The sequence below is a fragment of the Zingiber officinale genome, chromosome 1B, assembly GCF_018446385.1.
Source record: "Zingiber officinale cultivar Zhangliang chromosome 1B, Zo_v1.1, whole genome shotgun sequence".
Taxonomy (NCBI): domain Eukaryota; kingdom Viridiplantae; phylum Streptophyta; class Magnoliopsida; order Zingiberales; family Zingiberaceae; genus Zingiber; species Zingiber officinale.
The window spans coordinates 102,449,915-102,594,093 of NC_055986.1; the positions used below are offsets into that span (position 1 = coordinate 102,449,915).

General features: G+C 40.5%; 6 protein-coding genes across 8 annotated transcripts; 1 reads left to right on the top strand and 5 right to left on the bottom strand.

Annotated features, from left to right (window-relative positions):
• Nucleotides 1-45,320: 45,320 nt before the first annotated feature.
• Nucleotides 45,321-60,202, bottom strand: LOC121970518. 3 transcript variants are annotated; one of them, XM_042521299.1, is made up of 3 exons: nt 59,675-60,200; nt 46,522-46,719; nt 45,321-45,705 (listed from the first exon to the last, which is right to left on the bottom strand). In XM_042521299.1, exons 1-2 carry the CDS (start codon nt 60,143-60,145, stop codon nt 46,549-46,551), a joined length of 642 nt encoding a protein of 213 aa, XP_042377233.1. In that variant the 5' UTR covers nt 60,146-60,200; the 3' UTR covers nt 45,321-45,705; nt 46,522-46,548. The 3 variants fall into 3 exon arrangements, with proteins under 3 accessions (XP_042377233.1, XP_042377225.1, XP_042377240.1); XM_042521291.1 differs by having other exon boundaries at nt 45,321-46,719; XM_042521306.1 differs by lacking the exons at nt 45,321-45,705; nt 46,522-46,719 and adding an exon at nt 48,095-48,420 and having other exon boundaries at nt 59,675-60,202.
• A 1,401-nt stretch (nt 60,203-61,603) lies between these two features.
• On the bottom strand, nt 61,604-64,289 carry LOC121970537 (endoglucanase 10-like). Its single transcript, XM_042521316.1, has 6 exons — nt 63,643-64,289; nt 63,249-63,556; nt 62,722-63,180; nt 62,519-62,654; nt 62,262-62,434; nt 61,604-62,193 (listed from the first exon to the last, which is right to left on the bottom strand). Exons 1-6 carry the CDS (start codon nt 64,025-64,027, stop codon nt 61,798-61,800), a joined length of 1,857 nt encoding a protein of 618 aa, XP_042377250.1. The 5' UTR covers nt 64,028-64,289; the 3' UTR covers nt 61,604-61,797.
• A 113-nt stretch (nt 64,290-64,402) lies between these two features.
• On the top strand, nt 64,403-67,077 carry LOC122040558 (glucan endo-1,3-beta-glucosidase 4-like). The gene is made up of 6 exons (XM_042599913.1): nt 64,403-64,423; nt 65,952-66,118; nt 66,224-66,280; nt 66,390-66,415; nt 66,546-66,887; nt 67,046-67,077. Exons 1-6 carry the CDS (start codon nt 64,403-64,405, stop codon nt 67,075-67,077), a joined length of 645 nt encoding a protein of 214 aa, XP_042455847.1.
• A 26,019-nt stretch (nt 67,078-93,096) lies between these two features.
• On the bottom strand, nt 93,097-94,164 carry LOC122040566 (protein ABERRANT PANICLE ORGANIZATION 1-like). Its single transcript, XM_042599924.1, has one exon. It carries the CDS (start codon nt 94,162-94,164, stop codon nt 93,097-93,099), a length of 1,068 nt encoding a protein of 355 aa, XP_042455858.1.
• Nucleotides 94,165-133,459: 39,295 nt separating this feature from the next.
• On the bottom strand, nt 133,460-134,413 carry LOC122040572 (GTP-binding nuclear protein Ran1A-like). Its single transcript, XM_042599937.1, has 4 exons — nt 134,334-134,413; nt 134,128-134,217; nt 133,861-134,040; nt 133,460-133,493 (listed from the first exon to the last, which is right to left on the bottom strand). Exons 1-4 carry the CDS (start codon nt 134,411-134,413, stop codon nt 133,460-133,462), a joined length of 384 nt encoding a protein of 127 aa, XP_042455871.1.
• Nucleotides 134,414-142,755: 8,342 nt separating this feature from the next.
• Nucleotides 142,756-143,136, bottom strand: LOC122040581. Its single transcript, XM_042599942.1, has one exon. It carries the CDS (start codon nt 143,134-143,136, stop codon nt 142,756-142,758), a length of 381 nt encoding a protein of 126 aa, XP_042455876.1.
• Between the last annotated feature and the right edge of the window lie 1,043 nt (nt 143,137-144,179).

Below are 144,179 nucleotides of genomic sequence, written 5' to 3' on the forward strand. Positions count from 1 at the left end.
ATTTATATTTATATCGATAAATATCGTCCGGTACTTTATACTTAACCAGATTTCGCCCGATCTATTGTGATACACTATACTATCAATCTCAGTCGGTCCCATTATAACCGCGAATATCGTTCAACTCTTCATACTTAACTGAATCTCGTCTGATCTCTTATGACCGTCTGGGTTTGTTGTTAATCAAATAGATGGTCTTAAGTCACCCTATTAACCTCATTCTCGACCAATTTTCGTGACACCTCTTTGATTTTTTAGTAATCTGGTGCAGAAAGAAAAAAACTTGTCTCACTTTCTGAGGATGATTGCTAAGCTTATTACCCTTTCCTTGGGATCCAGTTTTCTTTTTTGAATTCGATCTCATTCCTCGGTGACATCACCTCTTTATAATACTGTGTGTCCTTCTTTATTGAATTTATACCCTTTCCTACCCTCTTTTATACCTAAGTCTTGCACGAATCATTGTTAGTCCTATTATTTAGATATTACTGTGATTTTGGGTTCCTTCTTCTCCTAGTCCTTTTTTGTCTGTTTGAGGGTTTTGGTATAAGGCCTAGAGGAAGGGCAAAGGTTTAAAACACTTTCTTCCGCTTCTCGACTGTTCCTTCTTCTTCCTCTGCCCGCCTTCCTTCTGCTATTTGGCCATGGCCACTTCTTTCCCAGCGTGGTTTATTTCGTGCGCTTCTAGCCTTGCCGATCCAAAGGAGGTGGAGTTACAAGTAAACTATGGTTTTCCCTCCTATATGGTCCGTCCTTCCTCTCAGGACAGTCCACATCTTCCTCCTCTAGGAAGTATATCTATCTTCTTTGATCAAGTTTTACAAGGTTTTTGATTTCCTCTTTATCTCTTTTTTGCTGATGTTAGTATTTACTTTGAGATTCCTCTCAATCAGCTTACTCCTCAATCTTTTTCTATCCTTGTGGGTTTTGTTGGGGTATCTAAACTGCTGGATTTTCCTCTGTCCCCTCACTTTTTTCACCACTTCTTCATTCCTCGCCAAGTAGACATTGGTATCTTTAACTTTCAGTCTCGCCCTAAAGCTATTTTGTTTGGTGGGATTCCTCCTCAAGAGGAATGACATCACAAATTTTTCTGTATGTGTCTTCCTTCTCCTCCCCCTTTTCCTATCAATTGGATATATGCCCTCCCCCCAGCTCCTAGCACTGACGTCCCCCTTACTGATCCCTTAGTTTCGGCCCTACTTAAGTTAAAGGGTACTAAATTTTGCTTATCGGATTTGCTTGTGGAAGGTCTAATGTTTCCCTTTAGCATAAGTTCCATTGAAACCCCCTTAGAGGTTTCTTTTAGTATGTCCAGGCATTCTCGATTATGTTTATTAGCCGTTTGTTAACTATTTTATATAATAACATCTGATTCTTATATTTCAGCCGAGGCTCTTCTACCTGCTTTCATGTACAAGAACACAACTATGACCAAATCTTATTTGAATAAATTTGGAGAAAAATGGCTACAGGCTCATCAAGCTACTCCTTCTTCTATTCTGGGCTTATTATCTAAGGAAGAGCAAGAAATGGAAGCTGTTGCTTCTATGGAAGAGGAAGAGGAACAACCTTTTGTTGCCATAGTCAAGAAACACAGGCTTACTGAGGAAGTTCCTTTTCGTGACACCTTTGGTACCTTTGTGGAGACCCTCGTTGTTCCTTCACATATTTCTTTTGAGAGAGGTAAGGCACCAATGCTCCCTACCCACATTATCTCCAATCTTTCTCTTAGAATGATGAGACCGGCTCTGCTTATTCCTTCCTCTTCTATTATTGTTTCAGCTACTTCTGCCTCTCAAATAGCTACTACCACTTCTACATCCTCGCAACCTCTTCCCTTGGCTTTACTTCCTCTGACTTCGGAACCATGGGCTAAAAGAACATCTTGCAGGAGATCTTCTCCGAGTCCAGGGCCATCAGCTATCCATGCCTCAGCAATTGAATCAACTCTCCTTGCTTTGTCGTCTTCCATCCCTTCTAGTTCTTCCTCTGTCGTTCCCATTCCTACTACTTCCTTTCCTTCCATTCCTTCTTCTTCTTCTCGACCTTCTTCACCTTCTGTCCTCACACCTTTATTTAGACAAGTTGTGGGTCTACCATCTCAGATGGGACAAGCTTCAGATCCTCCTGGTTATGGTTTTCTATAGCTATACGGCCCCTTGGCTGAATCTTGGCTACATAGTCAAGGTCAGTTAAGGGGTACCAGTCTTTCAAACCGCATTGATAGTCATAGTCGTCAAGCTATTACTGTAAGTGTTTTTCATTGTATATTGTTGGCTTCTCATTATTTCTGCTAATTGCATTATTATTTTAGTTCCTTGCCTCAAGTATTCATATAGACCAGCTACTCATTGCTTTAGAATGGGAAAATAACAAGTTAAAAACTCAAGTAGAGGCATTGAAAGCCAATCTTCCTCCTTCTCACATTGAGCTTACTCAATTACGAGAGAAGATAGCTTTGCAGACTCAGCAAATAGAGGATTTGAAGAAGGAACTGCAACATCAGTAGCAGCTATTGGCGGGCAAAGAACTTGAAAGGAAAACTTTGGAATTACAAGTGGACCGATTAAATTCCAGCCTCCAGGTGGAAAACTACTTTAAAAGACAAAGCCCTCTCAGATATTTCTCATAAAAACATTGTCTTAGAGAAAGTGGAAAGACTTCACAATGTCTTTCTTTCTGATCAGGCTCAAGATTTAGCATCAAGAGATTTTGCTCTTCTACAAGAGCAAGAACAAAGGAAAGCTCAGGATGCCGAGATATCTTCACTCCAGAAGGAGATAGATCAGCTTAAATCAGAAAGAGACACTTTCAAAGATCAGGTTGCCAAATTACAAACCGAATTTCAAAATTACAAGGAGCAGGAAGAGGACCGATGGGAGGGCAAGCACTTAGCTTATCTGAGGTCTTCGAGGTTTAATAATGAGTATGTCCGTTGTATGATAGGGACTTTGAATCATTCTGTGACTGGGGTTATTCAGCAATTGAGGGAAGGTGGTTATCTATCTAGAGAACCCCTCATTCTATTCATAAACCGTCGCAGACTTAATCAGGAATTGCCCGAAAACTTAACAAGCAATTTTGAGTAAACATGACTATATATTTAAAAAGACTTGTAATCAAGTGCTTGCATTTTATAAAAATTTGCACTTACTTATTTATCCGACTTTTGTTATCTTGTTACTGCTTCCTTTGAAGTGATTGTGAGGAATGAGAATAAGTATCACCTTGTTCAAGAATTCTCCCTTATTTCTCAAAGTTAAGCATCGTTTTGATAAACTCCTCCATTTGTGGTATCTTTATTGACCATATGATCTTAAGCAACAGAACTTTCCATAAACTCCTTGAACTTCAACTAGGTACGACCATATATAAAGAATTCTAAAGACCTCAACGCTTCCGAGGGATATGTAATCCCAAGCAGTTTCATATGAAGAACTCTATAGAATTTGTGTGCTTTGGTTGAGCGTAGAATCCGGAGTAATTTTAGATAAAGAGCTCCATATGATTGGGACTTCTGATTGGGAATGTAATTTTGAATGAATATATATATATATATATACATAATTCCCACTAAACTTTGCATCCCAGTCGAGAGTATAACCTTAGGTAATTTTATAAAAAAATCCATATAACTTTGAATTTCAACTAGGAGTATAATCCCGACCGATTATAACGAGGGAATCAATCAGTTTGTATTTTTCAGTTATGCCTTCCGTCTCGATTGACTTAATATGAAGAATTTTATCATCCTTGGAGTCTTCGATCGGGCGTGTAGTGCCGATTGATTTGAGTCAATAGATTCCTGTGTTGTATCATATATGGCTCGAGTATTCAATCTTGCAAGACTTTGCTCATGATAGTTTAAAGTCTCCGGTCCCTCCCACGAAGACCCGTCTAGGGTTACTTCAGGAGATTTCCCGATCGACTATACTTTTATGATAGTTTAAAGTCTCCGATTTCTCCCGCGAAGACCCGTCCGGGGTTGCTTCAGGAGATTTCCGGATCGACTATGCTTTTATGATAGTTTAAAGTCTCCGGTTCCTCCCGCGAAGACCCGTCCGGGGTTTCTTCAGGAGATTTCCCGATCGACTATGATTTTATGATAGTTTAAAGTCTCCGGTTCCTCCCGCGAAGACCCGTCCGGGGTTGATTCAGGAGATTTCATGACCGACTATGATTTTATGATAGTTTAAAGTCTCCGGTTCCTTCCGCGAAGACCCATCCGAGGTTGTTTCAGGAGATTTTCCGATCGACTATGATAGTTTAAAGTCTCTGGTTCCTCCCATGAAAACCCGTCCAGGTTACTTCATGAGATTTCCCGATCGACTATGCTTTTATGATAGTTTAAAGTCTCCGGTTCCTCCCATGAAGACCCGTCCATGTTACTTCATGAGATTTCCTGATCGACTATGATAGTTTAAAGTCTCCGGTTCCTCCCATGAAGACTCACCCGGGTTACTTCATGAGATTTCCCGATCGACTATGCTTTTATGATAGTTTAAAGTCTCCGGTTCCTCCTATGAAAACCCGTCCAGGTTACATCATGAGATTTCTCGATCGACTATGCTTTTATGATAGTTTAAAGTCTCTGATTCCTCCCATAAAGACCCGTCCATGTTACTTCATGAGATTTCTCGATCGACTATGCTTTTATGATAGTTTAAAATCTTCAGTTCCTCCCATGAAGACCCGTCCAGGTTACTTCATGAGATTTCCCGATCGATTATGCTTTTATGATAGTTTAAAGTCTTCGGTTCCTCCCATGAAGACCCGTCCAGGTTACTTCATGAGATTTCTCAATCGACTATGCTTTTATGATAGTTTAAAGTCTTCGGTTCCTCCCATGAAGACCCGTCTAGGTTACTTCATGAGATTTCCCGATCGACTATGCTCTTATGATAGTTTAAAGTCTCCAATTCCTCCCATGAAGACCTGTAAAATTAAAATGCTTGCACTAACCTTGTGATGGTTTTAACATCTTTGAGATTCTTTTAAGGAAGCTTGGTCGATCATTCCTTATAGCCCACACTCGATGAATATTTGAGTGGAATAAGAATGTTTGCCCGATAATCACCACATTGTTTAAACCGTGTTTTTCGAGTGATATTTTGCCTGCACTATATTTGCAACATTAAATGAAGTACATAAATCATGAACATACTTGTTATCTTTTCGCAAGATCGAACGGGGGGAACTTGCTCAAAGTAAACTCGATCTATTCCTTTGAATAGGCTGAATTTCTTGTGACCGAGTGATTGGAGTATTACTGAGGAGGAATTAATCCGCTCATTCAGGGATATTCATATTTATCGGGTGATATAAGTCTGTTAAGTCCGATAGGGCTGTAAATGATTCGCACTCCATGGACGTTCAAGAATTCTTCCTTCAGCGTCTTGTAGATAATATGAACCCGATGCAAGTTTTTCTACCACCTTGTAAGGTCCTTCCCATTGTGGTGCTAATTTACTAACATCTCCCGCGAGCTTAACACGTTTCCATACTAGGTCTCCCACTTGAGAAATCTCGGGATAACTTTTCTGTTGTAGTTTTACCTCATTCGTTGTCGGTATGATGTGAGACGAGTTACAGCTTTGTCTCGAATTTCTTCTATTAGGTCTAGCTCCATGAGCCGACCTGCATTATCATCATCATATAGTTGTCTTCTATCTGATTCTAGCCCTACCTCAATAGGAATGACAGCTTCTCCCCCATAAACCAGCTGGAAGGGAGTAATCCCTGTAGCTTCTCGGGGTGTGGTATGGTATGCCCAGAGAACACTAGGCAATTCCTCTACCCAACTGCCACCAACATGGTCTAGTTTGGTTTTTAGGCCTCTTATAATCTCTCTATTGGTTACTTCTGCCTGTCCATTACTCTGTGGATATACCACAGAGGTAAATGCTTGAGTAATGTCGTAGCTTTTGCACCAGTCTAGGATCGTGTCTCCTTGAAACTGCCTTCCATTATCAAAGATTAATTTGTGAGGCATACCAAATCTGCATACAATGTTTTTTCACAGGAATTTAATAACTGCATATTCAGTAATCCGAGCAAGTGGTTCTGCTTAAACTCATTTAGAGAAATAATCCACTACTACTAATAAAAATCTTCTTTGTGCCGTTGCCATAGGAAATATACCCACTATATCCATGCCCCATTGATCAAAGAGACAGGAGACTATAGAGGTTCTTAATAATTGTGTAGGATGATGTGGAATATTTTGATGTTTTTGATAAGAAATACAAGTTCTTACCAATTTGTTAGCATCTTCATGTAGAGTAGGCCAGAAATATCCTGTTAGTAAAATTCTACGAGCTAAGGATCTCTCTCCTATATGGCTGCCACATGAGCCCTGATGAACCTCTTGCAAGATAAATTGTATATCTCCTGTTCCAATACACTTAAGCAAAGGTCTGGAGAAAGCTCTTTTGTATAACTATTCCCCTATCATGGTATACTGAGCAGCCCTCTTCTTAAATATCCTTGCCTGTTTTGCATCACTTGGAAGAATGGCCTGCTCCAAATATAATATGATTGGTGCCCTCCAGTCACCTTATATTTCTGCGTCAGTTTGTCTTTCAATACAATATACCAGCAATGTCTACTCCACTGGCTGATCCAGGTTCCATGGTGTTATAGTAGAGGCCAATTTAGCTAATTCATCTGCTACTTGATTTTCAGATCGAGGAATTTTTTGTATGTTTACTTCTTGAAACAGAGTTTTCAATTTATCAAATGCCTCAGCATATAATTTGAGTCAATCATTATTAATTTCAAAGTTACCTGATAATTGTTGGGATGCTAACTGAGAATCAGAATAGATGAGAACCCAAGCTGCTCCTACATGCCGAGCAACTTGTAACCCTACTATCAATGCTTCATATTCTGCTTCATTATTAGTGGTCCTATAATTCAGCCTGACAGAAAGTTGAAGCCTATCTTCCCTTGGAGATATAAGGAGAACACAAATTCCACTACCTTGTCTGGTTGAAGATCCATCCACATAAATTTTTCAAGTATTTTCTTCTTCAGGACCTTGAACTTCTATGATAAAATCTGTTAGAGCTTGTGCCTTGATGGCTGAGCGAGGTTGATATTGTATGTCATACTCACTAAGTTCGGTCATCCATTTGATCAACCGACCCGATGCCTCTGGGTTAAGTAGCACCCGCCCGAGAGTACTGTTGGTCAATACAATAATTGCATGTGCTAAAAAAATATGGGCGTAATCTCCGAGCAGTTAACACTAATGCATAAGCCAACTTTTCGAGTGTAGTATATCTACACTCGGCTCCTTTTAATAAATGGCTAGAAAAATATACAGGTTGTTGCTCTTTTCCTTCCTGTCTAACTAACACTGAGCCTACAGTATTTTCATTGGCTGATAGATATACCCAGAGGGTTTCTCCCACTACAGGCTTAACTAATACAGGAAGGGTAGACAAGTAGTCTTTTAATTCCTGGAAGGTTTTGTCACATTCTTCATTCCACTGAAATTTGTTAGCCTTCCGGAGTATTTTGAAGAAATGGAAGCTACGATCGGCCGACCTTGAGATGAATCTAGACAAGGCGGTGATCCGACCGGTGAGTCTTTGGGCTTCCCTCATGTTGCATGGTGACTCCATGTTCTGAAGTGCTTTGACCTTGCTTGAGTTGGTCTCTATTCCTCGCTCGGACACCATATATCCCAAGAACTTTCCACCTTTTGCTTCAAATAAACATTTGTCTGGGTTTAGCTTGAGCCCATATTGCCTCAATATTTTGCAAGTCTCCTCTACATCCCTGCATAGATCAGTAGCTTGAAGAGACTTAATTAAAATATCATCAATATATACTTCCATATTTCTTCCTATCTGCTTCTGGAAGACCTTATTCATAAGCCTTTGATAAGTTGCTCCTGCATTTTTTAGTCCGAAAGACATAACATTATAACAATAAGTACCTTCGGATGTTACAAAACTGACCTTCTCTTGGTCCTCCTTAGCAAGAGGGACCTGGTGATAGCCTTGATAAGCGTCCAACATAGAAATATATTCACACCCAACCGTAGAGTCTACTAATTGATCGATCCGGGGCAGAGGATAATAATCTTTCGGGCAAGCCTTGTTAAGATCACAAAAATCAATACATACCATCCATTTATTTCCTGGTTTAGAGACCAGGACCACATTAGCTAGCCAGCTAGGGAATTGCACCTCCCTGATGTAGCCGACTTCCATGAGCTTAGCCACTTCTTCCTTGATGATCTGATTTTGCTCTGCACTTAAATTCTTCTTTCTCTGCATGACAGGCCGAGCATCCGGAAAGACATGTAAAGAATGCTCCATTATTGAAGGAGAAACGCCCGTGACTTCTTTAGGCGTCCAAGAAAAGACATCATTGTTTCTCTCCAAGCATTGAACTAGCTCAGTCTTCAATGTAGGGTCGAGATAGGCCGCGATATAAGTAGTAGCTTCAGGTCGACCGGTCTGTATCCGGATCTCCTCCTTCTCCTCATAGACCAGGACATACGACTTCTCTTGAATGGCATTGACCTCCATTCTTTGCATTTTTCGAGCGGTAGTGGCTTCAGTCCTAACGATTTCAACATAACACATACGAGTCGTCTTCTGATCACCTCATACTTCCCCGACCTGGTCATCAACCAGAAATTTGATTTTTTGGCAAAAAGTAGAAACGACCGCTCTAAACTCGTTTAGGGTCGGTCAACCCAGTATTACATTATAGGAGGACGGGGCATCCACCACCATAAAGTAAGATCTTCTTGTCCTCATTAGTGGCTCCTCCCCTAAAGATATGGCTAACTTTATTTGACTTAGCGGTTGTACCTCATTACCAGTGAATCCATATAAAGGAGTTACCATCTGTTGAAGTTCGTTCGGGTCAATCTGCAGTTGATCAAAAGCTTTCTTGAAAATAATATTTACAAAACTGTCAGTGTCTATAAAGGTGTGGGAGATAGTATAATTGGCTATTACAACCTTAATTATTAGTGCATCATCATGGGGTATCTCTACCCCTTCAAGATCTTTGGGCCCAAAACTAATTTCTGGCCCTGCTGCTCTTTCCATGTTGCATCCTATAGCATGGATCTCAAGTCTCCGCGCGTGTGCCTTTCTGGCCCTGTTGGAATCTCCATTAGTGGGCCCGCCCGCGATCATATTAATGTTTCCTCGGGCAGCATTGCTTCTATTCTCTTCTTACCGGGTGGTCATGACTTCAGGCTGAGTCTTCTCAAGCACCTGAGTTGTACCGCTCGGAATTGGTAATACACCTTGTTGAGGCTCGACCGAGTGATATTCTAATTTGAGTGGACTTTGCTGCCTGGGATATTACTATCGATAATAGTTTTGCTTCTGATAGTGATCCCTATTTGCTTGCTTATTTTTCAAAACAAAACAGTCTTCTGTATGGTGACTGCTGGTCTTGTGATAAGTGCACCATCTTCTTGGTGCTTCTTGTTACATCTCCACATGTTGTACGGCTTGTGGGCGGTACTCTATATAACGATGGGGTGGATGGATTACTCGAGGCCCTCTTGGTGGAGGAACAGGAGCAAGAGTCTTCTCCTTAACAGGAGCAGGAGAAGTAGTATCTTCTTTTCTTCTGGCAGCCTGAGCTTCTTCAACATTAATAAACTCAGTAGCTCGTTCGATTAATAAGTCAAAATTGGCAGGAGGATTTCTCACCAAATCTTTAAAGAAATCATTATCATTCAAGCCCTGAGAGAAAGCACTTACTAATATTTCAGTGGTAGCGTTAGGTATATCGATGACTACCTGATTGAATCTTTTGATGTAGGCTCTAATGACCTCTTTGGATCCTTGTTTGATCGAGAATAAACTCCAGGGAGTTTTATGATACCTTTTGTTGCTGGAAAAAATGATGTAAGAAAACCTTCTTGAAATCTTTAAACCTCCGGATAGAACTTTCCAGCAGTCTTTTGAACCACCGTTGAGCAGCTCCTCCGAGTATTGTAAGGAACATCCGACACTTTACTCCATCAGAGAATTGTTGTAATAATATTACATTCTCAAATTTTAATAAATGATCATCTGGATTTGTAGTTCTAGTGTACTCGTCGATCTGAAGATTTAGATACTGCTTAGGAAGCGGATCATCCAGTACACTTTGAGAAAATGGGGAAATAACTCTTTCCGGCGAGCTATCACTGGCCACCATCATTTTAGCTTTACGCTTCTCTTTGTTAGGTGCCTCACCAGAGGATTTCTGAAATACAGGCCTTCGTCCTCCCGGTTCCAAAGGAGTAGGAAGGAAGGCTCGAGGACGCCTAGTCGGAGAAGCCGTGGCAGGAGGAAAATATACATGATCCTCTCCTTCCGGCTCCTTTCCCCTTCGGTGCTCAGTAGTCGAGATCGCCGAATTATAAGCTACAGGCAGAGTAGCTCCAGTATGAGCTTATTGTTGTTGCTGTTGTTGTTGTAAAGCCTTCTGCACATGAGTGTTGATGAGGAAATCCAGATTTTTGCGGCTAATAGTGAGTAGATTTGATTTTCCAGCTTCTTCTATCTTGTAATCTCAGATTCAGGTGAAATTTCCTACAGACGGCGCCAAATTTGATCCTGTCTGAGAAGCTGTACAAAATGGAAAGCTGGGGAGAGAACTCACTGCTGATGAGAAATAATACATGCGGAACACCTGATCCGAGAAAACCAAAGCGGATGTGGAAGAATGAAGCCACAGAACGCCTTCCTGGCACAGAAATCCGAGGATCAAAGGAAGAATCCGATGAGAAATACCCAGATCTGGAGCTCTGACGACTTCCTGCACACAAGAGACCAACCAACACTATCGTCAGTGACCTAAGACCGGGGTGAGAATCCCTGGCTAGGCCCTCCGACGCTTAAGTCAGTGATCTCTCTTAGTGTGGAAGAAAGAAGAAGAAGATGAAGAAGAAGAAGATGAACAATAATGGAAAATTAGGGTTTGCCACACGAGTGATGAGTATCAATACTAGCCTTTACTTGCCTTGCCAACGGAGAGGATTCCCCTTTTTATACCACTTCATATAACCTCCGTAGTCATGAAGTGGATCCCGGTTTGTTAGAGTTTGTTATGAGATGACGTCAACTGTGTACTTGTGGAAAATAGCTTTTAAGGAATCTTTTTTGTACCCCAGATATACTTTCTTTGTCATCTAGTACCTGCAGAAGAGCCTAGAAGCATTTTTCTCGCCAAATTAATCAACCTGTTATACAATCACATAAACTATTTATGAATATTCTTAAAACATTTGCTCTCGCCCTGTCTTATATCGAGTTATATTTATCGCTCATGTTTGCTTACCCTGTCTCCACTATGTTGTGGACAACCTGATATTATACTATGATTTATATTGGACAAAATTGAGCCTAAGTTATGTCCGGGCTGGTTATGACTATTGTTCAACATAGGTCCTAATCGTCCAGTAATATACTGTGAATTCCATAAAGCCTGGTATCTTTTCAAACCCAGGCGATTATATACACCCAACTAATACTAGTCTATGTTTAGATGTACTAACCCAAACAGTTCTTAATCCCGATCGATATTGGCCTACCTTCCTTAAGGTATATCTCGATCGATATTGGCCTATCTTTCTTAAGGTATATCTCAGTCAATATCGACCTACCTTTCCTAAAGTATATCTCGATCGATATTGGCCTACCTTTCCTAAGGTATATCCCGATCGATATTGGCATACCTTTCTTAAGGTATATCCTGACTAGTTTGGACTATCTTTTCTTAAGGCATTATCTCGGACGATAGTACACTATCCCTCTCAAGGTATATACCGACCGATATTACTTTATCTTTCTCAAGGCACATCCAGACCGATATTACTCTATCTTTCTCAAAGCACATCCCGACCGATATTATCCTACTTGCTTAACTCTGCCGTTTCCTTTCTCCTTCCCACTGGGGACCCACTAAACCTAACTTATATCAGCTGTAAAGAGACTTCTCCGCCTAAAGGAGAAATTAGTGCGCTTTACTTCCTTAGATTAACAACCTTTCCGGTTGTAACAAAGTAAATTCTCGGTACCTCTATCTTTTAATTTCTTTATTATACTTATGCAAGTGTTAGATTTATAAAGCTATAAATCCGAGAAAGGTCTTTTTGTTTTGTTTTTATGCGCAGGCTATTCACCCCCTCTAGGCGGTTGCCAAGGGTCCTAACAAATAGAACCTTTCTTGAGGGTGACTTTACACCTTCCATCAGTCGACACATTATAACAGTATATTCCTCCAACCACCTCATTAATAGCGTTAGTTACAGAAAGAGTGTACATGGGTAACGGAAGATTCCTTGGATTGTGATTGCACACCTCTTAAGCTATACATATTCCCTTATTCGATAACCTCATTAATAGCGTTAGTTACAGAAAGGGTGTACATGGGTAACGGAAGATTCCTTGGATTGTGATTGCACACCTCTTAAGCTATACATATTCCCTTATTCGATAACTTTTGACATCCGACATTCTTTGTCATCTCATAATTACGAAAGTTATAGAGGTGACATATAAAAGGGGTCCTCTTTGATGATAATGTACACTTTGGCACATATTTTACTATGCACGAGCTCTCATTGTTCAACTATTGTTCTTCTTCCCGCTCGGGCAATTACCGACTTAGGCATCAGAGGGTCTTCGCCAGGGATTCCTTCCCTGATTTTTGACATTGACGTTCTGTTTGCCTATTTGGGTGTGTGCAGAGTGGATTTGTGTACTAGCTCACGACCTTTCCTTAAATCTGAGAGTCTTTGCCTAGTCAACGTCGCAACCACCTATCCATGCGCCATCTCTAGGTTTCAAACAAGATCATGTAATAAAAAAGAGTGAAATAAGAGAATAGAATGAATTTGAAGAGTACCTCCTTTGTTTTTGTTAATTATGGGTACTTCATTTTTTAAAAAAAATCAAAATAATATCTTATATCTCAAAAATACTCTTTTTCCATAATTGTTGCAGCAGTTTTGATTGCTCCATACAATTTTAGTAAACTGTTTTATGATGTAATGATTTTGAATAAATTTATTTTATTTTATATCAATTTTAGTTAAAATTGTTCTAATTGTAACAGTTTGGATTAAATCATGTTTTAATAAAATTTAATTTATTTTGATCAAAATTTTATCATATCATAACACCACATTGATCAAACTATGTGTGTTTAGAACGAAATTGTGTGTTTAAAATGAAAATCTTCAAAGAAAGATCAAACTAACTTGACTTAGTTGAAAATGTTAAATGGATCAAACTCAGCTTTAAAGGAGAAACAAAACGATGAGAACGAGTTAGAATGAAAATCTTTAAAGGGAAGTCAAGCTGACTTCATTTATTTGAAAATGTTAAATTGATCCAATTCCAAAAAAAAAAACATTCCAAAAAAAAAAAAAAAAAAAAAAAAAACCTGTCCTTGTCCCGTATCTAAAATGAAAACTTTTAAAGTCAAGTTGTTTGCTTAACGTTAGTTGAAAATATTAAATTTGAGCAGGCTCAGCTTGTTTTTTTTAATAATTCATCTATCTCATTTTTTCTATCTACTAGCTAATTTAGAAGGAAATATATTTTTCATTTTTTTCTATCTACTAGCTAATTTAGGAGAAAATATATTTTTCATTCAGGATAAATTAAAAAATATTAATAAATATCTATTTAAATTTTTAGTTATCTATTAAAGGACTTAACTATTACAATGGTCCGGCGTTGCTTGGGGTTAACATCCTGGCTATACGTTTTCAATTATGTATTTATATTTATCTCTCTTTATATTCATAAAAATTAATTTAGAGGATCGTTGATGTGACACATTTATGATAATGGTCCGGCGAATTTCCCTAAGATGAAAATATTAAATTGATTGATCGAAACTTAAAAAAAATAATAATAATAAAAAAGAGTCTGGTGACTGGCGTTATCCGGTGTATCTGGAATGAAAATGATAAGTCAAGTTGACTCAAGTTTTAAATCAGGAACCTGTGTCAAGTTGAGTTGACTTAAGTTGAGTCTGGCTTAAAAATACAATCTGCATTCTGCTATTATCATGCAATGGACGTTTAATTAACACTTATTGAAGAAACGGGTGTGAACACATGGTATGAAGAGACAGATGGGACGGTTATGGTGAGGGGTAACTTCGATCCTAAGAAGCTTCAAATGGAATTAGAAAATGAGGCCGGTGATGCGATCAAGTCAATTACAGACCCAACTGAGATGTCGGTTACCAAAATTGTCAGTAGGGTTGATACTTTCAGAAATTCGAAGAGACGAAATATTAGGAATATAGTGCTCTTACTGATTGGCGGTGGACTCCACTCCATTTTGCAATATAGATTATGTCAGTATTGAATCAGGGAAGGGGTCTTAGTATTGATCCTCCGATGTTTAAATCAGTCATCGGCGATGCAGAGAAACAGAGCAACATGAACAAGAATGAACAATAGCAACAATAGTGTACTACGCATATCTCCGCCGATGCTTGGATCCCCTTTATATAGAGCTCCTGTAGCGTGCATGCACACTTCTCAAGACGAGCACGCTTCTCCAAGTTTTCCTGAAAAGACTCGTCAGTAAAGTATCTCTGACACAGTACCTTAACAGGCTGAGCATATCTCTAAAGTGACAGTGGAAGCTTCCGCCGTATGATCTTCTGTCTGACCATGCTGCTTGTCAGCGACACTAACTCCTAAAAGGATGGCACTGTGGATCCGTCGTTAGGCCGAGCGGACATGTCGCTCGGCCTATACTTAGCAGACCCGGTATATTAATTCGTCCGCTCAGCTAGCACTCCACCGCACGTGTGTCTCATCCGCTCGACTGATATCCCTCTGTGTATGTCCCGAATCCTGTCGCTCGGCATGCCTTGTGCATATCTTTGGCACTCCTTTATTGAGCATCGGCTGCTCGGCGCGTCGCCGAACCAGAGGTGATGTCGGATCGGCCACCCTTTCTCCCGATCGGGCAACCCACTCGCCAGGCCGACTGATGACATCGGAGCGTTGACTGCCTTCACTTTGACCTCCACCGTGGCAACAATCCTCCGTAGGGTGGGCCCCTCCTTATCACTGCATCACATGCCTCCCCCTCTAGTCGAAGGAGGCTGCACATCTGACTGACTGGACAAAATTTGTCTGTGAAGCTTTTTCGCCGGATCGGCTTCGACCCTCTCTGGTCTCTAATCGGACTGACGCGGCCCGACAGTTTGCTGTGTGGACTCTCTTAGCCGGCCGGTCTGCTGAAGATTGTTGATCAGCCGCAGGTCTGCCCTGTAAGCCGATCGGCACAACGAACATTTGTACTTAGAAATCTTTTCTCGGGCTTCTCCGGACGAGCACGATACGGCCTTACGTCATCCAGATTTCTGAGAAATCGTGCAAATCCCTACGCATTAAGGTTGAGCGCGCCCTCATGCCTTTTAATTGCCCTCATTAAATGTCGATCCATGGCGAAACACCACGTGTCTCGCTAGCTGTCGCCGCACACCTGATGTGACAGGAGGATATCTGCTGGCGATGTGACGTTTGGTGGTTCAAATTCAACGACCCGATCTCAGCCTAGGTTTCCACAACCTAGATTGGACGGCTCCAGTTGGTCGACCCTGAGGCTTATAAGCCCATCACGTCGTCTTCCTCTCTACACTTCGTAACCTTCGAGTACTTCCGGCGGCAATCTCCCTCTGCTCCTATGCGACCTTCTCCGACGACCTTCTGCCCTTGTTCCTCCGCCATTCTTCCTCCTTCGTTGTTTCCCAACGACATTCCTGTAAGCCCTTTCCCCTTCAATCGCATTTCTTCCCTTCGATCGCGTCTTTTCGCCGTTTTCTTTGTTCATTGCGATGGTGAGTTCTTCATAGCCCCTGCCGACATCCTTGGACCTTAGTACACTTCTATCGAATCCAGGTTTGATGCTAGCGACGCTGAGAGCCTGACAGCCGATTATGAATTTCCTCCTGGTTATGAAGTTATTCTTCCTTCACCTTCCGATCGGCCAAATTTTCTGCCGCCCAGCTGCATTTGTTTCTATCGGGATCAATTTACCGCAGGTCTGCGGTTTTCGATCCACCCTTTTTTTCTAGCCATTTGTAAATATTTCCGTATTTCCCTTCATCAACTAGTGTCAAACTCCTTTCGACTGCGGTGCGGAGTCGTCGTTCTGTTCCGTCTGCACGACATTCCTCTCACTCCTCTGGTCTTCCACGATTTTTATTATCTTAAACTGTCCGATCCGGGAACTTTCCTTTTCCAATCTTGAGTCAGTTTAGTTTTTTTTTGACAAAATGCCGACCTCCAAAAAGCACTGGAAAGAATATCTCTTTTTCATGCGCCTTCCCGAGCGGCCAGACTTCCCGACTAGCTGGTAGCTCGAACTGGCGCCTCAGCCTCCTCTGAAGCGGTATAAAAGCCGATAAGACTTCCTCAACGCAACATCTATGTTGGCCGGTCAGAAGTATGACATCCACAAGTTGCTGCTAGAGGGTGTTTTCTATATCTTCGACTTAAATCTGATCCGCACCCGGCTGCCGACCAGCCTAGGTATGAAACTATTTCACCTTTTTCTTTGATTCTAACTCATTTCTCTTCCTCTTTTGTAGCCAAAGTTATGCTATGCGCTCGTTTGTCCGGCAAGGCGAAGCTCACAGACGCCACGATCAATGTGGCGGCTGTTGAGGAACAGGAGAGCCACGGCCTACAGCCGGTCGACTCACAAGAAGATCCGCTCGGCAAGAGCGAGGAGACACTTGCCGTGGTGGGCGAAGGGACAGCCAGCTGGACTCCCAGTGTTGGAGCGGTTGGGGGTTCGCAACATCCACCGGCCCGGCTCAAGGCGGTTCAGGTTAAGGGGGCATCCGGCTCGGCTTCGTCAGGAGAGCCACTGCTCAGGCATAAGAGGTGTTGAGCGGAGCCTTCATTGTGCTCTGCTTCCTCAGTAGTGCAGACTACCGAGCAGGTCGAGACTTCGATCCCCACCCCTATTCCAGAAACCGCGACCGCTATATCATTCGATCTGACGCTCTCATTGTTTGTTCTGCCACAGGAGGCTCTCGCCGTGCCGCTAGTGTCCTTCATACCGCCACCATCGAAGGTCCAGAAATTTGACATCTGTTTGACGTCCTCATCTCGACCAACCGATTGAGCGACTTTGGCTTAGTCAGCCCCGAGCAGCCAACGTCACTTAACAGCTATTCTCCATCCACTGACCAAGGAATGGTGCGGGTCTAGCGCCGAGCCCCGAGTCCCCGAGCATCAAATTCATATTCAAGGGTCGCTCGCACAAATATGGGCTGACACCCTAGCCCACGCGGTGATGATGCCTCCAAGGGTGCTCGCGGACAGCCACACCCAGATGTCTACTGGGGTAAGTGTTCCCTTTATTGTACTTTCTTATTTTACCTCCAATTGGAACTTAACTTCTCTCGCTTATCTGCAGTATTGGGTAGAGAGCCTGGTCATGTGCCAAAGGCTTGCATTTTTAGAGGAGGAAGTCAAAAAGCTTAAGGCGTCGAGCGGCCACTCTCCGCCGAGCTGCTCGAAGTGGCCAAACTAAGGGTCGATCTAGAGTAGAGCACCAAGCTGCTTGAGGCCGAGCGGGGAAAAAGCGCAGAGCAGGCCACTCTGCTGGCTTGGCTGAACAAGCAGGTCAGCACCTTCAACTCCAAGATCGAGTCGGCGAACGCGAGAAAGCTCTGGGTCATCGAAGACCTAGACTTGAAGAATAAGGAGGCCTGAACCCTCACCAAGAAACTCAAGGAGGCTGAAGACTTCCTAATAGCCGAACGGAAGAGCCGGTCGGCCGAAGAGACTGCCCTCCGAGGCCAGCTCTCTGCCAAGGATGACGAGTTGGCCCTCACCAAGGCTGAGCTGGAGGCCTCCCGAGCGGCTCTAAAGACCTATCAAGAGGCCGAGTCGAGTAGGTTTGAGGTCATGAAGTAAGCCTACATCCGCTCGGATGCCTTCAACGATAAGGTCGCCAATCGAGCGCTTCGGCTCTTTGACCTGGCCATCGAAGGGACATTCGGTCAGCTCCAGGCAGGCGGCTACGTCTCTGCCTCTCTGTCAAGCAAGGTCATCAGTCGGGATAAGCTGACTGAGTCGCTGCCCGACGACGCCTTAGATTATCTGGAGTGACCTCAGCTTGAGCGCTTTTGTACTCCTTTTTGTAATCCTGCAAGTATCAATGCATTCTCATCATTCAGCGATATTTTCATATTTGTTTCTCTCGATATCACTTCTGTTCAGCGACATTCTCGTAGTCCAGTCCTTTTTTCACCGCTTGCCCGTTCAACGATATTCTTGTGTTCATTCATCTCGACACCACTCAACTACTTTTGCTTTAGTTTAGCATTCTAGTTCATGCTTCCAAGCTAACCCTTGAGCGGTATCCTTCCGATCGGTGACTAAAAGCCATAGTAGAATAGCCCCGATCGGTCAACGTATTTTGAAGACTTGTGCCTCTTTGAGTTGTTGAATACTTGGGTTTAACGTCGTCGCTCGACGGTTTACGAAGACCTGAGTTTAACGTCGCTGCTCGACGATTTGTGAAGACTTGGTTTAATGTCGCTACTCGACAGTTTGCATAGACAAGGATTTAAGGTCACCACTCGACTACTGATGCCGACTAGGATTTAAGGTTGCCGCTTGACCATTGATGTTGATTAGGGTTTAAGATCGCCGCTCAACTGTTAATGACGACTAGGATTTAAGGTCGCCGCTCAACCACTGATGACAACTAGGGTTTAAGGTCGCCGCTTGACCGCTGATGACGACTAACATTTAAGGTTGTCACTCGACCGCTGATGACGACTAGGGTTTAACGTCGCCGCTCGACGATTTGATGTAGACCAGGGTTTAACGTCACCGCTCGACGATTTGATGTAGACCGGGGTTTAACGTCGTCGCTCGATGATTTGACGTAGACCAGGGTTTAACGTTACCGCTCAACTATTTGATGCAGACCGGGGTTTAACGTCGTCGCTCGACGATTTGATGTAGACCGGGGTTTAACATCATCGCTCGACGATTTGACGTGTCGTTTGACTCAAAGTTCAGAAACCTTAGTTTTTATTCTCATCCTGCATTCAAAAAGGATGTACAAATACATTGCTATTCACTCGCGCACCTTATCCTGCCCTGTACAGTTGGAGATAATTCGCGCTCCACGACTGTTCGAGTTGCCTTCCATTCTTGTCCTCCAAGTAGTAGGCACTCGAGTGGAGCTTTTCCACGATCTTTAAAGGTCTTGCCCATGGGGCTTCGAGCTTGGTGACGTCGCTAACCGGCTTCACTTTCTTCCAAACGAGGTCGCCGACCTAGAATGATCTCAGGATCATCCTCCGGTTGTAATTTTGCTTCATCCGTTATCAGTACGCCGTTAGCCGTACAACTGCTTTAGCACGTGTTCCATCCACCAAGTTGAGCTCTATGAGCCTCCGCTTAGCGTTGTCCCCATTGTAGTACCGCACTCGATCGGACTCCACTCCAACTTCTACTGGGACGACTGCTTCACCTCCGTATACCAAGTGGAAAGGAGTCATGTCGGTCCCCTCCTTCGGGGTCGTGCGGAGAACCCACAGCACACTCAGGAGCTCGTCAACCCAACTGCCTCCGACGTGATCGAGTCGAGCGTGTAGTACTTGAAGGATTTCCCGATTGGTGACCTTCGCTTGTCCATTGCTTTGGGGGTAGGCCACAAAGGTAAAGGCTTGCTGGATGTCATAGCCCTCGTACCATTCTCTGAGTCTCTGACCGGCAAATTGTCTCCCATTATCTGATACGAGCTGACGTGGGATGCCGAACCAACATATGATATACTGTCACACGAACTTAATGACCATCTGCTTGGTTATCCTTGCAAGAGGCTCGACTTCCACCTACTTCGAGAAGTATTCCATCACGACTAGTAGGAATTTCCGCTGATCAGTCATCATGGGGAATGACCCTATGATGTCCATGTCCCATTGGTCGAACGGACAAGATACTATCGACACCTTCATCTCCTGGGTCGGTCTGTGCGAAAGGTTGAGATACTTTTGACAGGACAGACAAATGGCTACCATCCGAGCGACATCTTCTTGGAGGGTCGACCAAAAATACCCAGCTAGGAGTATTTTTCAAGCCAAAGAGCGGTCGCCCAGATGACCCCCGCACGAGCCTTGGTGTATTTCTTGAAGAATGTATTAGGCATCTTCTAACCCGATGCACTTTAGTATGGGCCTGGAGAAGGCTTTCTTATATAGCTGGTCCCTGACCAAGGTGAACCGCCCGACCCTCTTCTTCAGTAGGCGAGTTTCATCCCGATCGGCAGGTGTAACTCCCAACCGCAGGAATTCTATCAGGGTCATCCTCTAGTCGCTCGAGAAGTTTATCCCTTTCATTCGGTCAATATGCGCTACCAGTGATATTTGTTTGATTGGCTGCCCTATGACAATCGACAACAATGAATTGACTAGCTTGGCCAACTCATCTGCCGCCTGGTTCTCCGATCGGGGGATTTTTTGTATGATGATCTTCTGAAATTTGGTCTTCAGCTTCTCGAAGGCTTCCACATAGAGCCTGAGTCAGGCATTGCTTATCTCGAACGTCCCGGACAACTGCTGAGCGGCCAACTGAGAGTCCGAGTGGATGAAGACTTTAACAGCTCTCACATGCCAGGCTGCATGTAAGCCAACTATCAATGCCTCATACTCGGCTTCATTATTGGTGACTCTGTAGTCCAACCGAACGGATAGCTGCATCCGGTCTTCTCATGGTGAGATGAGCAATATTCCGATTCTGCTTTCCTGTCGAGTGGATGAACCATCAATGTATACCTTCCAAGTTGCTTTTGGCTCGCCATTCTGGACCTTTATGATGAAATCCGCCAAGGCCTAGGCCTTAATCGTCGTTCGGGGTTAGTATTGGATGTTAAATTCGCTTAGCTCGGTCGTCCATTTAATCAGCCTTCCTGATGCCTCGGGGTTGAGAAGGACCTGTCCCAAGTCGCTATTAGTCTTCACGATGATTGAGTGCGCCAGAAAATATGCATGAAGCCTCTGAGTTGTGAGTACCAATGCATAGGCTAGTTTTTCTAGACCGGTGTAGCGAGACTCTGTATCTTTTAATATATGACTAAAAAAGTATACATGTTATTGTTCATGGTCATTTTGCCTCACTAAAGTCGATCCAACTGCATGTTCATTTGATGACAGGTAGATTTAGAGCGGCTCACAAACAATTGGCTTGACTAATATAGGCAGGGTGCTAAGATATTCCTTCAGCTCCTCTAATGCTTGATCGCACTTGACGTCCCACTGGAATTTAGTAGCTCGGCATAGTATCTTAAAGAACGGTAGACTCCGATCAGATGACTTGGATATGAATCTGGACAGTGCGGTGATCCGACTGATGAGACGTTACGCTTCCTTCAAATTTCAAGTAGAGACATATCTTGTAGCGCTTTCACCTTGCTTGGATTGACTTCAATGTCCCGCTCGGTGATGATGTAACTCAGGAAGTGGCCACTTTTCGCGCCGAACAGACACTTGCTCGGGTTCAGCTTTATTTCATAGGTCCTCAACATCTGACAGGTCTCCTCGATATCTGCGCACAGGTCAGCAACTCGGAGGGATTTTATTAATATGTCGTCAACGTATACTCCATATTACAATTAATTTACCGTCGGAACACCTTGTTCATCAGCCTCTGATAAGTGGCGCCGACGTTCTTGAGTCCAAATGGCATGACGTTATAGTAGTATGTCCCATCGGCCGTAATGAAGCTGACCTTCTCCTGATCTTCTCGGGCGAGCGGCACTTGGTGGTACCCTTGGTATGCGTCAAGCATGCAGATCAGCTTGCATCCTGTAATAGAGTCCATCATCTGGTCAATCCAAGACAGCTGATAGAAATCCTTCAGGCATGCTTTGTTCAAATCACGAAAGTCGATGCAAACCCGCCATTTGTTGGCCAGCTTTGAGACCAGCACCACATTGGCTAGCCAGCTCGGGAATTGAACTTCCCTAATATGGTCGGCCTCCAACAACTTCTCTATTTCCTCCCGGATGATCAGATTTTGCTCAACATTGAAATCTCTCTTCCTCTGCTTCACTGGCAGAGTGTCTGAGCCGACATGGAGCTCGTGCTGAGCCACACTCGGGGAGATTCCGAGAAGCTCATGTGTCTACCAGGTGAACACGTCATGGTTATTCTTGAGGCATGCCACCAGCTCTGCCTTCTACTTGCCTTCTAGGTCGACCGCTACGAACGTGGTTGCCTCCGTTCAGCTGGGATGGATCTGCACTTCCTCCTTTTCTTCGTATACTAGAGTGAGAGGCTTTTCAGTGATAGCGTTTACATCTAGACGCGAATTCTTCCAAGCGGCCTTTGCTTCGGTCTTGACCATCTCGACGTAACATCGCCGAGTGGTCAGTTGGTCGCCTTTGACTTCTCCCACCTGGTCGTGGATCGGGAATTTGATCTTCTGGAAGTATGTAGATACCACTACCAGGATCTCATTGAGGGTCGATCGGCCTAGGATGATGTTGTAAGCCGACAGTGCATCCACCGCTATGAAGTTGGTGGTCATGGTTTTCCTCAGTAGCTCCTCTCCCAGCGAGATGGACAATCTTGCTTGGTCTTGTTAGGATGTATACTAAAAGCCTAAGCTATTGGTATAAACATTTATCTAGAAATAAGAATCACATTGGTCAAATATCTACATTTGTGATAAATGTAGTTGTTCAATTAATTTATATTGTAGATAACATGGTGTGTGGTGTCACACACAAAGGATCATGTTATCAGTACCTTATAAATTATAAACAGTAGCTCACGACCATGATGGATAGGAACAAACCATTGGAATGTCGTAGTGTAATTAGGTATTAGTTTATCTTAACTATATAATTACACTAGTACACTTAGAGTGTATTGAGTAGGACCATTAGAGGTCGTTTTTTTTATACTGACTTTATAAAGGAACAAAGACCTCAGTTATTATGGAAGTGTGTGCTCTTAATCCTAATATAATAACAAGCACATATATTTGATATTTATTTCTTTAATTTATCAATGGGTGAGATTTAGTTCGATAAATCAATAAACCCAATAAATTGGGAAATGATATCACTTATAGTGTGTGTTGTTGATTATAGAAGGAAACTGTGTCCTAGTGATCTAGGTTGAGAATGTCCCCAAGAGGAGCTCATAAGGATTGTCATGTTAAACCCTGCAGGTGGACTTAGTCCGACATGACGATGAAGTTGAGTGGTACTACTCTTGGAGCTAGATATTAATTAAGTGAGTTGTCAGTAACTTACTTAATTAGTGGACATTTGTTATCTTAAACACAGGGAGACTGACACACTCATAATAAGGAGCCCAAAATGTAATTTGGGATTGGTGCGGTAGTTCAATAATAGTTCTTTAGTGGAATGAATTATTATTGATAAAATTAAGTTGTGTGTTCGGGGCGAACACGGGATGCTTAATTTCATCGGGAGACCAAAACCAATTCCTCCTCTCGGTCCCTATCGTAACCTCTTGTATATAGAGATTTATACCCACCATATACCCACCTTCTTACCCATCCAATGGGGCCGACCAAGTTAGCTTGGAACCCAAGCTAGGGCCGGCCAAGACCAAGTGGATGAGCCAAGTTGGTGGCCGGCCAAAGCTTGGGTCCCAAGCTTAGGTGGCCGGCCACTAGAATATTAAAAAGGATTTTTATTAAAATTATTTCTTATGTGGATATCATGTTTTTAAAAGAAAGTTTAAAAATTAAAAATTTCCTTTTATAGCTTTCTACAAAAGATTAAGAGAAGAGATTAATCTCTTTCCTTATTTGTAGATTAAAAGGATGGTTTTAATTTTTTGGTAAAAACTTTCCTTATTTGTAAATCATCTACATGTTTAAAAGAGAGTTTAAAATTTGAAATCTTTCCTTATTTGTTGATTAAAAGGTGGATTTTAAATTTTAAGAAAACTTTCCTTTTTAACCATGTTTATGATTTAAAAGAGAGTTTAAAAAATTAAATATTCTCTTTTATAAGTTTCTACAAAAGATTAAGAAAAGATTTGATATCTTTCCTTATTTGTAGATTAAAAGAGATTTTAATTTTTAGAAATAACTTTCTTTTTATCCACATGTTTAAAAGAAATATTTTAATTTTTTAATCCACCATGAAGGGAAAAATTATTGGAGGAATTTTTTTTAATTTTACGGAGACAAATTAGGAAGTTTTAATTAATTAAAATTCTCCTTGATTTGTGGAAATTAGTGGTCGGCCATTGTATTTGGAAAAAGAAAATTATTTTTAATTAAATAAAATTTTCTTTTCAATGGAAAAAGAATTAAGGAAATTTTTATTAAATTTTCCTTATTTTCCAAGACCAAGGATTATAAAAGAGGGGGTAGAGGTGTCTTCATGGCGAACGACTCTATTCTATTTTTCCTCTCTTTTCTCCTTGGGTGTGGCCGGCCCCTCCTTTTCCTCTCCTCTCCTTTGTGTGGCCGAAACCTTCTCTTGGTGGAGATAGCTTTGGTGGCCGGATCTAAGAAGGAGAAGAAGGAGAGAAAAGAAGTCTCTTTTCTAGCATCCCTTAGAGCATTGGTGGTGGTTGAATCTCTTCATCCTTGGAGGTGCTCTTGTTGTGGCCGAACCTTGCAAGGAGGAGAAGAAGGTGCTTTGGTGGTTTCTCATCTCGGAAGATCGTTGCCCACACAACGTCCGAGGTTAGAAGAGGAATACGGTAGAAGACCTAGAGGTTTTTATTTGCAAAAGAAAAGGTAAATTAGTATTTAATTTCCGCATCATACTAGTTTTATTTCTTTGTAAAAATACCAAATACAAGAGGCATGCGATTCTAGTATTTCGAATTAGTTTTCGATGTTGTGTTCTTGTTTTTCTTTTCCTTGTGATTTGATTGTTCTTTTTGGTTAACCTAAAGTTATTTAAGGAAATTAAATATTAGCTTTCCTTAAAAGGCTTTGTCTAGGCGGTGGTGGTTGTTCCCATATCCAAGAAGGCCATGTGCCTCGCCATGCAGTCCTGGAAGCCAATTTTGGAAATTAATATTTAATGAAATTAATAACCTAGGTGATTTGGATCGAACGTGTTAAGTTCCGCAGGAGATCCAAGTCTAAACCTAAAAGAACAAATAAATTAGACTTTGGATCAAACGTGTTAAGTTCCGCAGGCGATCCAAGTTTAATTTAAAAGAACACATGGTAGCTAGGAAAAGGTTCAGACCTTTGTACAAAATTTTTGTACAGTGGAACCATTAGGCTTTCCGAGTAGCAACCAACAGGTCTATCGGCAAAACTTCGTTGCCTATAAATCTATACAGCGGGGTCGCCATGGGCAACAACTTATCTCGATCAATCTGCAGCTGATCGAACACCTTCTTAAAGATAATGCTCACAGAACTTCCTGTGTCAACTAAAGTCTGATGAATAGTATAATTGGCGATCACCACTCGGATGATTAGAGCATCATCATGAGGGATCTCCACTTCCTCCAAGTCTTTAGGACCGAAGCTGATCTCCGGTCCCTCGTCCTTTTCTCTACTGCATCCAACAGCGTGGATCTCGAGTCGTTGAGCATTTGATTTCCTTGCTCTGTTGGAATCACCTCCGGTCAGCTCACCAGCAATCATGCCTATCTCTTCTCAGGAGTTGTTGCCTCTATTTTCTGCTTCCCAAGCGGAGTGCCTATCTCGTTCAGTTGGGACTCAGGAGGGATCAGCGCTATCCCTCTGCTGATGCTGATGGAGTCGTTCGAGCGCCCCCCTTTCATCCTCTCGTTGTCCGATAGATTGGTGTCTATCTCGCCGATCAGGAGATGGGGATTGGTGACGGTATCCTCTGGGTGTCGGTCGACTGATGATCGGCATCATACCGCGGTAATCGCGCATGTTGTGTGTCATCGACTGATGAAAAGAACAGAACATATATGTATTCGTTGGCCTTCCTGAGCAGGTGGTCGAAGTCTCTGGGCAGCTTCCTAATGACCGATCGGAAGAATTCTCCCTCAACTAGCCCTTGAGTGAAGGCGTTCATCATTGTTTCAAACGAGACCAATGGGATGTCCATGGCTACCTTATTGAAGCGTTGAATATAGACTCGGAGTGTTGTTTTGATCCTTTTTTTTATTAAAGGTAAATTATATATCATCAAGAAAAGGTATACAATCTACATGTCCTAGGATGTCCAGTCGGTTCTGACGAAGTGTCAGATCCTACTGACCATTGTTGGTGCAATCGACCTCCAAGGTTTTAATGTCAGACAAATATATTTAAGTATGGAGTTTGATCTAGGGAAGTCCTAGTTGTAGGCTAGGCAAGGGAAGTCCTAGCTGCAGGCTAGGCAAGAGAAATCTCAATAGATCGTGGAAGCCAGGTGGATAGGTCTGGAGGACCTGGTCCCTGGATAGCCGAATACTGAGGTAAGGGAAATCTCAGTAGATCGTGGAAACCAGGTGGATAGGTTTGGTGGACCTGATCCCTGGGCAGCCGAATACTGAGTTTTGGTGAGTGAAGCTAGGTGGAGAAAAACTCTAGGGGGTGATAACCTTAGGTTTTTGTGAGTGAAGCCAGATAGAAAAAAAAATCCTAGGGGGAGATAACCTTAGGTAATAGGAAGTCTTGGAGGGTCGACCGGACCATCGGATCTCGGTAAATCTAAGTTTAGGCTTACCATAGTATTCTGTGTTACTATTATTGTTGTTTGCTAATGTAGTATTGCAGGAAAAGTCTTAGTGGATCAAGCGATCAGACACTGAGCAGGCAAAGTCCAAACAGGTCTGGAAGACCAATGTTTGGCAGGTAAGTTGAGGTATGCAACTGGAGGAGCGACAGTGAGGTCGTGTTCCTGAAAGGAGCAACCTAAGGTCGCTGATCCAACTGAAGAAATCGGGAATGTTTCCAAGTTGAGATCAAGACAGTTCTACTGTCTTATATTACTCATGCATTATATATATTACTGTGCTAACCTTTATATTGCAGGAATACTTTATTTAACTCTGTGTTGCAGGTTCGGTCTGATCGGTCGACTGAACATAGGGATCGATCGACCGAACCAGTTTGACTCAGACCAGATATCAATTCAGACCAAAGCGGAGCATATTTCTATCGAAGCTTAATCGGTCGACCGAACCGGAGGATAGGTCGACCGAACTCTGATGATACAACATAGTTCAAATCGAGTAGAAGCAAAGGAGGAAAGCTTGCTGATCGGTCGACCGAATGATCAACATTAAATGTATAGTAAATGCAAAAGCACGTTAAAATCTCGACGAACATGGAAGGAGCTTGTTCGGTCGACCGAACCAATAGATCGGTCGACTGAACCCTTAATGAACATTGATGGCAGAAGATCGAATCAGTGTCAAATCTCAGCAAGGAAGGAAAGGGGCTGGTTCAGTCGACCGAACCCAGGGATCGACCGACCAAACATCGACGGTTTTTATAAAAAGAAGCTCGAGGTCTGAAGCTGGGATATGGTTTTTCTGATCAACTCAAAGTTCTTCTCTGCATAAGCTACTCGTGCTACAAGTCTTCTACAACTCTTCAAGATATTCCATTCGAAAGTACCAACCAAGCTTCAATTTCTGCATTTGTTGGTATATCATTTTTTAACTTGCATTGTATTCTTTTATCAGTAAGATAGTAGGTTGTTACTATCTTACTCATCTGTACGTACTGCTTCTTTCCGAGGTTTTCAGAAAGAAGAGTTATAGTGGATTGCCTATCGGTGCGGTTAAGGATCGCGGGCCTTGGAGTAAGAGTCGACCTAGACTTCGAACCAAGTAACCGAACAAGTCATTTACTTTCCGCTGCTTACTCTAATTGTTTTTAAATACAATAAGAAAAGTTTTTTTTTAAGAGTGCGATATTCACCCCTCCCCCTTCCCTTATCGCACTCATCCGATCCAACAACCATCTGAGGTATGAACTCTAAGAAACCCATATACATGTCATGTACTCTCACTGCACCATCCTCTCAAATACATCCAGTCTCACTATACCATCCTCCCAAAATTCAACTAGTCTCACTACACCATCCTTCCATAGACAATCAATGTCATGTACTCCACCGTACTAGCCACTGAGGACTCCAATAAGATGTCAGTATCTGAGTGTTCGCCCTCCATGCATTTGATCTCATCAGCCCCAACACTATGCAGTGTGCAGCCCAGTGTCGTCCGCATCCTATCAATATCCGCCACCTGAGTGTATCCGGCCCTGCCCCCATCTCATCATCCATCTCATCCGCTGGTGCCTCTGTCTGTGGCAGTATCTGTGGGTATCTGCTATAGCGTGTAGTCCATCCCTAGTGTGATGACGATATAAATCCACATGGGCCACAAGGTCCCTCACACCAAGGCTATCATCCTGCAACTGGTCATCGCCCCACTTTTAGCAAGTGGTCAGCTATCAACGAATTTGTCATGTCTTTACCATGAACCGTTTACTGCGGACTAGATAGCTCTTTATGGTCGATCTATGAACCCTCTTGGGCTTTTTGGCAAAGCCCCAGCCATCAATGGATTTGATATTGTCCTTACCGCGAGTCGTTTGCTGCAGACTAGATAGATCATTATGGTTTTCACCATCCTCACCCATGTCTCTCCCCCTCAGCCCCCCTCAAACCAATATACAACGCCACATAACTGCCCGCCTCACAAAATGCCCTGCACAACCTCCCCTCTCACAGAATACCCTCACTGTACACTATACCATCTCCCTCAATGTACAATACAAGAATGCCCTCACCATACAAAAACAAGTCGTGGGCCCTCACTGCCCCCCACTAGTGTGACTCTCATACCACTCCATCCATGTAGAGCTACTCTGACGACTCCAAGACCACTCTATACCTCCAAACAGGCCTCCATGGGTAACGCATCCCTCCATCAGGTGATTGGCAGAAGGTGCCCGCTCCACAGGTGGAAGCTCCATAGAATATGCATCCTTGCTTAATGGAGAAGAGGCTGACACTTGTTTTCTGATAGCGGCAGCTGCTGGCGATCTGCCGTAAGAAGGCAACTCGGTAATCTTTGAAGCTACGTATGGATCCGTCCTGTAGTCTTCTGAACCATCGTTGCGCTGATCGGGAGAGGGTGGTGAGGAAGACTCGGCACTTTACCCTGTCAGTGTACTGATGCAAGGTCGCGGCATTATCAAACTTGTTTAGATGATCGTCCAAATTGGTTATTCCGTTGTATTCCCCGATCGCCAATGGAATATAGTGTCTGGGTAGATGATCACTCAAAATCTCCTAGGAGAACTGTAGGTTGATCAGTTCAGGTGAAGACTAGCTTCTGGGTGCCTTGCCTTTCCGCGCGTCCCAAATGGGAGCGTCATCCGAGGATGATCCTCGCTCCTGGTTCGCCTGAGATATTTCTGAGGGGGTGGGAATAGAGCATGATGGAAGGTGATGGGTGCAGGCTGTTAGGATGTATACTAAAAGCCTAGCTTTTGGTATAAACATTTATCTAGAAATAAGAATCACATTGGTCAAATGTCTACACTTATGATAAATGTAGTTGTTCAATTAATTTATATTGTAGATAACATGGTGTGTGGTGTCACACACAGAGGATCATGTTATCAGTACCTTATAAATTATAAACAGTAGCTCACGACCATGATGGAAAGGAGCAAACCATTGGAAGGTCGTAGTGTAATTAGGTATTAGTTTATCTTAATTATATAATTACACTAGTACATTTAGAGTGTATTGAGTAGGACCATTAGAGGTCGTTTCTTTTATACTGACTTTATAAAGGAACAAAGACCTCAGTTATTATGGAAGTGTGTGCTCTTAATCCTAATATAATAACAAGCACATATATTTGATATTTATTTCTTTAATTTATCAATGGGTGAGATTTAGTTCGATAAATCAATAAGCCCGATAAGTTGGGAAATGATATTACTTATAGTGTGTGTTGTTGATTATAGAAGGAAATTGTGTCCTAGTAATCTAGGTTGATAATGTCCCCAAGAGGAGCTCATAAAGATTGTCATGTTAAACCCTGCAGGTGGACTTAGTCCGACATGACGATGAAGTTGAGTGGTACTACTCTTGGAGCTAGATATTAATTAAGTAAGTTGTCAGTAACTTACTTAATTAGTGGACATTTGTTATCTTAAACACAAGGAGACTAACACACTCATAATAAGAAGGAGCCCAAAAATGTAATTTGGGATTGGTGTGGTAGTGAAATAATAATTCTTTAGTGAAATGAATTATTATTGATGAAATTAAGTTGTGTGTTCGGGGCGAACACGGGATGCTTAATTTCATCGGGAGACCAAAACCAATTCCTCCTCTCGGTCCCTATCGTAGTTTCTTAATTATAGAGTACTATACCCACCTATACCCACCTTCTTACCCATCCTATAGGGGCCGGCCAAGCTAGCTTGGAAACCAAGCTAGGGCCGGCCATGGTTTGGTTCATTGGTGAATTCATGTGACTGGCCCTAGCTTGAACTCAAGCTTAGGTGGCCGACCCGATTAAAATAAAAAGGAATTTTAATTTTAAAAATTTTTCTTATGTGGATAACATGATTTAAAAGAGAGTTTAAAAATTTAAATCTTTCCTTTTATAAGATTCTACAAAAGATTAAGAGAAGAGTTAAAATCTATTTCTTTATTTGTAGATTAAAAGGTTGATTTTAATTTTGGTAAAAACTTTCCTTTTAATCATGTTCATGATTTAAAAGAAAGTTTAAAAATTAAAAATTCTCTTTTATTAGTTTCTACAAAAAGATTAAGAAAAGATTTAATATCTTTTCTTATTTGTAGATTGAAAGGAGATTTTAATTTTTAGAGATAACTTTCCTTTTTGTAAATCATCCACATGTTTAAAGAGAGATTTTAATTTATAAGTTTCCTTTTTACAAATCACCATGAAGGGATAAATTGTTAGAGAAATTTTATTTTTAAAATTTCCGGAAACAAATTAGGAAGGTTTTAATTCTTGATTGAATTAAATTTCCTTTGCTTAGATTATTGTGGCCGGCCATGCTGATTAATAAAAGAGAAATTGATTTTATATCAATTAAATTTATTTTTCATGGCAAAGGAATTAAGGAAGTTTTTATTAAAATTTCCTTATTTGACAAGACCAAGGATTATAAAAGAGGGGGTAGAGGAGCCTTCATGAGAACAACTCTATTCTATTTTCTCCCTCTTTTTCTTCCTTGGTGTGGCCGGCCATCCTCTCCTCCTCTCTTCTCTTTGATGGCCGAACCTCATCCTTCTTGTGGTGATTCATATGGTGGCCGGATCAAGTTTAGAGAAGAAGAAGAAGAAGAAGGAGAGAAAGAAAGCTTTGTTTCTAGCATCCCTTGGAGCATGGTGGTGGTGGCCGAACCTCTTCATCCTAGGAGAAGTTTTGATGGCCGAAACTTGCAAGGAAGAAGAAGGTGCTTGGTGTTCTCATCTCGGAAGATCGTTTCCCACACAACGTCTGAGGTTAGAAGAGGAATACGATAGAAGATCAAGAGGTCGTTAAAGTCTACAAAGAAAGGTATAACTAGTAATTATTTTCCGCATCATACTAGTTTTATTTCTTTGTAAAAATACCAAATACAAGAGGCATGTGATTCTAGTTTTTCGAATTAGTTTTCGATGTAGTGTTCTTTTGTTTTTCTTTTCCTTGTGATTTGATTGTTCTTTTCGGTTGACCTAAAGTTATTTAAGGAAATTAAATATTAACTTTCCTTAAAAGGTTTTGTCTAGGCGGTGGTGGTTGTTCCCATATCCAAGAAGGTCATGTGCCTCGCCATGCAGTCCTGGAAGCTAATTTTGGAAACTAATATTTAATGAAATTAATAACCTAGGTGATTTGGATTGAACGTGTTAAGTTCCGCAGAAGATCCAAGTCTAAACCTAAAAGAACAAATAGATTAAACTTTGGATCAAACGTGTTAAGTTCCGCAGGCGATCCAAGTTTAATTTAAAAGAACACATGGTAGCTAGGAAAAGGTTCAGACCTTTGTACAAAATTTTTGTACAGTGGAACCATTAGGTTTTCCGAGTAGCAACCAACAAGTGGTATCAGAGCTAGGGTTTTGCCTCTGTGTATTTGGTATTAGTTTAATTATGCACATGTCATACATAATTTAGGCAGGATAATAGTAGGATGTGCTAACTTTGTGGATGCAGGATCCAACTAGTATGACTTATAGATATTGTGTGTGTGATTGGACCCTTGGACATGTCAAGGGCATTTTATTGTGTGTGCATGATTGTATTATAAAATACAGCAAGAGCTGTATTTAGTTTTATTAGGATTTTTTTTTTTGATCTAGATACATATACATTCCTTCGAGGAATATAGGATCAAAAAATCTAAAATTCTATTTATGTCGTGGATCGAATCTTGCAAGGCGTGGAACCTTTTGAGGATCAGAGGCGCAGCGGAACAAGGAGCAAGATGGATGCGACAACTAGACCCGGTGGCGGTGGCCAAAGATGGCAGCAGATAGGGTTGGTGACACATGGAGGACAACCATAGATAAAAGCCATAATAGTTGAAAATTAGTTTTTCTATTTATTGCTTTTTATGCTGTGTTGTGTGTGCTTGTTAGTATGCATGTTAGGTAGGCTAGCATAGTCAAAATTCCTCATTTTAAATAACTAAGTGGGAGAGGGATTTATTTTAAATAAATTCCACAGTCTCCATTACTGGTTTATAAGTGATACAACAAGCTTGCGTGTTGGCTCTGAGTGCCTTCCTCCATATCGGATGAGCTTGTTTGCGGATCACTAGATTAAACTTCCATTTTGGATGACTATAGGAAGTTAATTAAGAGCGTGTGATCTTCCCCATCAGAAGGGGCACAATCTTATTAATGGACTTAGTGTCAAGTAATAGTATACACTTAGGCACGTCTAATAGTATCCTCCCCATCGGAGTCACTGCTATTATTTGTGTGACCAAAGAAAATCAACTATTAATTTGTCAAATAAATAGGTTGACAAGATAATAAAATTAAAAATCTCTCTTACAAATGTTTGATTTTGTATACGTCCACACTATCGTGGCATACAAAATTCACGGTGTTTGAGGTAATTTTATTTGTCATAAAGATTTATTGACAAGATAATTAATGGGTAAACCCCTCCTCTAACAAATGCTTAATTTTGTATACGTCCACACTATCGTGGCATGCAAAATTCACGGTGTTTGAGGTGTTGGTGAATTTAAATAATATTGTTTGAGGAATCAATGTTATTTTAAATTCAAAAGTTTTGACCAAATACAGATCAACTATTAATTTTGTTCGTCATAAAGTAAAGTTGACGAGATAATAAAATTAATGGATAATATCTCCTCTTTGATTGTGTATACGTCCACACTATCGTGACATACAAAATTCATGGGGATTTTAAGGAGTTGATCTTGACCAAATATTTTTGTGATTCTTAGGATTTAAAATGTTTGTCAATCTCCTAGTTGTTATACTATAGAAAAGACTTAGTAGTCTCAATTGTAATGATTGGAAATAGGACTTGGACATTTAGGTAGACTGTCCTCTTAGAATTAAGAACAAGATAGGTATATTTTATTCATTAGTTGATACATGTTTAGTGGTATTATCTATCGTGTAGATACAGGAGCCACTGATTATGTCTGCAATTCATTGCAGGGGTTCCAGGAAACCCGATAACTATATGAAAGATAAATCACCGTTTACATGGGCACTACTACAAAAAGTTGTAGCTATTGCAGTGGGAGATGCTTATCCTCTGATAGGAATAAAATATGGAATTTAGAAATTGTCTTTACGTACTAAGTTTAGAAAGAACTTGTTTTTAGTTTCTAAACTATTAAAGTATAGATATTGTGTCTATTTTTGATAACAAAGTTGTTGTCAAGAAAATAGAAAATATATCTATTCTGGTACATTGGTTGACAATTTATAATCCAATAACTCCCACGATGTAATAAATGGAAATTGATAACACATCCTCTAACTTTATTAAGAGAAAGCAACCTTCGAAAATGAACCAATTATATCTTTGGCATCTAAGGCTAGGTTATATTAACTTGAGTATGATTCATTGGTAGCTGATGAACTTTTGGGTCCATTAGTAGTGGAAATCTTTCCAACCTGCGAGTCTTACTTGGAAGGAAAAATAACCAAGAAGCTTTTAAAGTCTAAGGGGTATGGAGCCAAAGATATATTGGAATTGGTTCATTCTGATTTGTGTGATCCTATGACTATCCAGACAAGAGGTAATATCGAATATTTCGTCTATTTTATAGACAACTATTCAAGATACAAATACATTTACTTAATGTGTCGCAAGACTAAATGCTTTGATTAGTTCAAAGAGTATAAGGCTGATGCGGAGAAACGTTAAAGTAAAAGTATCAAGTCACTATGGTAAGATCGTAGTGGCAAGTACCTCTTGGGACAATTTAGGAGTTACTTATCAAAAGCAGGGATTCAATTCCAACTAACTGCACCTGGTACACCCCAACAGATGGTGTAGTAGAAAGAAGGTATATGACTCTTATGGAAATAATTAGATTGATGATGAGTTATTCAGAAAATTATCAAGTTCGTTTTAAGGATATACTCTGAAAAAGAAAGTGAACATAGTACCTTCCAAAGTCAGAACTCTCTACTCATATAGAATTGCTGAATAGGCGTAAGCCTATTTTGAAGCATATTCGGATTCGGGTAGTCCAGCACATATGCTGAAGAGAGACAATGATAAGTTGGATAGGAATTCACTTATTTGTGGGTTATCCTAGAGAAACGAAAGTAGGTTTATAGTCTTCAAAATCAGAAGGTCATTGTTAGCATCAATGACTGATTTTTAGAAGATGACTATATAATGAACCACAAGCCCATAAGTAAATTTGTTATTAATAAAGGACACGTCTAATCTAGTACCAACTGTACAAGATGAAATATCACAAGAAACTGCAACACGTATCACAATTGATACACAATTATAGACAAGTGCCTAATCGTAGTGGGAGGGTTGTCAAACAACCTAAGAGATTCATGTTTTGGGAGAGTCTTTTGGACTTGATCCCAAATGAACATGAGCTTGATCCCGGACATATGATGAAGTACTCCAAGAGAAAGATGCAGCATCTTGGCAAAGAGTAATGAATAACAGAATTAGAATATATGTATTCTAATAAAATCTGGAAGCTTGTAGAACCACCAGATGGTGTAAAAGCCATTGGGTGTAAAAAGGTCTATAATAGGAAAAGAGGGATAGACAGGAAGGTAGAAACTTTTAAAGCAAGGCTTGTTGAAAAATGAAACCTTTTCACCGGTAGCCATGCTTAAGTCTATCCGGATTCTTTTATCTATTTGGCAAATGGATGTCAGGACAGCATTCCTTAATGGAAGTCTTGAAGAAAGCATCCATATAAAGCAACCAGAAGGGTTCATTGCAAAGGGCTAAGAGCATCTTGTATGCAAGCTCAATCAGTCTATGGACTGAGGCAAAGCTTCAAGGTCTTGGAACATCCGGTTTATCAAAGTAATCCAGACCTATGGATTTATTTAGTAACCCGATAAGTCTTATGTATACAAAAGGTGTGATGGAAATGTGATGACATTTCTTGTGCTATACGTAGATAACATTTTTGGTAGTTGGAAACAATATCAAAATGTTGTCAAAAGTAAGGGTATGGTTGTCCAAACAATTCGATATAAAGGACTCGGGAGAATGTATATATTCTTGAGATCAAAGTAATAAGGGATCGCAAGAAAAGAATATTTTACTTATCCCAAGCTTCATACATCAGAAAAATCCTTGCTCGTTTTAAGCATGCAAAACTCCAAGAAAGGTTTCTTACCTTTTTAGCATGGAGTAACTTTATCTAAAGATATGTCTCCGTAGACATCAAAGGAGATAAAGGAAATAAAGACAGTTCTTTATGCTTCGGCTGTCGGAAGCCTAATGTATGTTATGCACGAGATCAGAAATCTGTTTTGCCAAGGAGATAGTTAGCAGATATCAAAGTAACCCTGGACAAGGACAGTGGACTACAGTAAAACATATATCGAAGTACCTTAGAGGTACTAGAGATTATATGCTAGCTTACAAGGCAGTTAATTTGGTCCCTGTGGGTTGCACGGATTTTGACTTCCAATCGGATAGGGACAATAATAAGTCAACCTCGGGGTTTTATGTTTACTTTAGGAGGTAAAGTCATAACTATGGTAGAGTGATAAGCATATGTGTTTTTCTGGACTCCACCATAGAAGCTGAGTATATGGCAAACCTCTGAGGTAGCCATAAAAGCTGAATGACTCAATAACCTCAAGATAGACTTAGATATGATTTCTGGTTTGTCCAAAGATTATTACAATTTATTGTAATAATAGTGGTGCAGTAGCAAACTCGAAGAAACCATGAGTCTATAAGGCAAGTAAACACAATAGAGCACAAGTACCACCCAATACGAGAAATCGTATAAATGAGGAGAAGTTATTGCTGCCTAGATTGCATCAGATGATGACCTATAGATCTTTTCACTAAGGCCCTTAAGGCAAGAGCTTTTGATGGGCATGTTGAAGGGTTGGGAATCAGATGTATGGCAGCAGATATAGTAGCTTAGTCTTTTAGTATAAGTGGGAGATTGTTAGGATGTATACTAAAAGCTTAGTTTTTGGTATAAACATTTATCTAGAAATAAGAATTACATTGGTCAAATGTCTACATTTATGATAAATGTAGTTGTTCAATTAATTTATATTGTAGATAACATGGTGTGTGGTGTCACACACAGAGGATCATGTTATCAGTACCTTATAAATTATAAACAGTAGCTCACGACCATGATGGAAAGGAACAAACCATTGGAAGGTCGTAGTGTAATTAAGTATTAGTTTATCTTAACTATATAATTACACTAGTACACTTAGAGTGTATTGAGTAAGACCATTAGAGGTCGTTTCTTTTATACTGACTTTATAAAGGAACAAAGACCTCAGTTATTATGGAAGTGTGTGCTCTTAATCCTAATATAATAACAAGCACATATATTTGATATTTATTTCTTTAATTTATCAATGGGTGAGATTTAGTTCGATAAATCAATAAGCCCGATAAGTTGGGAAATGATATCACTTATAGTGTGTGTTGTTGATTATAGAAGGAAACTGTGTCCTAGTGATCTAGGTTGAGAATGTCCCCAAGAGGAGCTCATAAGGATTGTCATGTTAAACCCTACAAGTGGACTTAGTCCGACATGACGATGAAATTGAGTGGTACTACTCTTGGAGCTAGATATTAATTAAGTGAATTGTCAGTAACTTACTTAATTAGTGGACATTTGTTATTTTAAACACAGGGAGACTAACACACTCATAATAAGAAGGAGCCCAAAAATGTAATTTGGGATTGGTGTGGTAGTGCAATAATAATTCTTTAGTGGAATGAATTATTATTGATGAAATTAAGTTGTGTGTTCGGGGCGAACACGGGATGCTTAATTTCATCGGGAGACCAAAATCAATTCCTCCTCTCGGTCCCTATCGTAGCCTCTTAATTATAGAGTACTATACCCATCTATACCCACCTTCTTACCCATCCTATAGGGGTCGGCCAAGCTAGCTTGGAAACCAAGCTAGGGCCGGCCATGGTTTGGTTCATGGGTGAATTCATGTGGCCGGCCCTAGCTTGAACTCAAGCTTAGGTGGTCGGCCCTATTAAAATAAAAAGAAATTTTAATTTTAAAATTTTTTCTTATGTGGATAACATGATTTAAAAGAGAGTTTAAAAATTTAAATCTTTCCTTTTATAAGATTCTACAAAAGATTAAGAGAAGAGTTAAAATCTCTTTCTTTATTTGTAGATTAAAAGGTTGATTTTAATTTTGGTAAAAACTTTCCTTTTAATCATGTTCATGATTTAAAATAAAGTTTAAAAATTAAAAATTCTCTTTTATTAGTTTCTACAAAAAGATTAAGAAAAGATTTAATATCTTTCCTTATTTGTAGATTGAAAGAAGATTTTAATTTTTAGAGATAACTTTCCTTTTTGTAAATCATCCACATATTTAAAGAGAGATTTTAATTTATAAATTTCCTTTTTATAAATCACCATGAAGGGATAAATTGTTAGAGAAATTTTATTTTTAAAATTTCTGGAAACAAATTAGGAAGGTTTTAATTCTTGATTGAATTAAATTTCCTTTGCTTAGATTATTGTGTCGGTCATGCTGATTAATAAAAGAGAAATTGATTTTATATCAATTAAATTTATTTTTCATGGCAAAGGAATTAAGGAAGTTTTTATTAAAATTTTCTTATTTGCCAAGACCAAGGATTATAAAAGAGGGGGTAGAGGAGCCTTCATGAGAACAACTCTATTATATTTTCTCCCTCTTTTTCTTCCTTGGTGTGGCCGACCATCCTCTCCTCCTCTCTTCTCTTTGATGGCCGAACCTCATCCTTCTTGTGGAGATTCATATGGTGGCCGGATCAAGTTTAGAGAAGAAGAAGAAGAAGGAGAGAAAGAAAGCTTTGTTTCTAGCATCCCTTGGAGCATGGTGGTGGTGGCCGAACCTCTTCATCCTAGGAGAAGTTTTGATGGTCGAAACTTGCAAGGAAGAAGAAGGTGCTTGGTGTTCTCATCTCGGAAGATCGTTGCCCACACAACGTCCGAGGTTAGAAGAGGAATACGATAGAAGATCAAGAGGTCGTTAAAGTATACAAAGAAAGGTATAACTAGTAATTATTTTCCGCATCTTACTAGTTTTATTTCTTTGTAAAAATACCAAATACAAGAGGCATGTGATTCTAGTTTTTCGAATTAGTTTTCGATGTAGTGTTCTTTTGTTTTTCTTTTCCTTGTGATTTGATTGTTCTTTTCGGTTGACCTAAAGTTATTTAAGGAAATTAAATATTAACTTTCCTTAAAAGGCTTTGTCTATGTAACGACCCAATTTTCCCTATCTCGAGTTTCAAATGTCCATAAAAATATTTGGAAATGCTTTTAAAATATTCTAGAGATTTTTATAAATTTTTAGAATATTTTTGCGTAATTTTTGGAGGTCGTTTAGTATTTTTACAAAACCAAAGAAGTTTAGGCAAAAAGCATTGGAAGCGAGGTTTGAACCCGGGACCTCGGGTCAGACTGACCCAAGCCAAAACCGGCCTGACCAACTAAGCTAGGAGATTTCTATTAACCCTATATAGAAAGAATTAAGGATATAGTATAGTTTGGAATAAAACCCTTATATATAAAAGGGAATTAGGTTTTGGATTTTCCAAAAAACCAAACATTTTCTCCCGAATCTCCTCTCCTCTCACGCGCGGCGCGGCGATTTGCTCCTGCTCGGGCGACGGCGAAGAAAAGTCTAGGTTCCTATTTTCGGCGCCGGCGAAGCTTCCTCCCGGCTAGTTTTCATCCGCGGGTGGTTGTCTCGACAGAGGAGAACTTGGGAGCACGAAGGGATCGTCGGGAAAAGTAGCTACCCGAACCCTAGAAGCTTCCTTTCCTTCTTTCCGGTTGTAAGTGCAAGAAACCCTAAGTAAGTACTACTCACCTGCGGTAGGAGTTGTTTCGGGTTTTTCGTTTGATTTTTCCTTGCTTCCGAGGCCTAGCATGAACCCTAGACTTAGTATTTGGGCTGCACAGCAAGTTGCCCTTTCATTTTCATGAGCATAGCATGTTAAGGTCAAGAAATTGTGTTCTTTGTTCATTTTGAATTCAAGGCACGTTGTAAAGATTTTTGGTTTCTTTAGTTTTCTGCCGTGAGTATGAGAAGTTTTTAAAACCAGCAAGTTTGGTTTTTAATCTAGCATGTTGTTTAGACCTTTCCCTTGCGGTATAATTTTCCTTTGCTGGATGATTTTTTTTCCTTGCTGTTTGCAAGCATGGGCAGTTTCTCTTTACTTTGCTGTTGTGAGCACGAGTAATTTTCCTGGAGTTGCTGTGAAATCCGATGATTTGTATAGCTTGAGCATGTAGTTTGAATCCTTACACCCTTATGATTAGTACATCAGATTTAGACATGTTTGGGATCTTAATAGGCATGATCAGTTTATATGGAGTTTTATAGTTTTTGGACAGAATTGAAGAAAATGGAGAAATGCATGTAATGAGCAGTTGTGGTTCATTGTTTCCTTAGGATAATTTCAATGTTGATGCATAGGGTGAAGTTCTAAAAAGGATACATTGCTTACTTATGATAAATTGACAGTTTAGATGCATGATGTGGTTAAATTTACAGTTATGGACAGCCTTAGATTGTATTTAGTTAGATTTTCCAGCAAGCTTTAATTGGTTGAACAGCCTTGGTGTATTTCAGATTTGGTTTTGAGGTGGCATTTTAGTAGTCAAAGGTTTATCACAACAAATGAAACATTTCAGAATTTTATTATCCATTAAGCTTCTAGTTTCCTTTAGTAGGTGCAGTAAATTCCCATATTGTTTAGATTTAGTGTTAGTTAAGGGAACGAACAAATTCCTAAATTATTTTCCTTGAGCATGTAGTAAACCTTTAGTTGCGGCTTTAGCATGGCCGAACAGTTTTTTTTCCTTTCATTTAAATTTTTGGGTGAAACTCTTATTATCCAGCAAGCATGAACGGCAGGTTTCTTTCCCTTGCATTTCAGCCTATTTTACAGTCCAAGTTAGTTCTCTTTTGCTCTATTTTATAGCATGATTAGCAAGTTTGAATTAGCTTACTTTTGCTCTATTTTATAGCATGATTAGTAAGATTAGATTAGCTTTCTTTGCTCTTATCACAGCATGTTTTAAAAGTTCAAACTAGCTCTCTTTTGCTCTATTCTAGAGCATGATTAGTAAGTTCAGATGTGCTTTCTTTTCCTTTGTTTTACAGCATGTTTAGAAAGTTCAGATTTGTTTTTCTGTTGCTTTGTTTTATAACAAGCTTAGAGAGAGTTTAGATTTGTTTCCCTTGTATTGTTTTTATATAGCATGCTTAGTTAATCGTAATCCTACACTTGTTAGGTATATCTAAAGGATTCCAATAAACTCTAATAAAGGATTATGAGAAAACTGAGAAAAAAGAAAAAGACCAAGGTCTAGTTAAAAAGAGATAACAAGTAAACTAAAGTAAGAGGCTAGTACCCGACTTCCAAGGTTGTCGTTAAACAAATCCAGGTGACCAATTCCAAGGTCTTGGCCCTGGTAAGACCAAGGTCTTTACCTCATAGGACTAGAGGCTCGCTACCTCAGTCACTATTAGAGAGCGCGCAAAATAAAGATGGTACTAAGCCTGGGCCCAAAGAAGAAAAGAAAAGTAAGAAGAACAAGAAGAAGAAAGTGAAAGAGAAATTAAAAGATTAATTTCTGGTATAAAGATATAAGAAAATGAAACAAGTTTATGCTTAGAATCAATAAAAGTTTATTTCTTTAATTCTAAGCCTACAGTAGTAGTTTCATTACCTTCCTGTCAGTTAGTGAGCATGTTTAGTATTCAGTTTTATTTCTGTATACCATGAGTACATGCAGATTTGCTTTAGCATTTCAGTTTCAGTATTATTGCATTTCTTTTATGCGCTTCGAGTTTTTATGAGATAGATTAGTACTTACTAAGCGTTTTCGCTTATAGATCTTCTTTTCTTTCCTCCTACTGCAGATAAAGGAAAAGCTAAGATATGAAGGGAGGCGACAAGGTGGTGGTGATGATGAATGTGTGTGGTGACTGGACTATGGAGAGATCCAGAGAGTGCTAGCAAGCTTGCATGACCTAATGATTAGAGTTTATGCTTTAGTTCTTTTCTTTAAATACTGTTATGAAGTTTATGTGATTGTGATTGAGTTTGATTCGTATTGTAGCTTATTTATGTCCTATTCTGGGAGTTGTGTTTAGTTCTTGTTGCTAGTCTAGTCTTTTGGTTATAGTATGAATTTATTACTGCGTGGTTGTGAATAAAATGTGTTCCAGCCGCATGTGGCTGCGTATATATCTTGTGTATTATAGATTTGGTCACCGGTACAGGGGAGACTTTGCCGAAATTTTTCGGTAGGAATTCCTCTGAACCGTGATAAATCTAACTGACTCTAATAATAGCGTCAGTGACACTAGATAGAGAGTTGTAGTTAGGTAACATTCGCCCTTAGAGAGTAGAAGTAAGAAGGGTGGGTTGTTACAGTCTAGGCGGTGGTGGTTGTTCCCATATCCAAGAAGGTCATGTTCCTCGCCATGCAGTCCTGGAAGCCAATTTTGTAAACTAATATTTAATGAAATTAATAACCTACGTGATTTGGATCGAACGTGTTAAGTTCCGCAGGAGATCCAAGTCTAAACCTAAAAGAACAAATAGATTAAACTCTGGATCAAACGTGTTAAGTTCCGCAGGCGATCCAAGTTTAATTTAAAAGAACACATGGTAGCTAGGAAAAGGTTCAGACCTTCGTACAAAATTTTTGTACAGTGGAACCATTAGGTTTTCCGAGTAGCAACCAACACGGGCGGCGCTTTGCCATGTGTGCTAGTCGGCCCTATGTTCTGTCCATAGATGGAAATTTACTTCGGGCGGTCCTCGTACCCCGCTCGTCCTCTTGCCGCTGACGTCGCCGGTTACAGCGCTTGTCGATCGGCTAACGCCTGCTATTGCTGTTGCTCGACTATCATCGCCGCTCAGGCTTGCACGAGCATGTCGAGCTCCTCCTTGGTGAGCGTCACCATCATGAGTCGTCCAGCGTCTTCCATCTTCTCAACTCGAATGCAAGCTACGTTCCCACAGACGGCGCCAAATATGATTCTGTCCGGAAGTCGAAGAGACGGAATGCTGGGGGTGTGACGCTCCTGCTGACTCGCTGTGGACTCCGCTCTGCCCTACAACACAGATTACGTCAGTGCCGAGCCAAGGAAGGAGTCTCTGTCGTTGGCTCTCCGATGCTCAAGTCAGTCACCGACGATGCAGTGAAATGGAGCAACAGGAATAAGAATGAACAGTAGCAACAACAATGTATTGCGCATACCTCCGCTGATGCTTGGGCCCCCTTTATATAGAGCTCCTGTAGCGCACGTGTACGCTTCCCAAGGGGAGCACATTTCCCCAAATTTTCCTGAAAAGACTTATCAGTAAAGTATCCCTGACACAGTACCTTAATAGGCCAAGCATATCTCTGAAGTGACAGTGGAAGCTTCCGCAGTACGATCTTCTGTTTGACCATGCTGCTTGTCAGCAGCACTAACTCTTAAAAGGATGACACTGTGGATCCGTCGTTAGGCCGAGCGGGCATGCCGCTTGGCCTGTACTTAGCAGATCAGGTATACCCGTCCGCTCGGCTAGCACTCCACCGCACCTGTGCCTCATCCACTCGGCCGATATCCCGCTGCGCATGTCCCGAATCCTGTCGCTCGACCTGCCTTGTGATATCTTTGGCACTCCTTTATTGAGCATCAGCTGCTCGGCGCATTGCTGAGCCAAAGGTGATGTTAGATCGGTCACCCTTTCTCTCGGTCGGGCGACCTACTCGTTCGATCGACCGATGACATCGGAACATTGATCGTCCTGACTTTGACCTCCATCGTGGTAACGATCCTCCATAGGATGAGCCCCTCCTTATCACCGCACGAGGAGTAATGAAATTATCTACTACAGTGGAAATACAATGGAGTCTAGTTCGCTAAGCAGTTGGCTGAGCAATCGGCGATTAGAAATAAAATATTGATTTTATATATATTAAATAAATATAAATAAATTTTTATTAAATTAAATATTAAATTTATTCTTAAATATTTGATTCATTTACCACCGGAGCAAATCCTGCCATTCTAATTCCCAAATTTACTAGCAAGCATACGGAAATTCTGTCCAAGAGCAGCTCAGGAAGAATGATCTTCCACGGTGAAAATCAAATGGAGCGCAGTAAAAATAGTCGACCGTGTACGTGTTGGAGGTTATGTTGAAGTTAGAAATTAAATAAATATTTAAAATTGATTTTTAATATTAAAATTTATGTGTCAAGTTTTTTATTTTTTACTAAGGCTCTCCGGGTTTCCTATGATGATAATAAAAAGATGAAATCCGTCGTCCAACGGCCGTGATCTCTGCTGAAGTCACTGATGGTCGTACGAAAATTCTCTACCACAGTATTAAAAAAAAAAAACAATAGAGTATAGTAAAAGTAGTTGGTTGTTGCTGGTAATGTATTTTTATGTTAGTGTGTTAAAGTCAGCATTGTTTTGATATATTTGTATGTTAATTCATGGGGTGTGAGTTCACTTACGATAAGATAATAAAAATTAATTAATTGTTTTCTACATTTTCTCCTTAAATACAAATGCTATTTTCTAGCCTAATGGGCAATACTTCAATATTGTTCTAGTACAAAACAAAAAGATTGCATTGCCAATAACTGATGGCAAACATACAAACTCGGCCTCGAATATGCTATTTGTATTGTTCTAGTAAATTGGGTTTGATGGCAAATGATCTAACTTAGTTTGGGTTGTATCTGTGTTAAAGAAAAAAAATATGTCATACCAAGTTGAGCTCGGCTTAGTCTGCATTATATTCAAGCTGGACCATGGTGACTCAGTATGCATGGGATACATATCGGTTTAGCACGACTCATGTGCTAGATTAGGCCACGATATAAAAGAAGGGAGAGACTATTACACTTATCAAAACTCATGAAATAGTGAAATATCCTCCTATTTAGAGTCATAGAAGAGTCAAACTTTCATATTGTTCAAGTTTATTTGAAGAGATAACTGAATGAAGCTAAACTGAATTTACGATAAACTAAACCTTTAAAACAATGGTTCAAATTTAGCTTGATTACTTTTTTACAAAATTGAGTTTTGATTTTTTTTTTTTAATAATTAAGATGTCCAACTTTTACATACAATTCGACTAATTTTGAAGATGATTAATTTGACCTTATAAAAATTTTCTACAAACCACAAGAATTTAAAAAGCACAGATGAGTCATTAACCTTAAATTTTGATTGTTTATATATTATCCATCTCTTAATTTGAATTTATTTGATTTTTAAGACTTTTACATTCTAAAACTTATTTGGTTAGCACTAAAGCTTGTTTGTCCTTTGCAAGTATTTTTATTTATTTACAATATTGATAAGAACTTTTTTATTAACATGATTTATAAATTTTGATCCTTAACATAATTTACAAATAATTCATAGTATATGCTCATGAATATTAATGAGATTTTTAAATTATTCAATAATTTATATTATATTTTATAAAATATAAAAAAACTATATAACACCATAGAATTCTTCATTATTTTTTAAAGATAATTTTTTTTATAAGTCAGTTTAGTTTTATTAAAAATAATTGTAAAGAAGAATAAGTAGTATTATCAATATAGAAAATGGAATTGGATTCCATGAATTAGAACTAACCATCTGAGAATTAATATAATTTTAATTTACAATATTCACTGTACATGAGAACATTTGAAGTGATAGGGAGACATAATACATTCAACTTTGTTGTTCACCAAAAGACAATAAGTACACTGGTATTGACACAACTATACGTACTATAAGAAAAGCACTAACTATAGTTAAGCTTCAGACGTGATTGAGATTAGGCACCCCTTTGAAGTGAACAATATCATGGATTCAGCACCTGACTCTGGATTCTGATCTCCACAAGAGTCATGCAGCTACTCTTTCTGCCATGCTATTTTTGGTCATTCAACAACTGAAAGTAAATCCTCAGCTCCGTAAGAGTTATTCTGCAGCTAATCTTCTGCTTCCTTCAGATATCCTGTTAGAAAAAAAAAACGAGGAAAACAAGAATGGCATTTGTATGTGTCTACCACTCCAAACATTATCTTTTCTTTAAAAAAAAAGTGAATACAAGATATACTTGAACTTCCTTAGTGATAAAAATGCGCATGGTGCTTCCATACTAATCTCAACATTACACTCAGAACTAAGGACACAACGCTACTTGGTGATTGATTCCTGAAATCAGATTCATAAAAACCCTAAACCACTATGCTGATGCACACTACACTCAAAGCATATTAAAAGGGAATTATCCAACATGATTACGACTACTACAATTATTATTATTAGGATAAGTCAATTGTTAGAATAAGTAAAAATTCTATTAGTTAGACATTGTTATTGTTGCATTGGCAACATAATATACCTACAAATAATGTATGTAAAAATTTATTTTTTTACACCTACGCCTTTCCTGTTTTCTATGTCTTTTACCTTCGAAAGAGATAACAAAACCAAAAGAATATCAATTGTGCAATCTAGAAACTCAGCCACTCCAAATGGGACTACATTTTAATAAAGTATCCCCGTAATTAACTCCTAAAAATAAACAATAATGAACTAGAAAAAAAAACACGTGGACTGATTTAAATCAACCATACCCAACAACCATTGGTAGTATAATGTAGGCAAAAAATTCATTAGGAAGTTCACTGATGTTGTCGTCATTAAACACTTAAACTACAAAAGAAAAAAAATTGACATCCAAAATCATAAAAATAAATAACAGTTCAAACACCACTATGAAAATTAATATAAAAAAAGGAACAAAAGATGATGTCTCGTAGCATACTCTATTAAGAAAGTGCTTCAGACATCTTTAAGGTGTCTTCTTTTCGTTCTTTCGGTTTGGCCTCTTCATCTTTAAGAGATGTGAAAGACCTGCTATGACATGTAATCGGCTGGTAGGAACTCCTGTCTTAGCTAATGCTCGTCCATGCTTATCCAGGAGAACAAAGCAAGGAACATATTTGATGTCATAATGTAGGAGCTGCACAAAAAAAGTCAATCAAGTAACAAACCAAAGTGCAGCATCACTCTTCTACTCATATTTTACAGACAAATGTGTTTATTTACTTGCATCTGTTAAAGGACAAACTAAATATGTGCCAATTAGTTTAGGATGACTAAATTGTCAGCAGGATGTTGGTTAAATTTTTGGTAAAAAGAATAAATACAATTCATCCTGCTGACAATTTCCTATTTAAATGAAAGCAATACAGAAAAGTACAGGGCTATGCAAATAAATTAAACAATGAATAAAGATTCTAAAAACACATTTATACTTTGAAGAGTTTATAGAGACAAATGGTAAACTCCATTAAAAGTCTATAAACGCATAAATAAATATTCTAAAACTCCACTATTAACTTGGCATGTTGATAAACCTACTTAGAAAATGATATAAAGTTCATCAGTTCCGAAGGGTTGAAGTCAAAAATCAACATTAAATGTCCAATAATTTCAATGTGTTTTAATTTCCTATGCTTGAAAAATTGTAGCATATTTATGAGTCTTTTTATGTTTCCTATGTGTCTTTATGAGTCCTTTGTGTTTTCAATGAGTCTATCTACCAACATTTATGTTGCTTTAGTCCTTTGTAAGTTCAAATACTGTTGTAATGCTGGAATATGAAATGAATATCAAAGTTTTGAGAGTTCTCTTTGGTTGTGTGATACAATCTCCTTATGGCGTGATGTCTAGGAACCCTTAGGTGCGATACCTAAGTTTCTACAATTCCTTTACCACTTCATTGCAAATTTCTACTTCCCAAAACACCCAATTCTCAATCTCCGCTTGTGCTACATCATTTGGTATTAGAGCCTTAGAGCTCTAATATGTCTACAAAATCCAGAAGGAACTTTAGAGGAAAGTTGACAATAATCAATGTGATGAGATACTTATTCATATGATGGAAGAACTGGATGCATGCAAATTCATCTAAATGGTGTTGAAGCCATGATTTCTCAATCTAAAGGTGATCAAGTCCAAAGAGAGCAAGGAGAAACATCTCAAGCAAACAACAACTTGATTCAAGAAGGGTTTCCAACACCTCAACAACATCAACCTTTTCTGAGTGGGCTAGAGAATTTCTTGAAGCAGAAAATAATTACCAAGATGTTGCTAGAGATATCATAAAGAAGGTTTGAACTAAGGTGCCAGATTTCGAAGGAAAAGTGAACCCCCTTTATTTACTGATTAACTTGCTATTCGTTTTCCAGATAGCATGAAAACAAACCAGAAACTAACTGTAAATGACTTACATTGATCTCCCGAAGAACTCGCTGAAGATGTCGCCGAGAAGACCGCTTCTGTCGCCGAGAAGATCACCACTCGAAACCTCCTCGAACTTTTTCACAAACCAATCCCAGATGTTCTGCTTTACTTCTCTGATCACATCCAAACCTTTGCTTGCCCTCTCTGATCACCTTCCCTTTGCTTCTTCCCCCTTTCTGATTACCTTGGACGCTTTTTATAAGACGAAAGTGGAAGACAAAGGGGAAAGGACGCCCCTTCGTCTCCTTGACGTTTGCACAAAGGGGAGATGAACGAGAAGTAACGCCCCTTCATCTCCTCTCAACGTCTAACATCTCCCACTCGTCCAAGTTAATCTATAAGGTTATATGGTCACATAGACCATGTCAGTCACATAGACTACAAGGTGATCATGTCACGAAGACCAGAGCAAAATCTGTCACAAAGATCAAATAAGTCACGTAGACTTTATGAGAATCAAGTCACGAAGACCAGAGCATAAATTAATTAGTTACAAAGACCAAATAAGAACATTCATTTCATACATTAGAAAAAATGGTTCGTGCAACAGCAAGCACACTGAGCATTCAACTGCTAAGAAGATTGTCATACCTTACTTAGCTGCTCCATAGAACGAATCAGCGACATAAATGACTTGCCTTTACCCCAGATTAAATTATTTACATCATTATGAACATCTCTAATCCCTCATATTGACTATATGTCAAGAGCATGTTCAACATCTCCAATTAAACAAATTATTCACAATTATATTTTATGTACTAAACTAAAAATGTAACTGGTACTAGTGAATAAATGTCATAAATGTAAATCAATCTTAATCTTCCTTTTTAGTTAAAATCTATTCATTCTAATCAGTGGCTTTCCTAGTTATGCTCCATAGACCGAATCATCCATGGCCAATAGGAAACATGCTAAAGTAGCAAACACTGATCAAAACTTCAAGTAGACAGCTAAATAGTCACTTAGGGTAAGATTGAGATTAACTTATAATCTCAAGGGTTTCACATAGTAGAAAAGCAGGGATCCATTCTCCTACTATCCTTCTTGTCGCTATAGCATATATGGTATGAATCACATGCTACGATCTTATTCTCTTTACTAAAAAGAACGCATATTTTTCTCAAAATTTAATATCGAACAAATTTCGATCTAGACATACTTAATGTCTAATCCTGAATTCAACATATGAATTCTAATCTGGCCTTAAGCAGATTCAGTAAATGGTGGGTGCATTTACTCCAATCATTATACAAATGATCTCATCTTGACACAATTATCAAGGCGACCTTAGTATGTCTCTATTCACAGCCACATAAGTTGTCTCATAAGCAACGATCTTATCTCTATTTGTACTTAACAAATAGAGATGATTGTCCATGTGAGTGGACCAATCTCAATCTGCCAACATGCTTATCGAGACTTTTATTCGAATGTAACAAAGACATATACACTGAATAGATCATGACATTTTTATTTATCAAAATGTCTTCACAATATGTTACATTCTTCGAAGTCCCAAAGACTTCACATGTCCATAGGGCTGTAAATGAACCAAGCGCTCATGAACAAGCTTGGTATTCGGCTTGATAAGAGCTTGTTTATGTTCGTTCACTATACATAAGATTAATTAAACAAACAAGCTTGAACAGCTCGTTAAGCTAAACAAACAAGCTTGAACACATATGTGTTCAACTCGTTAACGTTTGTGAACAACATTCGTGAACAATGTTCGTGAACAACGTTCGTGAACAACGTTCGTGAACAATGTTTACGAACCATATTTATTAATAAAACTCTTTTCAATATGCTAAATAAATAATAAAATAAAATAAAATAAATAAATAAATTTAAATTATCAATCTTAATAACCAATCAAACAATTAAAAGTTTCAAACACTCAAACAAACTTGAATTGAGAGTTTGATAACATCTAAACGAACCAAGTTTGAACCAAGCTCAAACCAAGCTTGAATTGAGAGTTTGATAACATCTAAACGAACCAAGCTCAAGCTCATAAAAAATAAACCAAGCCAAAGCTTCAACATTCATTTCAAAAGCTTGGTTCATTTTAAGCTCGGCTCGGCTCGGTTATCTTATCAAACAAGCTTGAACGCCCCAAAACTCGGCTCGACTTGGCTTGTTTACAGCCTTATATGTCCATGAAATGATTCTTTAGTCAATGGCTTAGTAAAAGGATCAGCAAGCATATTTCGTGTAGAGATGTACTCAAGAATAACCTTTTTCTTGTCAACAATATCCCTTACAAAATTATACTTAATTTCTATATGCTTGTCTTTGCTGTGATATTTGGAATCCTTGGAAAAAACTATTGCAGCTTGACTGTTACAGTACACTGTAACAGGACTCCCACTGTCCTCAGCAATCTTCAGATGCTTCACATAATTAGCTTCCATTGTCGACAAGGCTACACAAGCCTGCTTCTTGCTGTTCCATGAGATGGCGCCACCATTCAGCAAGAAGGCATAGCCAGATGTGGATTTTCTATCATCAAGGTCCCCTGCCCAATCTGCATTTGAGTACTCACTTAGGCTCATATATGATCCTTGGAAACAGAGGCAATAATTAGTTGTTCCTTTGAGATACCTGAATATCCTCTTCACCGCTTTCCAGTGTCTCGATCCAGGGTTTGACTAGAAACGACTAAATAAGCCAACAGCATAGCTTATATCAGGACAAGTACACAACATAGTGTATATCAAACTACCAATAGCACTGGCATATATTTTTTTCTTCATTTCGACTATTTCCTCAGAAGTCTTGGGATACATACTTTTGCTCAAGACAGTACCTTTCGCTATAGGCGTCTGTTCAATGTTGCAATATGACATATTGAAGTGTTGTAGCATCTTAGTGATATAAGCTTCTTAAGACAAACCCAATAGCCTAGTCGGCCTCTAATGATCTTCACTCTTAAGATGTACTCTGATTCTCCCATATCTATTATATCAAATTATAATGAAAGTCAGGATTTGACTTCTATCACACACTTTATGTCACTTTTAGCTATTAGCATATCATCAACATATAATAATAAAATGACAAACTTTCCTTTTTCCTTTCTTAGGTAAACACAATTATCCTCATTGATCATTTCAAAACCATAAGACAAAATGACTTCATTAAATCTTATGTTTCATTGTCTTGCCTTAGTCCATATATAGACTTTCTAAGTCTATATACTCTTTTCTCTTTTCTCTTGGCCTTAGTACCATATAGATTTCTTCGTCAAGATTACCATTAAGGAAAGCCGTTTTTACATCCATCTGATGTAATTCCATGTCATATTGTGCTACTATAGCTAGGTTGACATGTATTGATACAAACTTCACAACTGGGGAGCATGTCTCTTCAAAGTCAATACCCTCCATTTAGGTATATCCTTTTGCAACTAATTGAGCTTTGTATCGATTAATCAATCCATCAGCTTTCCTCTTTACTTTAAAAATCCACTTATTCCCAATAGCCCTTTGGCCCGAAGGAAGATCGACTAAATCTTAAACTTGATTTTTTCTCATTGACTCCATTTCTTCATCCATTGCAACTTTCCATTCTTTTCTAACTAAGCATCTCAAAGCTTCCTCAACTGTTCGAGGTTCCTCATCATCAACTAGGAGAACCATCAATGTCTCATTCTCAATATCAAACCTTCTCCGAGGAATAATTTGACAACTACTTTTTCGAAGGTTAAACTGTTGAGAAATTGACTCATTCAGTGGCAAATTACTCCCACTAGGTTGACTAGATTCAGGCATCTCCTGATTTGTTGATAAAGGAACATTATCCTCTTCCTCTATCTCATATAGAGTAATTGTCTTATCAACTTCATCTCGTGTTGGGAACTCAGTTTCAAGAAAAATAGCATCTCTTGACTCTATTTCAGAGATAGTTTCATCTTGTCACTCACCAATAAAAACATAATCCTTAGAAGTCTCAGAATACCTTATAAAGATACACTTCTTACTTCTAGATCCTAATTTTTCATATTCATGAGTCTTATTATGAACGTAGACAGCTGACCCCAAGGTCTCAGAATACTCAAATCTGGCTTTCTGCTTGTCCAACATTCATGTGGGGTAGATGGAACTGACTTTGAAGGTACTTTGTTAAGTATATAGGTTGCAACCAATAATGCATCTCTCCAATAGGAGATGGCAAATTAGCCTGCGCTATCATAGATCTAACCATTTCAAGAAGAGTCCTATTTCTTCTTTCAGCAACCCCATTTTGCTGTAGAGTTCCAGGAATAGTTAGCTATCTAATAATCCCTTTCTCATTACACATTGTCTTGAACTAATCAGACAAATATTCACCTCCACGGTCAGTGCACAAATTTTTAACCTTACGTTCCAATTAATTCTCAACTTCGTTCAAGTAACGAATAAAGCAATCCAATATTTCAGATTTGTGAAAAATCAAATATATATGACCAAAACGTGTGAAGTCATCAATAAATGTAATGAAATAAGAACTCCCATTTCTAGCCTTCATATTCATTGGACCACAAATATCCGAATGAATTAATTACAATGGTGATTCAGCCCTAATAGCCTTACCAAATGGTTTCCTAGTCGTCTTTCTAGCAAGACAATGCTCACATATAGACAAGTTAATCTTAGCATGAGTGCCCAAAAGACCCTCCTTAGCTAATCTACTCATTCGTCCTTGTCCTATATGTCCTAGCCTAGCATGCCAAATTTCATCATTAACATCAGCATTACTAGTAAGAGCAATGTTTGAAAAATAACCATCATTATTATTTGATTCTACATCAAGAACTATAAAATCATTTGTTACACAACCATACTCAATTAACACAGAGTTAATTCGAAGTTCCACACAACGACTATAAAAATTTGCATTGTAACCTAAATCAAAAAGACAAATGACGGAAACTAGATTCCGTCGAATCTCAGGAGCATACAGGGCATCATGTAGAAACAAGGTACGCCCACCACGTAAGTTGAGCTTGCAAGTGTCAATTCCTTTGACTTCAATTCTTGCATTGTTTTCTACATATATCCATTTGTTGCCGGCTGGTACCCGACGGTACTCCACATATGTAGCTCGATCACGTGCTACGTGGTTCGTTGCTCCTGAATCCACAATCCACAAAGAATACGAATCAGCTAACAACACTGTACTTGCAACATATTGCTCGTAGAAAGAAGATAAAAATGGATCTACCTTTTTAGGCTCAGTACAATACCGAGCAAAATGACCCTTCTTGCCACAGTTGAAGCAAGTCAACTTGCTCCTAGGTTTTTTTGTCCATATTTATTTCCTTTCTTCTTGATTTGGTTTTTCGTAGCAACAACATTAGCCTCCTTTCCTTTTCCCTTTCCTTTCTTAAACCATTTGTTCTTCTTCTTGGAACTAGAACCTTCAGTTACAAAAGCTTGATCAGAAATGCGGATTCAATCCTTTCCGCCTCAAGTTCAACATGGCGTAAAATATCAGTGAAAGTCTTAATACTCTCACTGTGGGTCAGATTCTGTTTCATCGTTTCCCAAGAATCAGGAAAGGAACGGATAACTGTTTGAACCTGTTGTTCATCGGTCAACGCATGACCAACAGTCTTAAACTTTCGAATCATGTTACCCATCTCCCTGAGATGTTGGGCCATGGTAACATTCGAGCGATTTTTATAGCTATCAAACTTGATAGTTAGCTGACGGAGCTTATTCAGACTTACTCCACTGCACTTCTCTCTAAGGGCTGCCCAGACAGCATGAACCGATGGTAATGGCTCATACTCAAATACCAGGTCATCCACCATTGAACTAATTAATATTCCCTTAGCAATGGAGTCCTTCCTTTTCCATGCCTTATAGGCATCAAGGTCACGTCTGTGTTGTGCTGTAGAACCATCAACCGGTTCCTCCATGAATTGATTTACAGCTTCTAGAACTTCTTGTTCCTCAAGAACGTATTGTATCTTAAGGTGTCAGATTTTGTAGTTATCCCCATATAATTTCTCACTCTTATTGAGTTCAGTTATGATGTTTTTAGTTGCCATGATCTACATAAATAAACACATTATTTATTATTTCAGTGTAATTCATATATGTGCAATTAATTATTGACTCAGTGTAAATTAGAATTAGTTTACAAAATCAAGTGATAACTTTATTTCCACTCATCATTTGTACGTTCTAATCTAATCAACATTGATCAATTTTTATTACACACATCTCATCTAATAAATGAATCATTTAATATGAACGAATCATATATATATATATATATATATATATGAACTAATTATATCATGAAATGAACTAATCATTTCTAAGTTTGTTAACATATAACATAACTTTTTATTATATAATTCTGTTCGTACATAACGACAGAAATTATTACATGACTCAAAAACTAAATGAGGTAACATTGTTCGTACATAACGACAGTAAATAGAACACTAGTAAACTAGATAGGTCAATACTGCTCCCACTAGGACAAATACTAGTGTAGTGGTCAACATTATTCCTATTAACTTGGACTCATTTGGGATAATCTCAGATGGGGCAACTTCAGGATTCTCAATCGGATCCATTTCTAGCTCTTCCTTGAACATGTCCTGCAGACTCTTCTTCACCCATATGGTGAAGTAGTTCCTCACACAGTTCTGAATATGTGACGCGACCTTCATGACGTCCCTATACATAGTCTGCTATTACCCTAGGATACTCTGGCAATGAATGCATCAATGCCCAGATACTATAACTGTCCAGGAAACTTTTCTTGCTCAAGTTTCCAAAATAGTTTATCAAGCCGTCTAACATGTCCATCGACTCCATAAGCAGACTTATACTCTATCTCCTGAATCTCCTCTCGGAGCTGGTTTCGCCGCATTTCACGACGAGTCAATGTGGTAATAGTCCGTGCCATCTGAAAAATTGAATTTAAATAAGTCAGTACAAAACCGACTAACCAGTACAAAACCAATTTAATTCAATTTATACAGGCATAAAACCATCACTATAAATCAAGAAAAACAAATCTTCTCGATTTTCAGGAGTTTAAGTCGACTGACCCATTGGACCGGTCAATCACGAATCCGGATTTTAAGCTTAATCTATTGTCCTCATTAGAACTAATCTAATTGGACAGGGATTTTTGACCTATATTCTGTAATTGTTTAAACCCATTTGAGTCAATCTCAGACTTATTGATCAAATTTATGTCTGTTTGATTCATCCAATTGCTCATTCGATTAAGTCTGACCCATTAGAACAAATCTAATCTTTATGATCAAAATTTGACACAACAGAACTAATCTGGTCATATTTGATCAGTCCAACTCCTGTAATCAATATCACCCCAATTAATTCAATAATAAATCGAACTGGTTAAACCAACAAATAATTTGAACCAGCTTTAGGTATCATTGAATCAAACTGGTCTTCTTAAATCAACTAATAATTTAAACCAGACTTGGGTTTGATTGGACAAGTTGATCTGGTTCAATTTTCAATAAATTGAACTATAAACTTTAATTAAATATATTTATTAATTAATATTAATTAATAAATATATTTAATTAAAGTTTTACACATGCACTGGTTTAATTAAAGTCTCATGTATTGAAAAGAACGAATTAAACTGTGCACTGTGCTTCTCGTTTTTTTTCAATTGATTCATGAATCGATTAAGCACTGTGCTTCGCAAAAATTGAAGCACTGTTCGCTTCGATTTTGAATCGATTGAAATTCATTTCAATCGATTCAATTGAATTGAATCGATTCATTAATCGATCCAATTGAATTGAATCGATTGCTTCTTCTCGACAGAAAGAAAAAAACGCGAGCTTTCTCGCGATAAACACGAGGCGTCCCGCATTCGACTTCCACCGATATTTTAACGTGATCGTTAGCGCTCCTCTGCCGTCATATGTCCGGGAGGAAATCACGACATCGACAGCATTGACGATTATTGCGAAATTGCAATGTCACCATTTCACAGTTAATTTCATGCTTTCAGAACCATAATTTTGGCTCTGATACCATTGTTCGTGGTCCAGATAGCATGAAAACAAACCAAAAACTAACTGTAAATGACTTACATTGATCTCCCGAAGAACTCACTGAAGATGTCGCCGAGAAGACCGCTTCTGTCGCCGAGAAGATCACCACTCGGAACCTACTCGAACTTTTTCACGAACCAAATCCCATATGTTCTACTTTGCTTCTCTGATCACCTCCAAACCTTTGCTTGCCCTCTCTGATCACCTTCCCTTTGCTTCTTCCCCCTTTCTGATTACCTTGGACGCCTTTTATAAGACGAAAGAGGAAGACGAAGGGGAAAGGACGCCCCTTCGTCTCCTTGATGTTTACACAAAGGGGAGATGAAAGGGAAGCAACGCCCCTTCATCTCCTCTCAACGTCCAACACTTACAACAATAGAAGAATATTTTAATTGGCACGACATGTCAGATGATTGAAGAGTAAGGTTTGCTAGAATTAAGCTTGTGGATTCAGCAAAAATATGGTGGACTGGTGTTGAAGTAGACACAAGGATATTAGGACAACCACCAATCAACTTATGGCAAGAGAGATGAAAGTTCAACTACGAGAGAAGTATGTGCCTACAAATTACTATGACAAATTATGTGATCAACTTATTAATTTAATGCAGAATCATTTATATGTAGTTGAGTATATGTAGAAGTTTCATGAGCTAAAGACCAGGGGCCAAATTGTTGAAGATCCTAGACAGACTCTCGCAAGGTTTAAAGCTGGATTAAGGTTTTAAATCCGAAAAGAATTATTAAGACAGCCAATTTATGGTTTATAATTGTCCGAAAAAGAATCTACATATTGGGATAGAGCATGACGATGATGTTGAAAATCAAAGAGTAGGAGATGAAAATTCTTTTGATTATGGAGTATATATTGAAGATGATTTGGAAGAAGATGAAGACACTTCTTTGGCAATTGTTGTTAGGTGTATTCTTACTACTCCAAAAGTCGAAGGTGAAGATTAGCGACGGACATTTATTTTTCAGATGTTGGTTTGTTGTGGGAATCAAGCACATAAGCTTATCATTGATGGAGGAAGTTGTATGAATGTTGTCTCAACAGCTATGATAGAAAGCCTCAAGCTTCTTTATGCAGCCATATCCCCAACCAAACAAGGTTGGATGGATAGATAACACAACTATTCCGGTAACACAACATTGCCTTATTTCTCTTGTAAAAATTATAGTGACTCTATTTGGTGCGATACTATTCCTATGAAAGTAACTCATACTTTTTGGGAGACTTTAGCTATATGTTCGAGATGTGCTTCATTATGAAAGGAGAACACTTATGCTTTCATGCTCAACAACAAGAAAGTATTATTGAAACCAATGCAGACTACTGAAATAAAGAAATACAAGCAAGAGAAAGCAAAGAATGCTTTCCACTATTTACTCCCAAAGCTTCCTTATTTTCTCCGGAAATCAGTATGTTATTAAATGACTTTTCTAATGTGGCTCCCACCAATGCGTAAAATTCAGCACGCCATTGATTTTGTACCAAGTTCACAACTACCCAATTTACCAGCACACATGGCTATTAGCTATATCTTCAACATTAAGAATGTTATTTTATATTTTGGACATGAAGATGTTATGACAAGCAATGCATATAATGCTCATTTGCCATCAATTCAAACAATGAAAGATTTCATTGAAGATGAAATTGATCATCAAATTGTGTCTAAAAAAGGGAGCGGTTATCAAAAATATCTTATCAAATGAAGGACACGACCTCTTTATAAATGCGACCTTTATGAAAGATTCCATGCTTTTATGTTGATGGAGATAAGTGACAAACTCCATTAAAAGTCTATAAAAGCATAAATACATATTCTAAAACTCTACTATTAATTTGGCATGTTTTGGAATATGATAAACCTACTTGGGAAATGATATAAAGTTCATCAATTCAAAAGGGTTGAAGTCAAAAGTCCGAATTAAATGTCCAATAATTCCAATGTGCTTTAATTTCCTATGCTTGGAAAATTGTAGCATATTTATGAGTCTTTTTATATTTCCTATGTGTCTTTATGAGTCATTTGTGTTTTCAATGAGCCTATCTACTAGCATTTATGTTGCCTGAGTCCTTATGACTCTTAATATAAATATGTGTCCTGCTGTAATGCTGGAATATGGAATAGATATCAAAGTTTTAAGGAGTTCTCTTTGGTTGTGTGATACAATCTCCCTATGGTGTGATGCCTAGAAAGCCTTAGATGTGATACCTAAGTTTCTATATTTCTTTATACAATCTTCCTATGGTGTGATGCCTAGGAACCCTTAGGTGTGATACCTAAGTTTCTACAATCCTTTTACCACTTTCTTCCAAACTTCTACTTCCCAAACCATCCAACCCTCAATCTCAGCTTGTGCTACATCACAAATGTGTTTATTTACTTGCATCTGTTAAAGGACAAACTAAATATGTGCCATTTAGTTTAGGCTGACTAAACAAACTGGATTAGAAACCAGAAGCAATTCACAGGCTAGATACGGTGGTTAAATTTTTGGTAAAAAGAATAAATACAATTCATCCTGCTAACAATTTACAAAAAAGAACAGGGCTATGCAAATAAATTAAACAATAACATTTGAGGCAGAAATAGAAAACTCAAGCATAAGCGAAATGAACCCGAACCCATAGCACTTCAGTTTAAAAATTATGCCATCATTCTCCGTAATATTTGTGAATTTTATTCAATTGTGATGATAGTTTAGAATATGTATATAACGGAATCTGACATCCAAAGAATCTCTTAACAAAATGAAGAAAAAAAACGACAATAATATTTTCACCCATTTTCATCAATATACAACTTGAATATTACATATTCATGCTGCAATTTTTAAATAGCTTGATTGCTCTTACTGGCAATCTCTCTGGACTTATAAACGCCATCATAATTAGAAAGAGTTATCACTAGTACCATTCAAATCAATGAAATCCATTTTTAGCACATTACCTATAGTTTACCTTGGTCTTCCTCTGCCTCTCACACTAAAATCTGATCAATCCAACTCATATAATTATATAATCTATTGTCAAACTTTGAGCATGTGTATAATCTCAAACATTTCTTATAGGAATTTTACATCTATCCATCCTAACTATTCAGTTTAGTTCTTATGATTGAGACTACATTTCATATTTCCAGTTTTAGTTCTAGTTAACTCAAAATCTTTAATTTCTATAACAATTCCCAACAAATTAAAGCTTACAACACAATATCATATCCAAATAAGAAAGGGTATTTAATTTTTTTACCTTTAATATTATTTCTTTTTATTGAAACTACATTTAATAGTTTCAGTCCCAATATCATATACAAAGAACTAAGTTGTTTATTTTACATATGATTGGTAATTTCATCTAGCACTACCGTGAAAAGAGAACTTAAAACCAACCAACTCTTGATGTTAAGCTACAATACTGAAAAAATAATTTATCGCGATCCCATAGCTCCAATAACAGAGACTAATTATCATATATGTCTATTTTCATGAGCATTCTACAAGATATATTTGCTTCTCTAAATCCTAAACAACAACAATTTTTTCCAAGTCAATAAAAATCATATGCAAACAATCTATAAGACATCCAAGAAAATGGAAGAAATTCTGAAACCTCAGGGAGCCACATCTCGTTCTCCGCGTCGGCTAGGACGAAGCTCACCCAGTCTGAGTTCTTCTCTTCAATCCGGAGTACGAGATCGAGAAGGGAGTTGCAAAGGCGGCACTTTGGGGAGTAGAACTCGAGCACGGTCGCTTCCTTCCCACTCGCCAGCGCCAAGGCCAAGGCACGGTGCTCGGCCTCCCCTTGCTCATTCCATGCGCGAGAGGCTGCAGGTCTTACAGGAATAGGAGCTGTCGAGGAGGTCAAGGAGGTTTGAGTTTGGTGAATAAGATTTTGGGCGAACGAGGAGAGGGTATGGAGGGACTTGAATAGCCATGGAGCGTCTAGGTTGCCGCAAGGAGAAAGGTTTGGTGGATTGGGATCCCATGGCCACTTCCACCTCCAGCACAAGAGAGGAGGCGATGGCCTTGGACCAGCGCCGCCGATCGTTCCGGCGCTCCTCGCCGTCGTGTTCATCTCCATCTCCTTCTACCTCAACCCACCGCCTTTGCTTCCAATTGATCGAGGGGCTAATTAAAAAAAAAAAAACCCATGGTTTAATTTTTTTTCAAAAATACCTTTTAAATTTTATTAATATTTCTAAATATAGTTTATTAATTTTAAAACATTTACAAATTTTAATTTTAATGTTAAATTTTTTTTCCTTTTATAATGCGCGTAATTTAGATAATAATTAAAAGTTTTTGATGAGCCTGCGTAGCTGATAAGCTAATGATGTGTAGCTGGTCTTTTCAGATGATCAGCCATATAGGGATTGAAATATGGCCCGGACTCCCTTGGGGCTGCAGTGGGGAATCTTGGATAATGGTTGAAAGCTTGATCTAGCAATATCGCTTGAGTGAAGAAGGGCAATGCCGCTGGTAAAGCTCTTTCCTCGAGTGCACGATCAGATTCAATTTCATTCGAATTTTGTAGTATAACAACTTATTTCGAATAAATCCTGAAATTCAAAACTACCAGTTATCCAATAAAAACCTAAGATTTCTAATAATAAACTAAAATCCTCTATACGATTAGTTACAAAAGCTTTTTGATAAGCACTTATTATAGTCGATCGTGTGAATCAAAATCCTATTAATAAATAAGAACACATTCCCATTAATTCTTAAAAAATATAAATTTTTATCAAATTTGAACGGGTAACAAATCCCAACATAGAAGCATTGAAAAAACTCATATAAATAATCTTATCTAAGTTGAATAATCGAGGATTATACTGTGGATTCTGATAATTTGAGAAATTTTTATTTAGTTATAATCTAAAAAAGAAAAAAAAAATAAAACAGATACTTATCTTAGACTAATCTATTTTTCTTTAAGAAAAATTTCGTAAAGTCGTAAGACTATGTATGGAGGATGACGTCTGCCAGTACTAGAAGATCAAGGAAGTTGATGACTTGATAACAGGGGAGTCGACGACCAAAGTTTCGGTAAACGGTGACCGTAACTATAACGATCCTAAGATCCTAAGATAGTGAAATTCTTTGTCGGGTAAGTTTCGACCTGCACGAAAGGGGTAATGAACTAGGCACTACCTCGGAGAGAGGCTTGGTGAAATTGATATATTTGTGAAGATATGAACGGTCTCCACCTGAATATAAAGACCCTATAAAACTTTATTATTCCCTAGAATTGGCTTTGGGTATTTCCTCCCTAGCTATTTAATTTTAGATAGACATTTAATAAAGCTTTAAAATGATATTAAATTGTACAAATTTTCGATATAATTTCTCTTGCTCGAGGAATTTAAAGGATATATTACTAAAACAAACGGGAGATTGAGAGTTAATGATATATTATTTGTATTTCACTATAAATTTCTCATGCTTTTATATTTTTAAATAAATATAAATCTATTATGAAAAAAAACAAAGACTCTTATTTATCTATATTGTTAAAAGGACACTTTTAAAAAATATATATACTAATAATTTTTTCCACTCCAAGTTTTAGCTTTGTACAAACAGTTCTGAGAAGATATTATTTAAAAAAAATAAATTAAAATTACTCCAAGTCTTCTCCTCTTGGAGTTCACTTCTCAAGCTATCACTTCTCAGTTCTGCATAACACTCTACGTAACGAAGGCTAAAGCAGTTCGCTAAACTCGAACCAACTTAAGGCTTCCAAGCTGATGGCGGCGGTGGGGGAGTAGGAAACATCGGAGGGATTGCAGAGAAGATGGTGTTCTTATCGATGCTAGTCTTCCCTCCGGACAGAGAAACCAGCGCAGCCACGAGGCCGGCGTTCCCGGCGAGTGTCGGCTCCGTGTAGTTGTAGTTGGTCCGGACGTCTTTGAACCCGTCGTGCTTGTCGGGACCAGCAACCATGGCGCCGACGATGGTGTTCGGATTGGGCTTCTTGGAGTCCCTCCACTTGTACCCTCCTTTGCAACTGGACTTCCCGTTCTTCGGAATCGACGCGCCGCGGTGATGAACACGCTTCGGGTACCGTTTGCCATATCCGACGACGTAGCTCATCTTCTGAGGGTTGTTGCCCAGTATGTAATCAATCTGCCAGCATTAAGCCGTTAGATTCATGAGTTAATTTCATATTTCTAACTCTCTAAAGCTAGCCATACCTGGGTCTTGGCGAAATCTCGTAGAACGTCTGTGGAGTAGAAATTAGGTCCACAGTACCACCCTGGAGTATCTGAAGCATCAAGGTAGTCACTGAACAGTGAAGCAAGGAAAGCAGCATTGACGACGTATTGCAGGGGTTGAGGTCTTCCATGGTTTAGTTGTATCAGACCACCTGCATCGTTGCAGATATAATTAACCAACCAAAAGAAAAACTGGAAGTAGATTTGGAGCTAGCAGAGGATGTTATATATCAAACCTTTGGTTCGATTGAATGAATTGAAGTATGGCAAGTATGTGCACATAACATTGCCTGTCTGGTTGTGGAATGTCCTCAGTATCTCCTCGTAGGGATAGCCGGGACTCAAGAACAGTCTCAGTCTACTGAGAAGAACCTGAAATACGGTTTAGAGATCAGCATAATGCGCTTGATCGACATGGAGGGGAGCAGGGCAAACATACTTGAGATCCAGTGAGCTTGCTGTCCCAACTGAAGACTCCGTAATCTGGTCCTCCCCAGAAAGCACCTGCGTGCTTGGCCAAGCCCGGAGCGGTTGCAAGCTGGAGATAGGAGGAATTCCCAGTCGCAAAGTAGAGCCATGATCCACCCCACAGAAACTCATCCCAGTAGCCGGTAGAGTTGTAGAAGATGGAAGGATCGGTGCCCCCGGAGCTGTATCTGCCCCTCTCTTGCCTTCCGTACCTGAACAGAGTCTTGGCGCCGTGGACGAGCTTGTCGGAGTAGGTCTTGCTGTCCTTGAACACGATGGAAGCGGCGGCCAGCGCCGCAGCCATTTCGCTCGCGAGGTCGGAGCAGCCGTGGCACTCGTACACCGGCCGAGGGTAGTTGATGTCTTCGGGCCTCATCCAGCAGTAGTGGTCGTTAGGATTAGGCCCCTTCGATGTGTCTCCTTCTCCGACCTGTTTTGCTACTCGAGCATCAGTTCTGGATCTAAATTTAGCAACTGAAGGATTTTAATTGGATTTACCTGGGCGACGATGCGGTCGATGGTGTCGGCGGAGGAGTTGAAGGTCTTGAGGAGGTAGTCGGTGCCCCACTTGATGATGCTCTTGACGTGATCGAGCTCGCCGGCGGCCTCGTACTTGGCGCTGTACTCGATCACGCTCCAGCTGAGCATGGTCATGGCGAAGGACATGGGGAAGTTGAACTTGATGGCGTCTCCGGCGTCATAGTAACCCCCCACCAAACTCCTCTTCACCGTGTTGTCGGACAGCCCGTCCTTCATGCCGGAATTCCCCCTCCAGCTCACGTTGTTGTGCTTCGGCAGAGGCCCAGCTGACGGAATTAAATTAGGATTGATCGATCGAACCAGAGCAAATAAACATGATCACCGGAAATAATATGTGATGATCGATGCTTACAGCGCTGGGCGTTGAAGAACATGAGGGCCTTGTGGAGGGCCTGGGTGTACTCGTCGGGCGGCGGCGGGGGACGGTGTCGGTGGGGTACGGTTTTGACAATAAGCACGATGAGGCCGATGAGGAGGCCGACGCCGAGGACGGAACCGACAGTCCAGAGGAAGATCTTGCGGTCGACGACGACGCACCCGAGGTCGACGTAGCGCTTCTTCTTCTTGCCGGCGGCGTCGCCAGGGGCCGCCAGCAGCCAGCTCTGTTGCGTCTCGTCCAGCTGCCGCGACAGCGCCGCCCGGTCGTACTCCTGGAGATTCCGGCTCCGGTCGTCGTCCGTCGCCGAGTCCGCATTGGAGATCTCTAGCGGACCGCCCCACGGATCCCTCCCGAACATCTTCCTCTCCTCTCCTTTCTCCCAATTCTCTCTCTCTCTCACTCTCTACTTGAGGTGGAGGAACGATATGAGGAGGAATATTGGATAATTGGAAGATAATAGCGACCGTTTTGGAGCGTACGTAGCAGTCGGCAGCGGGTTGCTTTCTTCCAACACTGAGAGCTCACCAACATGGGCATGTGGAACATCTATGGAAGGTGAAAACGGTAAAGATCACTACCAGTGAATCTGAACTCTGCCTTACACGCTTGAGCATTTCTCCATCACCCAATTTTAATCTTCCTCAAGGAAAAAAAAACGAACAGACAAGAATTTACATATCTTTCAGTGTATTTCTGCTGAATCTTCAGTAAACACCCACACTTCACTTACTCCATGGACTCCAGCACTATGACAGTATGTCTGTAAGGAATATTTTCTTTTTACTAGTCCTTATTTACAGAGAAACCAATGTAAAACCCTTGAAGGAATTGACATCATCTACAGTCGATGAATATGGCGAATTTAACTACACATTTATTCCCTCGTGTTTGCATTCTCCATCATCGAAAGTGCTGTAGTGAGGAAAGAAAAGTTGGTGGGAGAGGAATTTGTTCGATAATTATTTATTTAATAGCTACATGTGTTATTCGAATGAATTGGATCGATCACTCAATTATTGTTCTGGCGATGCATGAATGAATTGTGAATTACAAGGAGGTGTCGGTGGACTGCTGTCGGCGGACGTTTGGGCCGCCCTGCCATGCCACCTAACTGATTAATTATTGACCAGAGAGATTGAGAAAAAAAACAAAAATATTAACCACCCGGTGACCCAGATGAGTCCACCTGGATAGGCTTTTTTTTTTTTTTTTTTTTTTGGCTCCTTTGTTTTTTCCCGCAATGGAACAACCAACCACCTCTATTGCTTTCCCATGGCTTGATTGGTAGGACGATCGTCTGTTCATGCATTGAAATGGACAAACACCTTGGCTACTTAGAGGGGTGCTCGGGGAGCTAAGCACTTAAAAGCTAAAGGGGTGCTCAAGAGGTCGAACGCTTAAATATAGAGAGGAGTGCTCGGGAGTCGGGAGGCCAAACACTAGAAAGGCAAGAGGGATGTCTGTTGACATGGAGCTTAGCCACATGACTAGAGTTTGGTGAGTTGGACTCTTTGCTGCTTAAATGACATGAAAGAGTTGGTTCAGTTCGAATCTCAACACACCCAAATCTACAAGGGAAAGAACCTCAAAGTGAATTTAGGATAACGAGCAAGAATTCAGTCAAGCCACATTCAACTCGAACATGCAATATCGGTTATAATTGTACCATTTTTGGGTGCGCAAGGGGATATAGATTTAGGGTCTAGATTGCACTGAATCAAGTTGACTCGTGTACGAGTATGACTTATGCGCGCCCAAACAAATTAACTGACATTTTCGCTTTCAACTGTGTATCTGTATTTACCTCTTTCCATATCCGTGAGACTGATTTTAGGAGAGCCGCTGATGTGGTGATTCCACAATTATGCAATATCGGTTATAAATTTGATCACCACTGTATATCATACAGTAGTCTAGTAATTAGTAGTAACATCCTTCTTCGAATTTCCCATTTATGTAGTAGGAGCCGTTCGAGGTCATGAACAAATGCTTAAATGCATTTAATTACTTTCTCCTAAAGAAATACGAAATTAGAAGAAAACATTAATTGGAATGCAACAAATAGCAATTAATTACTAGCATATATGCTCTCTTCGTTTTGTTAGACAGTAGACGTTACGTGTAGCACGCCAGTTATTTTGGCAGTATAAGCCTTTGACGCCATGCTCCAACGAAGAGTGCTGCACTTCCCGCGTGGGAACAACAAGTGCTGCCTCAAAAGCTCCGCAACAGAATTCTTTCTTTGATCTTTAAAACATCTGCAGCATTTTGGACTTTTGCAGCTGAGGAACAGAGGTGCGATTCCTATTCTTTTACGTTGGTTTTTGGTCCTTTCATGGCAATATCTGAGTATTTTGATTCTATTTGTGAACCTCTGCATTGGAAAAGATGCCCAAAGGATGGAAAAGATGCATGCTACTGCTGATATTTGTTCTGTCAATGATATCAGGTACCACTTTTACTTTGTCAGATTAGAAATTGTGTTTCTGTATAACCTATAACCTATTCAGAATGCCAATCCTTGTGAACTTAACCTTCCAAGCCTCAAACTCAGGACTTATGATAATTCTACATCAGATTACTCTCCAGCAAATGCAAAACCAGATATAAAGTGCATTTACAACACACAAGATTGAGAAAACTCACATTTGCCACATATATTTCTCTAATAGGTCTTCACTATTCTTTCTTTATTGCAGATAATCAATTCCTCTTTTCAGGTTGCAAACTCCTATGAAATATGCATGTAGCCCTTTTTTCCAAATATGTTCACAATAATCCCAAAGACTCTCTTAATGGCCTAAGAGATTTCTTTGTTTGTAGTTTTCTACAAACAATGAGTTATTGATGCACAGTGTGCTCTTTTGTCAATGCAGCTCAGGTGCATGGAAAAGAGAAGTTGGATGAGCCTTATGAAGGCGCAAAGATTTCGGTAAACTTTACAAGTCTATCGGCTGCGACAAAGAGCTCAGGTGATCTGGTGTTTTGTGTGGCAAACTCCAGAGCTGACCCAATTGCTGTGAAGAAAGGTTTGGACTGGGCATGTGGACCTGGTTTAGCAAACTGCACTGCCATTCAGCCAGGCCAACCTTGCTATGAACAAGGAAACTTGACTGCCTTGGCATCTTATGCCTACAATGACTACTATCAGAAAGCGAGAGTCAACGGTGGAACTTGTAACTTCGATAATTCAGCCATAATCACTACTACTGATCCTAGTAAGTTCAGCTCAGAGTTCCATGGATTGACTGTTCTATTTGTTTATCTGATCAGTTAATTGTTACATTCATAAAAATTGAGAGGAACTTTCATAATCATCTTCATAAACAATGTCACTGTTACATGATGTTTGAATTGAGTTCCTTTGTCATTGCAGGCCATGGTTCCTGCATCTTCACTGGAAGGTAAGTTTGTCGATCCATTTGATCTGATCGTTAGACGAAAAACATCGCATTGCCTTGCGCTAATGACATCCATTTCAAAGTGCAGTTCCAGTCGGAAATCACCGATAAACCAACCATCTTCGAGCCCCATTGACTATGGTGGTCTTGACTACCCATTGCAATTCCCCAGAGAAATCTTTCTGTTTGTTATGATAGTGCATCTCTGGCTTTAAGATATGAACTTGGTTAACATTCATATTAGTAATGAGGTTTATAAAGGAGGGAGAAATGGAGATTATGATGGGAAAGATTGCAGTTTTTGATTGTGAGATCTGTAGTTTTGTAAACCCTCAAATGACTAGTTAATTGCTTTCATAATTCGATTTCTTGATTTGATTCTTATCCTTTACTTGTACTATTATTTAGCATCATAAAATTGCTCTAATTACTTCAAGGTTCGAGATTACTCCAATTAATAAAATTATTTATTTTCTTAGTTATTAAGCTTGAATAATAAAGTGGAAGACTTTAAATAGTATATAAAAAAGGGGGAAAAAATATAAAATTACATATTTGGCCAAGAACAAGTTAGTGGCTTTTTGATGGAGAGGTATGCCCCATTAGTAAGGGTCTCACTCAATGCATTAGATCGTGTTTCGCACGTGACCCACACTGAGGGGAGGACGAGCCGAGGTGGTTGCTGAAATGAACGCCACCACCGCCATGCGCTAGGGTCGCGGTCGCTGCATCGAACCATGGTGATGAAGGAGACCATCCATCACCTATCTCACTGCCTTGTGTTCTTTCCCATTCCCTCCTCCACCTCCGCTGGCCACCTCGTCCACCTACGGAACTCAAACGCTCGGGCCGTGATCAGGGTCCTACGCTTCTCATCCTCACCCGCCAGAGGGTACACACGGAGAAGACGCGGCGGATTTGGCGAGGTGGAAATGCAATCTCCTCCAACAGAGCTAAGGAAGCGTGCATTAACCAGGGTATTCGTAGCAATTGGTTCTAGGGCTTGGGAACAAATAAAGGCAAGGCCTCACTCCTGTCCTCCATGAGCCTGCAGAAGAGGTTCTAATCCAGGAGATTGAGTCGGACAAGATCCAGAATATCATGGACGACATAATCGCTTGCGTTCCAGCCAAATAAGGTAGATGGTCAAGCTACTCAAAAAGAGAGTTAGAAAGGTACCAGGGATGAATCTCGACAAGTCATTCAGACACTCAAGTTAAGATCTACTTGAGATGATATACTAAAGGATGAAGATGAAGAAAATAAAATAGAATTTGATGGAGTTGGAGAGAAATTGGACCATTTGTCATTACCTTCGTAAGTGCTTATATATGGTTGTCAGGAGAGCATCCTCATGTCAACCGAAATATCATCATTGTAGAGGCCGATGAGAAAACCAGCTCTGATAACCATTAGTTTCCTCTCTATTTATTCCACGTCATATGTTAGTAGAGGGCATCTAGGGGACTAGACCTGTAAACCTCGTAATCGCTCCTCCATTTTTATGGTGTCACATGTTCGAGAATATTCACAGTCATTATCAGCGAGCCCATTTAGAGTGGGTTTGTCTTGAGGATGAAAAAAGATGACATTAATGAGGAGTGGCCCTAGGAATAGACGAAGCTTAGATTTGAGATCGAGAATGAGATGATACTGGGATCCAATGTTGAGAGAAGGTATTTGCATTTGTGGCTAAGATATAGACATAGAGGATGTCGAGACCAGAGGCAGAGATTAAGAGATGTTGCTAAGACGTAAGGCTGAGCCAGAGAGATAATGTCGAGACTTGGAACTGAGCTAGGGATGATGTTGGGAGCCAAGATTGAGATATGTCACTGAGACTTGGGGCTGAGCTAGAGAGAGAATGTCGAAACCTAGAGCTGAGCTAGGGATAATGTTGGGAGTTGAGATTGAGAGATGTCGTTAAGACCTAGGGCTGAGCTAGAGAGATAATGTTGAGACCTAGAGCTGAGCCAAGGATGGTGCCGAGAGTTGAGATTGAGAGATGTCACTGAGACCGAGGGCTAGCCAAAGAGATAATGCCAAAACTTGGAGTTGAGCAGAGAGATAATGTCGAAACCTAGAGCTGAGCTAGGGACAGTGTTGGGAATCGAGACTGAGAGATGTCGCTGAGACCTAGGGCTGAGCCAGAGAGATAATGTCAAGTCTCGTAGCTGAGCCAGGGACAATGGAGGGACCCAAGACTTAGAGATGTCGCCGAGACCTAGGGCTGAGCCAAAGAGATAATGCTGAGACTTGGAGCTGAGTCGGAGAGATAATATTGAGACCTGGAGTTGAACCATAGAAATGGTGTTAATGTTTGAGTTGGTTTGGTCAAACCTGGATCTCATATGAGCTATATTTGGTCATGTTGGACTTATCTTGACTTTGATTGACAACTCAGTATAACTTTTAACCGCCAAGAAAAATAGGGGTTGAAGGAGATAGTCGCACTATAAGCCTTCCCTTCAAGTCTAGTCAAAGAAAGCGTAGTCCGATTGACTGAACTATGTTGAGTGATCAAGCTATACCTTTTTAGAGTGTTGAGTTGACGTGTTGATATATCATTGGGATGCTTAGCTAAGTCTTGGTTGTGGAGAAGAGAAAATTGTTAGGACCTTTGTTCCTGCTAGAGGGGGGATGAATAGCATTTCATCGCGCTCCTTGCGTTGTTTGCTTTGTCTTGATGATGATTGCTTCTTGTGATGATGTGCAGCGGAAAATACAAGAAACAACACACTACAACGCTAACACGTAGATTTACTTGGTATCCACCTCAAGAAAAGATGACTAGTCCAAAAATCCACACACCCTCCACTATGAAACCACTCCTTTACGGTAACTACCGAAAGAGAAAAAGCCTTACAAGCTCACAATACAACAAGAATATAAAGAGAAGCAAATACAAGGGAAATCTTATAAGATTTGTACAATAAACCCTAACCCTAGCTTCTTCTTCTTCTTGTAACTCGCCTCTTGATTTAGACGTGCCTCCAAGAACCTTCAAGAACTAGCGATGCAAGCTTGGGAGAAGTTGTTGTGAAGTCGCTGATCGCTGGTGGTGAAGATCTGTCGAGAAAACGCTCCGCCAACAGCTATATCCTGCGCAATGGTCGAATCTCAATCGATTGGATTACTCCCAATCGATTGGGGAGGCTTTGGATCGATCGACCGATCGATCCAGAGTGCCTCTGTGCTCTCTGAAAATCTCCTGAATCGATTACCCAATCGATTTAATGTGTTTCGTGCGATTTCCAGAGATATCACATGAAAATCCACCCTCCCAATCGATCAGTCGATCGATTGGAGGCCCCCAATCGATCGGCCAATTGGGAGACTTTCTGTGCGATCGGCAAACGCTCCCAATCGATCCATGGATCGATTGGGAGAACCCTTTATCGCAGGTGCTCTCCTAATCGATCAACCAATCGATTGGGCATGAGCCAATCGATCGGTTGATCGATCCAGCTCCTGTAGACTTGCCCAATCAAGCCGAAAGCCCCCCTAAAACCAACATCCGGTTAATCCATGACCTGTTGGTACATCATGCCTAGCATTCGACCATACCCGACCAACCTCGAACTAGCCTTCTAGCCTCCTCCATCAGCCTTGCGTCCCTCGGATATCTCCCATCCTTCACGCCTTGCCTTCAGGAGCTTCCTTCGGGCTCATCCTAGTTGTCGGGTCTTCCTTGCCAAGTCATACCAGGACTTACATTGCGAAGACCACATGCTTGGACTTACAACCTTTGCCAAGATCACACTTGGACTTCCCGTTGCCTGGCTCCTCACTAGGACTTCCTCCTTTGTCAAGATCACACTTGGACTTTCTCCTTTGTCAAGATCACACTTGGACTTTCCAATTTGCCTAACCTCCAGTTAGGACTTCCACCACTGCCTAAACTCCAGTTAGGACTTCCACCACTACCTAAACTCTAGTTAGGACTTCCATACGCCTAACCTCCAGTTAGGACTTTCCCAGTCAAGTCTCCTGTCAACCTTGACCTACTTGACTTGTATTCTCATCAACCTGGTCAACCCTTTGACAATCTCCATAACCAGACGATTGCTCCAGCAATCTCCTTATATTGTCAAACATCAAAACTCAAATCCCGACTCAAGCTTGACTCAACTCAGGCTTAGTTAAACTGGTCAAACTTGACCTAGGAAAATTGCCCCAACAACAACCTCACATTTAATGGACATGATACACAAGATCACATACCATGATGATTAGTGCCCTATATTTTTGCATTAATGAACGACATGCAATATCCGACTTGGGCCGCAGGAACATCTTGTTGGTGTTGGAAGTACCAGATAATCGAACTTAGTTTTGATATTGACAAAATATTCAAAATGAAGTTGTTTATGATCTAACAAACTTGACTAAGTGTTGGATCGATCTCATGTGAGAGGAGGGGGGGGGGGGGGGGGGGAATCACGTGATTTTCAAAAACTCATATTTTCTGTTTTAAAATCAAAGTACGAATGCAACGGAAAATAAAGAAGAATGAGAACACAAGAAGACACGAACTGTTTACTTGCAGCTCAAATCCTCTAGTCCGCAAAAATCGGACCGGAGGATGGGCCACTCTCCACCATTGGTGGAGAGTGATGGCCCCACATGTAAAATAAGTGGGGGCCATCACTCTCCACCAATGGTGGAGAGTGACCCATCCTCTGGTCTGCGTTTTGTGGACTAAAGGATCTGCAGTCATTTACTTGATTTGGAGCCTTTGACGACTCCTACTCCAAGACCCAAGTCCCACGGACCTATCGATGGGTAAACTACTAAAGGCCTCTTCCGGTAGCTCCGAAAGAGGAAATAAAGTACAAAGAAAGTTGAACAAGTGAAACATACTGCACTTGTCCTTTAGCAGTAATTAATTACAAAAGAAAATTACTAACACTTAAAGATTAAAGTGGGAGTTCTCGTGTCGATGTTGGTCTGCCAGCCGCGATCGAAAGTCCTCGGAACAGTCGTCGGGTGCAGCAGCTTTGTAGTAGAGTCGTAGCAGGAGCCTGAAGCAATTGGAACTTCAAATGAACGCGCAATAGCTTATATAAGTGTTATTGTCCAATGCCTTCTCAAGACAGCCTTATAAAAGGCATGGAAGGCGCCTCCAATGAGGCAAATTCGATCCCGAATATGCCGGTGCTTATCCATGACTTCGGTCAAAATTTATCATGCGGAAGGCACCTTCCATAGCCATGGAAGACGTCTTTTATGAATAGTACGAAGGTGTCTTCGGACAGTGTTCATCCGAAGGCAAATGTGCTTCTTTGTCCTGCAAAACAACGTTAGTTTAATAAACAAAATAATAACCCGCAAGACAAATGTTAGTATAATAATGAGCAATATTAATTAGTTTCTGTCCTCCCAGGACTAGGAACTAGTCAAGGTCTCATCTTAGGGATCCCAAATGGACCTAAACTGGACCGACGCCTACTGTCCCTTTAACCGGGATGCGCCCTCACTTGGACACTCTCCTCTAGTAACTTACCTTAACTTACCAGTTTGCCAGACATCCGATCAGCCCGTCAACCTGTCTGAACTTCATGTCAGCTATCCGGTCGGCCCGTTGACCTAGCTGGACTTCTTGCCAGATATCCGGTCAGCCCGTCGACCAATCTGGATTTCGTATCAGTTATCCGGTCAACCCATCGACCTAGCTGGATTTCATACCAGCTATCCAGTCGGTCTATTGACCTAGCTAGATTTCATACCAACTATCCAGTCGGCTCGTTGACTTAGCTGGATTTCGTACCAGCTATTCGGTCAACCCATTGACCTAGCTGGATTTCCTGCACACTTAATCAAGTGGTTAGATCACAACAAATCCTAACTTAACATACTTGTCATTCATCAAAATTTGAGTTAGACCTTTAGTACAAACCACATCAACAATCTCTCCTTTTTTGATGCAATGACAACCTGAGTTAAGTTAGGGAAAAAAAATGCAAAAATAGATAAATAATATGGTTTAAGTTATTTGGATTTCGATTTGTTTCAAAGTTTGCTAACTTAATCAACTTAACCCCTTAACCCCCCCCCCCCCCCCCCCCCTTTAACATTTATCAAAAAATATGAATAGATATTTAAGAAATTGTGCTAAGGAAAGTAAACAAGAAAGCTTTTGACAAAATGATAGTTTTCAGGATAACGTATGGGGGGAAAAAACTCTTGTCTTTTTAGAAAATAGTGGCTAAAAAACTTTTTTAAAACTCTTTAAGATTTAAAAAATAAATTTTGAAGAATAAGTTGGTTTAAAAACTTTTTCAAAAACGTTTTCATCTTTTAAAGAAGTTTTAAATACTTTAAAAAAAATTAAGAGTTGAAAATTTTTAAAGTTAAGGAAAGATAAGTTAAAAATGGTTGAAAATGCTAGGTTTTATGATAATAATTTTTTTTCAAAACTTGTCAAAAATTATACGAAGTTTTGCAACAATGACAAAATATTTTGCAAGAATTAAGGTTTGTAATAACTGGTAAAACTTTTCAAAAACAGTATTAGAAGTAGTTTAGAAAAATTGAATTAGTTTTTAAAATAATATTTCAAAACATATGATTTGATAAGTATCAAAATTTTTCGAACATATGATGTTTTAAAACCTTAAAAAAAAAAGATTCTTATCAGAAGGAAAATTTATTGAATTGTGAGATAATTTTTAGGGATATTGTTGCTCCCCCTGAACCAGATATTTGTTTTTAAAATAATTGAATCAACTATAAATTATCTTTAACTGTCTAACAGTTAGTTACTAACTGACTATCAGAAGATAGCAATGTTCACTTGATTAGTCAGGTTAAGTCATTTTATTCAGTTAGTGTATGACTAACATGAATTACTTAACCTAATTACTATAAATTTGGTATTTAACGCCCAGACTTATTTTGATGCACTGATACAAGCATCTTAAGTTCAGACAATCTACCTATGTATCTCACCCCTTTCTAAGTTTGACAATCACAAACAAGGTAACCCTAATGTGTTGGTGAGATGCTAAAGTCTTAGATCTATAGGAACATATTTTCTATAGGTTTGATCTAAATTAAGGCTAAAATTAATTTTAAAAATTCTAAAAATAAGGGAATTTTAATAAAACTATATAAAGAATTTTACCCTAGAATTTGAAAATTTTTGAAAATATTTTTTAAAATAATGATCCTAGTCTATGAAACACATTCATAATAATGGTCCTAATTTAATAATCAGACTAAAAAATAACTAACTAAAAATAGTAAGTTAAGTCATATACAATGCAGAATAATGTATCTAACACGATCAAATTTGATCATCATCAGCAGGTGGTGGTAGGGGTCACTTAAGAGTGCGTAGAGCCTGAAGAATTTGCTCAAATATGATGGTCATGTCATCTCGGAGGGAAGTAAATCCATTGGTCATCTCCTCCCAGAGTGTGCTGAATCCATCCGAGACTGACTGTCGAAGCTGTGCGGAGGACTCCTCAAGTCGAGCGAGTCGATCCTCGATGGAGAGAGAAGTTGAAGGCTTGGTCGAGGTCGAAGGCTGGTCTGAAGTCGGAGCATACCCAAATATCTCCTCAGCCGTAAACTCTAGTCACTTGATGTGTGTAGATTATATACACTTGTTTAGCATGTTTTAACGCACATTTACATATTTTACGCATGCTTTGTCTATACACTTTCATACTCTTTGACTTACTTTTAGCATGAATACTTTTCTTTATTCGGATATCTTCTCTTGTGTATTTTCTATCTTCAGGAGTCGAATTTGGAGAAGAAATGATGTTCGTGGCTAATCTAGGCAATAAGCAAAGGAAGACAACATTGGCCATGTGAGCCACACGGCCGTGTCAAAGGAGCAGGGAGGGAAATAACCTTGGCCGTGTGGAGTAAACATGCCATGTAGCTTCACTAGAGGAGGAGAATGACATAGCCGTGTGGATTGGTACAACCGTGTCTTCCCAGCAAGCATGACCAGAACCTGGCCGTGTAGATCTACACAACCCAAGCAACTTCTCCACATGGTCGTGCAACATTTCCAGAGAAAAGGCAAGCCCAGGCCGTGTATGTCACACGACCGTGTGAGGTTTCCAGAGGCAAATCTTGGCACGGTCGTGTGATCCACATGGCTGTGTGAGCCAGCCAGAGGTAGAGAGTTACACGGCCGTGTGAAGGCCACACGGTCGTGTGACCTTGGTCGAGGGAAGAGCAGCTGGGGGCGTGTGTGCCACACGATCGTGGCACGTGTCGTGTGGTGCCCGTGCCCTGCACTATATAAGGAGCTTCTTCCTCTTCTCAAAGGGAGGAGACTCTCCTTTTTGGGGAGATCAAGTTTGGGGCCAATCTCTATCTTCTCTGACCGTGATTGAGCGTTCGTAAGTCATTTCTATCTCAAATTCAACTCCAGAAGCGAGGGATTGGTTCTGAAGATTACTCATCATCGTTAGATAAGCATTTCTATTCTCTTCTCTCGATTTGGATTGAAATATTTGTGATCTCTTTGTCTTCGGATCTTTATCTTTACATTATGGAGTATATTCATTGTTCTAAGACTGAGGAAATATTTATGGTGTGATTTGATGTAAGAATCTCATAGATATGCCAATTTCCTATATTAATGATGTTGTTATATTTTGTATCTATTTGATCTTGTGTGGTTTGTTGTGTTTGGATCTGATTTCCATGCTTTATTAGATGTTTGTACTACTTGTGGATCTCGTAGAGGGATTCCCTAGATCGTAAAACCGAGGGGCGCTAGTGACAGGCTGCCTCGCTAACGGACATTTAGGGAATCACCTTGAAGGGTGAAGGTAGTCTTACAAGGAGGTGGATTGGTTGAGTGCATTTATTCTCTATGCCTTTATGTGGATTGAATGGTGATGTGCTTCTATGTTGTATGACCAAGGGGCGTTGGTAATAGGCTGCCCCGCTAACGGACTTCATGGAGACCATAACTATCAAATTACTAGAGGTATAGATAAAAGTTCCTTGCTGGTTGACTTCTACAGGAGGAAATCAACAACTTCCTACAAATGCATGACAATTGAGGATAAGAATTGGTAGATCACCTTACATCAATAAATTTCATAATGAAACCAGACTCCTAGAACTCTCACAAAAACCAAGTTCTTACATTTGCTTTTCTATTTCTATTTCTAATTGCTACTCAGTACATTTACTTCCTTTGTCGATTGTTTAACTAATTCATTGTGAGACATTTCTATGCTTATAACTAGTCCTTGTGAATTCGATATCTTTTTATTACTGATGATGAAACCGTGCACTTGCGGTTACGTAACAAGTTTTTGGCGCCGTTGCCGGGGACTGCATCTATAACATTAGAGATAATCATTTGAGTTAGACTAGACCTTTCTTTTCTTTTCTATTACATAGTTGTAACTAGTCTTAGAAATTCTGTTTTCACAATCCTACCTTTTATTTATGTTTACTTTTCCTGCAATTTAATTTGTTGCAATTCAAATTCTACATTTTATATTTTCAGCATTTTGATCTAGTTTGTTTTTCAAGTAAAAAGAATTTTTTTAAAAAAAAAACTTGAGATCTTGTTCTTGTATGTGTAGATCTAACTTTGCAAGAAATCTATTACCTCTTGATCCAAAGATTGATAGAACTTTTCATAGAAGGAAGATTTTACAAAGAAATCAAGATGAACAAGAACGCTCTAATATGGCAAACAAACCATTGAAAGATTATGCAGCAGCACCCTATGCCAGAGGGCTTCGTTCTAGTATCACAAGACCATCTATTGAAGTCAATAATTTTGAGATCAAGCCTACAATAATCACTATAGTGCAACAAAATTAGTTTGGAGGTGGACCACATGAAGATTCTAATCAACATCTTGAAATTTTCTACGAAATATGCAGCACAATGAAGATAAACGGTGTTCCATCCAAAGCAGTGAGATTATTATTATTTGGGTTTCCTTTAAGAGATAGAGCAAAACAATGGTTGAATCTTTACCAACTAACAGCATAACCACTTAGGAGCAATGTGAGCAACAATTCCTTGATAAATTCTATCCTCCAAGTAAGACCGCTCATATGAGAAATCTAATTGTAAGCTTTAGACAATCAGACTCAAAATATTTATTTGTATCTTTATTTGCACAAGTGTTTTTAGGTAAGATTAGAAAATCTCTTGTGTGTTATTAGTAGTTTCAGTGTGTTCAGGATCCCATATTTGATAAGCAACATGGAGAACAACACTGAAAAGACTCTTGGAGAGCTTTGGGCACCAGATTTATCAAATGATTCATTCTATATTTGATACTCTAATTTGGACATAGACTTTGAGTTATGGCAAATCGTACATCTATTATCGAAGTTTTATGGGCTTTCTGATGAAGATCCCAATAGACATCTACAGAAGTTTCATATGGTGTGCTCTATATTGAACCCACATGACATATCAAAAGAAGATGTTAGCCTTCGAGTATTTTCATTCTCACTGGCAGATTCAACAAAAGATTGGTTGTACTATCTCTTATCCAACTCTATCACCAGCTGCTTTAAGATGAAAAAAATTATTTTTGGTGAGGTTCTTTCCTGCTTCTAAGATTGTAGCTATTTGGAGGATTATTTACAGAGTCCAACAATTCACAGGAGAATCGTTACAAGAATATTGAGAGAGATTTAAAGGCCTTATTGCTAATTGCCCTAAGCACTAGATTAGCAATTAGCTATTGATTATGTACTTCAATGAGGGATTGTTTTCCATGGACAAGAGTATAGTTGAAGCAGCTAGTGGAGAAGCTCTAGTTAATAAGATATCTGCTAAGGCTAGAGAATTTATTGAAATTATGGTTGTAAATTATCAATAGTTTGGGACTAGATCAATGATTGCTAAAGATGTTTATTCCTTTGTTAATGTCTTTCTGACCCGGATCTAGTATCATCAGCCTAATCCTCAGTACTATCAAATTCATCAACATGATATGTATAATTCATTTGCAGGATTTAGGTATAGGAACACACAACAAAGGACTTCTAAGTGGCCCCAGTATTATCAACCTTATTTTCAGTAACATCAGTGACACATTCATCAACACATTACAGTTGCTATCAAATCAACATACTACATCAATTTCTAAGGAGATAGATTGTAGAGTGTGTGGTATTCTTGACCTTATTTTAGTTACTCTATATGACTCTTTTGTTTTTTATATCGTGATATTATAGTTGATCCTGATAATGTTATTGTTGATGATATTGCTATTCCAAATATTTTTTATGTTACAGGTATTGTTGATAATGATAGAAGTGTAGGGACTTGTGATGTGCAGATAAAGCCCTAAGAATCGCTTCCTTTGATTACACTACCACCATATCCAGTTGAGTCTACTATTGCACTTAGTGATGATGGAAGTATAGGGACCCCCAAGAATCACTTCCTTTGATTGCATGACTGATAGAGCCAGAACCTTTATCGGTCCAAGAGAATGCCACATTCACTGTTTTAGACCCTCCAGGAATTGTATCCTCTTTTTAGTGCGTAAGATTTCTACAGACAATTCATTTGCAATCAATCACATAAGGATGCATTATATCATTTGAATAAAACCCTAACTCTGTATGCAATAATAAAACTTCTGGAGTGGACACTCCAACTGAATCGTCTCAACTATCGGAGAAAATTTTTGAGGAAACGATGGTAGAGGGAGTAGTCCTCACTTCACCTACAACCATCCCACTTCCAAATTGGCTTCTAGAATTGAATCGACTCCAACTACCAGAAATTTAGGGGAGTCTATTCCAACTCACTTTTTCTTTTTCTTTCTGTTTTTATATATTTCTTTGCTTGGTAGTTCATTTTAAATTTTTCATAGATTAAGATGATAATTTTGATATGCCTAGTGAGGATATTTTTAAGCCTATTGTTCTCATTTATGTGATACATTTGTGATTAATGTTACTTTAGAACTTGTTTAATTCGTTCAAGAGCACATTATCATAGGATTACATGATTTTTATGAATGTTATCTCACTTGTTTTTATTCATTTCTTTTGTTATCATATGTTGCTTGAATAAGTCCCTTATCTTTGGTTATGTCATTCTTTCTCTCTTCCATTTATTTCACTTTCTTACACATTTGGATGTGGATAATTTGGATGTTATATGATGAGTGTTTTGTCCAGGACGGACAAAAGTTTAAGTGTGGTAGAGAGGAATAGCTTAGTAGAATTTAAGGGAAGCATAGATAAGTCATGCTTAATCATCATAGGTGAGTCATACTATTTATCTTTTTAGTTGAGTTATTGATGATGCATAGGAAAGATGTACAACATGTTAAAAGAAAGAAAAAATAAAAAAAAATAGAACAAAATTTGGAAAAGGAAAAAAAGTGAAAAAATTGAAAACAAAAACATAAGAAAGAAAAAAAAAATACTTTTGACATGTTATGCCATTTTATACTCATTTAGTGTAGAATTTTTGGAAGTGACAATTTTTATTGTAGCAACATTTAGATTTTATTGTATATTATGAGTGAATTTTTATTGTGAAAAGCTATAGTAGGAGTTGTTCATATTTTTATTGAGTTGTGAAAAGTTAACTTGGAAGTTTGGATGTACAACTTTTGGGGCATTATTTTGTTATACTCATCTTTATAGCATTCCATTATGTCTATGTCTTCCACCCTTACCTTGCTTTATCTTCCTCATTTCTTTTCTTACACACTATTATTTGCTTTGATTTATGTTTCTCTTACATAAAATAAGCCTTCATTATTTTATTGTGCATTCCTATGTATATGGTAGTGGTGAAGTAGAAGAAAAATAAGCATATGGTAGTGCATAAATCATGAGTAGCTTGAGTGATCTCCACGATTGCATGTATATGAGAGGAGAGCCACCATCATTTACTTTGTGAGATTTATTTTGTTATTATTCTCAGTTTATTTATTATGGATTGAAGTTATCATATTTGTTAATCAATGTATAAATTAAATTTATGAATGCTTGGGTCATTGGAATTGGACAACCCTAGGTAACTTTCTTTCCCAATTTTCAAAACATGATGGAGAATTGTTATGGGAATACATCTTTAGTTATCTTTTCTGTTTTGTTTACTTACTTGAGATGAGTAAGAATAAGTGTGGGAAGTTGATAACTAGCTATCTATTATTGTAGCTCTTCTTCTTGGCATTTTTAATTTCTCATATGATAAGTTTGGTGTTTATATCATGATTTACGAGTAGAAATTTATTTTGGATTTATTTATAAATTTTCTACAATTATGAAATTAAATCCCATATTTTTAATGTGGCTTTATAGGAAATCCAAAGAACCCCTGGATTAGAGCTGAGTCAGATCGAATTTGGCTTGATTTAGAGGTCAAATGGAGGAGATCAAGCTAAATCAATATGAACCATTGATCTAGATCTAGAGATATCTTGTTCCTTCACTCCATCTAAATCTAGAGCTACATGGACTGTTTGATCAAATCAGTCTTAATTTAATTTCAAATGATCTAAACTGCTCATCTCATGATCGGACAGTAAAATGTTCATCCATCTTCCTCATCAAAATGAACAGTTGAGATTGAAGGAAAAAAATCCTTTATTTTCTCTCCTCCATGCAGACAAATAGCAGTAGGGATCCTCTGGTCCACAAATTATGAACCAGGGGATGGTCCATTGCATGAGGACCCTTGATTTGGATAGACTTCACTTATAAATAGATGGGGTCCATCCAAATCAAGGGTCTAAAAAAGTGGATCATCCTCTGGTCCACAATTTGTGGACTAGAGGATCCCTCCTCGACAAATAGTGGGCTCGAGCTAAGGGGTTACTATTTACATTTGTTTCTCTTCTTCCACCCGATGGTCGACGCCCACAAACTTCTTCCTCTCGCGATCTTCTCCAATCCGGTGGCGGCAGCAACTCCTGTGAGCGGTGGCGAGCTCATCTCAATGCCCTCTGCCACCAAGGTGGCTCTGCTCCGATACAGCGGTGAATTCTCACATCTCTCGGCTCAAGGAACATGCGGCTTCAATCTAGGATTTCCTTGTCGGAGTGGTTCTACTCCGACAAGGCATCCCTTCTGCATCTCTTCCTCATAGAATCCCCTGCAACGTGGTTGCAAGAGCAGAGGATTCCAGAGGAAGCCAACTATCTCTCTTATTCTTCTCCAACAATGTCTTATCTAAGTGCACCACTGAGGCTGTGGTGGACTTTCCACGGACATGGTTGCAAAGGCAGGCATATTTTCAGCAACCTCAGTTTGTCACCAGATTATGGCAGAAGCATCTTTCTCCTAACTCCAACCGGTAACTCCTTTGTTCATCTCAATTTGTCACCAATTCCAGCGGAAAGACAACAAGATGTTGCTTGAATTCCTCGTCTATTTTTGTTAGAATCTTGTTTTGGTTTCTACCGTGTTGGAATTCTGAGATGGTTCTTGTTGGTGTTGTAATTGTGTGTTGCTTCTTGTCGATTTAAGCTATCAATTTCATGTGGTTTGCATTGTGGGGAGAAGTTGATCAGAGATCAGTCAACTAAGTAGTTGTTCACCGACGTTGGTGGTTCCATCTCTAGGCCCCCTTGTGACGGAGGAGGGTAGTCGAATTGGAACGATCGTGGAAAAGAGGGATTGGTTAATTTAGTTCATTTTTGCATTTGATTTTGTAGTTGTGCTATGATGAATGTTAGATTGTTTAGTCTTGCACTTTGTTAGGTTTTGTTAACTTTATTTGATTTTATTTATACATGATTGCTAAACTTGGATCATATGGTGACAATGTGGTGTAAGTTTATCAATTATGCATAGTTAGGTTTTGTTTAATCGCTGTTAAGTTTGCTTAGTTCAATTGCATTTGTTAGAATATTTCTCTTTCCTAATGCATGTTTGTGGTACTTGTTATGTTTTCATATTATGTCTATTGATAGATGTTCTTGTGTCATAGTGTGACAATGCTGTGCAGAGAAATCTTCAATGGCTAGATAGGATAGTTGGTTAATTTTTTTATGCATGTTTATTCTGTAGAAGGGATGCTTGTAGTGTAGAGTGACACTGCACTGTGAGTTCATATTTGCTTGTTTGTTAGGATTTCATTTATAGCATTAGGTTTAGAAAACAAACCCTTGGTTCAATTTGGTCTGAAAATAAATGCCTTACCATTAGTTTCACGTGAGAGACGACTCGGTCCTCTAGTATACTACCTTAGTATAGGTTAAAGGGTTTCAGTTAAGTAGAAATTATTAATTTGATCTGAGAGAGTGGCAGACGCTCGACATCAGTCAACCACCTAGATTTGAAAGTATAGATTATCCTAACCATGTATTTAAACTAAAGAAAGCATTGTACGATCTAAAACAAGCACATAGGGTAGTATGAAGATTATCTACCTATCTAATTTCTAAAGAATTTAATCAAGGTTGAGTTAAGTCAACCCTTTTTTTTGTAAAAATCCTTAAATCAGATATATTTATAACCCAAGTATATATATGCAATATAATTTTTAGTTTAACAAACTCAGAATTTTTACTAGAAATTATAATCTTAATGGGATAAGAATTTAAAATGAGCCTAGTTGGTAAACTAACATTTTTTTTATGCTTACAAATTAAACAAACCAATGAAGGAAATTATGTATATCAACAAAAATATACAAAAGAATTACTTAAAAAAATGGGAATGAAAAATACTAAGGAAATTAAAACACCAATGACAACTAATGTAACATTAGATAGTGATTTAAATGGAAAACTTGTCGACCTTCAAATTATAAAAGTATCATAGGTAGTCTGTTATATCTAACTGCAAGCCAACCTAATATTTTATTTATAATTAGTATATGTGCAAGATGCCAAACTTATGCTAAGGAGTCTCACCTAACTAATGTTAAAAGAATCTTTAGATATCTAAAAGGCACAATTAATATGGGAATGTTATATCCTGGACAACAAATTTTGAACTTACAGGATTTTCTTATTCAAATTATCCCGACTATAAACTGAACTGAAAAAGTATAGGTGGTAGATGTCAACTTTTTGGACCATTACTGGTCAGCTGGTTTAGTAGAAAACAATACTGTGTTGCTTTATCTACTATTGAAGCAAAATACATAGCAATAGGTGAGTGTGTAGCATAATTATTATGGATGATGCACACATTAAAAGACTTTAACTTAAAATAAAAAAACTTTTATTGATAAAATAAGTTCAATTAATATAACCAAAAATCTAGTACATCATTCAAGAACAAAATATATTGAAATTAAATATCACTTTGTTAGAGACATTGAATTTAACTATGTTGAATCTAAGTCAAATTTGACTGACATCTTTACTAAACCACTTCCAGAATCTAAGTTTAGTAATTTACGATGAAAATTGGGGTATGTGTGTTATAGAGTAGGACTTGCTGCTATTTTTCAGGCATTTTTAAATATTTTTTTACAAAAATTATTATATGTTTTAAATCAACAAATTGATTGGACTTAGCCTAAGTTTCTCCTAGAAAGCATGAACCTATAGTTCTAGGTAGTCATCATCTCACAAGCACATCAAGATTACCTTACTTGTGTATTCAAAATACTTAGAATGATGAGATGCTTAAGGTTGTGCTTAGACTTCACATGCTTATATTCACGCATTAATATATGTTTGGGTGAAAAATACCATCTTATATTAGTCAAGTCAAGTAATCCTTCATAGCAAACCACCTAGCTAGATAATATTGTTTAACATGACTAACCAAGTGAAAACTACTATCTTTTGGTAGCTAATCAGTAACTAAAGATTAGACATTTATCTAAGGACAAATTCCTAAATGAATAATTTTAAAGTAAAATTTTGCAAATGTCAAGTTAAGGGAGAGGATGTGTCTTAAAAGAAATTCAAAAAAAAAAAAAATTCTTCCAATAGTGTTTTGAAATTTTTATTTTAAAAACTTCTTTGAAAAATACTTGGGAATTCTTTTGGAGTATATTTGAAAACACTCTTTTAAACAAAAAAAAGTCTTTGAAACTCTCATATTGCTTCTCCTTACTTAACAAATCTTAGATTTTTTTTTTTTCACAAAAGTCTCCTTACTTGAAAACATTCTTTAAGTGCTTAAATAATTTTTTTAAATTTTAAGTACAAATTTGGAGACAAAATTTTCATTATTTAAAAATGTTAAAGGAAGGTGACCATAGCTTGATTATTGATTTGCTTAGTTTATTTATATGTTTCGATGAATGTCAATGGGGGAGAGTAATGAGTTTAAAATAAGAAAAATCATAACCCAACAAAAATAACACTGTTGAGAGAATGAACATAATGTTAATTATTTTTTTCTCATAAATATATTCATGCTGTTAATTTTTTATATATTTTTCTAACTTTAACCCAGGTTATCATTACATCAAAAAATGAGAGATTATTGGTATAGTTAGCACTAATAATCAAACTCAAGTTTTGATATATGACAAAAGGGTATAGGTAGATGTTGTGTGGCCTAATTAGTTTACCAAGAATGCAGGATTAAAAGACTTGATGAATCTAAAGGACCAGACACTAGGCTAAAGTCCAGTCAGGTCAGGGAGGACCAGACAATTGGCAGGAAGTCCAGTTGAGTCAGAGAGGACCATATAGTTGGTAGAAAGTCTAGTCGGGTCAGGGAGGACTAGACAACTGACTGAAATCTAAATAGTACATCTAACAAGAAGACCTAGTGGGTCAAGAGATCAAAGTCAAGTAAGTTTGTAAATGCTAAGTGGAGGTAAGCAACTAGAGGAGAGATCAAGTGAAGATGCATTCCCGGTTGAGGGAACAAGTAGGTATCAGTCTGACCTAGGATTTCAATGAAATTCAAAGTTAGGACCGAACAGTCCTAAGACTGTCAGATTCATTTTAATACTATCATTTTGTTGGAATCTCGTGGTAGTTTTGATGTAATCAGCTAGGTTAAATTAGATCATGTTGTGTTTGATCCTTGTGTCTAAGTGTGCAGGAACTTAGGAACACAAGAAGTTGAGCAGAAGACGCAGCTAGCGAGAAGGATGACACGGGAAGGGAGCCGACGGGTTTGATGCATCCAAGGGACGAGGTACTGAGGAAGAGTACACCGGTGGACGAGAAGGACATATGCGACGTTCCGAGGGATGAGAAGCCGGAGCGGAAGCCTGATCGAGGACAAGGCCAGAAAATGGGTTCGATGGTCGCGATCACCCAGGCGATCAGAGCTGCAAGATGAGCAAAAAGAAGGTTGAAAATACTACTGGATGCGCCTTCAAAGGGAGTTGAAGGCGCCTTTGAGGCGCCTCTGCACACCTCCGCACCTTCACTGTGGAAGGCACCTTGCATGGCTAGAAGACGTCTTCAAGGAACAGTACGAAGGCGCCTTCCAGCCCTATGGAAGGCACCTTCGACTAGACTGAGTTTAGCCGTTGTCAAAGGATAAAGTTTTATCCTTTGGCGCCTCATTGGAGGCGCCTTCCAGCCTATTGGAGGCGCCTTCCAGCCTCAAATAAGATTTTTCCAAAGGCTATAAAAAGACCCCTGGACCTAGGAAATAGATAACAACTTTAGTATTCATTTCCTAAATACTTTCTAAACTTCCAACGAGTGTAAGAGGCTTCTCTGCCTTCAAAGAAGGAGACTTTTTAGTGCGTTTACTTGCCTTGGATTAACAACCACCTAGGTTGTAACCAAGTAAATTTGTTGGCCTCATTTATTTTATTAGTTGTTCATTTCTGTTTATTATAATTGTAAAATTACTATTAATTAAAGTCCAAAGTTTGGGAAAGGTTCTTTTTATTTCTTAATGGGCAATTCACCGTCCCCCCCTCTCTTGTCAGTTTCGCTGCACCAACAAGTGGTATCAGAGCTCAACCGCCTCAGAAACACTAACTGCCGACTGAAGCACCGAAACAATGGTTAGACCGACAATCTATCCGCCAAAATTCTAGGGAGAATTTACGTCTTGGAAGAAACACATGGAGATATTTTTTAAAACTGATTTTGATTTATTATTAATATTAAAATATAGATTTGTAGCACAGAAAGACAAAGAGGAGTATCAATGGACCAAAAAGGAGCAAGCAGATTTTGTGGTAAATGGGCGAGCTAAATTCCATCTACTGAGCGTGCTACCTCCGTAAGAAGTCAACAGAATCGGCACCTACAAATCAACAAAGGAACTTTGGGAGAAGTTCTTGGAACTACACGAAGGTATGTTGGAAGCCAAACTCGCAAAACAAGATCTACTCCGGAACCATATCAGCAATCTCCAAATGGAAGAAGGCGAATCAGTTACTCAACTACACGGAAGAATCAAGGAGCTAATCACTAGCCTAACAGACCTTGGAGAAATGGTAACCAATGGGGACATGCTAAGGTAAGCTTTAAATGCGTTCTCGAGAACACCGGAATGGACATGTATAGTAAACTCCTACTATATCTCCAAAGATCTCGAGGTGACTACTTTAGAAAATCTTTTCTCCACTTTCAAATTACACAAATCTCGGTATGCAGGACAAAGAAAAGAATCGAGTCAAAACATTGCCCTAAAGGCAAGAATGGATGATCCAGACTCCAAAGAGTCAATTGATGGAGATAAAGCGTCTCTAATGGTAAGAAAATTTAGTAAATACATTAAATCTAATAAATTGAATAAGTCACGGGAAAAGAAGCACTTTCGGAGTAAAAGAGAGGTCCGATGTTACAACTGCTAAGGGGAAGGGCATATCAAAGATGAATGCCCTAAACTAAAGAAGAAGGAGAAAGACAAGGGCAACAGACCAAAGCACAAGAACTTGAAGGCCGCATGAGATGAATTATCATCCTCTGAGTCCAAGATTGAGGCCTTCTCCGGACTAGCCCTACTGGCCGACCACCAAGAAGAAGATGAAAGCAGCTCAAAAATGAGCATCGATGAAGGGGGAGAATCATCAGAAGAAAGTTGCGATGAAGGGGGAGCATCAGAACATGAGGTAAGTGAGGTACGTACACTATTTCCCAAGCAGTCATTTAATTTCATTAAGATTCTTTCTATGGATTTGGTAAAATTAGAAAAAGAGAACATTGATTTAAAAAGACAATTAGATAGTTTAAAACTAGAAAATGGTAAATTAAAAATGCAAATTGAAACTTTAGAAAAAGAACATGCATGTTTTAAATTAAGTAATGTTCAAAAATAAAAAATTAGAAATTATGGTTAGCTAAATTGGTATTTACGATTTCACAGGGGTCAAATTAGAAAGATCCCCAGAAGTTATATACCTCCAAAATTTCTGATTAATTCAGTAGATATGAACCTATATTGGGTTTCAAAGTCATGCTTAGACTAAATTTTTTTAAAAATAGGGTTAAAATATCAAAAAGGAAATTAAGTATTAATTTCTTTAAAAGACTTTGTTTAAGAAAATGATTGTTGTTCCAATATCCAAGAAGATCTAGTATCTCGTCACAATCTGAAAGCTAATTATTGAATTTAATATTTAATTGACTAACTGTTAAATGATTCACAGTTATAATCATTTAACAAGTTTTAAAATTCTTTAAGGATTAGTCGAATTTTTAGAATTGACAAATGTTTTCTTTAAAACTCTTTATTGTCAAATACAAAGTATGACTTTATGGAAACTTTTTAAGTCCCCTAAAATTTATTTCAAACTTTCTAACTTTTTTTGTTATTTTCCTATTATTTTGATGTGATCAAATGGGGAGGAATAAATACAAATTTAGGGGATATTTTAAAATTTTGAATTTTGATAACTCAAAATTTTGACTTTCGCAAATTTTGAAGTTTGCTAACTCATTTACAACATTATAAAATTTTGAATTTTGCCACATTATACTTAATGTTTCTATAATGTTATTTGTGCAATTTTTTTTAAAAATTTATTGTACTATTTTTACCCTAACTTGAACTTCGATTGATGCATATCAAAAAGGGGAAGATTGTTGGAACCCCGTGGTAGTTTTGATGTGATCAACCAGGTTAAGTTAGGTTCTATTGTGTTTGATCCTTGTGTCTAAGTGTGCAGGAACTTAAGAATACAAAAAGTTGAGTGGAAGACACAACTAGTGAGAAGGATGGCATGGGAAGGGAGCCGACGGGCTCGGTGCATTCGAGGGATGAGGTGGTGCGGAAGAGTACACCGATAGACGAGAAGGACGTACGCGACATTCCAAGGGACGAGAAGTCGAAGCGGAAACCTGCTCGAGGAGAAGGCCGGAAAATGAGTTCGATGGCCGTGATCACCCAGGCGATCGGAGCTATAAGAAGAGCAAAAAGAAGGCTAGAAATACTGTTGGAGGCGCCTTCAAAGGAAGTTGAAGGAGCCTCCGCGCGCCTCCTCACATTCACTATGGAAGGCGCCTTCCATGGCTAGAAGGTGCCTTCGAGGAATAGTATAAAGGCGCCTTCTAGCTATGGAAGGCACCTTCAACTAAGCTGAGTTTAGCCGTTCCCAAAGGATAAAACTTTATCCTTTGGTGCCTCGATGGAGGCGCCTTCCAGCCTGTTGGAAGCGCCTTCCAGAATCTGATAAGATTTTTCAAGGGCTATAAAAAGACCCCTAGACTTAGAAAATAGATAACAATTTCAGTATTCATTTTCTAAATACTTTCTGAACTTCCAACGAGTGTAAGAGGCTTCTCCACCTTCAAAGAAGGAGACTTTTTAGTGTGTTTACTTGTCTTGAATTAACAACCACCTAGGTTATAATCAAATAAATCTATTGGCCTCATTTATTTTATTGGTTGTTCATTTTTGTTTATTATAATTGTGAAATTGCTGTTAATTAAAGTCCAAATTTTGGGAAAGGTTCTTTTTATTTCTTAACAAGCAATTCATCCCCCTCTTGTCGGCCCCGCTACGCCAACACTTTTGTCTATCTTACTAACTCTATGGTGCAGGACATCAAAGCTGAAAGTTGGATGGAAAAGGAACTTCCAGACGCTCAGAAGGATCCAAGCTCCTAGAAGTCCGGGCTCCCCGAGTGGGTCCAGGCACCTATATAGACCCGAACTTAGCTTTGCGGGCGGGTGAGTTGGTAGATGTTGATTGGTTGGCCCACGTCATTATCTAGATGCTCGGGAGTGGTCTAAGTGCCTAGAAGTGATAAAGGAGAATCAAATAAGACTTCATTAAGGAGTAGCCACGTCAACAGTCCAAGTGCCAAGAAGGGATCTAGGCCCACAGAGATGGATAATCTACGATGAAGGTGGATCAGATAGGCTTTAGTGGAGGCGCCTAGGGGTGGTCTAGGCGCCTGGAAAAGTTTATAAAAGTAGCTTTGACTAGCAGCTTCGGACATCAATTCAAACAACATTTCTACGTGATTCCTCGACCGTCTGGCTACTTTGACTTCATACTACTATTGTACTGTAACACTACTACACCCGACTGCTACAAACAGACCAACACCAATACACGAGCTCATTCAGATCTCCGTCTAAGTATTGGGTAACGATTTTGATTTAAAGATAATTATTGCTTAAAAAAAGTATAGGTATTGTTACACTTTCTTCTTTATGTATTCAATTACAATTGATTAGTGAATTACCTGTCGGAAAGGTCTAAAGGGACTGTGTCTTGGAGGAGTCGTTGAAGGCTCCGAATCAAGTAAAAATAATTGTGTTTTATTTTCTTTTTATTTTTCTTACTTAGTTTATTTTTCTGCTATACACTCGCTTTAAAAATGAATTATTTTTTTTAAAAATACACGTGATTCCGCCCCCTCATGTGCATCGATCCTATAACAAGAAGGAGTGTTGTTGCAGGAGTCCCTACAACGCCTTAGAAATCATTTCATTAACGTTTTCTTGTGTAATGATCGCTACTTTACCGCGGCTTCTTTCTCCAGTGGAGTCACAGTTATTAATGGTTCTTCTAGTGTTAACCATTGCAACATCTTAACTTAGAGTTCCCATAAACAACGCCAATTTATTTCTACCAAATATCATGGATGGTCAAGCCACCAATCAATGAACCTGCTTATGCGCGCTACTCCTCGAAGATCATCGGTGAAGAAGAATGGACCTTGGATCCACTCAAAATGAAGGCCAGAATGGCGCCAAGGATGATCCCAGTAGACCACTTCAACACTCAAATTAGGATTTATTTGAGATGATATGCTAAAGGACGAGGATGGAGAAAATGAAATAGAACCTAGTGGAGTTGGAGAGAAATTTGACCCCTGTCATTACCTTTATTAGGGTTGTAAATGAACCGAACATTCACGAACAAGCTTGGTGTTTGGCTTGGTAAGAACTTGTTTATGTTAGTTCAATATACACAAGATTGATTAAATAAACAAGCTTAAACAACTTGTTAAACTAAATAAACAATCTTGAACACATATTTTCAGCTCATTAGTTCTTGAACAACGTTCATGAACAATGTTTGTAAATCATTTTTATTAATAAAACTTTTATCAACATGTTAAATAAAAATAATTTTAAATTAAATAAACAAGTTTAAATTATCAAGCTTGTAACCAATCAAATAAGCAAAAGTTTAAAATAAGTTTGAATTGAGAGTTCGATAGCATCTAAGTAAACCAAGCTCAAGTCAAGTTTAAATTGAAAGCTAAACAACATCTAAATGAACCAAGTTTAAGTCATGCTCAAGCTCATCAAAAATAAACCAAGCCAACTTTGAGCAATCATTTCAAAGGTTTAGTTCATTTTAGGCTCAGTTTGGCTTAGCTCGATTACCTTATCAAACAAGTTTGAATACCCCAAAGCTTAGCTTGGCTTGTTTATATCCCTAACCTTCATGAGTTCTTATATGGTTGTCTAGAGAGCATCCTTATGTCAGTTGAAATATTATCATTGTAGAGGCCAATGAGGAGATCAGATTCGACATTCCTTAGTTGCCTCCCTATTTATCCCATGCTATGTGTTAGTAGTAGGGAGCTTCAAGGGGACTAGACCTATCAACCTCATAACATATCCTCTATTCTTAAGGTGTCACGCGTCCTAGAATATTCGCAGTCATTATTAGTGAGCCCGTGTAAGGTATAAGCTAGTCTTGAGAATGAAAAAAGATGACATTGATGAGGAGTGGCTCTGGGAATAGATGAAGCTTAGATTTGAGATCGAGACTAAGTTGATACCAGGATCAAATGTTGAGAGGAGGTATTTGCGTTTGGGGCCAAAACATAGAAAGTATGTCGAGACCAGAGGTAGAGACTAAGAGATGTCACTAAGACTTGGGGCTGAGCCAGAGAGATAATGCCGAGACCTGGAGCTGAGCCTGGGACGATGTCAAGAGTCGAGACTGAGAGATATTGTTGAGACCTGGGGCTAAGACAAAGAGATAATGCTGAGACCTATTATAGAGCTAGGGGCGATGTCGGGAGCTGAGATTGAAAGATGTCGCTGAGACCAAGGGTGAGCCAGAGAGATAATGTCGAGACCTAGAGCTAAGGCAGGGATGGTCTCGAGAATTGAGAATGAGAGATGTCGTTGTAACATGTGGCTGAGTCAGAGAGATAATGTTGAGACTTGAAGATGAGCTAGAGAGATAATACCGAGACCTAGAACTGAGCCAGAGAGATGGCATTGATGTTTGAGTTGGTCTGATCAAATCTGAATCTCAGCTGAACTATATTTATGGGGGTGTATTCAATTAAGAGATTGAATGACTTTCATTGACTTTTTTTTAATGATAGACTTTTGTGGAGTTGATAGATTTTTATTGATTTTTATAGAATCTCATATAGTTGTGAAAAGAATTTCATGAAATTCTATAGACGTTTTTTGCAAGGCTTTTACAGACATTTGTAAATTTCATAGAAACTTATGGATTTAAGTGGGTGTATTCAATATTGGAAAAGCGTAGGCGGTCATGATCTCGTACGATATTTATTTTGAAACAAAATCTAAAATACCTAATTAAATTTATTTTTTTAATAAAATAATAAATAGTATACTTGTTCATAAATTTTTTTTTCCAATTTTTTATATTTTTATCTAATTTTAACTAAAAATAAAAAGAAATTAACGTTTCACTTTAAAAAACTAATAATAATATAATTTTAAATCCAACAATTTTAACTGAATCAATATGACTTTTAACCCTTAGACAAGTGGGGCTGAAGGAGATCATCACATCAGCTTGCATGAGAAAGATTCCTAGCGTTTGCCTTGCTGCTCCTCACATTGGTGTACCTTTAAAGGTATCATCTTTGTTACTTCACTACCCTTTTCGATCAACATATGAGGCCCTTCCAAGTGGTCAAGTCAATTTCCCTTTCTTAGTCAAATTTTAGCCCATGTGAAATTACAAAGCGTTTATCCTCCTGCTAATTTTTTGATATTTGCTTAACATAAACTTGAGTTCCACACTTTTATTTCCAGGAGTAGGATTAATTGGTTGTCACAAAGAGGTAGTTTGAACTAATGGTATGAGTTCCCAGGTCTATAGGCATATGACTCTTTCGGGGATGTTATTCATTAATGAGTTAAGCCCCTAGAACATTCAGGGCAGTTGAAAACCTGGCTATGCTTTGGCTGCTGGATGCCCACGTTTAGGCGTTCGCTAGCACGAACCCCTTCATGGATTCCTCAAGGTTTTAGTGCTTGATGATTCAGAAACTCGTCTCTCATGTTGATGCAAAAGAGACTTAAAGATCAAGAAACTTTCAAACTGAGCACAGAAACTGATGATAGTTTCAAAAGCATTTCGAATCGATCGCGACGTCACTCATCGACGCCTCATATTCAGAAGACGACAAAAAGGCTGCCCGGTAATATATTCGGAATGCGCATGTGATGGGCTGCCCAGCACGGTGTACCGTGTACCATCCACATGCGATACACGTCAGACAATGAGTTGGGCGGATCTCGCCTCACATGGTGTTGGGGCCCACAAGACCTCCCAATCATAGCGATTGGCGGGCGGACCGAAAACAAGCAGCGGCGCGGCTGGAGTGGTCCGGTCTACGTTGTCAGGTCTCCTCGTCCTCGAGCAAGACGGCGTGGCCCACCGTCCGTCTTCGTCGTTGCCTGAGGGTGTAGGACCTTCGTACTGGCGGCCGGGATCGGCGTCGCAGGAGGACGGACTTCGATGGTGAGCGTCTACATGGAGGCGTGGAATATTTCGGCGACAGAGAGCGTCGGATGAAGCAGGGCGGCCTTGATGGGGGTGCTGGACACGCGCCGACGGCCTTCCATCAGACGCCATCCCCTCTCCTCCTCCCACACTAGCATCTCCGACCCGAAGTCCTTGAACAAGTACACGGTCCTCTCATCGCCGACGCACCGGACGGCGCCCCCCAGAGCCGCCCCCGCCGCCTCCTTGCGGCACCCCCAGATCCGCTGTCCCAGCTTTGCCGGCACCTCCGCCACCGCTGCCCAAGCATCCTTGTCAGTCAGCTCCCACACCGTCCCCTGTCCGCCTACTGCGCCGCCCACTAGCCCCAGCTTCCTGTTGGGCCGCCGCACCAGCGCCGCCCACTCAAGCTGGTCCGCCATCGGCGCCTTCACCTCCCGCCACGTCCTCCTCCGGAGGTCGAATCCCATCACGCTGTATGCCCGCGCGGAGGTCATCCAGTACATGGCCCCGTCGCCTGCGTGCACGCTTTCGTTGGGCGTCCACACCGTCAGCCGCACCGCGAATTCCACCGGCATCGGACCCAACGACTCCCACCTGTCTACGCGCCCGTCCTCGTACAACTCCACCTTCGGCTCGTAGCCGGACCCCGACGCGCCGCCGGCGACGATCACGGAGAAGGGGGAGGAATAGATTACGCCCACGGCGGGGTTGCGGCGCGGCGTCGCAAGATCAGGGAGGTGGCGGAATTGGCGGGTGAAGGGGTTGAGCAGGACGAGGCGGAGGTCAGACGAGGCGGTGAGGCGGCAGAGGAGGGAACGGCCGACGGGGGCGACGAGGCGGAGGGGGCAAGGGAGGAAGTCAAGGGGGAGGGCGTGCCAGCGATTGAGGGCGGGGTCGTGGGCGAAGCAGGCAGGGCCGCCGCGCGCGGGTAGGGCGATGAGCCACGGAGCGTGGCGTGGAGCGGCGGCCCGGGAGCGGGCGCAAGCGAGCCAGTGCTTGCAGGCAGCCATGGCTCGGGCGACGGAATCAGGAGGGAGGAAGGAGAAGACGCGGGCAAGGAGATCCAGAGGGAGGACCTCCCACATGCCCATCCCGGTGTTCTACTGCCGCCGGCGACGCGATGGAAACAGAGGTGGAGGGCTGAAGAATTTAGCCGTTATCTCATCTACAACGACACTCCTGTAAGGGGAAGCGATCAGTTGTCTCAACTCCCTTATTTATGACGCCAAAATGAAAATAAATCAACTGTGAATTATCCTAAAATCCTAACTTCGGTTTCGGTCGTCAAAAACAAATGTACTCTAAATTCCAACTACAAACTTTTCTTTATTTTAAGTCTCTTTCAATTCCTCAATATACACTAATTTCTCTTATCCATAAATGATATGCATCTCGAAATGCCTTCTCGAATTCATATCTCAACTGATGTGAATTCCTTCGTGGACATGACATGTCAGCATCAATTTTGAGATTTTTTCTCTATGCGTCGCTCATTTCTCGTCGCTTCCCTTCCTCCTTGCCCTAAAGCATGTTCTTTCTCGTCGCCTCCTTGTCGTCGCTCTTTCTCTCCGCTCTCCGCTCTCCGCCCCCATCAAACTCCTGGTGATGCTCTCTGCGCCCTCTGCTCTCTGCTCTTTGTGATCCTAACTCTCGACGCTCTCTGCTCGCCGCTCTCCCTTCCCATCGAACGTCCGACGACCCAAGATTCTTCCCCTAGCCCTCCCCTGTCCTAAATTTGCCCTGAATCCAAGTATGAGGTATTTTCCTTAGCTGATTTTGTTGGATCTTAAGATTTTTTTTGTTGGATCTAAACATCACTCGATTTTCTTCTATTTAGCTGCTCGCCTCACACTTTCATTGTGTAGATCAAAATAGGGTGGATCAAATTTCATTATGATAGAGATTCTTGCTTTGTACATTCATTAGTTTGCCTGTGTATGGAAGCTCTCCTTCCATCAATTTTTCTTGTGTGGCAATAACATTAGTGCTTCCTAAGCTCATAAGCTATCTGTCGTGATATGACCATTACATTTATTTTATAATTTCCTTATTCAAATTCGGCTCGAATTATATAATTTCGACTATGAATCAAATATTTATTTTAGTTGGCCCGAAAAACTCACGAACCGACTCGATTCATTTACACCCCGTAGTGCGGAATGTTCACTGGTTGCCTTAACCCCTCCTTGCATGCTGTTATTACTGGATGAAGCCTCCCATGATTTACATCTCTTTCAAACAGTGAGAGTCACTCTAGAGGAAACCGTTGAGGTGATAATTTTACCTTTTTATATCCAATAATACCAGTGGTATTTTAAATATTTTATCATTGCATCGTATTCTAGGTAGGGGTGCAAGCAAATTAAATCGATTCGTAAGTTTTTCGATCTAACTCAAAAAATATTTGATTCATATTTGAAATTATTGAATTCAAGCCGAATTCAAACATGTTCGATAATTTTTTCAAATCGAATTCAAATTTATAATATTTTATTCAATTATTTATAAACGGTTTGTGAGTCAAATTTGAATTAAATTCTAATTATTTTTACATAATTTTATGTTAAATATATTCAAATTAAGATTTCAAATAATTCAAATTTAAGTCTATTTAAATTATAATTTGAATACGTTGGAATCAAATTTGAATAATTGGAATCAAACTCAAATTTTATTTTGAATTCATCTCAAACTAAAATGATTTATTATTTCAAAATTTAAATATTATATATATTTTTTAAATTCAAATTTAAATATCAATATTTCAATATTATTGGACTCAATTGGATTTTGTGGCTCCCGTAATTTTAAGGCTCAAAGGCAAACACTCCTTTGTATTATTTTCAATTGACTTTCCATCTTTTTTTTATATTATTTTAATCTTCATTAGTGACTTCTAAATTTGATCTTGCAGGAACAAATTTTTGTTGGTCTAATCATCTTTGTAAAATAATTTTAAATTAAAAAATATAAAATAATTTTATATTACATGCAACTGTTCTCTTTGATTGATTGAAGTTGAAAATCTGACATACGAAGAGGTTTTCCTCTTCTTTCATTTCATTCAAGAATCAAGGGCCAAGCTATGTGGGGCCCGACTACGTTGGCCGGCCAACCGCATCAAAGCGACTGCTCTTACGGAAAGAAGCAAAAGATGAAGCTCAAGGAGGCACGCGACGAAGGTGAACCGTCGGATCAAAGTGGAGTCCATCCGAACGTATCATGGCGCCCAATCACTTGCTTCCGCCATGTGGAGCCCACTGCCCGGCGCCGTGTCGAGGAGCGGTAGCTTGCGTACAGATCCGTGCCGCCATGGATATGATTGATTCCGCAGATAAATAATTGAGCAATGCTCTGGCTTTTTTTTTTTCTTTTAGTTTTTTTTTCTTCCGATTGATGGGATGCAATGATAACTTCATGCTATAGATTTTTTCCGATTATATTAAGACAATTTTAAGTAGTTGTTGATGATAAAAAAGATATTCTTTTTCTAACGCACTTTGTTTAAAAGGTAGATTCCGCATTTAAATACCTGCATGGATAAATTAATAATTTTTTTTGATTAAGCCTTTAAGAGGACGCCGTTGCTAGGAAATGAAGAAGTCGATTAACTGGCAAAACGAAATCCATTTCTAAAAGTGTCAATAATTTCAACTCCTAAGGAGATTCAAGAACTGAAGTTGCCCAATAATACAAGACATCATGGAAGAAAAATGATCTCGTCCAAAAGTTGAGTCAGACAGAGACTGATCCTGTTATTGCTGGTGCTGACAGAAAGTCACGGAGACGCCTGGGTGATCGGGTACCTCCTGAAATGGTTCCCACGAACGGCTGACGGAGGATGATGACGGGGACGACGACGCGAGGGTTCTGCGCACATTCAGACAAGCCGCCCTCACGTTAGAGATCAAGAACCAGGGAAAAAGTCTCCGGATCAGACCCTCCGACGCTCAAGTCAGATACTTTTTCCCCAGAAGCACAGTGAAAGGACGAAAAGTAAAAGACGAGTGCGAAAAGATGAGTGAGCGTACTTGCGTAGAGACAAAACCTCCCTTTTTATATGGCAGTGGATGCTTCTGGAGTCTGACGAGTGTCAAGAAATGTCGGGTGTCAGGATTTGTCTGGCGGTGAATGACATGTGATATCTTTCTACAGGTCTGAGGAGGGATCAGGAGGCAACGAGCCACAGACCGTTAGCATATTCCCTGACAGGTGGTGATTATTCTCTGACGGGTTGTTACGATTCTTTCGCTTGATTGTCGTGTAGTGCATGTTTGCTCTAGTCTGTTAACTTTAGACTGGGTCTTTGTACCTATAAATCTTGACCTGTATGCCCATACCTGCATTCCCTGGCGCATTCCTCGGCTTGTGTTTGTTGTCCCACAAATATAGATCTATACGTCCCGCTCTGCATTTACTATTCGATTTATCCCAATAGATCCAGATCTGTGCCTACCGCCCTGCCAATCGAGGCCTTTGCTTATCGTTCCTTAAGTCTCATCCCGTATGCACGGCCCTGTTCCGTATCTTACCCTGACCTGTAAGCCTTCATCCATATATCCTAACCTGTACGTCTTCCCTGTTCCGTATCTTACCTTGACCTGTAAGCCTTCATCCACATATCCTGACCTGTACGTCTTTAGTCCGTGTATCCTGTTTTGCGTATCTTGTCATGTAGATCCCGGCCTGTACGCTTTGGTTTGTATATCCTGTTCCGCAAGTCTATAAGTCATGCCCTGTAATCCTTGGTTTGCATATCCCGACCTGTACGCTTTGGTCCTTGTATCCTGTTCTGAAAGTCTATAAGTCCTGCCCCGTAATCCTTGGTTTGCATATCCCGACCTGTCCGCTTTGGTCCGTGCATCCTGCACCGCAACTCTATAAGTCTTGACCTGTATGTCCTACGTACCTTCCAAGTTCCTACTCGACATGTAGGCCTAACTTCGGAATGCCACTTGTGCCCGACCAGGACCATCCTGTAACCTGGCCCTTTGAACCCCACGTAGGCTGGACTTTTGACCACCACGTAGGCCGGACTATTGACCACCACGTAGGCCGGACTTTTGACCACCACGTAAGCCGGACTTTTGACCCTCACATAGGCTTGACTTCTGACCGCCACGTGAGCTTGACTTCCGACCACGTCCGCTATCCGACCCCACTATCATGCACCGTATCACAAGTCTCCCCCTCAAGTCTAGTCGAAGGAGGCTCTAGTCCGACTGACTAGACCCAAGTCCCGTTCTTACTTGACCTGGCCTTTGTGTCTCTTTGGCTGCTGGCCCTTTTCTCGATATCCCACTCAGCATTTATCACCCTTTCTAAGTGAGTCTTTATTGTCTGCGCGTTTACTCCGCTATCCTCGATCCTACTATTTTCCCATAAATGCCACACTATTTCCCAAATATCTTCACATATTCTGAAGTCAACGCTTCACCTTCCTCTCCTTTAAAAGAGGGGTCGCGTATACTGTTACCTTCACTTTCCTTAGACTCCCTTTGTACTCATGGAATCAGACGTGGCCTTTTCTCTGCGCCAACAACTCGCTCATTTAACCCAGTCGCTAACTCAAAGAGATGAAGCTCTGCTTGAAATGACGCAGAGTAGGGACCTTCAGTCTTCTCTCCATCGAGAAATGGAAGAACTCTGGCTGACGGCTAAATCCAGAACTCGAGCCGAGGTAGCTCTCAAGCATAAGGCTCATTCAGACCTGAGGAGTCAGACTCATTTTATTGTCTATCTGAAACTGAAGCATGAGGATACTGTAACCCTCCTGCAAGAGGAAAATTAGATCAAAGATGAAACCATCACCCATCTGCAAAGCAGCATCCAACGCATCAAGGAAGAACTGGCTCAAGCACAGGCTCATCTGATGAAGAGGAATCAGGCGTCTTGTTCTTGTAATAGTGTGAACCCTTGACAAATGTTGCCCAACTCTTATTAAATAAACCTTGTTCTTTGCATTATCTGTCTATTAAGTTATGTGTCTGTATTTCTTTGTCTTTCCAATTATCATGTTCCATATGCGTATGCCCCCAAGAGAATTTGCTAGAAAAGATAATTTAAAAAGGACAATTTACTTACCACATCTTTTTCTTACCATAAGGGGTGGGAAGTCGTGGTTCATACGGACCCGCCTGTTTACCTCTCATATTGGCAATAGAAGTATGACTGTAAATCTGTTGAGCAGGAAAGTATACCTCACAGCTTCACATTGAGGTGAGAGTAGGAAATACCGATCGAGAAAGTCATTAGTCGTGAGAGCAAGCTCACTTATAACTCGCACTGAGGCGAGAGTCTGGGACATCGAGCTGGAAAGGTCGTTGGGCATGAGAGCATGTTCACTTATAACTCGCACTGGGGTGAGACTCTGGGACACCGACCTGGAGAGGTCGTTGGGCGTGAGAGCATGGTCACTATAACTCGCACTGGGACGAGAATTTGGGATACCGACCTAGAAGGTCGTTGGACGAGAGAGTATGCTCACTTATAACTCACACTGGGGCGAAAGTCTAGGACGCCGACCTGGAAAGGTCGTTGGGCGAGAGAGAATGCTCACTTATAACTCGCACTGGGGCGAGACTCTGGGACACCGACCTGGAGAGGTCGTTGGGCGTGAGAGCATGCTCACTTATAACTTGCATTGGGGTGAGAGTCTGGGACACCGACCTGGAAGGTCGTTGGGCGTGAGAGCATGCTCACTTATAACTCGCACTGGGCGAGAGTCTGGGACACCGACCTGCAGGTCGGGGTGAGAGTCTGGGACCCGACCTGGAAAGGTCGTTGGGCGTGAGAGCATGCTCACTTATAACTCGCACTAGAGCGAGAGTCTGGGACACCGACCTGGAAGGTCGTTGGGCGTGAGAGCATGTTCACTTATAACTCACACTAGGGCGAGAGTCTGGGACACCGACCTGGAAAGGCCGTTGGGAGTGAGAGCATGCTCACTTATAACTCGCATTGGGGCGAGAGTCTGGGACATCGACCTGGAAGGTCGTTGGGCGTGAGAGCATGCTCACTTATAATTTGCACTGGGGCGAGAGTCTAGGACACCAACCTGGAAGGTCGGTAAAAAGTTCTTTGGGGGTTGATCCAGGAATCGACTTTGATATTTGAGGACTGACCTGGGGATTATCCCCAAAATTCCCGCCCTGGTGCCGCATTTTGGGTGTCCAGCCAATTGTGCATGACTTAGGATATTTCCTGCAAATATCTCATACAAACTTTAATCAGCTCAGTTATTTGTTTATTTTAAATCTCATGGAGCGCCAAATTCAAATTCTTGCTTTTTTTTCATTTTCCTCCCTCTTTCCCGAGGTGGCCACATAACCATGACGTATGACTTTTCTTTGTTTTTCCCAAGGTTGTTGGTGTAATCATGCCCTGAAAGTTTCAATGTGTTGACAATTGTTTAAGTTTAGGTTAATACGGTGAATCTAACATGCATTGTGAGTTTGCAGGAGAAGTTTCTTGCAGGTCGGAAGACCGGATGCAAGAGAAGTCCAAGAAGGTCGAGGATCGGATTCTTGGCAAAGGAGCCCTTGCATGTCAGAAAATCGGATGCAAGGCAAGAGAAGTCCAAGAAGGTTGAGGACCAGATTCTTGGCGAGAGAAGTTTCTGCAAGTCAGAAGGTTGGATGCGTGTTAAGCTCACTTAGCAAAAATCGATTGGTAAATCGATTTAGATATGACTGTGAGGCAGAATGCCTTTGAATCGATCAGCCGATCGATTGGAAGGAAGCCAATCGATCGGCCGATCGATCGGGAAGTTTCTGCGTGAAGCATAGAGTGCTTCTGGATCGATCAACCGATCGATTGGGGGTAATCCAATCGATCGAGCGATCGATCCAGGAAGCTTCTATGTGAAGCACAGAATGATTCTGGATCCATCAGGCGATTGATTGGGGAACCAATCGATCGAGCGATCGATCCAGGAAGCTTCTGTGCGAAACAGAGAAGCCTCCTGAATCGATCAGCTGATCGATTGAAGTTACTCAATCGATCGGCCGATCGATTCACAGATGCATTGCCGATCGATTTTGGATTTCACATAGAGGTTAAACATCATTTTATTCGTGATCATGTAACTCGGGGTGACATCATTTTAAATTATATTGGGTCGAAATCAAACTTAGCCGATATCTTCACTAAACCTCTTCCCGAAGTTGAATTTAGCTTTCTTATAAGGGAATTAGGAATGTGTTGTATTGAATAAATCACATCCTCCATGATCACTTTATAGGTACATTTCTCTTGGTCATAGTGCTTGTTATGATGCATTATTTTGGTCAAGAAAAATGGTGTTCATATGAAACATTCATTTGTCCAATCATACGGAAAGCACGTGTACAAATCATGTGCACGTTGCCCTACGATTATGATTGGAAATTTTTAAACTCACCATATGCATAATACTTATTTTTGAAACCTTGATAAGTCTCACTCAAATCATTGGACAATTTGATACGTACTCACTCGAATCATTGATGTATTCGACAATTTTTAATTTTGTGTAAGTCTTGTCTAGGGAGTGTCCCTTTTTGTCGAATTTTATTTTTCCTTGATAATATGCGATATCTATAGTGTCTACACAAAATTTCATGATTTTTAGAGTTGTGTGCAATTGTTTGTGCATTTCCGAAACTTGGATCTGAAAGTTTTCGAAAGTGCAGTAATATCAGACCTCCCAATTGATCGGTTGATCGATTGGGAGGCTGGCATTTTCCCACAGAGAGCATCTGAATCGATCAATGGATCGATTCAGACCATTTCAATCGATCAATGGATTGATTGGACCGCGTTTTTCGATTTTCCAGAGGGCATATGAATCGATCAATGGATCAATTCAGCGTGTTTGGATCGATCACTGGATCGATTGAGACGCCTGTTCAAATTCTCACAGAAGCGTCGTGAATCAATCGACCGATAGATTCACTTGTTCCCAATCGATCGGTCGATCGATTGGGAATTTAAAACACATATTAAAACCCGATTAACCTATGTTTTCTCTCACTCCACCTCTTGTCTCTCCAGACTCCTTCCGTGCTCTCACCTTTAGGCGATTTCTTCGGCGATTCTTCCACTTAGTCGGTCGCCCTCTCCGACGGTCGTCTCCGGCATTCAGTGCCCTTTTCTTCCGTTTCTCCTCAACTTCCGCTCCTTAAGGCTCGTTGTGTGTCTTCCTCGTCTCCTTGTCGCAGCTCACGATGCCAAACTCAAACCCTAGGTAAATCCTAAATTTTTTTTCTTCTTCTCCTCTCTATTTTAATTCTGTCAGTTAATTGTGGCTAATTCTGCTATTTCTTTTGTGCATTTCATTCATGCATCATGTGCACGACCATTTATTTTCTCCTTGCATTCTGTTCCATCGTGTTTGCTTCTATTCTTGTGCATCTCTTTTCATTCTTCAGAAAGAAACAAAAGGTTAGAGAGTCGGGTGAGGGTTCCTCTCGAATGCAATCACATCCTAAGCCTCCTACTGATCAACTTTTTCCAAATGCTGCCTTGCAGCAGGCCTTTCACCGAAACACTTTCAAGTTGATTCCTCCTCGTTCCATTGATAAAAAATTCTATCACGACTCTTGCTTTGAAGTGTTTTCCTTGATAGAGTACTATAAACTTTCCTCCATTGTTTATTGTGAGCGCAGTGTCAATCCTAGCCTTGTTTTCGAATTCTATAACAACTTGCATACCTCGGATGGAATTCTTTATCGCACTCGTGTTGCCAAGCGTAGCTTGGATTTCTCATATCAGATTCTTCAGGAGTTTTTGGAGTGTCGCCCTTCCACGAGTGATTTCGTCTTTTATCCTACTCTGCCTGAGCTCTTGCCCTCACCATTCGAGCATATCACTATTGCTTCCATGCATCAGGCTCTTTTTGGCCGTCCTCGTCCAGATGGTCTACTTGCACATATCACCACTTTCTCGTCTCTTGAGTTATCTGCCCTGGACAATGCCCTATTCAAAGTCGTTATAAACTATCTTTTGCCTATTGTCTCTCATGCTTTAGCCCTTCTGAGACCTCCTCACATGTTCTTGCTGTACACCATGCGACATTGCCTTGATGTAAACATAGCCCTGAACATCTTTCACTACATCATTCACTTCACTCAGCCTGTGCAGCAAACCGTTCATATGCCTTTTGGAAATCTCATTACCAAGTGGTTAGAGTCCATGGAGGTAAATGTCTCCCGAGAGAAGCTACAACATATGACAGTTTCGTATTCCCGCATCTCTTTGCGATCTTTCACGAAGACTGGTATGGTGGCTGGACCGGATGACATCAGATGGATTGACGGACGTGCCCTTGGTGAGGGACAACGAGCTTGACCTCGGGGGGTAGGAAAGACGCTGGATCCAGAGGTTGCTGATCCTCAGGCGGATATTGAGGCACCTGCTTCTCCAGATCCTGCTGTTACTACCCAGATTCAGATGCTTGAGGAGACTGTGGGCACTCGTCTTGAGGAGCTGTCCATAGCTGTTGCTGAGATGCGCACTGAGATTGCCACTCTGCGGATGAGTGTTGAGTCTTTAACCGAGTTGGTGCGCTCGTGGATATCAGGTCGTTCTCCTCAGGTCCCTCCTCTGGCAGAGGATGTGCCTCCTGGTCCTGCTGATTCTTCCAGTAGTCCTGTTGCTCCTACTGATGTTGCTGCTCCTTCTGAGGGCGACATGATTGAGTTTTATGTTCCATTATGACATATAGTGTCGCTTTTCTATATGGATGTTTGGTTGTGTGTCTTTTAGTTTGCAGTGTGTGTCTACGACACCATTTTGTATTTTGTATCCATGGTATGACTTGTCGGTTGAACATGTGTGTTTTGGCACAACTATTTTCATCTATGGTATACATAATTCCTCTTTGATGTTTTGGTTTAAAGGGGGTGTCTCTTTCTAGTATATTGTTTTTGCTTCTTGCACCCATTTAGGGGGAGTACCCCTCGGATTTATCGTAGTTGCTTAGTGCCCGTATTAAGGGGGAGCTTTGTTTTTTTTTTTTTATTTTTGACAAAGGGGGAGATATGTTGACGTTTATGCTTAATTTAATTACAATTGAAGTTCATATAATTACAATTGAAGTTCATGCTTACTACTTATGTTAAATTCAGATAAATTTCAGCATAGTTGCAATCATTATTTATCATTGTATTATTATGGTATATTGGAAATTAGCCTAAACTTAAATAGATTGTCAAACATCAAAAAGGGGGAGATTGTTGGTGCAATCATGCCCTAGAAGTTTTAATGTATTGACAATTGTTTAAGTTTAGGTTAATACGGTGAATCTAACATGCATTGTGAGTTTGCAGGAGAAGTTTCTTGCAGGTCGGAAGACCGGATGTAAGAGAAGTCCAAGAAGGTCGAGGACTTCTTGGCAAAGGAGCCCTTGCAGGTCAGAAAACCGGATGCAAGGCAAGAGAAGTCCAAGAAGGTCGAGGACCGGATTCTTGGCGAGAGAAGTTCCTGCAAGTCAGAAGGTTGGATGCGTGTTAAGCTCACTTAGGAAAAATCGATTGGTAAATCAATTTAGATATGGCTGTGAGGCAGAATGCCTTTGAATCGATCAACCGATCGATTGGAAGGAAGCCAATCGATCGGGAAGTTTCTGCGCGAAGCACAGAGTGCTTCTAGATCGATTAGCCGATCGATTGGGGTAATCCAATCTATCGAGCGATCGATCCAAGAAGCTTCTGTGCGAAGCACAGAATGCTTCTGGATCGATCAGGCGATCGATTGGGGAACCAATCGATCGAGCGATCGATTCGGCAACTAATTGATCGAGCGATCGATCCAGGAAGCTTCTGTGCGAAGCACAGAAGCCTCCTGAATCGATCAGCCGATCGATTGAAGTTACTCAATCGATCGGCTGATTGATTCACAGATGCACTGTGATTTTGGATTTCACGAGCGTGTATCTGAATCGATTCAAGCACTACACCAATCGATTCAAGTTCAAGTGAAGTAATCTACGCCGTTCATCTTGACGCAATGACTTCCAACGGATACTTATGAATCGATTCAGATTTAATCCCAATCGATTCACGGCGACGGTTATGTGAGAAACGGCTAGTTTTCACGTCATTTAAAAGAGTTGGAAGAAAAAGAAACGGATCAATCTTTAACGAAAAATACTGTTCTATTGCTCTTGCATCATCAATCTTGGAAGTGCTAAATATCTCTCAAGAGTTTGAAGCTAAAGCTCTCCATCTCCCACGTTCTCTAGTTGCACGCCGCAAGGAAGAAGCATTTTCAAGTGTGTAATCCTTCCTTTCTTCTTCTTTGTGTTGGGTGTGATCTTTTCTCTTATAAAGGGAGAGTTGTAAGAGTTGTAAGGTTTCTCCACCTTCGGTGTTATTCCGAGAAGGAGAGGTTTGATAGTGAAAGGGTGACGGTGGTGTGGATCCTTGGACTAGTCACCTCCTTGAGGAGGTGGATACCAAATAAATACAAGTGTTAGCATTGCCTTCAAGTGTCCGCTGCGAAAAATCAAGTTGATCAAGAAAACAAAGTGAGTCATTCACCCCCCCTCTAGCTCAACATATCCTAACAAAGGTAACCACATGACCATCTTTCCTTTTGACGTATGGCCTTCCTGCGCCAGAACGATATCGTACGAAAATCTCTTTTCATGATTTGCTTGTCACGTCCATCATTAATACCTTTTTAATACCTTTCATAGGGGAGTGACGTGTGCCCCACTAACCTTTCTTGGCACTGTGGCTGATCAGCGCCTTTTGGCACGCCACCCTAGATCCGACGACTCAAATTATTATACCTTCCCTCCTTTCGATGCTTCCTAGGGGTTTGACTTTATAAACCCTAAAGGCTGTCCGCCGTCTTCTTCTCATTGTTCGTGCTGCTTTCGACTCTTCCACTTCTTTTTGCTCTTCTTGCTAAGTCTTCCTTCCATGTTTGTTCCTTGCGAACACTTCTTCTCCTCTTCATCTCCCTCAGTTCCCTCATGGCTGAAGGTAATGAGGTACTATGGTATTCGTATTATATTTCAGACTTGGATAACAATGACCTGCCCCAGATTAGTGTCAGCCTGAACCTTACCGATGACTATCAACTGCGACCTCCCCGACCGGATGAACACCCTTCTTCTCCTCCCCAAGACTTTGTAACTTTCTTTAAGGATCAACTTTTGTAAGGTCTCCGCTTTCCTCTTCATCCAATTTTCTCTTCCTTGAGCTAATATTTTAGTATTCCACTTTCACAATTTGCTCCCAATGTTATTCGTGCTATCTGTGGCATGGTCATCCTCTGTAGGGTATATCAAATTCCTCTGACTGCACAACTTTTCCACAATTTCTATTCTCTCAACCGATCCGAGCCCGGTATGTTCATGGTGCAATTTCGGGTCGGGTGTAAATTCTTCCCTGATATGCCCTCCTCCAATAAGGGTTGGAAGTCCCGCTTCTTCTTCATCAGACTGCCTGAGTTGGTATCCTGACCGACCAACTGGCGTTCCAGCCTTCCCTCACCTTTTGAATTGCCTGAACATAGACATCAACTCGATTGCCACACAGCTTCAGAGAAAATAAAGGGAGTCCGCCTTCTCTTGTCTATAATATTGCGAGAAGGCTTTTTGCACTTTTTTGGACTCAGCCCGGTCCCTGCAGCTATAAGAGCTCCCTTTGGTAAGACTTTGCTTTTCCTTCTACTAGTCTTCACTAACTGAGGTATTTTCTTCTTGTTTTGCAGAGGCTGCTATGTTCCGGGCCTATTCGCGTGAATCAAACAGGCTGCCCAGCAATGTTTTGAAGGCTGTGGGCGAGGAAATCGCAAGAGGCCTCGTCATTCCCTCGACTACTTCCTCACATGACACAGCGGAGGATCCTTCAGAGTCCTCCACTCAACTCCTTCTGGCCATTGCCCCTCCTGAGACTGACCCTATAGCGCTGGAACCAATCGAGGAAGAGCAGGCCCCTTCTCCACCCCTAGATAAGCGCTTACGCTGGAGGCGTAAGCGCAAAAGAGTCGCGCCTTCCGTTCAATCTTCTCCTTCTCTTCCTCCCCTTAGGCAAGCTTCCTCCAAGGTCCTTAAAGTCCAGGTGCAAACAGCTAGAGCCCCCGTACAGGAATCTCCTCTAGCGGTAGAAGTCCCTGCACCCACACCTGTCCGGGTCTTAGCTCCTGAGCAGGTCGACCCCTCTATCGGAGACCAGCCTTGGAGTTTTGCAACCCCTTCCGCAGCTCCTATCGCCTCATCCCCTTTATATGCTCGTACCAGGGTGCGGTCTAGCGGGAGCAAATATGATTTCACGACCTCCTGGAGCCTTCCCTCTGTGCTCAGGCCGGATTCGGCAGGGGGTTCATCAAATGTGGGTGGCACTTCTCCTCTTCGCGTCCAAATTCAACTTCATGGAGCCTTGACTACCTTCTGGAGGTTGGCTAATGAGCAGTTCTGGGGAGGCACCCAGTGGGAAGGGTTGGATCTGGCTTCGCAACATATCATATCGGTGAGTCTTCCTTTTCCTGGCTTGCCTATCTGACATTATTTCTGACTTCCCTCTTTTTGCCTGGCAGGCCTGCTCCACGAGCCTTAGCTTGACCCAGTTTGCCGCTGTGTAGCTGAAGGAAAATGAGTCACTGAAGGCTTGGATTCAAGAATTAGAGTTGCGACTAACTCCCCGCGATCCGCTCGACCCTTTGACTGCGGATGACCCTTTGGATTCTTATCTTTACACTGTAGGGGAGTCTGCTCGGTTAGCTAGGAATCTGGCTCAGGTGTCGTCTGAAAAGATAAAGGAACTACAAGCGGCCCTGAAGACCAGTGATTCAAAATTGAACTTAGAGGGTCAGCGTCGTCTCCAGCTGGCGACAGAGTTGGAGGAGAAAGAGTCAGAGCTGGCCGCTTTCTCTGCGGATCTGAAGGCACTCCAGGAGTCTAATAAAGCCTTGCAGAAAGACCTAGAATTTGCCTGAGCAGACCTGGCCGCAAGTGCTGACCGGGAAAAAGCTCTCCAGGCTCAACGGGATCTGGACCAGGCTACTATCAAGTCTCTTCAGGCGGATCTTCTCAAAGTCCAGGCGGAGGCTTCTACCCTTAAGAAGGAGAATGCGCTGGCTCTGGCAGCTGCAGACAAAGTAAAGGTAGAGCTGGTGGAGTACAGGCCAAGTGAAAACGATCACGTCAGAGCCTATAGAATCTCCTATGTCAAGTTTCCACTCTTCCGGAAGAAGATAGACTATCTAATCGATCTGATGCTCTGCTATGGGGGCGGGGGTGCTGTGCGCCAGTTATTTGAACAAGGACTTCTTCACTCTGCCCCCTCGGATGACTTCTTAGATAGGGCCCGCCCGATGCAAGAAATTCCTGATGAAGCTTTCCCGTCCTTCCTTGCTGATGATGACTTTCTGGCTCTTCCTATACCTCCCCCGAGTGATGTACCTCCTTCAGACCCCCAACTATGATGTAAACTTTTAATGTGTAAATATTCCAGATCTGCTTTTGTTCGAAGTTGTTTAAACTTAGGAAATCCATTGGTCTGTTTTTTTTTCTGGACTTGCTTAAACTTAGGAAATTCCTTGGCGATCATCTCTATCTTGAGAATTCTCTATTTTACTTGTTCCCGGACCCTAGATCTATTTTGCCCATGATGACATTCCGACTGGTGCCCCTGATCTGGGCTTCTGGTTTCCTAATGTCCTGAGCTGGCTCTCTAACAGGGTTCGCCCCCCCCCCCCCCCAAACTTTGGAAAACTAGGGCGAAGGAAGGAGAGAGAGAGACAACGCGCAAAGATCTCAAACGCTTCGTACTACAGTAGCGCGTTTTCCCGAGGCAACCTCATGATGGCCCTCGTACATCGAGCTATCTATAGTGGCTCTGTTTTATGTGATGATCCTATGGCCCCCTTTGCTTGGATATCTTAAACCGCTTTTATTGTGAGCTGCTGGATGGTGGTTTGTGTTGGTTGCTACTCGGAAAACCTAATGGTTCCTCTATACAAAAATTTTGTACAAGATCTGAACATTTCCTAGCTACCATTTGTTCTTTTAAATTAAACTTGGATCGCCTGCGGAACTTAACACGTTTGATCCCAAGTTTAACTTATATATTCTTTTAGGTTTAGATTTGGATCTCCTGCAGAACTTAACACGTTCAATCCAAATCACCTAGGTCACAAAGTTGATTAAATATTAATTTCCAAATTTGGCTTCCAAGACTACATGGCGAGGCATATAGCCTTCTTGGATATGGGAGCAACCACCACCGCCTAGACAAAACCTTTTAAGGAAAGTTAATATTTAATTTCCTTAAATGACTCTAGGTTAACCAAAAAGATTAATCGAAGCACAAGTTCGAAAAGAAAATAAAAGAACACAACATCGAAAACTAATTCGAAATCTAGAATCACATGCCTCTTGTATTTGGTATTTTTACAAAGAAATAAAACTAGTATGATGTGGAAAATAATTACTAGTTATACCTTTCTTTGTGAACTTTCAATGACCTCTTAATCTTCTACCGTATTCCTCTTCTAACCTCGGACATTGTGTGGGCAATGATCTTCCGAGATGAGAACCACCTAGTACCTTCTTCTTCTTCCTTCAAGTTTCGGCCAAGCAAAAACTTCCAAAGGATTAAGAACTTTTTCCACCAACCAAACTCCAAGGGATGCAAGAAACAAGCCTCCTTTCTCTCCTTTTCTCCAAGCTAGATCCAGCCACTTCTATGTCTCCAAGAGGTGATGAAGTCTCGGCCACAAGAAGGAGAAGAGAGAAGGGGAAGGGGAAACTCTAGGGGCCGGCCACACCTAGGAAGAAAAGAGAGGAAGAAAAAGAATAGAGTCGTTCGCTATGAAGGCACCTCTACCCCCTCTTTTATAATCCTTGGCCTTGGCAAATAAGGAAATTTAAATAAAAATTTCCTTAATTCCTTTGCCAAGAAAAAGAAAACTATTTTAATTAAAATAATTTTCTTTTTTCAATTACAATGGCCAGCCACCTCTTTCCCCAAAACAAGGAGAGTTTTAATTAAAACTTCCTAATTTGTTTCCAGAAATTTATAAAAATTTCTCCAATAATTTTTATCCCTTCATGATTGGTTAAAAATGAAATTTTATAAATTAAAATCTTTCTTTTAAACATGTGGATAATTTCCAAAAAGGAAAGTTATCTCTAAAAATTAAAATCCCCTTTCAATCTACAAATAAGTAAGGATATTAAATCCTTTCTTAATCTTTTGTAGAAACTAATAAAAGAGAATTTTTAATTTTTTTAACTTTTTTTTAAATCATGAACATGATTAAAAGGAAAGTTTTTATCAAAATTAAAATCAACCTTTTAACAAATAAAGAAAGAGATTTAGCTCTTCTCTTAATCTTTTGTAGAATCTTATAAAAGGAAAGATTTAAAATTTTAAACTCTCTTTTAAATCATGTTATCCACATAAGAATAATTTTTAAAATTAAAATTCCTTTTTATTTTAATAGGGCCGGCCACCTAAGCTTGAGTTCAAGCTAGGGCTGGCCACATGAATTCACCCATGAACCAAGCCATGGCCGACCCTAGCTTGGTCTCCAAGCTAACTTGGTCGGCCCCTATAGGATGGGTAAGAAGGTGAGTATAGTACTCTATAATTAAGAGGCTACAATAGGGACCGAGAGGAGAAATTGATTTTGGTCTCCCGATAAAATTAAGCATCCCGTGTTCGCCCCAAACACACAACTTAATTTTATCAATAATAATTCATTCCACTAGAGAGCTATTATTGAACTACCGCACCAATCCCAAATTACATTTTTGGGCTCCTTCTTTTTATGAGTATGTTAGTCTCCCTGTGTTTAAGATAATGAATGTCCACTAATTAAATGAGTTACTGACAACTCACTTAATTAATATCTTAGTCCAAGAGTAGTACCACTCAACCTTATCATCATGTCGGACTAAGTCCACCTACAGGGTTTAACATGATAATCCTTATGAGCTCCTCTTGGGGACATTCTCAACCTAGATTACTAGGACACAGTTTCCTTCTATAATCAACAACACACACTATAAGTGATATCATTTCCCAACTTATCAGGCTTATTAATTTATTGAACTAAATCTCACCCATTGATAAATTAAAGAAATAAATATTAAATATATGTGCTTGTTATTATATTAGGATTAAGAGCACACACTTCCATAATAACTGAGGTCTTTGTTCCTTTATAAAGTCAGTATAAAAAGAAACGACCTCTAATGGTCCTACTCAATACATTCTAAGTGTACTAGTGTAATTATATAGTTAAGATAAACTAATACCTAATTACACTACGACCTTCCAATGAGTTGTTCCTTTCCATCTTAGTCGTGAGCTACTGTTTATAATTTATAAGGTACTGATAACATGATCCTCTGTGTGTGACACCACACACCATGTTATCTACAATATAAATTAATTGAACAACTACATTTATCATAAATATAGACATTTGACCAATGTGATTCTTATTTCTAGATAAATGCTTATACCAAAAGCTAGACTTTTAGTATACATTCTAACAATCTTCCACTTATACTAAAAGACTAAGCTGTTATATCTGCTGCCATACATCTGATTCCCAACTCTTCAACATGCCCATCAAAAGCTCTTGCCTTAAGGGCCTTAGTGAAAAGATCTATAGGTCATCATCTGATGCAATGTAGGCAGCAACAACTTCTCCTCGTTTATACGATTTCTCGTATTGGGTGGTACTTGCGCTCTATTGTGTTTACTTGCCTTATAGACTCATGGTTTCTTCGAGTTTGCTACTGCACCACTATTCTTACAATAATTTGTAATAATCTTTGGACAAACCAGAAATCATATCTAAGTCTATCTTGAGGTTATTAAGTCATTCAGCTTTTATGACTACCTCAAAGGCTTGCCATATACTCAGCTTCTATGGTGGAGTCCAGAAAAACACCTATGCTTATCACTCTTCCATAGTTATGACTTTACCTCCTAAAGTAAACATAAAACCCCGAGGTTACCTTACTATTGTCCCTATCCAATTGGAAGTCAAAATCCGTATAACCCATAGGGACCAAATTAACTGCCTTGTAAGCTAGCATATAATCTCTAGTGCCTCTAAGGTACTTCAATATTTGCTTTACTGCAGTCCAATGTCCTTCTACAGGGTTACTTTGATATCTGCTAACTATGCCCTTGGCAAAATAGATTTATGATCTCGTGCATAGCATACATTAGGCTTTCGACAGCCGAAGCATAAAGAACTGCCTTCATTTTCTATCTCCTTTGATGTCTACGGAGACATCTCTTTAGATAAAGTTACTCCATGCTTAAAAAGGTAAGAAACCTTTCTTAGAGTTTTGCATGCTTAAAACGAGCAAGGATTTTTTTTCGATATATGAAGCTTAGGATAAGTAAAATATTCTTTTCTTGCGATCCCTTATTACTTTGATCCCAAGAATATATACATTCTCCCAAGTCCTTCATATCGAATTGTTTGGACAACCATACCCTTACTTCTGACAACATTTTGATATTATTTCTAACTACCAAAAATGTTATTTACGTATAGTACAAGAAATACCATCACGTTTCCATTACACCTTTTGTATACACAAGACTTATCCGGTTACTAAATAAATCCATAGGTATGGATTACTTTGATAAACTGGATGTTCCAAGACCTTGAAGCTTTGCCTCAGTCCATAGACTGATTGAGCTTGCACACAAGATGCTCTTTACCCTTTGCAATGAACCCTTCTGGTTGCTTTATATGGATGCTTTCTTCAAGACTTCCATTAAGAAATGTTGTCTTGACATCCACTTGCCAAATAGATAAAATAATCCGGATAGACTTAAGCATGGCTACCGGTGAAAAGGTTTCGTTTTTCAACAAGACTTGCTTTGAAAGTTTCTACCTTCCTGTCTATCCCTCTTTTCCTATTATAGACCTTTTTACACCCAATGACTTTTACACCATCTGGTGGTTCTACAAGATTCTAGATTTTATTAGAATACATATATTCTAATTATGTTATTCATTACTCTTTTCCAAGATGCTGCATCTTTATCTTGGAGTGCTTTATCATATGTCCGAGATCAGACTCATGTTTATTTGGGATCAAGTCCAAAAGACTCTCCCAAAACATGAATCTTTTAGGTTGTTTGACAACCCTCCCACTACGATTAGGCACTGTCTATAATTGTGTATCAATTATGATACGTGTTGCAGTTTCTTGTGATATTTCATCTTGTACAGTTGGTACTAGATTGACGTGTCCTTGATTAAGAACAAATTTACTTATGGGCTTGTGGTTCATTATATAGTCATCTTCTAGAAATCAGTTATTGATGCTAACAATGACCTTCTGATTTTTAAGACTATAAACCTACTTTCGTTTCTCTAGGATAATCCACAAACAAGTGAATTCCTATTCAACTTATCATTGTCTCTCTTCAGCATATGTGCTGGACTACCCGAATCCGAATATGCTTCAAAATAGGCTTATGCCTATTAAGCAATTCTATATGAGTAGAGAGTTCTGACTTTGGAAGGTACTCTGACTTTGGAAGGTACTATGTTCACTTTCTTTTCCAGAGTATATCCTTAAAACGAACTTGGTAATTTTCTGAATAACTCATCATCAATCTAATTATTTCCATAAGAGTCATATACCTTCTTTCTACTACACCATTCTGTTGAGGTGTACCAGGTGCAGTTAGTTGGGATTGAATCCCTACTTTTGATAAGTAACTCCTAAATTGTCCCAAGAGGTACTTGCCACTATGATCTTACCATAGTGACTTGATACTTTTACTTTAACGTTTCTCCGCATCAACCTTGTACTCTTTGAACTAATCAAAGCACTTAGTCTTGCGGCACATTAAGTAAATGTATTTGTATCTTGAATAATTATCTATAAAATAGACAAAATATTCGATACTACCTCTTGTCTGGATAGTCATAGGATCACACAAATCAGAATGAACCAATTCCAACATATCTTTGGCTCCATACCCCTTAGACTTAAAAGCTTCTTGGTTATTTTTCCTTCCAAGTAAGACTCGCAGGTTGGAAAGATTTCCACTACTAATGAACCCAAAAGTTCATCAGCTACCAATGAATCCTACTCAAGTTAATATAACCTAGCCTTAGATGCCAAAGATATAATTGGTTCATTTCCGAAGGTTGCTTTCTCTTAAAATTAGAAGATGTGTTACTAATTCCCATTTGTTGCATCGTGGGAGTTATTGGATTTATAAATTGTCAACCAACGTACCAGAACAGATAACTTCCCTCTTTTTCTTAATAACAACTTTGTTATTAAAAGAGACAGAATATCAAGTTCTTTGAATAGTTTAGAAACTGAAAACTAGTTCTTTCTAAACTTGGTACGTAAAGACAATTACTTAAAATCCATATTTTATTCTTATCAAAGGATAAACATCTCCCACTGCAACAACTGCCACTTTTACAGCAGTGCCCATGTGGACGGTGTTTTTATTTTCATTTAGTTGTCGGGTTTCCTGGAACCCTGCAATGAATTACGGGCATGATTAATGGTATCTTTATCTACACTCCAGGTTCTGGTAGATAACACCACTAAACATGTTTCAACTAATGAATTAAATACACCTATATTGTTCTTAGTTCTAAGAAGACAGTCTACCTTAATGTCCGAGTCCTATCTCCAATCATTACAATTGGGACTACTAAGTCTTTTCTATGGTATAACAACTAGGGGATTGATAAACATTTTAAATCCTAAGAGTCACAAAAATATTTGGTCAAGATCAATTCCTTAAAATCCCTATGAATTTTGTATGCCACGATAATGTGGACGTATACAAAATCAAAGAGGAGATTTTATCCATTAATTTTATTATCTCGTCAACTTTACTTTATGACGAATAAAATTAATAGTTGATCTGTCTTTGATCAAATATTTGGTCAAAACTTTTGAATTTAAAAAAACATTGATTCCTGAAATAATATTATTTAAATTCACCAACACCTCAAACACCGTGAATTTTGCATGCCACGATAGTGTGGACGTATACAAAATTTAAACATTTGTAAGAGGAGGGTTTTACCCATTAATTATCTTGTCAATAAATTTTTATGACAAAATAAAATTACCTCAAACACCGTGAATTTTGTATGTCACGATAGTGTGGACGTATACAAAATCAAACATTTGTAAGATGAGTTTTTAATTTTATTATCTTGTCAACCTATTTATTTGACAAATTAATAGTTGGTTTTCTTCGGTCACACAAATAATAGCAGTGACTCCGATGGGGAGGATACTATTAGACGTGTCTAAGTGTATACCATTACTTGACACTAAGTCCATTAATAAGATTGTGCCCCTTCCGATGGGGAAGATCACACGCTCTTAATTAACTTCCTATAGTCATCCAAAATGGAAGTTTAATCTAGTGATCCACAAACAAGCTCATCCGATATGGAGGAAGGCACTCAGAGCCAACGCGCAAGCTTGTTGCATCACTTATAAACCAGTAATGGAGACCGTGGAATTTATTTAAAAAATAAATCTCTCTCCCACTTAGTTATTTAAAGTGAGGAATTTTTGACTATGCTAGCCTACTTAACATGCATACTAACAAGCACACACAGCACAGCATAAAAAGCAATAAATAGAAAAATTAATTTTCAACTATTATGACTTTTATCTATTGCTGTCCTCCGTGTGTCACCAACCCTAGCTGCTGCCATCTTTGGCTACCGCCACCAGGTCTAGTTGTCGCATCCATCTTGCTCCTTGTTCCGCTGCACCTCTGGTCATCAAAAAGGTTCCACGCCTTGCAAGATTCGATCCGTGACATAAATAGAATTTTACATTTTTCGATCCTATATTCCTCGAAGGAATGTACATGTAAACTAGATCGAACATAAAATAAAATTTACATCCATCGATCCTATATTCCATAAAAGGAATGTACATGTAACTATATCAAAAAATAAAATTCTAATAAAACTAAATACAGCTCCTGCTGTATTTTATAATACAATCATGCACACACAATATCTATAAGCCATAATAGTTGGATCATGCATCCACAAAGTTAGTACATCCTACTATTATCCTGTCTAAATTATGTATGACATGTGCATAATTAAACTAATACCAAATACACAGAGGCAAAACCCTAGCTCTGATACCAATTGTTGATTACTACTCGGAAAACCTAATGGTTCCTCTGTACAAAAATTTTGTACAAGATCTGAACCTTTCCTAGCTACCATGTGTTCTTTTAAATTAAACTTGGATCGCCTGCGGAACTTAACACGTTTGATCCCAAGTTTAACTTATATATTCTTTTAGGTTTAGATTTGGATCTCCTGCAGAACTTAACACGTTCAATCCAAATCACCTAGGTCACAAAGTTGATTAAATATTAATTTCCAAATTTGGCTTCCAGGACTGCATGGCGAGGCACATGACCTTCTTGGATATGGGAGCAACCACCACCGCCTAGACAAAGCCTTTTAAGGAAAGTTAATATTTAATTTCCTTAAATGACTCTAGGCTAACCAAAAAGAATAATCGAAGCACAAATTCGAAAAGAAAACAAAAGAACACAACATCGAAAACTAATTCAAAATCTAGAATCACATGCCTCTTATATTTGGTATTTTTACAAAGAAATAAAACTAGTATGATGTGGAAAATAATTACTAGTTATACTTTATTTGTGAACTTTCAATGACCTCTTAATCTTCTACCGTATTCCTCTTCTAACCTCGGACATTGTGTGGGCAATGATCTTCCGAGATGAGAACCACCTAGCACCTTCTTCTTCTTCCTTCAAGTTTCGGCCAAGCAAAAACTTCCAAAGGATTAAGAACTTTTTCCACCAACAAAGCTCCAAGGGATGCAAGAAACAAGCCTCCTTTCTCTCCTTTTCTCCAAGCTAGATCCGGCCACTTCTATGTCTCCAAGTGGTGAAGAAGTCTCGGTCGCAAGAAGGAGAAGAGAGAAGGGGAAGGGGAAACTCTAGGGGCCGGCCACACCTAGGAAGAAAAAGAATAGAGTCGTTCGCCATGAATGCACCTCTACTCTCTCTTTTATAATCCTTGGCCTTGGCAAATAAGGAAATTTAAATAAAAATTTCCTTAATTCCTTTGCCAAGAAAAAGAAAATTATTTTAATTAAAACAATTTTCTTTTTTCAATTACAATGGCCGACCACCTCTTTCCCCAAAACAAGGAGAGTTTTAATTAAAACAAAAATTAAAACTTCCTAATTTGTTTCCAGAAATTTATAAAAATTTCTCCAATAATTTTTATCCCTTCATGATTGGTTAAAAAGGAAATTTTATAAATTAAAATCTTTCTTTTAAACATGTGGATAATTTCCAAAAAGGAAAGTTATCTCTAAAAATTAAAATCTCTTTTCAATCTACAAATAAGGAAAGATATTAAATCTTTTCTTAATCTTTTGTAGAAACTAATAAAAGAGAATTTTTAATTTTTTAAACTTTCTTTTAAATCATGAACATGATTAAAAGGAAAGTTTTTACCAAAATTAAAATCAACCTTTTAATCTACAAATAAAGAAAGAGATTTAGCGCTTCTCTTAATCTTTTGTATAATCTTATAAAAGGAAAGATTTATAATTTTAAACTTTCTTTTAAATCATGTTATCCACATAAGAAAATTTTTTTAAATTAAAATTCCTTTTTATTTTAATAGGGCCGGCCACCTAAGCTTGAGTTCAAGCTAGGGCCGGTCACATGAATTCACCCATGAACCAAGCCATGGCCGACCCTAGCTTGGTCTCCAAGCTGGCTTGGTCGGCCCCTATAGGATGGGTAAGAAGTGGGTATAATATTTTATAATTAAGAGGCTACGATAGGGACCGAGAGGAGAAATTGGTTTTGGTCTCCCGATAAAATTAAGCATCCCGTGTTCGCCCCGAACACACAACTTAATTTTATCAATAATAATTCATTCCACTAGAGAACTATTATTGAACTACCGCACCAATCCCAAATTACATTTTTGGGCTCCTTCTTTTTATGAGTGTGTTAGTCTCTCTGTGTTTAAGATAATGAATGTCCACTAATTAAATGAGTTACTGACAACTCACTTAATTAATATCTTAGTCCAAGAGTAGTACCACTCAACCTTATCATCATGTCGGACTAAGTCCACCTGCAGGGTTTAACATGATAATCCTTATGAGCTCCTCTTGGGGACATTCTCAACCTAGATTACTATGACACAGTTTCCTTCTATAATCAACAACACACATTATAAGTGATATCATTTCTCAACTTATCAGACTTATTGATTTATCAAACTAAATCTCACCCATTGATAAATTAAAGAAATAAATATTAAATATATATACTTGTTATTATATTAGGATTAAGAGCACACACTTCCATAATAACTGAGGTCTTTGTTCCTTTATAAAGTCAGTATAAAAAGAAACGCCCTCTAATGGTCCTACTCAATACACTCTAAGTGTACTAGTGTAATTATATAGTTAAGATAAACTAATACCTAATTACACTACGACCTTCCAATGGGTTGTTCCTTTCCATCTTGGTTATGAGCTACTGTTTATAATTTATAAGGTACTGATAACATGATCCTCTGTGTGTGACACCACACACCATGTTATCTACAATATAAATTAATTGAACAACTACATTTATCATAAATGTAGACATTTGACCAATGTGATTCTTATTTCTAGATAAATGCTTATACCAAAAGCTAGCCTTTTAGTATACATCCTAACAGTTTGACCTTAATACCCTCATGAATGTCGGCTATAAATAGGCCGCCTCCTCTACCTCTTGGAACTTTTTCGCCTGCTTCTTCCTTTTGCTCTCGCTTTCTGTTTGCTCTGTGCTGTTCCTGACCTCTCTCTCCCTCTGGCCTCCTGTTTCACCTTCTTGTCTTCTGCCTCGCACCTGACTCCTTCTTATGGCTTTTCCTAATATCGTTTACCCCCCCCCCCCCAGAGTTTCGTCCTTCGCGGGTGTAGATCTAGATGATCTTCGTTTCACTTACGAAATCCCAGATGACTTTCACATCATAATTCCTAACATTCTCTACAGGCTTCCTCCCCTCCAGCGGAATATATCATCTTTTACAAGGAGCAGTTTGTCGCGGGACTACGCTTCCCCATTCACCCTTTATTATCGGACGTAAGTCGATATTTTTGCATCTCACTAGGCCAATTAACCCCCAATTCCATAGAATCTTATGTGGGTTTGTGGTCCTATGTGAAGTTTATGAACTCTCCTGGTCTGCCCGCCTATTCAATTATTTCTTTACTCCTTGTCAACACAGTGAGGGCTTGTTCTGCTTTCAGGCCTGTACCCGGACTAGCTTCTTTTGTCCTATTTCCTCATCCGAACCTACTTGGAAGGATAAATACTTTTTCCTTAAATTTCCTTCGGCTGTGGAGTGAGCTACTCGATGCAGCGAATCCTCCCTATGTCACCCTACGTGGGGGACTTCAGAACTAATCCCCTCTTCATAGAGGCTCTGACTCAGCTGAGATGTTGGAGGCTGGACTTAACGAGACTGCTATTGGAGGACGTGCTGTCCTTCTTCAGTCTGAGCCGCATCCCCTCTGTTGAGCTACCTCACTCCTTGAGTGAGTCTTGTCTGCCCTTGAATTACTTTGCTTTGTTTTTTGGTGTGGTTACTGTAGGATCGAAAAGAATTTAGATATCTCCACAATAGCATGATATTGTCTACTTTGGGCCTAGACCCTCATGGCTTTGCTCTTGGGCTCTCCCCAAAAGGCCTCATGCCAATGGAGATATCTTTTTCTTATAAACCTATGATCTTTTTCCATGTGTTTTCAATATGGGACTATATTTACAACCTTGCAACCCCAACAATCCCCCCCTCAAACAAAGGACCATGGGCTTCCCACGTCGGATCCTCGACCCACCAGGTCTTCCTGCCCCTCGGTCTACTCGACCTACTAGGACTTCCTTGCCTAGCCGCAACTAGGACTTCCTGCCCCTCGGTCCACCCGACCTACTAGGACTTCCTGCCTGATGTCTGGTCCTCTTGATCCGAACATAGGAGCCCCCACTTTCTTTGTTCGAGGTCAATATTGTACTCACATGATTCAATCAGACCATAGCTCTTGTGCACAGTCGGCGGTTAAACCTTCTGGCAGTCCGGACTCTGAAACCAATTGTAGGATCGAAAAGAATTTAGATATCTCCACAATAGCATGATATTGTCCACTTTGGGCCTAGACCCTCATGACTTTGCTCTTGGGCTCTCCCCAAAAGGCCTCATGCCAATGGAGATATCTTTTTCTTATAAACCCATGATCTTTTTCCATGTGTTTTCAATATGGGACTATGTTTACAACCTTGCAACCCCAACAGTTACTACAACTTTAATTTCTCCTTGCAGCCAACACCCTGCTCCGTGCATCGGACATCCAACCTCTTCTCTTTAGCGACCAGGAAATAATGCGGAGAGGCAGAATCATATTTGATAGGAGACCTCTCCCACATTCTACCCCTACCCGGCTAGGAGCGCCTACCGCTGTAATTCCACGGTCAACTCCTCAACCAACTCCTCTGTCCATTCCTCAAACATCCCCTGCTACTGCTTTCCAATCGACTACCAGACCATCTTCCGGGGCAGCAGACCTACCTCTTGCTAGTCCCACTTTTGAACAGTTTCTCGAGTTGCCCATCGCGTACGTTTTGCTGCAGAAGCTGCCAGTCAGAGTGCTCCATCAGCTCCTCGCCGCCGACCCCGATCCCCTTTTGAAGATTCAGACTCAGATAACCAACCCTTGTCACACGAGTCCCGGCACAGGCCTGCCGATCCTGATGAAGACTCATACTCAGATAACCAGCCCTAGACGCACAGGTCTCAGTGCAGGCCTGCTGATCCTAATCTAGCCTCGGGCCCCTCTTCTGCTACCCAATCTTTCTGCTCTACTCGGATTACCGCCGAATTCTCGGGTGTCTCTACAACTCCAGCTCCTTCGGAGAATCCCATGGGGGCCTCATGAGGGATGCCCTAGGTTATTCCAGAAAGAACGACTGAAGAATCCCAGTCAACCCCTTGGGCTCACACCTCTTCCCCTTTGCCTACTACTGCGCCTCCAGCCCGGAGCGAGGAAATTGGCCCCTTCGAACCAGCAACCGAGACTCCTCAGCCCTGTGGCTCCTCTTATTGCTGGATCGAAAGCACTAGAGGGGGGGGGGGGGGTGAATAACGCTCGTGGCTATTTAGTATTGGATTCGTAAAACTATCGAGTTAAAGCAGCGAAAAATAACAACACACACAAAAGACCCAAGTGTTTTTACTTGGTTCGGAGCCTTGGGCGACTCCTACTCCAAGGCACACGCTCGTTGAGCATTTACTTTAGGCAATCACAATAATCGCATAAAAAAGTACAAGTATGAAATAAGTACAACAGAAATTTGAGCAATACTGACAACATAAATTACAGAAATGGGAGTGCTAGGTTGTCGGGGACTTGTCGTAGCTCAATCGGAATGTCTTATTAGCAGCACGTTGTAGATGGATCGCTTGGCAATTGATGTTTTGAGTGCTGCCTTGACAACCCCTTTTATATACCGCTGAGGGCGCCTCCAAGCACGCCCGAGGCACCTCCAGGCTACCCGAGTCGCACGCGTGGATCAGCACAGAACTGGTCACACTTATCTACTTTAAGGCGCCTCCAAGCCTCTTCAAGGCGCCTCCAAGCCTCTTCAAGGCGCCTTCAAGCCTTGGTCCAAGGCGCCTCCAGCTTCATCTGAGGCACCTCCATCTTCATTTGAGGCGCCTCCAGCATGCTTCGCAACCAGCTCCCGCTTTGCACCCGAGGCGCCTCCAAGCTCCATGGAGGCGCCTCGGACACTGTTCATCCGAGGCTTATGGTTGGTTTTTTGTACCTGCAAGATGCGTTAGTCCCAAAACAACAGCATACCCTGCAAGAAAATGTTAGCACACATAAAATATAGTAAGAACAGTAATTGACAGTCTCTGGACTGTCCGGGTCTGACTTCAGATTTCTGACCGGAAACCCTAGGTCGACCCGACGCCTACTGTTCCCTCTATGGGGAACGCGTCCTCACCTACTCCCCTCAGGAGAGATTACCTGATTCCAGCCTAGTCCTCTAGACCGACTGGACTTTCTACCTAGGGTTATCACCCCCTAGGACCTAGAGTTACTGCCCCCTAGTGTTTTTCTCCACCTAGGGTTACCACCCCCTAAGACCTAAGGTTACCCCCCCCCCCCCCTTTAGGATTTTCACCACCTAGGGTTACCACCCCCTAGGACCTAAGGTTACCGCCCCTTAGGATTTTCCTACCACCTAGGACCTAGGGTTACCACCCCCTAGGGTTTTTCACCTGCCTAACCGCAGTTAGGACTTTCCTGCAATCTTATTTAAGCACATTAGATAACAAGGAATCTTAACTTTGAATCTCTTTGCCATTATCAAAACTTAGGTTCGATCGTCGGATGCTTCCCGCAACAACAATCTCCCCCTTTTTTATTATGGCAACAAAGATTCAAAGTTAAGTAAAACAAGATGCACAAAATAAAGATAAGCAAACTATAACCAGTGCAAGCATGATTTTAGCTAAAAACATCGTGTATAAGGCTCCCCCTTAATGAGAGCTTTGTTTTTCTTATCACTTAATTCAAATTAGTATACTTAATTTAAATTTGTCCTACACTTAATTTGAATTTGTCCTACTCTCCCCCTTTGTCATATATCTGTTAGAGTGTATACTAAAAGCCTCACTTTTGTAAACATTTATTTTTGAAATAAAAAAATCACATTGGTCAATATCTACATTTATTTGTTAAATGTAATTGTTCAATTAATTTATATAGTAGACAACATGGTGTATGGTGTCACACACAGAAGATCATGTTGACGGTTCTTTATAAATTATAAACAGTTGCTCACGACTAAGATGGAAAGAAACAAACCATCGGATTAGTCGTAGTGTAATTAAGTATTAGTTTATCTTGATTAATAAATTACACTGGTACACTCTAAGTGTATTGAGTAGGACCATTTAGGTAAGTTCTTTTTGTACTGACTTAGTAAAAGAAGTAGACCTTAGTTATTATGAAAGTGTGTGCTCTTAATCCTAATATAAGAACAAGCACATATATTTAATATTTATTTCTTTGACTTATCAAAGGGTGAGGTTTAGCTCGATAAATCAATATGCCCGATAAGTTGGGAAATGATATTACTTGTAGTGTATATTGTAGATTATAGAAGGAATCTGTGTCCTAGTTATCTAGGTTGAGAATGTCCCCAAGAGGAGCTCATAAGGATTTCCATGTTAAATCTTGCAGGTGGACTTAGTCCGACATGACAATGAAGTTGAGTAGTACCACTCTTGAAGCTAGATATTAATTAAGTGAGTTGTCAGTAACTTACTTAATTAGTGGACATTCATTATCTTAAACACAGGGAGACTAACACACTCATGATAAGAAGGAACTCATAATGTAATTTGGGATTGGTTCGGTAGTGCGATAATAACTCTCTAGTGGAATGAGTTATTATCGATGAACTTGAGTTATGTGTTTGGGGCGAACACGGGATACTCAAGCTCATCGGAAGGTCAAAACCAATTTCTCCTCTAGGTCCTTGTCGTAGCCTCATTAGAGCCTCAAGTCCATCCAAAGAAAGACTCATCTTGGTATCCAAGAAGGGGGCCGGTCCATTGCTTGGTGACCAAGCAATGGCCGACCACATCTCCTCTTAAAGGGCCGACCCTATTGCTTGGTGACCAAGCTAGTAGGGGCCGGCCATAATAATTCAAAAAGGGAGGGTTGTTTTAAATTTTTAAAATCTTCTCTTTGTAGAAAACTATAAGTTTTAAAAGAGATATTTTAATTTTTAAAAAACTTTCCTTATTTGAATTAGGCCACATGTTTTAATAGAGAGTTTTAAAAGTTTTAAAAGTTTTATTTTTTTTAACCATCCTCATGGTTTAAGAAAAAAAGGAAGATAAGTTTTAAAATTAAAATTTTCTATCATCATGTTAAAAAAGAAAATTTTATAAGAGAAGTTTTAAATTTTAAAACATGATTTTAATTTTTAAAACTTTCCTTTTTTAACTCTTACTTTAGGAAAGAGAGCTTGTAAATTTTATAAGAGGATTTCTTCTTGTAAAATTTTAAAAATATATTTCCTTTTTCCCTTGATGAGGTGGTCGGCCACCTTACTTGGTTCCCAAGCAAGGGGCCGGCCATAATTAAAATAAAAATAAAATCATCATCACTTGATTTGGTGATTGATTCAATCAAGAGGAAAGAAAAGGAAAAATAAAAAGGGAAAAGGAAAAACTAGAGGATGATTTTATTTTTTGTCAAAAGTTTTTCCTTATTTGCCTTGGGCAAGTAATATAAAAGAAGGGGTGAGGAGGCTTTAAGAGACACAACAATTCTTATTCTCTTACTTGGAGACTCTCTTGGTGTGGTCGGCCCTCTCCCTTCTCTTTTCCCTTTTGCTCTCTTCTCCTTGGTGGTGGTGGTGGCCGGATTTTAGAAGAAGAGGAAGAAATTTTTGGGTGGTGTTCATCTTGGAGGATCGTCGCCCAGACGATGTCCAAGGTGAGGCGAGGAATACGGCAGAAGATCTCGAGGTCATTAGCTTACAAAGAGAAGGTATAACTAGTAATTTTCTTCCACATCTTACCAGTTATTTTCTTTGTAAGAATTCTAAATACAAGAGGCAATTAGATCTAGTTTTTCTAATTAGTTTTTTGAGTTTGTGTTTTCTTCTTTTTCGAATTTATGATTCGATTGTTCTTTTTGGTTAACCTAGAGTTATTTAAGGAAATTAAATATTAGCTTTCCTTAAAAGGCTTTGTCTAGGCGGTGGTGGTTGCTCCCATATCCAAGAAGGCCACGTATCTCACCATGCAATCCTGGAAGATAATTTTGAAAATTAATATTTAATGGAATTAATAACATAGGTGAATTTGAATCAATAGTGTTAAGTTCCGCTTGCGATTCAAATCTAAACCATTAAGAACAGATAAGTTAAATTTGGAATCAATGATGTTAAGTTCCGTCTGCGATTCCTAATTTAACTTTTAAAGAACACAATAGGTTATTTAAGGAAAGGTTTGACACTTGTACAAAAAATTTTTGTACAATGGAACCGGTACGTTTTCCTAGGATTAACCAACAATATCAAAAAACGTTTTGGAGAAAGGAGATAAGTTGTAAGGTCTAAGTTTTTAAAACCAATAAATTACGTTTTCAACCATGCAATATTTCTAGTAGGTTTTACTTTAAAATTACCTTAGTTTTGAAGAACTTAGCCAAAATATGTGCAAAGGTAGGTTAAATTTTAAAACGATTTTCAAAAGGCAAGTTACAAAAATAGTAGGCTAAGTTTGCAAAAGGGAAATTTTTAAAAGGCTTTGTTGAAAAAATTAATTTTGAAGTTAATTTTGAAAATTGGATATAGAAGTCAACAAGAAATTTATAATTTGAAAATCCTTAGAGGCAAGGGAGGAGCAGTAAGCTTAAGACCCTAATGTCCAAGCATGAGTTGAAAATTGATCAATTTCCTTTAGCAGGGTATTAGAGCCTTAAAGTGTAAGCTGAGTTAATTTGAAATTTTAATATCCTCCATCAACTGTCTAACCTTTAGCTACTGGCTGAATGCCTAGAGGGCAACAGTTTTCACTTGGTTAGTCAAGTTAAGTTAGTAATCCAGTTAGATTTGACTAGAGATGGATTATTTAACTTGATTAATGTAACGTTAGTTTTTAACGCCCAGACTCACTATGATGCACGGGAATAAGCATTCTAGAGTCTAAGCTGTACCCTATGCATCACACACCGATCTAAGTTTCTTTCAAACACAAACAAATTATGCCTAGTGTGTTTGTGAGATGCGTCCACTAATGTTCTTACTAATGTTCTTACTTCTTGCATTCTGTGTATGAGTCCAAAATGGGTTTGATGATTTACAAAGGACGTAACAATCCTGACCAGGCAAACATTCTCACTGGTCGGTCGGGTAAGTACTCCCGACCTGACTTATCCTACTTTCCCAAACCTACACTTATCGAGCCCAAGCTTTTCAGAAAAGAAAGTTATCTATGTTCGGTAAGGCCGAAGATAATTAGCGCTCCAGGGCCGATCCAGATTCCTACCCCGATCGTCCTATTGGTAGTACGCACCTGATGCCAACTTTTTAATAACTTTATAGGGCTCATCCCATTGGGGTGCTAGCTTGGCTACGCCCCCACATGTTTCGCTCGCTTCCAGACCAGGTCCCCTTCTCCAAAGAAATGAGGAACCATCCTTCTATCATAATTCTACTTCATCCTTTGTCGATAGGCCTCTAGCCTGGCTGCTGTCCGTTCACGAGTTTCACTAATGAGATCCAGCTCTGCAAGTCTCCTTTCGGCATTCTCTTCATCATACAACATCTTCTAGTGGAAGGCACTCCGATCTCTATAGGCACCACCGCTTCATTGTCGTAGACTAGATGAAAGGGAATGAGGCATGTGCTCTCCCGAGGCGTTGTACGATAGGTCCAGAGAATACTCTACAATTCTTCTACCCAATCTCCTCCAATGTGATTTAGCTTAACTTTCAATCCCCGCACAGTCTCACGGTTGATGACCTCTGTCTGCCCATTACTTTGTAGGTATGCTACGAATGTGAAGGTCTGAGTAATGTCGAACCCTTGACACCATGCCTAGATCTTCTAACCTTGGAATTATCTTCCGTTATCTGATACCAGCTTACGGGGTATGCCGAATCTGCACAGAATATTTTTCCACAAGAACTTGATAATTGCTCCTTCTGTAATTCTGGCCAGGGCTTCGACTTCCACCCATTTAGAAAAGTAGTCTACTGCCACAAGCAGAAATGGCTTTTGACCTAGCGCCATAGGGAATGGTCCCACAATATCTATACCCCACTGATCAAAGGGACAAGAAACTATGGACGTCTTTAGCATTGAAGTGGGTGTATGCGTCAGATTCTGATGCTTCTGGTAAGATAGACAAGTGTTTATCAATCGCTGAGCATCTTTCTGTAAGGTAGGCCAGAAATAACCGACCAGTAGCACCCAACGAGCTAATGTTCTGCCTCTAGCGTGACTGCCGCAACACCCTTGATGTATTTCTTGTAAAGCATGCTCCGCCTCTTCCATGCTTAAACACTTAAGTAAAGGCCTGGAAAATGCCCGCTTATATAATTGATCTCCTATCATGGTATAGGCATGGGTCTTTTTCTTGACCAACTGTGCTTCCTCTAGGTCGATCGGTAGGATACCTTGCTGTAGATAACTAATCATTAGTGCTCTCCAATCAATCGGCTCATCTATGTTATTCTGAAGATCTATCTAAGCTATGAGGAAGGTCTGTGCTATTGACTTATCTAATACCCAGGTTGTCAGAAAACTAGCCATTTTGGCTAACTCGTCAGCTCGACCATTCTCCGTTCTGGGGATCTTGCTCACCGTGACCTCCTTGAACTCTTCTTTCATTTTCTCATAAGCTTCTCGATATACTTGTAGCTTGTCACTATTGATCCCAAAGTTGCCCGCGACCTGCTGGGTTACTAATTGAGAATCCGAGTATATGATTACTCGGGCAGCTCCCACATGCCGGACTGTCTGCAGCCCTACCAATATAGCTTCATACTCTGCCTCGTTATTAGTGGCTCTGAACTTCAACCGCATGTCTAGTTGCAAGATGTCTTCTTAAGGAGATATAAGAAGAACTCCAACGCCACTTCCTTGCTGTGTGGTCGATCCATCCACATATACCTTCCAATTTTCTTCCGAATCAGTTTGATGAATCTCGATCAGGAAATCAGCCAAGGCCTGCGCTTTAATAGTCGTATGAGGTTGATAAGCTATATTATACTCTCCCAGTTCTGTCGCCCACTTGATAAGTCGACCAACAACCTCTACATTGGTAAGAGCCTTGCCCATGGTGCTATTGGTCAAGACCGTGATGGGATGCGCCAGAAAATAGGGTCTTAGACGCCGAGCCATGAGCACCAATCCATAGACTAACTTTTCCAGGGCTGTGTATCTAAACTCAGCCCCCTTCAATAGATGACTAAAAAAGTACATTGGCCGTTGTACATTATCCTGCTCTTTCACTAACACCGCCCCCACGACCTCAGGGGTGGCTAACAGGTAGATCCAGAGCGGATCTCCTGTAATAGGCTTGAACAAGGAAGACAGGGTCTCCAGATACTTCTTTAACTCCTCAAAAGTCTGCGTGCATTCTTCGTCCCACTAGAATTTGGAGGCTTTCCTGAGCACTTTAAAGAAAGGTGTTGCTCTATCTGCTGATCTGGAGATAAACCTGGATAGGGTTGTTATCCTGCCGACAAACTTCTGAGCCTCCTTCAAGTTCTGGGGGGGGGCCTTCATGCCCCGGAGTGCTTGGACCTTTTCAGGATTTGGCTTCAATTCCCCGCTCAATTACCAGGTATCCCAAGAATTTCCCTCCTTTAGCTCCAAACAAATACTTCAGAGGATTTAATTTTAACCCGTACTGTTGGAGGGTGCCGCAGGTCTCCTCCACATCAACTATCAGATTTACAGTTGAAGGAGATTTGATAAGTATGTCGTCGACATAGACTTCCACATTACGCCCAACCTGCTCCCGGAATATTTTATCCATCATTCGTTGGTATGTTGCGACAGCATTCCTGAGTCCGAAGGGCATGACAGTGTAACAGAAAGTACCATCAGCCGTAATGAAACTGACCTTCTCCTGGTCCTCCAGGGCTAGGGGAATCTGATGGTACCCCTGATCAGCATCCAGCATGCAAATCCTCTTACAGTTGGCGGTTGAGTCTACTAACTGATCAAATCGGGGTAGAGGATAACAATCTTTAGGGCTGGCCCGATTGAGATCCCAGAAATCTATGTAAACCCTCCACTTATTATTAAGTTTTACTACCAAGACCACATTAGAGAGCTAGGACGAGAATTGTACTTCCCTAATGTGGTCCGCTTTCCTGAGCTGATCTACTTCAGCTCGAATAATTTTATTTTGATCGGTCGAGAAATTTCTCTACTTCTGCTTGACAGGCCGGGCGTCAGGCAGGAGATGTAGCTTGTGCTCCGCTACTTCAGGCTTGACCCCTGGTACTTCTTCAGTGGACCAGGCGAAAACATCTCTGTTGTGGGTCAAACACTGGATCAATTCTTCTTTGAGCTCGGGAGGTAAGTCACCGGCTACACGAGTAAGACTTTCTGGGCGTTCAGGATATAGCTGAACTTCCTCCCAAGGAATGGGTTCTTCAGCTATAGGCAGGGGTTCTTCTTGAATGACATGCACAGTCCCGTCCGGAGTCCTCTGTGCCTTGCGAGCTTCCACTTTGACCATGCCAATATAGCATCGCCGAGAAACCCGCTGCTCTCCTCTAACTTCCCCAACTTGCTCTCCCACGAGGAACTTGATTTTTTGATGAAAGGTAGAGACGACAACTTGGAATTCATGTAGGGCAGGTCGACCCAAAATAACGTTGTAAGAAGAGGGCGAGTCTACTACAAGGAAGGTACTCCTCCTGGTTCTGACTAATGGCTCGCTCCCCAGAGATATGACCAACTTGATCTGGCCCATGAGCTTTACCTCATTACCAGTAAAGTCATATAAAGAAGTAGCCACCGGCTGGAGCTCGCTGGCATCGATATGCATTTCTTCAAAAGCAGACCTGAACAACACGTTGACAGAGCTCCCAGTGTCAACGAAGACTCTGGTCATGCGGCTATTGGCTATGACAACTCTGATGATAAGGGCGTCATCATGAGGCAACTCCAGTCCTTCCAAGTCTTGTGGTTCGAAGCTGATAACATGGCCAACGACCTGCTCCTTATTGCATCCAACAGCGTGAATCTCCAATCGACGTTCATGAGACTTGCGTGCCCGACCCAAATCTCCGTCAGTAGGTCCCCGGAAGATCATGCCTATGTCACGGATGGTCGCGTTGCCCCGATTCTCCACCTCGCGGGCTTCTCCTTGCTCCCCAGTGCATCCTTGTTGTTGCATGCTTGGCCCCTCCTGATCTGCCCGGGGTCTGCTGGCCTATCCCGCTGCATTGCGCCGCTCCTCAATCATTCTTTGGACCTGAGGAGCCAGCTCGGGGGGTGGCAGGCCCAGCTCGACAGTGCGATGGGAATCTCGTGTGAATTGAAAACACTCACTGGTAGCATGTGAGTGGGACCGATGATACATGCAATAGCGCGGTCCCCAAGGTCCAGGGTGGGGAGCATGAACTGCAGCTACCCGTGGGACCGGCCGAACATCCTGACCAGGGTGGAAAATAGGTCGGGCTTCCCGAGCCCGCGGGAGGGGTTGAGCAGGAGGTTGGGGTACTCTTCTCTCAGGCTTATTTATGGGAGGAGGTTTGTTTGTCTTTCTTCGCGCCGCCTACGCTTCCTCCACGTTGATGTAGCTGGTCGTCTTCTCCAGCATCTCATCGAAATTCTTTACGAGATTTCTGATGAGATCGCTAAAGAACTCTCCTTCTGTCAGTCCATGAGAGAAGGTGCTCATGAGTATTTCTAATGTGGCCGAGGGAACGTCCTGAGCCACTTGATTGAAGCGTTTGATATAGCTTCTTAATGGCTTGGAGGACCCTTGCTTGAGAGCAAACAAGCAGTGGTCCGTCTTTTGATACTTCCTGCTGCTGGCGAAGTGGCGCAGGAATGCGATCTTGAAATCGGAGAAGCAGGTGATGGACCCATGCGACAGTCCATCGAACCACTTCTGGGCAGAGCCCGATAAGGTATTCAGGAATACCCGACATTTAACGACATCGCTGTACTGGTGTAACAGAGCCGTGTTCCTGAACTTGCGGAGGTGGTCTTCAGGATCTTTGCTGTCGTCATATTCTCCAATAGCAGGGGGTCGGTACCCTTTTGACAGCTTTTCCTCCAATATTTTGGAGGAGAAGGGCACTTTCTCCTCTGGCTCCACCCGACGCTCTTCGCGGAGGACGGTAGCCTTTCCCTTCTTCGAATCTTTAGGCAAAGAGCTTTTTGCCATAGAAACTTGCGGTTGCTCCTTGTGGCTGTAGCAACCAGGATCTGGCTGGTAATAACCCTGGCTGGGCTCTCTATAAAAGGCAGGAGGAAATTCCATGGGATGTTTTCTTTTGGAACCTCTATCAGAAGCATGAGCTAGTTCCTTGGAAACCTCCAATAACTTTCGCGGTCTGGAGGCAGTAGTTTATTGTTTTTCAGAGGTCGCCCGCTTCTTGGCCTCTTTGAAGAGTTCGTACTCTCCTGCTGTCATGGTCACGTTAATTCGACCAGAGTCCTCCATCTTCACGTTCCGGAATAGATGGAAAAGATTCCCATAGACGACACCAAATTTGATCTCGTCCGGAAGCTGAGTCGGACAGAGGTTGGCCGCGCTGTCGCTGGTGCTGACGGAAAGTCGCGGAGACGCCTAGGTGACCGGGTATCTCCTGGAAAGGTTCCCACGAGCGGCTGACGGAGGGTGATGACGGGGACGACGATGCGAGGGTTCTGCGCACACTCAGACAAGCCGCCCTCACATTAGAGACCAAGAACCAGGGGAAAAGTCCCCGGGTCAGGCCTTCCGACTCTAAAGTCAGGTACTTTTTCCCCAGAAGCACAGTGAAAGGACGAAAAGTAAAAGACAAGTGCGAAAAGACGAGTGAGCGTACCTGCGTAGAGACAAAGCCTCCCTTTTTATATGGTAGTGGATGCTTCTGGATTCTGACGAGTGCCAGGGAATGTCGGGTGTCAGGATTTGTCTGACGGTGAATGACACGTGACATCTTTTTATAGGTCTAAGGAGGGATCAGGAGGCAATGAGCCACAGACCGTTAGCATATTCCCTGACAGGTGGTGATTATTCTCTGACGGGTTGTTACGATTCTCTGGCTTGATTGTCGTGTAGTGCCTGTTTGCTCTAGTCTGTTAACTTTAGACTGGGTCTTTGTAACTGTAAATCTTGACCTGTATACCCAGACCTACATTCCCTGGCGCATTCCTCGACTTGTGTTTGTTTTCCCACAAATCCAGATCTGTATGTCCCGCCCTGCATTTGCTATTTGGTTTATCCTAGTAGATCCAAATCTACGCCTACCGCCTTGCCAATCAAGGCCTTTGCTTATCATTCCTTAAGTCTCGTCCTGTATGCACGACCCTGTTCCGTATCTTACCCTGACCTATAAGCCTTCATCCACATATCCTGACCTGTACGTCTTCCCTGTTCCGTATCTTACCCTAACCTGTAAGACTTCATCCACATATCCTGACCTGTACGTCTTTAGTCCGTGTATCCTGTTCTGCGTATCTTGTCATGTAGATCCCGACCTACTTTGGTTCGTATATCCTGTTCCGCAAGTCTATAAGTCCTGCCCTGTAATCCTTGGTTTGCATATTCCGACCTGTACGCTTTGGTCCATGTATCCTACGCCGCAAGTCTATAAGTCCTGACCTGTAATCCTTGGTTTGCATATCCCGACCTGTACGCTTTGGTCCATGTATCCTGAGCCGCAAGCCTATAAGTCTTGACCTGTAATCCTTGGTTTGCATATCCCGACCTGTACGCTTTGGTCCGTATATCCTGTTCCGCAAGTCTATAAGTCTTGCCCTGTAATCCTTAGTTTGCATATCCCGACTTGTACGCTTTGGTTCGTATATCCTGTTCCCCAAGTCTATAAGTCCTGACCTGTAATCATTGGTTTGCATATCCCGACCTGTACGCTTTGGTCCGTATATCATGTTCCGCAAGTCTATAAGTCCTGCCCTGTAATCTTTGGTTTGCATATCCCGACCTGTACGCTTTGGTCCGTATATCCTGTTCCGCAAGTCTATAAGTCCTGCCCTGTAATCCTTTGTTTGCATATATCGACCTGTATGCTTTGGTCATTGTATCATGTTCCGCAAGTCTATAAGTCCTGCCCCATAATCCTTAGTTTGCATATCCCGACCTATACGCTTTCGTGTATCCTGTGCCGCAAGTCTATAAGTCCTGACCTGTATGTCTTACCTTCCAAGTTTCTACTCAACATGTAGGTCTAACTCCGAAATGCCACTTGTGCCCGACCAGGACCATCCTGTAACCTGGCCCTTTGAACCCCACGTATGCCGGACTTTTGACCTCCACGTAGGCCGGACTTTTGATCACCACGTAGGCCGGACTTTTGACCACCACGTAAGCCGAACTTTTGACCAACACGTAAGCTGGACTTTTGACCCCCACGTAGGCTTGACTTCTGACCGCCACGTGAGTTTGACTTCCGACCACCATATGAGCTTGACTTCCGACCACGTCCGATATCCGCCCCCACTATCATGCACCGTATCAAGAAACACAACACTTTTAAACATCCTGCAGAATATCGACTTGAACCGAGACAATTTAATCAAAAACATCATCGTCGTCGTCTGGAAGAGGTTAAGCAGCAGCTTGAGCTAACTCTGATTCATGCCTGAAATGTGAAAATCCCAAGGTCATGTGATTGTAGACCGCACCAATAAGTTTAATAGAGGAACACACAATGCTTACATTTTAACTACGAGTACAGAGGTAGAAAATGAGAAAACATTTTGTAGAACTTTATAAACGACTCTTTGTATTGTATATCAAATAAGATTCACAATCAGTTACCAGACCAAGTTTGAAGATTAACTTTCTGTTGCTGTGCAACCAAATCAATATGGACTTCTGGAGGTGCAAGAGCAGGTGATTCAACAAAGTGAAGATTTGGATCCCAGAGAACACAATTATTGTTAGATAAAAATCTCCCAAATATAAGAAAAATAATATCTTAAATCTACAATTCGTGTTCATCTTACCCTGCTAGTTTCCTAGGAAGATAGAGGAAGGGCTTCTCAAAATTGTAGTTACTCTTTGCAGAAATCTCATAGTATTGGAGGTTCTTCTTTCTGTGAAATGTAACTTGCTTTGCGTTGACCTGCCTGCTCTTCACATCAACCTTGTTGCTGCAGAGAACAATTGGAATATTTTCACAGACTCTGGTGCAACCAAACAAAAAGGTCAATCTAAGGTCTGACATGTGGAGATTAAAAGTTGTACAGTTTGGGAGAATCTTGACAAATTACCTGCACAGATCACGATGCCAAGTTGGAACATTTTTTTCGGTTAACCTGGCAGAGACATCAAACATGATGATGGCACAATGGCCATGGATGCTGTCAACAAACGACAGGTACAATTAAGTCAGTTACTAAGGATTTAAGTAAAATGAAGCAAATATGGAACCTGTTATTAGAGGGAAAAAAAGCAGGACACTTTCAGATGAAAATACAAAACCAAAGAATCATCAAACAATGACTTGCTAATATCCATCTGTAACGCCCCGGCTTGGACCGAACCACCGGAGGTCATTTCAGTAGGAGGTCACCTATTTTTAGATTTCTCCAAATCAAGCACGTTTAATTTTGGAATTCTTAAATTTGGATTTCCGAAAAGGAAAATGCACCTTGATGATATGAACAGTATCATCTAACGTTTTAAATCATATTTAATCAGAATCTCAGAATTGGGATATTACACCATCACTAAGACCACCAAACTTCTCTTGACCAGCGGTGTCCCAGCAATAAAACCGGATCTTCCCGCAATTTGTCAAGAAATCCAATGGATGAACCTCAACCCTAATAGTGGCTGCAATTATCCAATGTTACTATTATACTTTCGCCAAGAGGTAGAAACTGAGCAATTATTATCAGTTTCATAACACTTACGTTCATACTTCTCAAATTCACCAGTAAGATGCCTCTTCACAAAGGTAGTTTTTCCTGAAACATGGCATTGGAGATGAAGGGTTACTCTGGGAAAAAAAGATAGAAACTTTGTTCGAATGAGAAAGTGCAGAAGTAGACCCTCTAAAAGAACAGATGATTATTAAGAAATTAAATTTAAAGCAAATCTTAAGCGGGAATCTTTTCTTACATTTACGGAGCGGTTTATGTGTAAATTCAATTGGCATTCAATAGAAAAAGCATAAACAAGATTTTAGGGAGATAAGATCAAAGATAGAACACAGTCGAGAAAGAATGGATTAAATTTATTAGCCATAAATAGGAAGACACCTCGATAAAAAATGATCTGGTCAGTTTCATGTCAACAATCGCAATAAAATACCAAAAGAAGAAAAACAGAAACATTATATCAGACAACACAAGTGAAAAATCGATTCGCTCTGGCACCTCCGCCAGCTCATCTTTAGTACTCATCCCTAAGACAATACGAAGGAGGTAAATTACGGATGACTACTATTCATTAATATAAATGACAAGGCATAAGAAAAGACATGCTAGAAAACGCTGAGTTTTAACCCCAATATCTAGTACAATACCATATATCTTAACCATCACATCATTCCAAAGAAACAGCATATCAGACAACACAGAAATTCACTCTGAGAGAGACAGAGACAGATAATTCCAATATGTTCTGGCCAGCCACCAAAGGAAGGAAGCAATAAGGTCAGAATCCCCCAAAATTCAAACATATATAGAACAAAAAGCTAGGAAAATAAACCCAAAGGAACGGAACTCACCCGTCCTCCATCACCGACGAGAACGAGTTTAAAGCTCGGATAATCCACTGTCTGCTGATTCGGCAACGCCTACAAAGAAAGTCAGACAGCAGCAATTAAGAAACATCGTAACGAGAACGATGCAGCTACGTGAATCCAAGAAGAAGATCCCCAATCAACAGGAAGCGGACTGAAAGCCCTACATCGCTGTCAAAGAGACGATGAGTGAGGATGAAGCTCAGTTCACAGAGCGTGTGGGTGGGTGTATTTCGATGGTACCGCGAACCGTATACTCGCTTAGCTTTTCTTGCTTCTCCCTTAGCTTGCTTCTCCCTTATGCATTGTTTGAACGTGGTTTACTGTCGTTAATATATTTGGTTAGGGTTATCTTGGATAACTTTGTTATTTATCTAGATTATCAATAAAAAATTTATTTAGTTTAAATAATCAATAATTTCTAAATAATAATCCATGTTTAACATGCCAGTAAAAATATATACAACTCAGAATAGGAAAATCATAAAAGTGAAATTTTTTCTTCATTTTAGAGTTAACTAATTTTTTTATAAAAATATCCTTCAATATTCATATTTTAGGAAAAAAATACCCCTAAAATTATATATATATATATATATATATAGTGTAATATTATGCTACGGATAATTCTCTATGAAATAGTTCGCAACAGATTTTTCAAGGAGCCTGGAATTAATTCAGGCGCCTCGAATTAATCGAGGCATTTCATATCAATTTTTTATTTTTTTTCTTTCTAATTGTTGATCGCGGCGCCTTGATTTCTTTTTTTTTTTAGTTTTTTTTTTAAAAAAATTCTCTAAAATCTCTTTAAATATCTATATTATACTCCGTGAACATCTAAAATTATTTATCTTAAATACTATAACCCAAAAGAGAAACCTGAACCCTAGAAGAAAATCTTATTAGCTTAAACCCATTATAACTTAACCCCTAAATTTTAAAATCGTAAACCCTAAATACATATAATACACTCTGTGAACATCTAAAATTTTTAATCTAGAATACCCAAGAAGGAAGCATAAACCTTAGAGGAAAAATCTTATTGGCTTAGACCCGTTATAACCAATTCCTAAATCTTAAAATTTTGACCCTAAATATATATAATATATTCCAAAATAAAACAAAAAAATAAAAAATAAAAAAACAATACTGAAAGAGTTCAAGCGCCTAGACTATTTTACCCACGGGCGCTTGGATTAATTCCAGACACCTTGAGTCTTACCCGAATAGGTCCGCAGCTGAATGCATGTTTGAGGGTATAGATATATTAGGAGAACTAGAGGAACACATAAGACCTGAATTTATGTCATTTCGAACTCTTTAAGTCCATCAGTCGATTTCAGCCAAAATCGATTGTCTTGACAATTTTGAATGATATGGAACCCGATCCTATATGTTTGTCTAGTTCTCCTAATTATATTTGCTCACTATATTGAAGGCAGTATTTTTTTTTTAACATGAATCAGACACATTCATGTTTAAAAAATCACAGCTCTCAATAGAGTATGTTAAATTGATGTTTGAGGGTATGTATATAATTAAGAGAACTAGATGAATACATAGGACCTGATTTCATAACATTCCAAGCTCTCTAAGTCCATCTGTTAATTTTGGCAAAAACTTATCAAAATCAGCTAATGGACCTAAAGAGCTCAAAATAATATGGAATCAGGTTTTATGTATTCGTTTAATTCTCCTGATAATATCTACACCCTCAAATATCAATTTGACACATATATAGGAAGTAGTAATTTTTTAAATACAAATCAAAATTTTTAAACACATTTGTGTTAACAAAAAGTGCTTCTCTCAATATGGCATATGAAAATGACCTTTGAGGGTATCGATATAATAAGAAGAAGTAGATGAACACATAGGATATGATTATTTCTAGCTCTCTAGATTCATAAGTCGATTTTGACCAGTTTCGATTAAAACCGACTGATGGACCTAGAGAGCTCAGAATGATATTGAACCAGATTCTATGTGTTCATCTATTTCTTTTGATTATATCTATGTCTTCAAATATCAATTTGATCCACTATATTAAAAATAATATTTTTTAAACAAGAATAAGATTTTTCATATATATGTATGTTTAAAAAATCATTGCTTTCAATATAATATGTCAAATTGATGTTTACAAATATGGATATAATTAGAAGACTAGACGAACACATAAGACTTGATTTTATATCATTCTGATTTCTCTAGGTCTATCAGTTAGTTTTCACCAATTTTAGCAAAAATGGATTGATGAACTTAGAGAGCTTAGAACGACATAGAATCAAGTTATATATGTTTGTCTAGTTCTCTTAATTATATTTATGGTCTCAAATATTAATTTGACATAATATATTCAAATTAGTGGGTTTTGAATACAAATCAGATTTTTTGAACATATTTATATTAAAAAAATGGTTGCTCTTAATATGATATATGGAAATGACATTTGAGGGTTTAGATGTTGATCCTGTTTGAGAGTTGAGGCGATGGATGTTGGGGGTGTGACACTCCTGTTGACCGCTAATGGACTCCTGGTCAGCGAAATCTGCAACCACAGTGATGTTAGTGTCGAGCCAGGGAGGGGTTCCTCGGCGACGGCCCTCCGACGCTCAAGTCAGTCACTGGTGTAGAAGAAACGAGAGAACAAAGCAGCAGAGTCACAGTAGCTACAATAAAAATTATGCATACCTCCATCGAAGCTTGGAGCCATTTATATAGGACTCTGGGGAAATGCGTACATGCTTCTCAAGGTAGACATGCTTCTCAAAGCTTCTCCTGAAAAGACATGTCAAGAAAGCATCCCTGACACCATACCTCAATGACCCGGGCATATCCCTGACATGACAGTGGAAGCTTCCGTCGTACGATCCTCTGCCTGTCCATGCCACCAACCATGCCGTCTGTTGGTGGTACAAGTCCCCGCGAGGATATCGACTGATTCTCCTTTTGTCTGTTAGTGGGCCGAGTGGGATGGCCACTTGGCCAGCCCTTGGCCGTTCGGCGGGTCTAGCCCTTTGGCTGAGCGGGGTGGCCGCTCGACCAACAGTCCACTATCCGAGCTGTTTCTGCGAGTGACTGTCGCTCTGAGGTTTAATGTGAATCCAAGCAGGCTAGCCGCTCGGTGCACATCTTGTTCTGAGCGTCGAAAGCTCGGTATGCGATCGAGTTGTGGTACTTATCAGGTTGATATCAGCTCGGCTATCCTTTGAACCGGTCGGGCGAGTGGGTCTTCCGATCGGTCAGCGAGACGGGGACGCTGATCGCCTAGACTTTGACTTCCACCGTGGCAATAACCTTCTGCGGAGCGGGGTCCGACCTTACCACCGGATCATGTGCCTCCTCCTCAAGTCTAGTCGAAGAAGGCTGCAAGTCCGACTGACTGGACAATTTAAGTCTAGAGATTGGTTGGCCGATCGACCATGAGCCTGATCAGGCTCCTCTAGGTCTACCGAAGAGTGGGTCGGCAGCAGGAATGACCCTACAACTTGCTCGGCGCTTTGCGGTCTCTTCGTTGGCGTCCTTGGGCAAGTGCGGTCAACGCTGACATCATCCGAATCTCTTCAGGATTCGTGCAAATCATCTCCATTAAGGCCGAGCACGCGCCCACCCTGGGTAATGGTGCCCTTTAAATATGACCTAGTGGGGGAATGCCACGTGTCACCACAGTAGCCGCCGCACGCCCGAAGTGACAGCCGCTGATGTAACGTCTGGCGGTTTGAATTCTGCGGCTAGATTTGCGCTCCAGTTTCTGTGACCTAGATCAGACGGCTCCGGTCGGCCGAGCTCAATCTTTATAAAGTCACAGTGCCCACCTTCTCTTTACCTTCACATTTTGCTTTAGTACTCTAACGATTCCCGTGTGACTAGTGCTCCGGTGATTCCAATGACCTCAGTGCTCCGGTGACTCTTCGTCCTCCCCCACGACAACCTTTTCCACTCCCTCTGTAAGCTCCCTTTGATCCTTTGCCCCTCTTTTGAATCTTCGCCTCTTTTTTGTGTTCCTCGCGCTTTCTTTCCATTTTTACTTCTATTGAAATCCTCCTATTCCTGTTTTCCAACCATGGCTAGCTCTTCTCGGCCGTCCGACCCCGCTCCTGGTCTCTGGTACAGTACCATGGAGACCAGATTTGACGCGGACGACGCTGAGAGCCTTAGGAATGTCTTTAAGATCCCCCTTGACCACGAGATAATCTTGGTCAATTCATCCGATCGACCACATGCTCCATCGGCGGACACTATTTGTCTTTTCCGAGACCAATTTATAGTCGGCCTTCGATTCCCAATCCACCCCTTTATTCTTGAAGTCTGTAACTACTTCCGCGCCCCCCTTCCACAGCTCGTTCCCAATTCTTTTCGCTTGCTGTGTGACATTGTCGTGTTGTTCCGGCTACACGGCATCCCCCTAACCCCTAAAGTCTTTCATTATTTCTACTATCTCAAACAGTTTGAACTAGGGACCTACCTTTTTCAGTCTTGAGTCAGCCTAGTATTTTTTTTTGACAAAATACCTACTTCCAATAAACATCGGAAGGAGTATATTTTCTTTCTGTGGCTTCCCGAACGGCCGAGCTTTCAAACGTGCTGACAGGTCAGACTACCCCCTCAGTCGGATCTAAAGAAGTACAAGACTGATAGGATTATCTTCATGCAGCGAACATGCTGGCCGGTCAGAAATACGACATCCACAAGCTACTGCTGGAGGGTGTTATGTATATCTTTGGTCTGAGTCCGATCCGTGCGAGGCTCCCGAGCGGCTTAGGTATGGGATTTCTTACCCTTCTCCCTAGAATCTAACTGATTTCTTCTCTTCTTTTGTAGCTAAAATCATGATGCAAGCATGTGCGGCCAGTCTGACCAAGCTCAAGGATGCTGAAATTGAGGCAGTTGCAGCAAAAGAAATGGTGAGCCTCGGCTTAACGCCGGTCGGCTCCCACGAGGGCACGCTGACGGAGAGCGGGGGGATGCCTACTATGGGCGAAGGTGACATTGGTCGGACGACCAGCATAGAAGTGACGGGCGATCCACTCCCCTCTGGAGCACAACCCGCCGCCCAGACTGGAGGCTCAGGGTCCTCAGGCGATGGCGAGCCGCTCATCAGGTGCAAGAGGCACCGCACGACCACACCTTCCTGATCTATCACCTCAGCCGTGAGACCCTCCAGCCTAGGGGGTACATCGTCTCCCGCGGTCGTCCCTACAATAGTGGAGGCCACTTCATTCGATGGAACACCATCCTTGGCCGATCTGCCGCTAGAGCCTATCGCCGCGCAACCGATCACATCCTTGCCTCCGTCCCGAACCCAACGAAGGCCACCGTGGTCCAGGATTGATCCTACATCGACTGCTGCTCCTTCCGGTCCGGTGGTCTCCTCCTCGTTGGACCCGAGTGGCCGGCGATCGATGACGGCGACCCTCAACCTTCCGACAGAAGACTACCTGGAGCAGTGCACCCATCCGACTATCCCTGAGCATAAGATCCTGATCCGCGGGCCACTTGTCGGTATTTGGGAGGAAGCGCGGGCTCGAGCGACGACGATGTCACCAGGGGTGCTCAGGAACAGTCATCTACAGATGTCCACTTGGGTACGTATTTTATCACTTCATAATTTTCCTCTGATCAACATTAATATTTTTTTGTTCCCTTGCAGTACTGAGTGGAGAGCGTGGCCATGTGCCAACGACTCACCTTTGTGGAGGAAGAGCTGAAGAAGATACAGCTTTTAGGCAGCGCGTCCTCTTCCCAGGGGCCTTCACTCGCCGAGCTGCAGGCTAATCTGGATAAGGCCAACAAACTCTTGGAGGCCGAGCAGAAGAAGCCCGCCAACCAGGTTATCATGTTGGGTCAGCTCGAGGGGCGGGTGAAGACTTATGACAAGAAGATCGAGCTGGCCACAACCTGAAAAAATCATGCCATTGCTGACCTGGAGTTGAAAAACCAGGAGGCTCGGTCCTTCGTCCAGAAGCTCAAGGAGGCGGAAGACTTGCTGGCCACTGAGCGAGACGGCCGCTCAGCTGGGGAAGCTGCTCTTCGGGGACAAGTGCAGACCCTCGAAGACGCTCTGGAGGCTTCCCGCACTGCTCTGAAGACTTACCAGGAGGCTGAACCGAGCTATTTTTTAATGATGAAGTAGGAGTACCTCCACTCGGACAAATTTACCGACAAAGTCGTCCATCGGATCGTCCGAGTCTTTGAGCTGGCGATTGATGGGACGCTGGGTCAACTGAAGGCGAACAGTCACCTCCTCGACGCTCTAACGGATGGCGTCATCAAACGTAGCTAGCTGAACGATTCGATGCCTGACGACGTTTTCGATTATCTTGAATGAGGTAGTCTTGTAAGAGTTTATCTTGACTGAGGAAGTCTAAATGTATGCCCGTCACTCGGCGATGCCCCCTTTTGATTAATGAATATTCGCCTGTTCGGCGAGCTTTCTTTCTATAATTCTTATTTGTTTGCCCTCGCTCTTTCCGGTCGATGATAAGCGCTAGTCTCCCACTGCCTTCAGTGAAAAGTGTTTGACAACATGGCCCCGAGAGAGGGAATATTTGAGGGCATGGGTTACCGTTCGACCCTAGATGAATTCAGCTTTCTCTTGGGTTTAAGGTTGTCGCTCAACCATTGTTGGACGCATGAGTTTAATGTCTCTACTCGACGGTTTGGCGAAGACTGAGGTTTAAGGTCGCCACTCGACCGTTGACGGAGACTAGGGTTTAACGTCGCCGCTTGATGATTTGGTGAAGACTTGGGTTTAAGGTCATCGCTCGACCATCAGTGGAGACTAGGGTTTAATGTCGTTGCTCCACGATTTGGCGAAGACTGGGGTTTAAGGTCGCCGCTCGACCGTCGGTGGAGACTAGGGTTTAACGTCACCTCTCGATGATTTGGCGAAGACTTGGGTTTAAGGTCGCCGCTCGACAATTCGGTGCGTCGTTCGGCCTAGAACTTTGAGACCCTTTCAAGTTCTTTTTTACTTATCTTGCAACCAGAGTACAAGGCTATCGAGATACAGAGATTGACTACTACATGAGCACATCTCTTATCAGGCTCGGTAGGGCTGGAGATAATTTGCGCTCCATGGTCGTTCCAGTCGTCTCCCGTCCTCGTCCTCCAAGTAGTAGGCGCCCAGCGGAGCTTTCCAATGACCTTAAATGGCCTGCCTCAGGGGGGCTTCCAGCTTTGAGACGTCGCCGACCGACTTTACTTTCTTCCACACCAAGTCGCCAACTTGAAATGACCTTGGGATCACCCTTTGGTTGTAACTTTGCCTCATCCTTTTCCGGTAGGCCTTCAGGCACACTGCCGCTTTAACGCGCACCTCATCCACCAAGTCCAGCTCCAAGAGCCTCTGTTCGGCATTGCCCTCACTGTAGTGTTGTATCCGATCAGATTCAACGCTGACCTCGACGGGGACGACCACTTCGCTGCCATACACCAGATGGAAAGGAGTTGCCTCGATCCCTTCCTTAGGAGTTGTACGAAACGCCCACAGTACGCTGGGGAGCTCATCGACCCAGCTGCCTCCCATATGATCGAGCCGAACGCGCAAGACTCGGAGGATTTCCCGATTGGTGACCTCCCTTGCCCGTTGCTCTGAGGGTATACCACCGAGGTGACGACTTACTGAATGTCATATCCTTCACACCATTCTCTGAGTCTTTGCATGGCGAACTATCTTCCGTTGTCAGAGACGAGCCAGTGCAGGATGCCGAACCAACAGACGATATGTTGTCAAACGAACTTCATGACCATCTTCTCGGTAATTCTGGCCAGTGGCTCAGCTTCTACCCACTTTGAGAAGTAATCCACCGCGACGAGCAGGAACTTACGTTGATCCGTCGCCATGGGAAATAACCCTACAATGTCCATGCCCCACTCGTCAAATGGGCAAGAGACTGTGGACGTCTTCATCTCCTCGGTCGGTCAGTGCAAGAGGTTGTAGTATCTCTAGCAGGGCAGGCAGGTGGCCACCGTCCGAGCGGTGTCCTCCTGTAGGTTCGGCCAGAAATACCTGGCCAGCAGAATCTTCCTTGCTAACGATCGGCCGCCCGGGTGTCCTCCGCATGATCCTTGATGTATCTCCTGTAGTATATAGTCGGCTTCCTCTGATTCGACATATTTGAGCAGAGGCCTGGAGAAGGTCTTCTTGTAGAGCTGATCTCCTATGAGGGTGAACCGACCAACCCTTTTCCTCAATAAGCGAGCCTCCTCCCAATCAGCTGGCATAGCCCCTGACCGCAAGAATTCCACTAGAGCCGCTCTCCAATCACTTGGGAAGGAGAGTCCTTCCATTCGGTTGACATGAGCTACTAAAGATACCTACTCAATCGGCTGTGGTATGACGATCGGCGATAGCGAGCTGGCTAGCTTATCCGTAGCTTGGTTCTCCGATCGAGACATTTTATGTATGAGGACCTCCTGAAAGTTGGCCTTCAGTTTTTCGAAGGCTTCGGCGTAGAACTTGAGTCACACATTACTTATCTCAAATGTCCCGATCAGCTGCTAAGCGACTAATTGAGAGTCCGAGTGAATGAGGACCTTGATTGCTCCAACGTGTCGAGCGACTTGTAA

Coding starts and splice junctions, on each gene's coding strand:
- LOC122040558 (XM_042599913.1), top strand. CDS start 64,403: ATGGACTCCAGCACTATGACA. Junction 66,119..66,223: donor TGTTCTGTCAATGATATCAG/GTACCACTTTTA, acceptor CCTCAAACTCAG/GACTTATGATAATTCTACAT. Junction 66,281..66,389: donor AATGCAAAACCAGATATAAA/GTGCATTTACAA, acceptor TCCTCTTTTCAG/GTTGCAAACTCCTATGAAAT.
- LOC121970518 (XM_042521299.1), bottom strand. CDS start 60,145: ATGGAGATGAACACGACGGCGAGGAGCGCCGGAACGATCGGCGGCGCT. Junction 46,720..59,674: donor ACGAGATGTGGCTCCCTGAG/GTTTCAGAATTT, acceptor TTTTTTGTGCAG/CTCCTACATTATGACATCAA.
- LOC122040566 (XM_042599924.1), bottom strand. CDS start 94,164: ATGGGCATGTGGGAGGTCCTCCCTCTGGATCTCCTTGCCCGCGTCTTC.
- LOC122040572 (XM_042599937.1), bottom strand. CDS start 134,413: ATGACCTCCGGTGGTTCGGTCCAAGCCGGGGCGTTACAGATGGATATT. Junction 134,218..134,333: donor TTTGATGATTCTTTGGTTTT/GTATTTTCATCT, acceptor GTTTGTTGACAG/CATCCATGGCCATTGTGCCA. Junction 133,494..133,860: donor CTTCCTAGGAAACTAGCAGG/GTAAGATGAACA, acceptor TTCACATTTCAG/GCATGAATCAGAGTTAGCTC.
- LOC121970537 (XM_042521316.1), bottom strand. CDS start 64,027: ATGTTCGGGAGGGATCCGTGGGGCGGTCCGCTAGAGATCTCCAATGCG. Junction 63,557..63,642: donor GTTCTTCAACGCCCAGCGCT/GTAAGCATCGAT, acceptor TAATTCCGTCAG/CTGGGCCTCTGCCGAAGCAC. Junction 62,435..62,518: donor TTCATTCAATCGAACCAAAG/GTTTGATATATA, acceptor GCAACGATGCAG/GTGGTCTGATACAACTAAAC.
- LOC122040581 (XM_042599942.1), bottom strand. CDS start 143,136: ATGGGAGGCAGCTGGGTCGATGAGCTCCCCAGCGTACTGTGGGCGTTT.